Source organism: Pseudophryne corroboree (genome assembly GCF_028390025.1).
Source record: "Pseudophryne corroboree isolate aPseCor3 chromosome 3 unlocalized genomic scaffold, aPseCor3.hap2 SUPER_3_unloc_1, whole genome shotgun sequence".
NCBI lineage: Eukaryota > Metazoa > Chordata > Amphibia > Anura > Myobatrachidae > Pseudophryne > Pseudophryne corroboree.
Window position 1 is genome coordinate 2,564,514 of NW_026967493.1, and position 140,612 is coordinate 2,705,125.

The 140,612-nt window shown below is 45.7% G+C and overlaps 2 protein-coding genes and 1 pseudogene across 7 annotated transcripts; 1 reads left to right on the forward strand and 2 right to left on the reverse strand.

Annotated features, from left to right (window-relative positions):
- Nucleotides 1–4,825: 4,825 nt before the first annotated feature.
- LOC134983110 (zinc finger protein 436-like) lies at nucleotides 4,826–56,865 on the reverse strand. The gene is made up of 8 exons (XM_063948824.1): nucleotides 56,696–56,865; nucleotides 56,371–56,384; nucleotides 54,894–55,043; nucleotides 54,143–54,334; nucleotides 53,650–53,767; nucleotides 53,475–53,572; nucleotides 46,091–46,538; nucleotides 4,826–6,028 (listed from the first exon to the last, which is right to left on the reverse strand). The coding sequence occupies exons 3-8, from the start codon at nucleotides 54,999–55,001 to the stop codon at nucleotides 4,893–4,895; spliced, it is 2,100 nt and encodes a 699-aa protein (XP_063804894.1). The 5' UTR covers nucleotides 55,002–55,043; nucleotides 56,371–56,384; nucleotides 56,696–56,865; the 3' UTR covers nucleotides 4,826–4,892.
- Nucleotides 28,237–28,355, reverse strand: LOC134983193 (5S ribosomal RNA; annotated as a pseudogene).
- On the forward strand, nucleotides 56,851–121,075 carry LOC134983119 (oocyte zinc finger protein XlCOF8.4-like). Of its 6 annotated transcripts, none has more exons than XM_063948843.1 (7): nucleotides 56,851–57,027; nucleotides 60,821–60,970; nucleotides 61,312–61,506; nucleotides 61,586–61,748; nucleotides 61,826–61,923; nucleotides 62,052–62,304; nucleotides 119,984–121,075. In XM_063948843.1, the coding sequence occupies exons 2-7, from the start codon at nucleotides 60,893–60,895 to the stop codon at nucleotides 120,943–120,945; spliced, it is 1,749 nt and encodes a 582-aa protein (XP_063804913.1). In that variant the 5' UTR covers nucleotides 56,851–57,027; nucleotides 60,821–60,892; the 3' UTR covers nucleotides 120,946–121,075. The 6 variants fall into 6 exon arrangements, with proteins under 6 accessions (XP_063804913.1, XP_063804915.1, XP_063804916.1 ...); XM_063948845.1 differs by having other exon boundaries at nucleotides 119,987–121,075; XM_063948846.1 differs by having other exon boundaries at nucleotides 61,586–61,709.
- Nucleotides 121,076–140,612: the final 19,537 nt, after the last annotated feature.

Genomic DNA, 140,612 nt, shown 5'->3' on the forward strand with positions numbered 1-140,612 from the left:
AACGTATGGTGTAACTAGATCTGACTTCTGTCATTCTCACCGGTAATAATGTTACTTATACATTTCCCCTTCTGTATATGTAACGTATGGTGTAACTAGATCTGACTTCTGTCATTCTCACCGGTAATAATGTTACTTATACATTTCCCCTTCTGTATATGTAACGTATGGTGTAACTAGATCTGACTCCTGTCATTCTCACCAGTAATAATTTTACTTATACATTTCCCCTTCTGTATATGTAACGTATGGTGTAACTAGATCTGACTCCTGTCATTCTCACCGGTAATAATGTTACTTATACATTTCCCCTTCTGTATATATAACGTAAGGTGTAACTAGATCTGACTCCTGTCATTCTCACCGGTAATAATGTTACTTATACATTTCCCCTTCTGTATATGTAACGTATGGTGTAACTAGATATGACTACTGTCATTCTCACCAGTAATAATGTTATTTATACATTTCCCCTTCTGTATATGTAACGTATGGTGTAACTAGATCTGACTTCTGTCATTCTCACCAGTAATAATGTTACTTATACATTTCCCCTTCTGTATATGTAACGTATGGTGTAACTAGATCTGACTTCTGTCATTCTCACCGGTAATAATGTTACTTATACATTTCCCCTTCTGTATATGTAACGTATGGTGTAACTAGATCTGACTCCTGTCATTCTCACCAGTAATAATTTTACTTATACATTTCCCCTTCTGTATATGTAACGTATGGTGTAACTAGATCTGACTTCTGTCATTCTCACCGGTAATAATGTTACTTATACATTTCCCCTTCTGTATACGTAACGTATGGTGTAACTAGATCTGACTTCTGTCATTCTCACCAGTAATAATGTTACTTATACATTTCCCCTTCTGTATATGTAACGTATGGTGTAACTAGATCTGACTCCTGTCATTCTCACCAGTAATAATGTTACTTATACATTTCCCCTTCTGTATATGGAACGTATGGTGTAACTAGATGTGACTCCTGTCATTCTCACCAGTAATAATGTTACTTATACATTTCCCCTTCTGTATATGTAACGTATGGTGTAACTAGATCTGACTTCTGTCATTCTCACCAGTAATAATGTTACTTATACATTTCCCCTTCTGTATATGTAACGTATGGTGTAACTAGATCTGACTCCTGTCATTCTCACCGGTAATAATGTTACTTATACATTTCCCCTTCTGTATATGTAACGTATGGTGTAACTAGATCTGACTTCTGTCATTCTCACCAGTAATAATGTTACTTATACATTTCCCCTTCTGTATATGTAACGTATGGTGTAACTAGATCTGACTCCTGTCATTCTCACCAGTAATAATGTTACTTATACATTTCCCCTTCTGTATATGGAACGTATGGTGTAACTAGATCTGACTCCTGTCATTTTCACCAGTAATGTTACTTATACATTTCCCCTTCTGTATATGTAATGTATGGTGTAACTAGATCTGACTCCTGTCATTCTCACCAGTAATAATGTTACTTATACATTTCCCCTTCTGTATATGTAACGTATGGTGTAACTAGATGTGACTCCTGTCATTCTCACCAGTAATAATGTTACTTATACATTTCCCCTTCTGTATATGTAACGTATGGTGTAACTAGATCTGACTTCTGTCATTCTCACCAGTAATAATGTTACTTATACATTTCCCCTTCTGTATATGTAACGTATGGTGTAACTAGATCTGACTCCTGTCATTCTCACCGGTAATAATGTTACTTATACATTTCCCCTTCTGTATATGTAACGTATGGTGTAACTAGATCTGACTTCTGTCATTCTCACCAGTAATAATGTTACTTATACATTTCCCCTTCTGTATATGTAACGTATGGTGTAACTAGATCTGACTTCTGTCATTCTCACCAGTAATAATGTTACTTATACATTTCCCCTTCTGTATATGTAACGTATGGTGTAACTAGATCTGACTTCTGTCATTCTCACCAGTAATAATGTTACTTATACATTTCCCCTTCTGTATATGTAACGTATGGTGTAACTAGATCTGACTCCTGTCATTCTCACCAGTAATAATGTTACTTATACATTTCCCCTTCTGTATATGGAACGTATGGTGTAACTAGATCTGACTCCTGTCATTTTCACCAGTAATGTTACTTATACATTTCCCCTTCTGTATATGTAATGTATGGTGTAACTAGATCTGACTCCTGTCATTCTCACCAGTAATAATGTTACTTATACATTTCCCCTTCTGTATATGTAACGTATGGTGTAACTAGATGTGACTCCTGTCATTCTCACCAGTAATAATGTTACTTATACATTTCCCCTTCTGTATATGTAACGTATGGTGTAACTAGATCTGACTTCTGTCATTCTCACCAGTAATAATGTTACTTATACATTTCCCCTTCTGTATATGTAACGTATGGTGTAACTAGATCTGACTCCTGTCATTCTCACCAGTAATAATGTTACTTATACATTTCCCCTTCTGTATATGTAACGTATGGTGTAACTAGATCTGACTTCTGTCATTCTCACCAGTAATAATGTTACTTATACATTTCCCCTTCTGTATATGTAACGTATGGTGTAACTAGATCTGACTTCTGTCATTCTCACCAGTAATAATGTTACTTATACATTTCCCCTTCTGTATATGTAACGTATGGTGTAACTAGATATGACTCCTGTCATTCTCACCAGTAATAATGTTACTTATACATTTCCCCTTCTGTATATGTAACGTATGGTGTAACTAGATCTGACTTCTGTCATTCTCACCAGTAATAATGTTACTTATACATTTCCCCTTCTGTATATGGAACGTATGGTGTAACTAGATCTGACTTCTGTCATTCTCACCGGTAATAATGTTACTTATACATTTCCCCTTCTGTATATGTAACGTATGGTGTAACTAGATCTGACTCCTGTCATTCTCACCAGTAATAATGTTACTTATACATTTCCCCTTCTGTATATGTAACCTATGGTGTAACTAGATGTGACTTCTGTCATTCTCACCAGTAATAATGTTACTTATACATTTCCCCTTCTGTATATGGAACGTATGGTGTAACTAGATCTGACTTCTGTCATTCTCACCGGTAATAATGTTACTTATACATTTCCCCTTCTGTATATGTAACGTATGGTGTAACTAGATCTGACTCCTGTCATTCTCACCAGTAATAATGTTACTTATACATTTCCCCTTCTGTATATGTAACCTATGGTGTAACTAGATGTGACTTCTGTCATTCTCACCAGTAATAATGTTACTTATACATTTCCCCTTCTGTATATGGAACGTATGGTGTAACTAGATCTGACTTCTGTCATTCTCACCGGTAATAATGTTACTTATACATTTCCCCTTCTGTATATGTAACGTATGGTGTAACTAGATCTGACTCCTGTCATTCTCACCAGTAATAATGTTACTTATACATTTCCCCTTCTGTATATGTAACCTATGGTGTAACTAGATCTGACTTCTGTCATTCTCACCAGTAATAATGTTACTTATATAGCACTTTCCTCCCAATAGCACTCACAGAGCTTTACAGAGCACAATATACACAATAAGTAGAACAGAATAAAGACCTCAGCATGTGGGATGTATTAATTAGGAACAGAAGGAACATTAATGAAACACGTGAGTAACAGTCATCAGCCTGTTTGTGGTCTCCAGAGTGGAGGTCTCGTGGACTATGCGAGGCAGCAAGTTCCATGGTAGGGGATGCAATGCTAACAGATCAATCCTCAAATGAATTACTGTAGATTCTTGGTAGTGCTGGTAACAGTTCTTCATCTGCAGGTGGAAGTAACCAGGGCAGTAAGGAGACAGAAGATGCTTCTGGTACCTTGGACCCTGGTCAGGTAGGGCTGGGAGTCAGTAAGCAGATTATGTAAGAGTCCCCATGTTACAGGCAACTGGTGAAGGGAGTAGAGCAGGCCTGTCAAACCTGTGGCTCTCCAGCTGTTGTGAAACTACAAGTCCCAGAATGCCCTGCCACAGTTTTGCACTAGGAAATGCTAAAACTGTGGCAGGGCATGCTGGGATGTGTAGTTTCACAACAGCTGGAGAGCCACAGGTTGGCCAGGCCTGGAGTAGAGAATGGGTGTTATATGGCAGGAACGGGCTGCTGCATTCTGTATAAGCTGTTAGCGGTGCAATTCCTTTGCTGGGAAAGCCAGCTAGAGGGCATTGCAGTAGTCTATGTGATAGAATACAAATGCATGTATGACTGTAGGCAAATCTTGAAGGACTTAAGTGCTTAATTCTGCATATGTTCCTCAGAAAAAGGAATGAGAATTTGATTGTGGATGATACCTGATGTTTAAGTGAAAGCCACAATCCAGGAACATTCAGCATTTTGTAACTCCCCCAAGTGTAAGTCCAGTTGATAGACAAATCTGTAGTCTTGTCCTTTGTTGAAGAGCTTCTATAAGGACCTCTGTTTCACCAACACTGAGTCACAGCCAACTGGCTTCATCCACTCCTGGACCTCAGCTAGACAGCCATTTAGAATTGGTATTGGGTTCTCAATCTCCAGAGCAAAAGACAGATCATATGCATAGCAGTGGTAGACGAGGGCATGACGTCTGATTTCACCCAGTGGTAGCATGTATATTAAAAAAAAGCATGGCAGGTAGGATAGAAACTTGAGGAACAATGCATGGCAACAGTGATGATGAGTATACTCCAGAAGATTAAAATTGCTCCTCACCTGTGTGATGTCTATTGTGTGCAACAAGAGCGGACTTATTTCTCACACTAAGAGCATGGAAATGGTCTTGCACCTGTGACATATCTGATGTGTAACAAGATGTGATTTATTTATTTTTAAAAATCCCACACTCAAAACATGATAGTGGCTTCTCATCCATGTGACTTCTCATGTCTAACAAGATTTGATTTCATTGTAAAACATTTACCACACACAAAACATGAAAATGGCTTCTCACCTGTGTGACATCTCTCATGTCTAACAAGATCTGATTTCAGTGTAAAACTTTTCCCACAATCAGAACATGAAAATGGCTTTTCACCTGTGTGACTTCTTTGATGTGTAATAATGTGTGATTTCCGTGCAAAACATTTCCCACACTCAGAACATGAAAATGGCTTCTCCCCTGTGTGACTTCTCCCATGTATAACAAGAGATGACTTGTGTGTAAAGCATTTCCCACACTCCAAACATGGAAATGGTTTCTCACCTGTATGCATTCTCTCATGTATAACAAGAGATGATTTGTGTGTAAAACATTTCCCACACTCAGAACATGTAAATGGTTTCTCACCTGTGTGACTTCTCTGATGTATAACAAGATGTGATTTAATTAAAAAACATTTCCCACACTCAGAACATGAAAGAGGCATCTCACCTGTGTGAATTCTCTGATGTCTAACAAGATCTGATTTCAGTGTAAAACATTTACCACACTCAGAACAGGTAAATGGCTTCTCACCTGTGTGACTTCTCTCATGTGCAACAAGAGTTGATTTGTGTGTGAAACATTTCCCACACCCAAAACATGAAAGTTGCCCCTCACCTGTATGTATTCTCTCATGCATAACAAGATGTGATTTCTCTGTAAAACATTTCCCACACTCAGAACATGGAAATGGTTTCTTACCGGTGTGACTTCTCTCATGTCTAACAAGATTTGATTTGTATGTAAAACATTTCCCACACTCAGAACATGGGAACTGCCTCTCACCTGCCTTAGCTGGTTGATGGGTAATAAGCCTTGTGTTCTGTATATAATATTTGGCATCTATAGGACAGGGAAACACTGTATCTACTGTCAGAGCTGTAACAGATGTACCAATATCAGAGTGATCAGAAGAACATTTACCAGGATCAGAGGGACCAGCTGATAGAGATGGATGTATAATTGGGGTAATGGGGTTAGCCTCTGGAGAATCCGGTCTACTGTCATTATCTTTTATTTCACAATCCAGGGATAACATTAGATGTCCTTCTGAGATATTCCTGCTTGTGTGTCCATCTGCTGGAAATAAAATACATTATGGAAACATGGATTTTTCTGTAACAATTTTAATCTTGTGCAAAAGGAAGCTGACAAAGCACCAGTCTTAGAATATACACAATGAATATAAGGAAAACCCCAGATACAGTATAGTTGGTGGTGCAGAAAAATGTTATAGAGAACTGCTGCGCCTGTGAGAGCTGCAATGGGGATGTCTATAGGATAACAAAATATACAGACAGCACTAGCAGATTTCTTATTAAAATTAATTTTTATTCCTCAGTTTAGTAAAAAAAAACTAATTTTCTTACCTTTATAATTAATTTCATACAATTTTTCTAAAATAGTATTTATCTAAAACATGGCAGTATAGACATAAGACATTAATAACACATTAATACCATTCAATTCTCCGCTCTATGGAATGATTTCTTACAATAGACATTCAAACAGGCAGCTAGATACAATTAGCTCACATTAGTTTCACTTCAATGTTACAATGTCTCCCAATTTTGCTCTGATATTTAATTGCTCTGTTGGATCAAGCTGGAAACTGATACTTTGTTAGTGCAATATAACAGAGCCGTTATTGTGAAGTCTCTTGTTCAGAGTACATCTATTAATATTTTAAAGCATAGCAATCTTTGTTCCCAGATGATAACTTGACATGCAGAGTTTAAATGTTTTTAATTCCCCTTTGAGAATATCTGACTGAGGAAGCCGCCGATGGTTGGAGGCGGAGAAACGTGTCTTTTTTGATCCTACTTACCTTAATAAGCACACCACGTATTTGCCTTAACACGCTGGGAAAATGCCAAACGATCTCCGGATAAGGCTCCTTCAAAGGGTATTCGAGCACCAGAGCTGGGAGTGTTATGCAACGGAACCCAGGAGGAAACGTGGTAATGATGTGCTTCTAACATGGCCATGTTTAAAACACTTGCTGAGACACATTATTAACTTTGCTGCTTTGAGAAAAGTGACCAGTGCATGCATGATTAATCAGCTAATGTGTACAACTGACTGTTACCGTGTATTAAACCAGTGATGTTCTCAAAGGGGAATTAAAAACATTTAAACTCTGCATGTCAAGTTATCATCTGGGAACAAAAATCGCTATGCTTTAAAATATTATTAGATGATACTCTGAACAAGAGACTTCACAATAACGGCTCTGTTATATTGCACTAACAAAGTATCAGTTTCCAGCTTGGTCCAACAGATCAATTAAATATCAGAGCAAAATTTGGAGACATTGTAACATTGAAGTGAAACTAATGTGAGTTAATTGTATCTAGCTGCCTGTTTGAATGTCTATTGTAAGAAATCATTCCAGAGAGCGGAGTATTGAATGGTATTAATGTGTTAGAAATATCTTATGTCTATACTGCCATGTTTTAGATAAACACTAATTTAGAAAAATTGTATGAAATTATAAAGGAAAGAAAAGGAGTTTTTTTTACTAAACTGAGGAATAAAAATAAAAATTAATTTTAATAAGAAATCTGCTAGCGCTGTCTATATATTTTGTTTTTCTAGAGGATTGTAGCTAAGGGGCACAGAGGTCCCCTTTATAGTGAGCTGCATGTAGATTTCTTAAGTTTTAAATTAGTTTTAAATCAGTTTTATAAAACATATGCACTAAATCAAGTAATTAAATTAGCGCCAGGGGGCTACTTTGCAGTGGTGTTTGTCTGATGTCTATAGAATGTCACTCAACAACCACACAGCAATAAAAATCACCTCTGTGCTCATCAAACATAAAATGTCGAGTATATACAATAATGAGAAGTTAAATGAATAAGAAAGTCCCAAAGAGTCTTTTTATAGAAATGTGTGGTATTGAATCTATTCGGATATAATTCCTCCTTTTCTTAATTTCTTTTATACAAGTGTTGAAACGTAGAAGAAAGTGATGGCATGTGTACCGTACTCACGTTGCAATCTAACGTTCTCCTCATATAGAGGTATCTTTTATTCCCGTATTTCGTGGTCACCAAAATTTCTTTCCAAACAAGAGATGATTTGCTCGAACCCTCGGCGATGAATTAGATGGGAAAGGGAAACAGAAAGGATGGCCAATAGTGTTGTAGGTTTTTTTATCCGAACAGTAAGTTTCCCTATGGCAGGGTTTCTTACGCTAGTGATGTGCATACCATACTCACATCCATAGAGGGCAGTGGACACATATAATTGGTAGCTTTAATCCGATAGATTTATCCTCTATGAAGTGTTTCTATTCCCATATATACCCGCAGAGGTCACCAGACATAAGTGAGAAAATGAAAAATATATGGGGCGTCCTCAACTCACACTTGAATACGTGGAGATTCGTCCATAAAGGTTTCTTTAAAGGCCCTCATGACTTCTTAGTTCCAATTAGTGGTTCTGTACCTCAGATGAAGTGAAAAAGGGCATGCAGGAAAAAATTGGGTGGAGGAACACGGTAAAGTGTATCCAAAAAAGTCTTTATTTAACAAGACACAATGTAAAAGAAACAATTAAAAAATGAACTAAAAAGGCTTTGGACACCTGGTTATAACTGGGAAAGATGGAAATGCAAGGATCAGCAATAGTGTGAAAGTCTGGACTTTCTCACCTCAAATCATGCACACAGATTATTCCCAAGTAGTCCTGGACATCAGACCAACGCGTTTCGACTGATGTCTTTTTCAAGGTGTGTGATGAGGGCAAATGTATAGGTATTTATACCTAAAAACAGGAAGTCCTGTCATAGGGACGTGGTTTGAAGTTTTGTTTTTATATCTTAATAATGACTCCCTGGGCACAGTGTACATCTTAAACCTCTCTTGGACAGCCATTACAATAAAATACTTACATTTCTAAACATGAATATTAGAAAAAATTACCATGTAAAAAGCGCTGTGCGCTCCACTTCCTGTACAGTGGAACACACAGAACTCCGGACGTCCCCGCTATGCGTTCCACCCGTCCCAAAGTGGAACGCACATGCTTAAGACAAGCTCTAACCGCCGTTCTTCCTAATAACCGAGGTCACAGTCTGGTGTGGGAATTAACCCACTAAAGCCACTGTTGTATATATAAGTTGTATATAAAATATATATTGCAACACAAAATGCGCCACTACCTACTTTTAGATAAGCAGGGGGCGGGGCTTAGCAATTATAAATATCAGAATAGTGAATTATATAAATTGGTATCAGAATAATAATGAAAAATACATAAAATTTAAAACAGTGACAATCTATGATATTACACACAGGTTGCAGTAAACACACAAGTAACAGAAAACCCTATATATTCCGTAGAATATTCAAGGGACAGATATCTCCCATGGGGATAGATGTTGTAATTTACATGATATATAAATATGGATAAAGGGTAAATGTATATCAGTGGGTAATATAAATAGGATAATGTAATTTACATAATATATAAATATGAATAGAGGATAAGTGTATATCAGTGGGTAATGCTGCTAGGTAAAAGATGAGGAGGAATATGACTATCTAATGGTGTTGATAATCATCTGAATATAGGAATGGAGGGGACTTGTAACTTTAACCATGGAGTACTTCATAAGAACCATTTGGTTTCAAAGTCTAAGTTCAGACCTTTTGGATTTAGGGTTCCCAGATTAAAATAAGAATAAGAATCTTTTTCTCCTAGTCCGTAGAGGATGCTGGGGTATAGACGGCTCCGCAGGAGACATGGGCACTGTAAAGCTTTAGAATGGGTGTGCACTGGCTCCTCCCTCTATGCCTCTCCTCCAGACCTCAGTTAGGACTGTGCCCAAAGGAGAGGAAAAGGATTTTGTTATCTAAGGGCGAGATACACACCAGCCCACACCATACACACCGTACAACATGGTATACAATAACCAGTTAACAGTATGAACAAAACATCATCAGCCAGAGGCCGACCACAACTGTAACATAACCCTTAAGCACGCAATAACTATATACAAGTCTTGCAGAATGTTTTTTCGCACTGGGACGGGCGCCCAGCATCCTCTACGGACTAGGAGAAAAAGATTTACCGGTAGGTTTAAAATCTTATTTTCTCTTACGTCCTAGAGGATGCTGGGGACTCCGTAAAGGACCATGGGGTTTATACCAAAGCTCCAGAATGGGCGGGAGAGTGTGGATGACTCTGCAGCACCGACTGAGCAAACACGAGGTCCTCATCAGCCAGGGTATCAAACTTGTAGAACTTAGCAAAAGTGTTTGACCCCGACCAAGTAGCTGCACGGCAAAGCTGTAATGCCGAGACGCCTCGGGCAGCCGCCCAAGAAGAGCCCAACTTCCTAGTTGAATGGGCCTTTACTGAATTTGGTACCGGCAATCCAGCCATAGAATGAGCCTGCTGAATCGTGTTACAGATCAAGCGAGCAATAGTATGCTTAGATGCAGGAGCGCCAACCTTGTTGGCTGCATATAGGACAAACAGCGCATCTGTTTTCCGAACCCTAGCCGTTCTGGCTAAATAAATCTTTAAGGCCCTGACTACATCAAGGGACTTGGACTCCTCCAAGGCACCCATAGCCACAGGCACCACAATAGGCTGGTTCATATGAAATTACGAAACCACTTTAGGCAGAAATTGATGCTCGATCCGCATGGAAAATCAGATAGGGGCTCTTGTAAGACAAGGCCGCCAATTCGGACACCCACCTCGCAGATGCCAAGGCCAATAACATGACGACTTTCCAAGTGAGAAACTTCAATTCAACCGTTTGAAGCGGTTCAAACCAGTGTGATTTAAGAAACTGTAACATCACGATACGGTCCAAAGGTGCCACCAGAGGCACAAAAGGAGGTTGGATGTGCAACACACATTTTACAAAAGTCAGGACTTCTAGGAGAGAAGCCAATTCCTTCTGAAAGAATATGGATAAGGCAGAAATATGCACCTTAATGGAGCCTAACTTCAGGCCCATATCCACACCTGACTGCAGAAACAGGAGAAAACGTCCTAGCTGAAAATCCTCAGTAGAAGCATCCTTGGCTTCACACCAAGACACATATTTTCTCCAGATATGGTGATAGTGTTTCGCCGTAACATCCTTCCTAGCTTTAATAAGAGTAGGGATGACCTCCTCAGGAATACCCTTCTTAGCTAGGATTTGGCGTTCAAGCGCCATGCCGTCAAACGTAACCACGGTAAGTCTTGGAACACGCAGGGCCCCTGTAGCAGCAGATCTTCTGAGAGCAGTCCCTGAAGATCTGCATACCAGGCCCTTCGAGGCCAATCTGGAACAATGAGTATTGTCTGCTCTCTTGTTCGTCTTATGATTCTCAATATTTTTGAGATGAGAGGAAGTAGAGGGAACACATAGACCGACTGAAACACCCACGATGTCACCAGGGCGTCCACCGCCGCTGCCTGAGGGTCCCTCGACCTGGAACAATACGTCCGAAGCTTCCTGTTGAGGCGTGACGCCATCATGTCTATATGAGGAAGTCCCCAACGACTTGTCACCTCTGCAAAGACTTCTTGATGAAGTCCCCATTCTCCTGGATAGAGATCGTGTCTGCTGAGGAAGTCTGCTTCCCAGTTGTCTACTCCCGGAATGAAGACCACTGACAGAGCGCTTACATGATTTTCCGCCCAGCGAAGAATCCTGGTGGCTTCTGCCATTGCTGCTCTGCTTCTTGTCCTGCCCTGGCGGTTCACATGCGCCACGGCTGTGACGTTGTCTGACTGTATCAGAACTGGTAGGTTGCGAAGAAGATTCTCCACCTGTTTGAGGCAGTTGTAAATGGCCCTCAATTCCTTCTGGCTTGACCATATTCCCTGAAAATTGTTTCCCTGTGTGACTACTCCCCATCCTCGGAGGCTCGCGTCCGTGGTCACAAGAACCCAATCTTGAATGCCGAACGTGCGACCCTCTAGAAGGTGAGTACTCTGGAGCCACCACAGGAGAGAGACCCTGGCCCGGGGGGACAAGGTAATCTTCCGATGCATGTGCAGATGGGACCCTGACCACTTGTCCAGAAGGTCCCACTGAAAAGTCCTTGCATGGAACCTGCCGAATGGAATGGCCTCGTAGGCCACCACCATCTTTCCTAATACACGAGTGCATTGATGAACTGACACTCTTCCTGGCTTTAACAGGTCTCTGACCATGTTCTGGAGTTCTTGGGCTTTTTCCACTGGGAGAAAGACCCTTTGCTTTTCTGTGTCCAGAATCATGCCCAAAAACGACAGCCGAGTTGTTGGAACCAACTGCGACTTTGGTAGATTTAGAATCCAACCGTGTTGTTGTAGTATTCTCAGGGAGATACGCTTAGCAACAATTTCTCCCATGCACTCGCATTTATCAGGAGATCGTCCAAGTACGGGATAATTGTGACGCCTTGCTTGCGCAGGAGCACCATCATTTCCGCCATTACCTTGGTGAAAATCCTCGGGGCTGTGGAAAGTCCAAACGGCAACGTCTGAAACTAGTAATGACAATCCTGTACAGCGAATCTCAGGTATGCCTGATGAGAAGGATAAATGGGGATATGAAGGTATGCATCCTTTATGTCCAGCGACACCATAAAATCCCCTCGTCCGGGCTGGAGATCACTGCCCGGAGAGATTCCATCTTGAATTTGAACCTTTTCAGATATAGGTTCAGGGATTTTAGATTCAGAATGGGCCTGACCGAGCCATCCGGCTTCGGGACCACAAAAAGGCTTGAATAAAAACCCTTCCCCTGTTGTAGTAGGGGAACCTTGATAATCACCTGCTGATGACACAGCTTTTGTATGGCAGCAGCCACTATTTCCCTCTCTGGGGAAGAAGCTGGCAAGGTCGATTTGAAAAATCTTCGAATTCCAGTTTGTAGCCCTGGGACACAATTTCTACCGCCCAAGGATCCAAGTCCGACTGAACCCAGACTTGGCTGAAGAGTCGAAGACGTGCCCCCACCGTCGCGGACTCCCTCAGCGGAGCCCCAACGTCATGCGGTGGATTTTGTAGAGGCCAGGGAGACTTTTGTTCCTGGGAACTAGTCGTAGCAGGCGCTCTTTTCCCTCTACCTCTGGCGAGGAAGGAAGAGCCCTGACCTCTTCTGTACTTATGTGACCGAAAGGACTGCATCTGATATTGAGGGGTTTTCTTTTGCTGTGAAGGAACATAATTATTATTATTATTTATTACCAGTTATTTATATAGCGCACACATATTCCGCAGCACTTTACAGAGAATATTTGCCCATTCGCATCAGTCCCTGCCCCAGTGGAGCTTACAATCTATATTCCCTATCACATTTACACATTTGCACACACATTCACACTAGGGTTAATTTTGTTGGGAGCCAATTAACCTGCCAGTATATTTTTGGATTGTGGGAGGAAACCGGAGTACCCGGAGGAAACCCACGCAAGTACGGGGAGAATATACAAACTCCACACAGTTAGAGCCATGGTGGGAATCGAACTCATGACCTCCGTGCTGTGAGGCAGTAATGCTAACCATTATACCATCCGTACTGCCCCATAAGACAAAAAGGCATAAGGCAAAAAAGATTTATCCGCAGTAGCTGTGGTAACCAGGTCCACGAGGCGCTCCCCAAATAAAACTTCACCTTTGTAAGGCAAAGTTTCCATATGTCTTTTTGAATCATCATCACCTGTCCATTGGCGGGTCCACAGGGACCGTCTAGCAAAAATTGCCATGACATTGGCTCTTGAACCCAACAGCCCAAATATCTCTCGCTGCTTCCCTCATATTTAATGTGGCATCTTTAATGTGACCCAAGGTCAACAAAATGGTATCTTTATCTAGGATGTCAATGTCGGACGACCACGTATCTGCCCACGCTGCAATTGCGCTACCCACCCATGCCGACGCTACCGCCGGTCTTAGTAGGGCACCCGTAAGTGTATAAATTGATTTTAAGGTAGTTTCCTGTCTGCGATCAGTAGGATCCTTGAGTGCTGCCGTATCAGGGGATGGTAGCGCCACCTTTTTGGACAAGCGCGTTCAAGCCTTGTCCACCGTGGGTGAGGATTCCCTTCATAACCTGTCCTGTGAGGGGAAAGGATACACCATAATAATTCTCTTGGGAATTTGCAGTTTCTTGTCTGGAGTTTCCCAAGCTTTTTCAAAGAAGGAGTTCAGCTCATGAGATGGGGGAAAAGTTACCTCAGGTTTCTTTTCCTTAAACATGCAGACCCTCATGTCGGGGACAGAGGGGTCCTCAGTGATATGCAAAACATCTTTTATTGCCACAGTCATATTGAATACTCTTGGCCACCCTTGGGTGCAGCCTAGCATCATCATAGTCGACACTGGAGTCGGTATCAGTGTCGAGTACCTGGAAAAAGGGAAGTTTTTGAGACCCCGAAGGGTCCTGTGACACAGTCAAAGCCATGGATTGACTCCCTGCTTTTTCCCTGGACTCTGCTTTGTCCAATCTTTTATGTAATAAAGTCACATTAGCATTTAAAACATTCCACATATCCATCCAATCAGGTGTCGGCAGCGCCGACGGAGACACCACAATCATCTGCTCTGCCTCCTCCCTAGATGAGCCTTCCACTTCAAACATGCCGACACACGTACTGACACCCCCCCACACACTGGGATATATAATACTATGGGGACTGACCCACAATAAGGCCCTCTGGAGAGACAGAGAGAGAGAGTATGCCAGCACACACCCAGTGCCACTGTACACTGAGACAAAGTCCCAGCCTGTCAGCGTTTTTTATATAAAATGTGTACACACCAATTTTGCGCCAATTAAATGTGCCCCCCCTCGTTTTTGCCCTCTGTAATTGAGATCAGCAGGGGAGAGTCCGGGAGCAGCTTCTCTGCAGCATGCTGTGGAGAAAATGTCGCTGGTTTGTGCTGGAGGATCAAGCGCCGCCCCCTCACCGGCGGGCTTCGGTCCCGCACTAATTATTTATACTGGCGGGGAATTTGAAAATATACTGCCTCCGCAGTATCTGTACACTGCCAGTGTCTATTTGAGGTATTTTAATGCTGCCCGGGGCGCCTCCCTGCGCCCTTACTGTGGTGCCTGTGTGTGTGAATCGTGGGAGCAATGGCGTGCAGCGTTACCGCTGTGCTGTACCTCATTGAAGATCTGAAGTCTTCTGCCACCTTTGAAGTCTTCTTTCTTCTTATACTCACCCGGCTTCTGTCTTCCGGCTCTGTGAGGAGGACGGCGGCGCGGCTCCGGGACGAACAGCGAGGATGAGACCTGTTTTCCGACCCTCTGGAGCTAATGGTGTCCAGTAGCCTAAGAAGCAGAGCCCATCAGTTAAGTAGGTCTGCTTCTCTCCCCTCAGTCCCACGAAGCAGGGAGCCTGTTGCCAGCAGTGCTCCCTGAAAATAATAAACCTAACAAAAGCTTTTTCAGAGAAACTCAGTAGAGCTCACCTGCAGTGCACCCAGTCTCCACTGGGCACAGGATCTAACTGAGGTCTGGAGGAGGGGCATAGAGGGAGGAGCCAGTGCACACCCATTCTAAAGCTTTACAGTGCCCATGTCTCCTGCGGAGCCGTCTATACCCCATGGTCCTTACGCAGTCCCCAGCATCCTCTAGGACGTAAGAGAAAGATAGTTCTCGCTAATATTTCTTCTGTGTCATTTTTTCTCCAGTTCCCAGGAACCAACTGGATGCCACAGAAGGAGACCAATTCTGAGATCTTACGGTCATGTTCTTTCTTGAAGTGTGCAGATACTCCATTTGTTAATACACCTTTTTTGATATTTCGAAGATGCTCACTCATTCTCGCTTTTAATTTTGTTGTCCTGCCAACGTATTGTTTTTCACATTTGCATTGTACTAGGTAGACCACGTTCTTACTATCACACGTTCTAAAATCTCGAATCGCATATTGCTTCTTATTGCTAGTGGATGTATAACTGGTTATGACCGATTCCTTATTTTTACAATTTCTGCACATCTGACATATTCCACATCTGTGGAATCCTTTGGTTTTGGTGGTTGTGGTCCTCTTAGGGATCTCAATCGCACTTTTTACTATAGGGCAATTCCATTTGTGACAGACACGACAAATGATTCACTGCAAGAATAATGATGATTATTTTTTTCATTAATAAAATATCAGAAGTTCTGCAAACTATGCTAGTTATAAACTATAATCATTCAGTTAACTGTTAAAGCAACAGGGAAGTTTAATTCTGTAATTATCAGAATAATACAGGTACAAATATTATGTGACAGACACGACACTGAATGGGAACACAAATTGAGGATGAGTATAACTTCCTTCCAAATCTTCCAAAATATGAAACCTACAGTTCCATGACTTAACACTGAGAATGATAGAATTGTTGGCTTGGTTGGGTAAAGAAGATAAGAAATTTCAAGTATTTGTAAATATTTTATTAAACATTATTCCTGTGACAGACACGACATATGAATTGTGACAGACACGACATGTTCCAAAATACTTGCAAAAACCATTTAAATCTGTCAATTAAACTACATCATTATCAAAGCTAACATCTTGAAAATACAGTTTAAGCCTATTATTACATTATTATTATCAGACTTATATTATTAGTTATCTCCAACATTATTTAATATAAGGACAATTACATACCTGTAAACAGTTGTCAAATAAGGCACAAAATCACCACAGCTTTCCACAGACTGCCATCTTGAATAAACAATGCTGCCAACTTATGATTTATGAAAAACAGGTGTTTATCATCTTTGGTTTTACAAAATATTAACTTCAGAGAATGTACATTTTCACTACAAGATTAATTGTGGCCACTTTCAGGAAAAGATGTTCTGGTTGACATAATCATGGAATTACCCTATATGTTTTCGTATATTATCTGCCTTGCGGTATACGAAACGTGGTTGTTTAGGTATATAATCCTTTACAATAGGGTCCTGAAGTAATAGTCCCCAGTTCTTCTTCACAATCTTCTTAAACTCCTTATACTGACTGTTGTATTTGGTAATGAAGGTCACCATTTTATCTCCACCATCCTTCTTCCTCTTCTCATTAGTCTCTGTAGGTTTTATCATAAGTTCCCTGTTCGCATCTTTGTATCTTTCATATGGCTCCTCCAATGTAATGGTATTGTAACCCTTCTTCCTGAATTGATCTTTCACAGTTGCACCTTGTTCCTGATAGTCTCCTAATTTGGAGCAACTCTTTGATTCTATGAAATTGGCTACTCGGAACTGAAGATAGCCAATTGGGGTTATGATTACCACTGGAGGGAATAAATGAATTACAATCCGTAGGTTTATTGTAAGTTTTCGTTTGTATAGTGTTTTTTTCTATAAATATAGATAGGTCCAAAAAGTTGATTGATTCCTTGCTTTTCTGGAATGTTAATGAGATGTTTCGATCGTTGACATTCATAAAGTTGCAGAAAGTGTCTAGTGAGACGTCATCCCCATTCCAAATGAACACATCATCTATATATTGTTTCCATAGCACCAGGTTCACCCCGAGTTCTTGGCCACCATATACTGATCTTTCTTCCAAGTGAGCCATAAACAAGTTGGCATAACTCGGGGCGAACCTGGTGCCCATAGCAGTCCCATGTAACTGTAAAAAATATGAATTGTCAAACCAAAAAAAAAAGTAATTAGTTAAAATGAATTCAATGCTTTCCAAGCTAAAAGATGTCATGTCTTGTTGGAAATTTTCTTTCTCTAAAAAAAAATGCTGTTGCCTCCAGGCCATGTTGGTGATTAATGGCCGTGTACAGAGATGTAAAGTCAGATGACCAATTAATAATCTGAAGTTCTTGAATAATGGCAGTAGAGTCCTTTAGATAGGAGGTAGTTTTCTGAACCAATCGATTCTGTTCCAGCAACTATGGGTTTACCCGGAGGATGTACGTTATACTTATGGATTTTCGGAAGGGTGTAAATAACAGGCATGGATGGATGGGTAATGATGATATACTTCCGTTCCGTTTCTGTAATGACCTTCCGTTCGTATTTGGTAAGTAGATCTTGCATTTTTTTACTTACTCCTACTGATGGATTTCCTCTGAGTCTTTTGTATGTCTTGCTGTCCCTGATTTGCCTTTCTATTTCCTTTTTATAATCATCTGTGTTCTGTAGAACTACTGCACCTCCTTTGTCAGCAGGTTTGACTACAATTTGAGTGTTCTCTTTTAGTCCCTTTAGGGCTTCTCTTTCCCCTTTGACATATTTGGTCTATAATTACTTCTGAATGTGGTATTCTCGATTTCTTCCTTTACTATTTTCATCAGCATTTAAAACATGGCTACGCAGATTGTAGATTCTTGTATATGCAGTTTCATCTTAGTTTTCTTCTGCTCCCATGGTGGTTGTTAAACCATCATGGGTAGATTTAATCTTTTTTCTTTTCTTAGAATCATACAACCGCAGAGGTTTCTTGGATGAAGTCAGTCCACGCTTTCCTCTCCTTGTTAAAATTTCCTGTTTGGTCTGCTTCTTGTTTGTCCTAAAAAAAACCTCATAATTATCCTCATAGTTCCTTAAAGGATTGTACCTTTCTGAAGTTCTTAAAGAAAAACCTGATGTAATCCGTCCTCTGGTGTACTAATGTTTTCTTTCCCTCTCCCTTTCTCCAAAGGTCGGCCTATACGATCTTCTATAATTCAGAATGTATTTAGATTCAGGTTCTCTTCGTAAGTCTTTTGTCATGAAGAGTTTCTGTCGGTCTCTGGGTGTCCAATTCCTCCCTGGTCTCCAAGGTTCTCTATACGAGTTCCTTCTGGGTTCTCTTCTATATCGTGGACTTTCCCAATTTTGTCTCCGTTCTGAGATGTCCCGATCCTCCTTCATCTCGAATTTGACCTTATTCTCGCTGTGGTGAGGTTCTTTAGACTTAAAGAAGTTCCTCTCCTTCCTAGTTTGTTGGTGTTGAACTCCCTCTTTAAAGTCATTCATGTCTCTGAGATACTACTACTTCTTCTTCTTCTTTTGCATGAGCTCTCTCATTTTCCGCATTGTTTTCCCACATTCTCTTGTTCCATGTCTTTATAATCTTGTAAATCCACAAATGGTTGTACCGTAACCCTTAACGCTTCAATTTCAGTCTCCAAATCTTTTAACTCTTTGCTTCTGTCTTGGACAATAAGCCTCATGAGTGACATGGAGCAAGAGTCAATTATACGAAGCCATTCTTCAAAGGCAGGTGATTTATTGGTGAAGGTGGGCAGTTTATCTATCCCGAGCTCTCTGGGTATTATTTCCTTAGCAAGATACCTTTCCAGGGCCATAACCTCCCACCAAATCTTGCCTTCTTTAATCATGGCTCATCCTAGATTGGTCATGATGGTTTCTAAATCCTCGTCGGCCAATTCTATGGAGTCATGTTTGTCACCAAACATCTTCTCATATCTGTCCTTCCTTATATTTCTATGTGAAAACATTTTAAAGACAGTATTCTAAAAAAAGAATATTAGGCAGCAGTGGTTCTTCTATCAGAGTGATGTTACTAATACAGAAAATGTTATGTTATAAAATGTGTTGCAATATACACTGCTCAAAAAAATAAAGGGAACACTAAAATAACACATCCTAGATCTGAATGAATGAATTATTCTTATTAAAAACTTTGTTCTTTACATAGTTGAATGTGCTGACAACAAAATCACACAGAAATTATCAATGGAAATCAAATTTATTAACCCATGGAGGTCTGGATTTGGAGTCACCCTCAAAATTAAAGTGGAAAAACACACTACAGGCTGATGCAACTTTGATGTAATGTCCTTAAAACAAGTCAAAATGAGGCTCAGTAGTGTGTGTGGCCTCCACGTGCCTGTATGACCTCCCTACAACCCACACAAGTGGCTCAGGTAGTGCAGCTCATCCAGGATGGCACATCAATGCGAGCTGTGGCAAGGTTTGCTGTGTCTGTCAGCGTAGTGTCCAGAGCATGGAGGCGCTACCAGGAGACAGGCCAGTACATCAGGAGACGTGGTGGAGGCCATAGGAGGGCAAGAAGCCAGCAGCAGGACCGCTACCTCCGCCTTTGTGCAAGGAGGACCAGGAGGAGCACTGACAGAGCCCTGCAAAATGACCTCCAGCAAACCACAAATGTGCTTGTGTCTACTCAAACTATCAGAAACAGACTCCATGAGGGTGGTATAAAGGCCCAACGTTCACAGGTGGGGGTTGTGCTTACATTCAACTATGTAGAGAACAAAGTATTTAATAAGAATATTTCATTAATTCAGATCTAGGATGTGTTATTTTAGTGTTCCCTTTATTTTTTTGAGCAGTGTATATTTTATATACAACATATATACACAACAGTGGCTTTAGAGGGTTAATTCCCACACCAGTGTGTGACCTCGGTTATTGGGAAAAGCGGTGGTTAGAGCTTGTCTTAAGCATGCGTGTTCCACCTCGGGACGGGTGGAACGCATAGTGCTGTATCACTTCCGGGAGGAGGAGCGGTGGTCGGATTGTGCCGGGGACTTGTGCGTTCCACCGCATCACTTCCGGCTGGTTATACGGACGTCCTGCCACCATTCAGGTGGAACGCATAGTGGGGGCGTCCGGAAGTCTGTGCGTTCCAATGTACAGGAAGTGGAGCGCACAGTGCTTTTTACATGGTATTTTTCTTTTATTCATGTTTAGAAATGTAAGTTTTTTATTGTAATGGCTGTCTAAGAGAGGTATAAGATGTACACTGTTCTTAGAGAGTCATTATTAAGATATAAAAACAAAACTTCAGACCACGCCCCTATGACAGGACTTTCTGTTTTTAGGTATAAATACCTATACATTTGCCCTCATCACACACCTTGAAAAAGACATCAGTCAAAACGCGTTGGTGTGAGGGCCAGGACTACTTGGGAATAATCTGGGTGCATGATTTGAGGTGAGAAAGTCCAGACTTTCACACTATTGCTAATCCTTGCATTTCCATCTTTCCCAGTTATAACCAGGTGTCCAATGCCTTTTTAATTAATTTTTTTATTGTTTCTTTTACATTGTGTCTTATTAAATAAAAACTTTTTTGGATACACTTTACCGTGTTCCTGACACCCAATTTTTTTCCTGCATGCCCTTTTTCACTTCATCTGAGGTACGGAACCACTAATTGGAACTAAGAAGTCATGAGGGCCTTTAAAGAAACCCTTTATGGACGAATCTCCACGTATTCAAGTGCGAGTTGAGTACGCCCCATATATTTATCATTTTCTCACTTATGTCTGGTGACCTCTGCGGGGATATACGGGAGTAGAAACACTTCATAGAGGATAAATCTATCGGATTAAAGATACCATTTATATGTGTCGACTGCCCTCTATGGATGGGAGTATGGTATGCACATCACTAGCGTAAGAAACCCTGCCATAAGGAAACTCACTGTTTGGATAAAAAACCTACTACACTATTGGTCGTCCTGTTTCCCTTTCCCATCTTGTTCATCTCCGAGGGTTCGAGCAAATCATCTCTTGTTTGGAAAGAAATTTTGGTGACCATGAAATACGGGAATAAAAGATACCTCTATATGAGGAGAACGTTAGATTGCAACGCGAGTACGGTACGCATGCCATCACTTTCTTCTATGTTTCAACACTTGTATAAAAGAAATTAAGAAAAGGAGGAATTATATCTGAATAGATTCAATACCACACATTTCTATCAAAAGACTTTTTGGGACTTTGTCTTATTCATTTACCGTCTCATTATTGTATATACTCGACATTTTATGTTTGATAAGCGCAGAGGTGATGTTTATGTTTTTTGTTTGTAGTTGGTGGTGCACCCAGAGTCATTGGGTATATCAGAAATGCATATTGGAAAGAGAAAAAAGAAGACTCCTGTTTGGGTGCACTTTTAGTTAGAAGGGAAGAGTAGAATATGGATAGGACATAAAAAAAATAAGAATTTACTCACCGGTAATTCTATTTCTCGTAGTCCGTAGTGGATGCTGGGGACTGACCATGGGGAATAGCGGCTCCGCAGGAGACTGGGCACAAATAGAAAGCTTTAGGACTACCTGGTGTGCACTGGCTCATCCCCCTATGACCCTCCTCCAGACCTCAGTTAGGATACTGTTCCCGGAAGAGCTGACACAATAAGGAAGGATTTTGAATCCCGGGTAAGACTCATACCAGCCACACCTATCACACCGTACAACTTGTGATATGAAACCCAGTTAACAGCATGATAACAGAGGAGCCTCTGAATAGATGGCTCACAACAATAACCCGATTAGTTAACAATAACTATGTACAAGTATTGCAGACAATCCGCACTTGGGATGGGCGCCCAGCATCCACTACGGACTACGAGAAATAGAATTACCGGTGAGTAAATTCTTATTTTCTCTGACGTCCTAGTGGATGCTGGGGACTCCGTAAGGACCATGGGGATTATACCTAAGCTCCCAAACGGACGGGAGAGTGCGGATGACTCTGCAGCACCGAATGAGAGAACTCCAGGTCCTCCTCAGCCAGGGTATCAATTTTGTAGAACTTTGCAAACGTGTTTGCCCCTGACCAAGTAGCAGCTCGGCAAAGTTGTAAAGCCGAGACCCCTCGGGCAGCCGCCCAAGATGAGCCCACCTTCCTCGTGGGATGGGCTTTAACAGATTTAGGCTGCGGTAATCCCACCGCAGAATGCGCCATCTGAATATTGCTACAAATCCAGCGCGCAATAGACTGCTTAGAAGCAGGAGCACCCAGCTTGTTGGGTGCATACAGGATAAATAGCGAGTCAGTCTTTCTGACTCCAGCCGTCCTGGAAACGTACATTTTCAGGGCCCTGACTACGTCCAGCAACTTGGAATCCTCCAAGTCCCTAGTAGCCGCAGGCACCACAACAGGTTGGTTCAAGTGAAAAGCTGAGACCACCTTCGGGAGAAACTGAGGACGAGTCCTCAAATCTGCCCTATCCATATGGAAAATCAGATAAGGGCTTCTACAAAACAAAGCCGCCAATTCTGAAACTCGCCTGGCCGAAGCCAGGGCCAACAGCATGACCACTTTCCACATGAGATATTTTAAATCCACAGTCTTAAGTGGCTCAAACCAATGTGATTTCAGGAATTCCAAAACCACATTGAGATCCCAAAGTGCCACAGGGGCACAAAAGGAGGCTGAATATACAGAACTCCTTTGACAAAAGTCTGAACTACAGGCAGTGAAGCCCGTTCTTTTTGGAAGAAAATCGACAGAGCCGAAATCTGGACCTTGATGGACCCCAAATTGAGGCCCAATGTCACTCCTGCTTGCAGGAATTGTAGGAATCGACCCAGCTGAAATTCCTCCGTCGGGGCCTTCTTGGCCTCACACCACGCAACATATTTTCGCCCAATGCGGTGATAACGTTTTGTGGTGACATCCTTCCTGGCTTTGAGCCGGGTAGGGATGACTTCCTCCGGAATGCCCATTAGGATCCGGTGTTCAACCGCCATGCCGTCAAACGTAGCCGCGGTAAGTCTTGGAACAGACAGGATCCCTGCTGCAGCAGGTCTTGTCTGAGCGGCAGAGGCCAAGGGTCCTCTGCAAGCAACTCTTAAAGTTCCGGGTACCAAGCTCTTCGTGGCCAATCCGGAACCACGAGTATAGTTTCCACTCCTCGCTTTCACATGATTCTCAGTACCTTGAGAATGAGAGGCAGAGGAGGAAACACATAAACCGACTGGTACACCCACGGTGTCACTAGAGCGTCCACAGCGATCGCCTGAGGGTCCCTTGACCTGGCGCAATATCTTTTCAACTTTTTGTTGAGGCGGGACGCCATCATGTCCACCCGTGGACATACCCAACGGTTTACCCGCCTAAGAAAAACTTCTGAATAAAGTCTTAGGAGAATCCTTGTGGCTTCTGCCATCGCCATCCTGCTTCTTGTGCCGCCCTGTCTGTTTACATGGGCGACCGCCGTGATGTTGCCTGATTGGATCAGTACCGGCTGGTTCTGAAGCAGGGGCCTTGCTTGACTTAGGGCATTGTAAATGGCCCTTAGCTCCAGAATATTTATGTGAAGCGAAATTTCCTTGGAAATGTCTTCCTTGTGTGACTGCACCCCAGGCTGGCATCCATGGTCACCAGGACCCAGTCCTGTATTCCGAATTTGCAGGCCCTCTAGTAGATGAGCCCTCTGCAGCCACCACAGCAGCGACACCCTGTTTCTTGCTGACAGGGTTATCCGCTGTTGTATCTGTAGATGGGACCCGGACCATTTGTCCCACAGGTCCCACTGGAACGTCCTTGCGTGGAACCTTCCGAATGGAATTATGCTTCGTACGAAGCTACCATTTTTCCCAGGACTCGTGTGCATTGATGCACCGACACCTGTCCTGGTTTTAGGATGTCTCTGACTAGAGATGACAACTCCTATGCTTTTGCCACTGGAAGAAACACTCTTTTCTGGTCTGTGTCCAGAATCATTCCCAGGAACAGAAGACGTGTCGTCAGGACCAGCTGTGACTTTGGAATATTGAGAATCCAGCCGTGCTGTTGTAGCACTTCCCGAGAGAGTGCTACCCCCACTACCAACTGTTCTTTGGACCTCGCCTTTATCAGGAGATCATCCAAGTACGGGATAATAAAAACTTCCTTCTTGCGAAGGAGTATCATCATTTCGGTCATTACTTTGGTAAAGACCTTCGGTGCCGTGGACAACTCCAACGGCAGCGTCTGGAACTGATAGTGACAGTCCTGTACCACACCTCTAAGGTACTCCTGGTGAGGAGGGTAAATGGGGACATGCAGGTACGCATCCTTGATGTCCAGGGAGACCCTGTAATCCCCCTCGTCCAGACTCGTAATAACCGCCCTGAACGATTCCATCTTGAACTTGAATCTTCTGATATAAAAAATTCAAGTATTTTAATTTTAAGATGGGTCTCACCGAACCGTTCTGTTTCGGTACCACAACCATTGTGGAATAGTAACCCCTTCCTTGCTGAAGGAGGGGCACCTTGACAATCACTTGTTGTGATTATAGTGTTGAATAGCCATCAACACCGCCTCCCTGGCAGAAGGAGGTGACGGTAAGGCAGATTTTAGGAAACGGCGGGAGGAAGAACGTCTCGAACTCCAGCCTGTACCCCTGAGATACTACTTGAAGGACCCAGGGATCCATGTGAGAGAGCCCACTGGGCGCTGAAATTTCTGAGACGGGCCCCCACCGTACCCGGGTCCGCCTGAGCAGCCCCAGCGTCATGCTGTGGGCTTACCGGACACAGGGAGGACTTCTGCTCTTGGGAACTAGCAGTGTGCTGCAGCTTTTTCCTTTACCTTTGCCTCTCGGCAAAAAGGATGAGCCTCTAGCCCTCTTGCTTTTCTGGGGCCGAAAGGACTGTACTTGATGATACGGTGCTTTCTTTTGTTGTGGGGTAACCTGTGGCAAAAAAGTAGATTTTCCAGCAGTAGCTGTGGAAACGAGGTCTGAAAAAACCATCCCCAAACAGTTTTACCCCCTTATAGGGCAAACTTCCATGTGCCGATTCGAGTTGGCATCGCCTGACCATTGCAGAGTCCATAACCCCCGTCTGGCGGCAATGGACCTAGCGCTTATTTTTGATGCCAGCCGGCAAATATCCCTCTGTGCATCACGCATGTATAAGACCACGTCTTTATATGCTCTATTGTCAGCAAAATATTGTCCCTATCCATAGTTATTTTCCGACAGGGAATCTGACCACGCAGCGGGAGCACTGCACATCCATGCCGAAGCAATGGCTGGTCGCAATATAATGCCCGAGTGTGTGACTATATCTTTTAGGGTAACCTCCTGCTTTCTATCAGCAGGTTCCTTCAGGGCGGCCGTATACGGAGACGGTAGTGCCACCTTTTCTGATAAGCGTGTAAGCGCTGTATCTACCCTATGGGGTGTTTCCCCACGTGACCTATCCTCTGGCGGGAAAGGGTACGCTGCCAATAACCGTTTAGAAATTACCAATTTCTTACCGGGGGAAGACCACGCTTCCTCACACACCTCATTTAATTTCTCAGATGCAGGAAAAACTACTAATAGTTTTCTCTCACCAAACACAATACCCTTTTATGTGGTACCTGGGGTATTATCATAAATGTGTAATAGGTGGACCTATTTGGAGGGTACACTAGTCTCATCGTCGTCGACACTGGAGTCGGTATCCGTGTCGACATCTGTGTCTGCCATCTGAGGTAGCAGGCGTTTTTAGAGCCCCCCATGACATTTGAGACGCTGGAACAGGCCCAAGCTGAGTAGCCGGCTGTTCTGTGTCGTCGACCTTTTGTGTAAGGAGTTGACACTTTCACGTAATCCTTCCATAAGTCCAACCACACCGGTGTCGACCCCGCAGGGGGTGACAACATACTTACAGGCATTCGCTCCGCCTCCACATCATTATCCTCCACATACATGTCGACACAGCCGTACCGACACACAGCACACACACAGGGAATGCTCTGACAGAGGACAGGACCCCACAAAGCCCTTTGGGGAGACAGAGGGAGAGTATGCCAGCACACACCAGGGCGCTATATATCCCAGGGATATCACCTATAAAAAGTGTTTTCCCTTATAGCTGCATATATATTGTATACTGCGCCTAAATTGTGCCCCCCCCTCTCTTTTTTACCCTTTCTGTAGTGTATTAACTGCAGGGGAGAGCCAGGGAGCTTCCCTCCAACGGAGCTGTGAGGGAAAAATGGCGCCAGTGTGCTGAGGGAGATAGCTCCGCCCCTTTTTCGCAGACTTTTCTCCCGCATTTTTATGGATTCTGGCAGGGGTTAAAAAGCACCTATATAGCCTCTGGGGCTATTTATGGTGCCAGTTTGCCAGCCAAGGTGTCAGTATTGCTGCTCAGGGCGCCCCCCCCCCCAGCGCCCTGCACCCATCAGTGACCGCAGTGTGAGGTGTGCATGAGGAGCAATGGCGCACAGCTGCAGTGCTGTGCGCTACCTTGGTGAAGACGGATGTCTTCTGCCGCCGATTTTCTGGACCACTTCTTGCTTCTGGCTCTGTAAGGGGGCCGGCGGCGCGGCTCCGGGACCGGACTCCGAGGCTGGGCCTGTGTTCGATCCCTTTGGAGCTAATGGTGTCCAGTAGCCTAAGAAGCCCAAGCTGGCTGCAAGCAGGCAGGTTCGCTTCTTCTCCCCTTAGTCCCTCGTAGCAGTGAGCCTGTTGCCAGCAGGTCTCACTGAAAATAAAAAACCTAATTCTAACTTTCTTTCTAGGAAGCTCAGGAGAGCCCCCTAGTTTGCATCCAGCTCGGCCGGGCAAAAAGATCTAACTAAGGTCTGGAGGAGGGTCATAGGGGGAGGAGCCAGTGCACACCAGGTAGTCCTAAAGCTTTCTATTTGTGCCCAGTCTCCTGCGGAGCCGCTATTCCCCATGGTCCTTACGGAGTCCCCAGCATCCACTAGGACGTCAGAGAAATAACTTTTATTGATTATTCGATAAAACCATAACGGGGTGTATCCAAGACAAACAAACAAAAAAAACATATAAAGCACATGTATTTAAAAATAAAGATATGGTTCCTAAACCTATAAGATTGAGGGAGCACGTGACCAGTCCTATAGGTGTGGTCTATTTATCGTGAACCCTAAAAATAGGTCTGACTAGGATTCTGTGCTGGACCTGTAGATAGGTCAATTAAACAAAGACTCTTGGGTAATATTAAGATATCATAATGATATTGGCTTTTACTGAGGCTCCATAAATCCAAATGAATCTTAGTTTATGGTGCCTATGGAAGGAAGCATTGGGTATAGTCACCACACGAATATAGTATAATCAGATTGTACTGAGTAATAGTGTTTAGACAGATTCAGGAATGAAAGACAGGCAAATAGTGATTCTGCAATCAGCGTTAGGCACAGAGGGGTTAATTCAGACCTGATCGCTAGGATGCGTATTTTGTATCCCTACGATCAGGTAGTCGCCACCTACAGGGGGAAGGGGAAATCGCCGTGCTGGGGTGCGATCGCATGTGCAGGAGAGATGCACAAACAGAAGTTCGTGCAGTTTCTGCACAGCCCAGGACTTACTCAGCCGCTGCAATGATCAGGGCCGGAGCCGACGTCTGGAATCCCCCCTCCAAACACCTGGTCACCTGCGTTTTTCCGGACACTCCTCAAAAACGGTCAATTGACACCCACAAACGCCCTCTTCCTGTCAACCTCCTTGTGTTCACCAGTGCGATGGGATTTTTCACGCCATCTCACCGCTGCCCGTCACTGCAGACCGTTGCGCCTGCGCACTGCATACGCAGTTCAGACCTGATCGCCTGACGTGCAAAAATGCACAGCAACGATCCAGTCTGAATCAACCCCAGAGTGTGGTATTCAATGTGATTCTACTAGACTTGATATTCCCAGGTGGTCTCAAATCCAAGTACTGACCAAGCCCAACACTGCTTAGCTTCCAAGATCGGACGGTATTGGGTGTATACAGTGTGGTATGATAGTAGAAAAAATGAATTAAATCCAACTCTGGGATCACTGATGAGTGCACCTATTTAGTAGCATATGGTATATAATTACATCCAAATGGAAAAGGGATAGACAAGACCCAGGATGTTATATGGTACAACATATAATTCTATAACTGACATTGTAACCACTACTATAATTCTGGCATTGATTTTCTAATTACTTAAAAATACTAGGAAGCTTGCTGTGGAGAATAACCAACACTGAGAGATCATGTGGGATTACTAGAGGTGACATGGGCTGTGCACAGTGGCGTAATTTAGTGCAGACTGACATGCGGACGAGCGTCCGCATGTCAGTCTGCGGTCTCGTTCCCTCCGCTGCTGTTAGGAGGGACATGGAGGGCACAGCGCGCGCCTCTCCTGTGTCCCTCCTGGGTCTCCGGCGGCCGCGGGTCTAATAAAGGAAGTGCCGATTGTGAACCAATTAGAGCTCACGAACGGCACTTCCCCCTATTAGACCTGCAGCCGCCGGAGACCCAGGAGGGACACAATAGAGGCGCGCGCTGTCCCCTCCGTGTCCCTCCTTACAGAAGGGGAGCGGCGGCGAAGGAAGCGGGGGGGGGGGGGGGGGTTTTAGAATATCCGGCACTGGGGACATATATGGCACTGGGGGGGAATATCTGGCACTGTGGGTATATATGGCACTGGGGGGGGGGAATATCTGGCACTGGAGGAATATCTGGCACTGGGGCATATGTGGCACTGGGGCATATGTGGCACTGGGGGGAGAATATCTGGCACTGGGGGCATATATGGCACTGGGGGGGGGGGATATCTGGCACTGGGGGCATCTGTGGCACTGTGGGGGAATATCTGGCACTGGGAGCATATGTGGCACTGTGGGGGAATATCTGGCACTGGGAGCATATGTGGCACTGGGGGTGTATATGTGTACCTGGCACATGGGGGGGGGGGCTATATTTGGCACTGGGGGCATGTGAGTACCTGGCACCGTGGGGGAATATCTGGCACTGGGGACATATGTGGCACTGGGAGCACAGCCCTAGCAACAAGGGCTACCTCCTAGCAACGAGCATGACACCCAGTGCATGAAACCCATGGCAACGAGCATGACACCCAGTGCATGAAACACCTGGCAACAAGCATGACACCCAGTGCATGAAACCCCTGGCAACGAGCATGAAACCCTGTGCATGAAAACCCCTGGCACCGTGCATGGAACCAAGAGCATGAAACCCCTGGCAACGAGCATGACACCCAGTGCATGAAACTCCTGACAACGAGCAGGTAATTGAAAAGTAATTAGAATCCTTACTGTAGTACTTAATGTGTAATGGGCATTACGGTGTGTGGCATAATGTATCACGGACATTGCGGTGTGTGTCATAATGTGTCACAGGCATTACGGTGTATGGTATACTATATCGCGGGCATTGTAATATGTGGTATAATGTCTCAGGGTCATTGTAGTGTGTGGCATAATGTATCACGGATATTGCGGTGTGTGTCATAATGTGTCAGGCATTATGGTGTGTGGTATACTATATCACGGGCATTGTGGTATGTGGTATAATGTCTCAGGGTCATTGTAGTGTGGCATAATATACAACGGGCATTGCGGTGTGTGGCATAGGGTATCACGGGCATTGCGATATGTGTCACAGGCATTACGGTGTATGGTATACTATATAACGGGCATTGTGGTATAATGTCTCAAGGTCATTGCAGTGTGTGGCATAATGTGTCACAGGCATTGTATGTGCTATAATGTATCGGGCATTGCAGTGTGTGGTATAATGTATCACGGACATTGCAGTGTGTGGCATAATGTGTCACAGGCATTGTATGTGCTATAATGTATCAGGGGCATTGCAGTGTGTAGCATAATGTATAACGGGCATTGCGATTCCTGTCATAATGTGTCACAGGCATTATGGTGTGTGGCATAATGCGTCGGGGGCATTACGGTGTGTGGCATAATGTGTCACAGGCATTACGGTGTGTGGCATAATGTGTTGGGGGCATTACAGTGTGTGCATACTGTGTCATGTGCATTATTGTGTGTGGCATAATGTCTAAGGGCCATTGCAGTATGTGGCATAATGTATACTGGGCATTACTATAAGGAGGAAAAATGACAAATAATGTAAGGGGCATGAATCAGGATTATTTTTCTTTCCTGTGGTGGCCGACGTCTGGGCGTGCAGGTTGCAAAACTGGGGTACAAGGTAGTCTTTTCCTGCAATGCCACGCCCATCCCAACGAAGCCACGCCCCCTTTTTTTGCTAGGTGCGCGCATATTTAGCCCTTTATTGCTCCCAATTATGGGGGATGGGGGGGCGCGCCGAAGAATTTTTTGGCTTGGGGGAGATAAATTTCTAGTTACGCCACTGGCTGTGCAGTAATATAACATCCCCTGTGCATACATTTAGGTAACACCGAGAGATCATGTGGGATTACTAGAGGTGATGTGGGCTGTGCAGTAATATAACATCGCCTGTGCATACATGTAGGTAACACCGAGAGATCATGTGGGATTACTAGAGGTGACGTGGGCTGTGCAGTAATATAACATCGCCTGTGCATACATTTAGCTAACACTGAGAGATCATGTGGGATTACTAGAGGGGACGTGGGCTGTGCAGTAATATAACATCGCCTGTGCATACATTTAGGTAACAGAGAGATCATGTGGGATTACTAGAGGTGACATGGGCTGTGCAGTAATATAACATCACCTGTGCATACATTTAGGTAACACTGAGAGATCATGTGAGATTACTAGAGGTGACATGGGCTGTGCAGTAATATAACATCACCTGTGCATACATTTAGGTAACACTGAGAGATCATGCGGGATTACTAGAGGTGACATGGGCTGTGCAGTAATATAACATCGCCTGTGCATACATTTAGGTAACACTGAGATCATGTGGGATTACTAGAGGTGACATGGGCTGTGCAGTAATAGATCACCACCTGTGCATACATTTAGGTAACACAGAGAACATGTAGGATTACTAGAGGTGACATGGGCTGTGCAGTAATATAACATCGCCTGTGCATACATTTAGGTAACACTGAGATCATGTGGGATTACTAGAGGTGACATGGGCTGTGCAGTAATATAATATCGCCTGTGCATACATTTAGGTAACACTGAGAGATCATGTGGGATTACTAGAGGCGACATGGGCTGTGCAGTAATATAACATCGCCTGTGCATACATTTAGGTAACACTGAGATCATGTGGGATTACTAGAGGTGACATGGGCTGTGCAGTAATATAATATCGCCTGTGCATACATTTAGGTAACACTGAGAGATCATGTGGGATTACTAGAGGTGACATGGGCTGTGCAGTAATAGAACATCGCCTGTGCATACATTTAGGTAACAGAGAGATCATGTGGGATTACTAGAGGCGACATGGGCTGTGCAGTAATATAACATCGCCTGTGCATACATTTAGGTAACACTGAGATCATGTGGGATTACTAGAGGTGACATGGGCTGTGCAGTAATAGATCACCACCTGTGCATACATTTAGGTAACACTGAGATCATGCGGGATTACTAGAGGTGACATGGGCTGTGCAGTAATATAACATTGCCTGTGCATACATTTAGGTAACACAGAGAACATGTAGGATTACTAGAGGTGACATGGGCTGTGCAGTAATATAACATCGCCTGTGCATACATTTAGGTAACAGAGATCATGTGGGATTACTAGAGGTGACATGGGCTGTGCAGTAATATAACATCACCTGACATTTAGGTAACAGTGAGCGATCATGTGGGATTACTAGAGGTGACATGGGCTGTGCAGTAATAATAAGATTTTACTTACCGATAAATCTATTTCTCGTAGTCCGTAGTGGATGCTGGGGACTCCGTCAGGACCATGGGGATTAGCGGCTCCGCAGGAGACAGGGCACAAAAGTAAAAGCTTTAGGATCAGGTGGTGTGCACTGACTCCTCCCCCTATGACCCTCCTCCAAGCCTCAGTTAGGATACTGTGCCCGGACGAGCGTACACAATAAGGAAGGATTTTTGAATCCCGGGTAAGACTCATACCAGCCACACCAATCACACTGTACAACCTGTGATCTGAACCCAGTTAACAGCATGATAACAGCGGAGCCTCTGAAAAGATGGCTCACAACAATAATAACCCGATTTTTGTAACAATAACTATGTACAAGTATTGCAGACAATCCGCACTTGGGATGGGCGCCCAGCATCCACTACGGACTACGAGAAATAGATTTATCGGTAAGTAAAATCTTATTTTCTCTGACGTCCTAGTGGATGCTGGGGACTCCGTCAGGACCATGGGGATTATACCAAAGCTCCCAAACGGGCGGGAGAGTGCGGATGACTCTGCAGCACCGAATGAGAGAACTCCAGGTCCTCCTCAGTCAGGGTGTGCCCCTGACCAAGTAGCAACTCGGCAAAGTTGTAAAGCCGAGACCCCTCGGGCAGCCGCCCAAGATGAGCCCACCTTCCTTGTGGAATGGGCATTTACATATTTTGGCTGTGGCAGGCCTGCCACAGAATGTGCAAGCTGAATTGTACTACACATCCAACTAGCAATCGTCTGCTTAGAAGCAAGAGCACCCAGTTTGTTGGGTGCATACAGGATAACAGCAAGTCAGTTTTCCTGACTCCAGCCGTCCTGAAAACCTATATTTTCAGGGCCCTGACAACATCTAGCAACTTGGAGTCCTCCAAGTCCCTAGTAGCCGCAGGTACCACAATAAGCTGGTTCAGGTGAAACACTGACACCACCTTAGGGAGAAACTGGGGACGAGTCCGCAGCTCTGCCCTGTCCGAATGGACAAACAGATATGGGCTTTTGTGAGAAAAAAGCCGCCAATTTGACACTCGCCTGGCCGAGGCCAGGGCCAACAGCATGGTCACTTTCGATGTGAGATACTTCAAATCCACAGATTTGAATGGTTTAAACCAATGTGATTTGAGGAATCCCAGAACTACGTTGAGATCCCACAGTGCCACTGGAGGCACAAAAGGGGGTTGTATATGCAATACTCCCTTGACAAACTTCTGGACTTCAGGAACTGAAGCCAATTCTTTCTGGAAGAAAATCGACAGGGCCGAAATTTGAACCTTAATGGACCCCAATTTGAGGCCCATAGACACTCCTGTTTGCAGGAAATGCAGGAATCGACTTAGTTGAAATTTCTTCGTGGGGCCTTCCCGGCCTCACACCACGCAACATATTTTCGCCACATGTGGTGATAACCTTGTGCGGTCACCTCCTTCCTGGCTTTGACCAGGGTAGGAAAGACCTCTTCCGGAATGCCTTTTCCCTTAGGATCCGGCGTTCAACCGCCATGCCGTCAAACGCAGCCGCGGTAAGTCTTGGAACAGACATGGTACTTGCTGAAGCAAGTCCCTTCTTAGCGGCAGAGGCCATAAGTCCTCTGTGAGCATTTCTTGAAGTTCCGGGTACCAAGTCCTTCTTGGCCAATCCGGAGCCACGAGTATAGTTCTTCCTCCTCTACGTCTTATAATTCTCAATACCTTGGGTATGAGAAGCAGAGGAGGGAACACATACACCGACTGGTACACCCACGGTGTTACCAGGACGTCCACAGCTATTGCCTGAAAGTCTCTTCACCTGGCGCAATACCTGTCCCGTTTTTTTGTTCAGGCGGGACGCCATCATGTCCACCTTTGGTCTTTCCCAACGGTTCACAATCATGTGGAAAACTTCCCGATGAAGTTCCCACTCTCCCGGGTGGAGGTCGTGCCTGCTGAGGAAGTCTGCTTCCCAGTTGTCCACTCCCGGAATGAACACTGCTGACAGTGCTATCACATGATTTTCCGCCCAGCGAAAAATCCTTGCAGTTTTTGCCATTGCCCTCCTGCTTCTTGTGCCGCCCTGTCTGTTTACGTGGGCGACTGCCGTGATTTTGTCCCACTGGATCAATACCAGCTGACCTTGAAGCAGAGGTCTTGCTAAGCTTAGAGCATTATAAATTTGCCCTTAACTCCAGTATATTTATGTGGAGAAAAGTCTCCAGACTTGATCACACTCCCTGGAAATTTTTTCCCTGTGTGACTGCTCCCCAGCCTCTCAGGCTGGCCTCCGTGGTCACCAGCATCCAATCCTGAATGCCGAATCTGCGGCCCTCTAGAAGATGAGCACTCTGTAACCACCACAGGAGAGACACCCTTGTCCTTGGATATAGGGTTATCCGCTGATACATCTGAAGATGCGATCCGGACCATTTTTCCAGCAGATCCCACTGAAGAGTTCTTGCGTGGAATCTGCCGAATGGAATCGCTTCGTAATAAGCCACCATTTTTCCCAGGACTCTTGTGCAATGATGCACTGACACTTTTCCTGGTTTTAGGAGGTTCCTGACTAGCTCGGATAACTCCCTGGCTCTCTCCTCCGGGAGAAACACCTTTTTCTGGACTGTGTCCAGAATCCTCCCTAGGACCAGCAGACGTGTCGTCGGAAACAACTGCGGTTTTGGAATATTTAGAATCCACCCGTGCTGTCGTAGAACTACTTGAGATAGTGCTACTCCGACCTCCAACTGTTCTCTGGACCTTGCTCTTATCAGGAGGTCGTCCATTTTCTTTGAAGACGAATCCTCATTTCGGCCATTACCTTGGTAAAGACCCAGGGTGCCGTGGACAATCCAAACGGCAGCGTCTGAAACTGATAGTGACAGTTCTGTACCACGAACCTGAGGTACCCTTGGTGAGAAGGGCAAATTTGGGACATGGAGGTAAGCATCCCTGATGTCCCGGGACACCATATAGTCCCCTTCTTCCTGGTTCGCTATCACTGCTCTGAGTGACTCCATCTTGATTTGAACCTTTGTAAGTGTTCAAATATTTCAGATTTAGAATAGGTCTCACCTAGCCTTCTGGCTTCAGTACCACAATATAGTGTGGAATAATACCCCTTTCCTTGTTGTAGGAGGGGTACTTTGATTATCACCTGCTGGGAATACAGCTTGTGAATTGTTTCCAATACTGCCTCCCTGTCGGAGGGAGACATTGGTAAAGCAGACTTCAGGAACCTGCGAGGGGGAAACGTCTCGACATTCCAATCTGTACCCCTGGGATACTACTTGTAGGATCCAGGGGTCCTGTACGGTCCCAGCGTCATGCTGAGAACTTGGCAGAAGCGGTGGAGGGCTTCTGTTCCTGGGAATGGGCTGCCTGCTGCAGTCTTCTTCCCTTTCCTCTATCCCTGGGCAGATATGACTCTTATAGGGACGAAAGGACTGAGGCTGAAAAGACGGTGTCTTTTTCTGCAGAGATGTGACTTAGGGTAAAAACGGTGGATTTTCCCGCAGTTGCCGTGGCCACCAGGTCCGATGGACCGACCCCAAATAACTCCTCCCCTTTATACGGCAATACATCTTTGTGCCGTTTGGAATCTGCATCACCTGACCACTGTCGTGTCCATAAACATCTTCTTGCAGATATGGACATCGCACTTACTCTTGATGCCAGAGTGCAAATATCCCTCTGTGCATCTCGCATATATAGAAATGCATTCTTTAAATGCTCTATAGTCAATAAAATACTGTCCCTGTCAAGGGTATCAATATTTTTAGTCAGGGAATCCGACCAAGCCACCCCAGCTCTGCACATCCAGGCTGAGGCGATCGCTGGTCACAGTATAACACCAGTATGTGTGTATATACTTTTTAGGATATTTTCCAGCTTCCTATCAGCTGGCTCCTTGAGGACGGCCCTATCTGTAGATGGTACCGCCACTTATTTTGATAAGCGTGTGAGCGCCTTATCCACCCTAATGGGTGTTTCCCAACTCGCCCTAACTTCTGGCAGGAAAGGGTATACCGCCAATAATTTTCTATCGGGGGAAACCCACGCATCATCACACACTTCATTTAATTTATCTGATTCAGGAAAAACTACAGGTAGTTTTTTCACATCCCACATAATACCCTTTTTTGTGGTACTTGTAGTATCAGAAATATGTAACACCTCCTTCATTGCCCTTAACAAGTAACGTGTGGCCCTAAAGGAAAATAAGTTTGTTTCTTCACCGTCGACACTGAAATCAGTGTCCGTGTCTGTGTCTGTCGACCGACTGAGGTAAATGGGCGTTTTACAGCCCCTGACGGTGTTTGAGACGCCTTGACAGGTACTAATTTGTTTGCCGGCCGTCTCATGTCGTCAACCGACCTTTGCAGCGTGTTGACATTATCACGTAATTCCATAAATAAGCCATCCATTCCGGTGTCGACTCCCTAGAGAGTGACATCACCATTACAGGCAATTGCTCCGCCTCCTCACCAACATCGTCCTCATACATGTCGACACACACGTACCGACATACAGCACACACACAGGGAATGCTCTGATAAAGGACAGGACCCCACTAGCCCTTTGGGGAGACAGAGGGAGAGTTTGCCACCAAAAACGCTATAATTATACAGGGACAACCTTTATACAAGTGTTTTTCCCTTATAGCATTTTAATATATATATTCATATCGCCAAATCAGTGCCCCCCCCTCTCTGTTTTAACCCTGTTTCTGTAGTGCAGTGCAGGGGAGAGCATGGGAGCCTTCTCACCAGCATTTCTGTGAGGGAAAATGGCGCTGTGTGCTGAGGAGAATAGGCCCCGCCCCCTTTTCGGCGGGCTTCTTCTCCGGGGTTTGTGATATCTGGCAGGGGTTAAATACATCCATATAGCCTCAAGGGCTATATGTGATGTATTTTTAGCCATAAAAAGGTACTATACATTGCTGCCCAGGGCGCCCCCCTCAGCGCCCTGCACCCTCAGTGACACGCTGTGTGAAGTGTGCTGACAACAATGGCGCACAGCTGCAGTGCTGTGCGCTACCTCAGGAAGACTGAAAAGTCTTCTGCCGCCTGTCTCTGGACCTCTTCAATCTTCAGCATCTGCAAGGGGGGTCGGCGGCGCGGCTCCGGGACCGGACTCCATGGCTGGGCCTGTGTTCGATCCCTCTGGAGCTAATGGTGTCCAGTAGCCTAAGAAGCCAATCCATCCTGCACGCAGGTGAGTTGACTTCTCTCCCCTAAGTCCCTCGATGCAGTGAGCCTGATGCCAGCAGGACTCACTGAGAATAAAACCTAAAAAACTTTTCCTAAGCAGCTCTTTAGGAGAGCCACCTAGATTGCACCCTGCTCAGACGGGCACAAAAACCTAACTGAGGCTTGGAGGAGGGTCATAGGGGGAGGAGCCAGTGCACACCACCTGATCCTAAAGCTTTTACTTTTGTGCCCTGTCTCCTGCGGAGCCGCTAATCCCCATGGTCCTGACGGAGTCCCCAGCATCCACTAGGACGTCAGAGAAATAACATCGCCTGTGCATACATTTAGGTAACAGCGAGAGAACAGAATGAATATTACCAGCTATCCCTGTTACTGGAAATGCTCCGTGTCAGACATTACAGTGGGAGACTCCCATCTAGATTAGGTATAGAGGCTAGATACACACGCAGCGATGGTATATAGTGCAGCTCCTCCTCTTACTCTGTATCACACATACCTGATCTGACTTCCTATCACCCTCTGCTATGGATATATAGTGATCACTGTCACCAAATCTAACGGCTGCAGGTTCCACTTCTTTCCATCCATTGGCTGTAGGTAACAAGACGGTAATACAACCTCCTGGGTGATGCGAGATGTAGATACATTTTAGGATAAGATATCTGGCCTGGCTCTAAAGGCCCGTACACACTGGTCAATGTATCGGCCGTTCTCTTGAACGGCCGATACATCGCGGGACCGTCGGCCAGTGTGTACGGGCGATACGTCTGTGAACTCAGTCGTTCACAGACGTATCGCGTCGGCCGCGCAGCACAGCCGACAGCCAATATATCTAACGATATATTGGCGCGTCGTTGTGTGTGTACGGGGCGGTCGTCCGACCGCCCGTACACATGCTGCGGCGGCCGGCGGTGATTGACAGGTGAACTGGGCGCCCGCCCAGTTCATGACGTCAGTCCCCCGACGGATCGGGCTGTGTGTATGCACAGCACACTGCCCGATCCGTACATAGATATATCTGCAGATCAATTGATCTGCAGATATATCTAATAGTGTGTACCCATCGTTAGAGACCATCTACCCTTGTAGATATTTACAATGGGATCGATTCCCCCAAGTGCTTTATCTCTCCGACCTGTCTGGCAGAAGTAATTAGCACCAGCATCATGTGTTGGATTGATTTCAGTAAATGCATAGGTCATTCAGGATTTTATATTTGAACTAAGCTGCAGAGCATTCCACCTCATGTGTAAGAAGAATTTGAAAGTGCAGGCTATTCCTCCTTGTGTGCTTCATGTTTAAATGGTTATTATTAGGTAAAAGGAAATTAGAACCCCCTGGTAGATTTTCTCTACTGATTACACTGAAATATTAGCCAATTAGGGGATAAGAATTAAAGCACTGTCATAGGCATACGGCATCTGCTTTTGTAATAGATTGCTTATGTACATGATGTGTTGTTATTGATAAATTGGAATGCCTTCTATCTCCTGACTATAGGCTGAGTGAGGGCATGACTCTGTTAAATCTTAGATGGCTGGTATGTCTGTAAGGAACGCCCAACTTTATATCGAAATGGGCATGATTGAAATTGTATTAGTCGCATTGGGTGACTTATCAATGTACAGTATTTTGTATTGTAGAAAATCTAGCAGACTGACCACTGGTTGAAACCTAATTACTCTGCTGGGATAGAGCTTGTTTACAGTACAGCCAGGGGTGTCAGATACCCTTTGATGCAGGAAAACAGAGATGGCTTGGAGAATGTACTTAAAGAGGGGGTACTGACGGGGGAGATGTGTGCTGAGCGATCTTAACACAGACCGCTCAGCACACATCTCTCCCCCCGATCAGCACAGCGCGATGTGCTGAGCGAGGGGACGGACAGTGGTGAAGTGAGCGACCAGCTAGATTGAGCCTGCATGCAGGCACAATCTAGCACCGGCGGTAGCCATCGCTGGGGGCATACACACGGCAGATCCGTGCTTGAAATCTAAGCAATCTAGTCAGATTGCTTAGATTTTAAACACGGATCTCTCCATGTGTACCCCCTTAAGTGCCTGGGGGGAGCCTCTCAGAGATGCTTTGGTCAGCAGGGTGTGACTTGCCCTTCCTAGGACCCAGTTTTAGAGATCTCGATATTTACACAGGCCTCATACTACAGCTGTAAAGCAAGCCATAAAAAGACGAGAAAACCAGTCCAGGCTCACCAGACCAACTCTCTAAGCATCAAACAAGCAATGAGATAGGAGCATCCGCCCCCGTTAGAAGGGCCCAGAAGCCCAGTATATGCGGAGACTCAATTCACTCTGGCTTTGGAAGGGTTAAACAGGAATCCCAAAAGGTGGAGGCTGGAGGCTGAATGGGGTTTAAATATGGGACACTCTCTCTGCCATTCGTTCATTATCATAAAAGGGTCTAGATGATCATAATGAAACATACCTACCGGAGGAGACTTCATCTCAATCAGTGTTCAGCCCTGCCTAGGTCATATGAATGTTGTACCTTTATTTTCCCCCCTATTTTTATTTCTTGAGATTGTAATTACTTGTGTGACTATTTAAACTATTATATTCTTGTAACTTTTTCTTTTTTTCTATAACAATAAGCTTTGAAGTTTTGACTTGGATTAAATAACTAATCTTAGTTCTGATTGTCTGTGTTTCACACCGAAGCCTTGAGAGGCTCATGTCACCTAATTTTTACGTATTAATAATTTTGTGTGCGGGTGAGAGCAGGAGCTCGCCTGGGGCGTGGTCCCTCAAAAATTGCTTAGCCTGGCTGGCGCAGCGACCAGTACTTCTGATGGTGGCAGTTACCGCGTTGATTTACCACAAGCGCTGAGGAAATCAGTAAGGACTCACGGGCAGCATTCTTAGATTGGCGTATCTGGAGAATTGCTGCGTCAGAATCACATTCTCACACACCCCACCCAGATGGTCGGTAAGGAAGTGGTGTTGGGGTCTTTACATTCTAGCTACTCCTACCTATTCATATCCACAGTACCTTCCCTTACATTCTCCACATTTGAGGTCCACGCTATACGCCTCTTCCAAGCTTTTCATCTTTGATTAGCTATCATTTACTGTCCCCTGGCATTCCCTACAAATTCCTCAACAGCCTTGCTTCCGGGCTTCCTCACTTCCTCTTATATGACATTCCCTCCATTATCTTGGGTTATTTCAACATCCCACTCAATATCTCCATCAAATCTTCTGCCTCTAAACGCCTTACCCTCACATCTTCACTTGCTCTCTCCCAGTGGACCTCCTCATGCTCCCATGTAAATGAGAGCTCACTTGATCTGGTCTTCAATCACCGTTAAGATATTTCTGATTTCTCCAACTCCCCATTTCCCCTCTCTGACCACCATCTACTCTCTTAAATTTTTCTCGCTCTGCTTCTCCATCTCTACCTCCTAAGGCTACCATCATTGAGGAAACTGACACCACTTCCCTATCCTCCCTGTTTGATTAATTTCTCTCTCCTATTCTCTCTCTCATGCACTGAGCAAGCCACTTCCCGATACAATGCTTCCCTTACTTCTGCTCTTGACTCTGTCGCTCCACCGACCACTATTTACCCTCACAGATCAAGACCTCAACCCTGGCACACCAAATGTGCCAGATCTCTGCAAAAATGCATTCAGCAAAATGGATTCTGAAGGGGAAGGGGAGCCACTGAAGGGCTTGTAAGAGAGGGGAGGTGGACGTAGTACATTTGGTGATGAAAATGAGCTGGGCAGCAGCATTGTGGATTGTAGTGGAGAGAGGCATTTATCAGGGAGGCCAGATAGGAGGAGATTACAGTAGTCCAATCTGGAGATGACCAGTGAGTGGATGAGGGTCGTAGTAGCATCCAGGGCGAGAAAGGGCCTGTTCCTGGAAATATTTTTTGAGATAGGAACGGCAGGACTGTGAGAGGTACTGAATGTGTGGTTTGAAGGAAAGAGATAAGTCCAAGACAGCATACTTGGAGGTTAGAGGATATAGTAGTGCCATAATAGATAATGAAATTGTGGGAAGTGAGGTTGTGTGAGAAGATAATCAGCTCAGTCATGTTAAGTTTAAGAAAGCGCAGAGACATCAAGGATAGCAAAGAGACAGTTGGAGATACGAGTGAGGAGAGTGGGGGAGAGGTCAGGGAAGGAAATGCAACTCTGAGTATCATCAGCATAAATATGAAAGTCAAAAGAGCTAATGAGATCACCTAAAGAGGATGTAGAGAGAGAGAGAGAGAGAGAGAGAGAGAGAGAACAGGAGAGGTCCAAAAACAGAACTGTTGGGGACACCTACTGTTACTGGAAGTGGGGGGAGGTGTAGTCATTGGAGGAGATAGAGAAGGAATGGTCAGAGGCGCAGGAGTACAACCATGAGAAGGCAGTATCACACAGACCAAGTGAGTGACGTATTTGTAGGAGAAGAGGGTGGTCCACAGTGTCAAAAGCAAAATAGAAGTCAAGAATAATAAGTGGACAGTATTGGCCCTTAGATTTTGAAGCAAGGAGGTCATTGCAGACTTTCAGTGGAGTGGAGAGGATAGAAGCCAGATTGAAGTAAGTCAAGAGGGAGTGGGAGTAAAGAAAGGCAGTAAGGTGGTTGTAGACAATACGCTCAAGGAGTTTGGAGCCATAGGGAGGAGAGAGATGGGTCGGTAGTTGGAGAGAGTGTTAGAATAGAGGGTAGGTTTTTTAAGAATAGGTGAGACAAGGGCATGCTTGAACACAGAGAGGACAGTGCATGATGGAGAGCTTGGGGAGATGAACAAGATGGTAACAGGCAGAAGGACAGAGGTAGCGTAGGAGATGGAAGAGGAAAGGGTCAAGTGGGGAGGTGGTGGGGGACCGAATGAGGGCCATAACTTTCTCTCCAGATACAGGGGCAAAGGAAGTCAGGGGTGGTAAGAAGGATGGGACGGGTGATCAGGGTAAGGAGGAGGTGGGTTGTTGAGGGTCTGGTGGGATGTGCTGTGCCAATATATGGAATCAATTTTGTATGTGAAGTGGGTGGCAAAGTCAAGGGTAGAGCGTGAGGAAGGTAGTTGAGGTGGGGGTGGGCAGAAGAGTTAGTTGACAGTGGCGAAGAGCCACCAGGGGTTTGAAGACGATGTGGAGATGAGGTTCTTGAAATATGAATGTTTAGAGAGGGAAAAGGCAGCACTGTGGGATGAGAGCACAAGTTTAAAATGGAGGAAGTCCGCCTTATAGAGTGATTTCCACCACTGTCACTTATGATCATTTTTGCAGATATCTGGTGAGTTTGGATAGCAAAGGTTGAGGTGTTGATCTGCGGGGGTGAATAGTGGTCGCTGGACCAACAGAGTCAAGAGCAGAAGAAACTCATTGTATAAAGGAAGTGGTTTGTTCAGAGCAGGACAGACAGAGAGAGAACACAGTTGGCGAGATCCATGCCTGATACAAGGGGCTGACAATGAGCTCAGTTCTTGGCTTGCCCTCAAGTGGCTGAAACAAAACACAATGGTAAGCTACAGAAAATAAACGCTGCCTGACCTAGAGGAAGCAGATGCATCAGGGGAGGAGGAGAAGCTGCATTTTATATATGGTCTGGGGTAGCTTTTTATCCAGCCTCTCTCTACCTGACCGAGAAAGGAAGTTACCCACTGTAATGGCTGCCATGGAGGAATGAAGAGGGAAAAGCACTGCTGCCTCCAAGCTTGCAGAATACCATTTTCATAAATGTTCCTGTAATAGGGGCACTCCTGTACCTATGTAGGTTTTATGCTTGTGTCCTGGAACTTTTCCATTTTTGCAAGAAGATATGGGGTCAACCTAATTACTGTTGATTCACAGTATAAATATAAGGCGACTGTAGCAAGTCTCAGATGTTGCCAACTTAGTAACAGAAGCCGGTGATTAGCCAATTCTCTGAGGCCGGCTGCTACAGAAGCATGTGGATACACGACAGAGGCTGAACCATATATCTCCTAAGCATTGTGTCACATGGCAGGAGGAATCCAGAGCCTGTGCCCCAGCAAGCAGCCACACCATGCCAGAAATAGGGAGCGGATTATATACAGACAGGCGTGTGCTAAAAGGGACACTCTCAGGGTTTACAGGGCTGGCACACTAAGATACATCACCAAGCAGGATCATTTATACACACAGCAAGATGGGGCTACACCTGACTAGTTTTCCCATAATCTGTACTATGCACTTTACTACCAGGATAGGATACTGTGACCTCACAGCTGTATGTCACTAAAACATCCATAGCGTACGTAATAACATAAGCAGAGGTACTGCTAGTACACAGCGACATGATGTGAGGGGGAGAGCAGGAGTATAATAGGGGCTGATGGCTCCTGATGTATGAGATACACCAGAGAGTGTGGGAAGGAGACTGGTCAGATCTCTGGGCTGGTAACACACAGTGATATGATGTGAGGGGAGAGCAGGAGTATAATAGGGGCTGATGGCTCCTGATGTATGAGATACACCAGAGAGTGTGGGAAGGAGACTGGTCAGATCTCTGGGCTGGTAACACACAGTGATATGATGTGAGGGGAGAGCAGGAGTATAATAGGGGCTGATGGCTCCTGATGTATGAGATACACCAGAGAATGTGGGAAGGAGACTGGTCAGATCTCTGGGCTGGTAACACACAGTGATATGATGTGAGGGGAGAGCAGGAGTATAATAGGGGCTGATGGCTCCTGATGTATGAGATACACCAGAGAGAGTGGGGAGGAGACTGGTCAGATCTCTGGGCTGGTAACACACAGTGACATGATGTGAGGGGGGAGAGCAGGAGTATAATAGGGGCTGATGGCTCCTGATGTATGAGATACACCAGAGAGTGTAGGGAGGAGGCTGGTCAGATCTCTGGGCTGGTAACACACAGTGACATGATGTGAGGGGAGAGCAGGAGTATAATAGGGGCTGATGGCTCCTGATGTATGAGATACACCAGAGAGTATGGGGAGGAGACTGGTCAGATCTCTGGGCTGGTAACACAGTGACATGATGCGAGGGGGAGAGCAGGAGTATAATAGGGGCTGATGGCTCCTGATGTATGAGATACACCAGAGAGGGTGGGGAGGAGACTGGTCAGATCTCTGGGCTGGTAACACAGTAACATGATGTGAGGGGGAGAGCAGGAGTATAATAGGGGCTGATGGCTCCTGATGTATGATACACACCAGAGAGTGTGGGGAGGAAACTGGTCAGATCCCTGGGCTGGTAACACAGTAACATGATGTGAGGGGGAGAGCAGGAGTATAATATGGGCTGATGGCTCCTGATGTATGACATACACCAGAGAGTGTGGGAAGGAGACTGGTCATATATCTGGGCTGGTAACACACAGTGACATGATGTGAGGGGGAGAGCAGGAGTATAATAGGGGCTGATGGCTCCTGATGTATGAGATACACCAGAGAGTGTGGGGAGGAGACTGTTCAGATCTCTGGGCTGGTAACACATAGTGACATGATGTGAGGAGGAGAGCAGGAGTATAATAGGGGCTGATGGCTCCTGATGTATGAGATACACCAGAGAGTGTGGGAAGGAGACTGGTCATATATCTGGGCTGGTAACACACAGTGACATGATGTGAGGAGGAGAGCAGGAGTATAATAGGAGCTGATGGCTCCTGATGTATGAGATACACCAGAGAGTGTGGGGAGGAGACTGGTCAGATCTCTGGGCTGATAACACACAGTGACATGATGCGAGGGGGAGAGCAGGAGTATAATAGGGGCTGATGGCTCCTGATGTATGAGATACACCAGAGAGGGTGGGGAGGAGACTGGTCAGATCTCTGGGCTGGTAACACAGTAACATGATGTGAGGGGGAGAGCAGGAGTATAATAGGGGCTGATGGCTCCTGATGTATTATACACACCAGAGAGTGTGGGGAGGAAACTGGTCAGATCCCTGGGCTGGTAACACAGTAACATGATGTGAGGGGGAGAGCAGGAGTATAATAGGGGCTGATGGCTCCTGATGTATGACATACACCAGAGAGTGTGGGAAGGAGACTGGTCATATATCTGGGCTGGTAACACACAGTGACATGATGTGAGGGGGAGAGCAGGAGTATAATAGGGGCTGATGGCTCCTGATGTATGAGATACACCAGAGAGTGTGGGGAGGAGACTGTTCAGATCTCTGGGCTGGTAACACATAGTGACATGATGTGAGGAGGAGAGCAGGAGTATAATAGGGGCTGATGGCTCCTGATGTATGAGATACACCAGAGAGTGTGGGAAGGAGACTGGTCATATATCTGGGCTGGTAACACACAGTGACATGATGTGAGGAGGAGAGCAGGAGTATAATAGGAGCTGATGGCTCCTGATGTATGAGATACACCAGAGAGTGTGGGGAGGAGACTGGTCAGATCTCTGGGCTGATAACACACAGTGACATGATGTGAGGGGTGGTATTTAGGTTGCCGGCTGTTGGGATCCCGGCGCACAGTATACTGGCAACGGAATCCCGACACCTTTCCTCCCTCTTGGGGAGTCAACGACCCCCCTGGAGGGAGGATAGCGTAGCATACCATACTACACCCACAGCGAGGGGGAGAGCAGGAGTATAATAGGGGCTGATAACTCCTGACTCTGTACTGGGCAGATACATTCCCTTCATTAGTTTGTACTGACAGGGGAGGGTGTAGGATAAGAGATTGTTGTAGTTATTGAGCAAGGAATATGTGACTCTTTTCTGTATAAAGTGTTTACTACTCACCTGCGCTGATATCTGTAGGGATTTCCTCCTCCTTACACTGCTGATCACCCCTCACACACGTCTCTTCTTCTCCCTCTATATCTTCTGCCTTCATATCAGTCACATACGTCTCTTCTTCTCCCTCTATATCTTCTGCCTGTATATCAGTCACATACGTCTCTTCTTCTCCATCTATATCTTCTGCCTTTATATCAGTCACATACATCTCTTCTTCTCCATCTATATCTTCTGCCTTTATATCAGTCACATACATCTCTTCTTCTCCATCTATATATTCTGCCTTCATATCAGTCACATATGTCTTTTCTTCTCCCTCTATATCTTCTGCCTGTATTTCAGTCACATACGTCTCTTCTTCTTCTCCTATATCTTCTGCCTTTATATCAGTCACATTCATCTCTTCTCCATCTATATCTTTGGCTTTAATATTATTTAAGCGATCTTCACCCTATGTAAACAATCAATAAAAGAAGACTGTAATAATTGTTGATTTCAGTAATAGATTAAACAATACAAATAATAGGATTTTAATACCTACCGGTAAATCCTTTTCTCTTAGTCCGTAGAAGATGATGGGGTCATCATTAGAACCATGGGGTATAGACAGGATCCACAGGAGACATGGGCACTTTAAGACTTTAAAAGGGTGTGAACTGGCTCCTCCCTCTATGCTCCTCCTCCAGACTCCAGTTATAGGAACTGTGCCCAGGGAGACGGACATTTCGATGAAAGGATTTATTGTTAAACTAAGGTGAGATTCATACCAGCTCACACCTCAAGCATGCCGTACAACATGGCATTCAACAGAATACAAGCCAACAGCATGAACAAATGCAGCAACATGCTGACAATAACGTAACACAACATGTATGTAACCACAACTAATAACTGCAGATACAGTGCGCACTGGGACAGGCGCCCAGCATCCTCTACGGACTAAGAGAAAAGGATTTACCGGTAGGTATTAAAATCCTATTTTCTCATACGTCCTAGAGGATGCTGGGGTCACCATTAGAACCATGGGGTTATACCAAAGCTCTAGAACGGGCGGGAGAGTGCGAACGACTCTGCAGCACCGATTGACCAAACTTAAGGTCTTCATCGGCCAAGGTGTCAAACTTGTAGAACTTTGCAAATGTGTTTGACCCCGACCAAGTAGCTGTTCGGCAAAGTTGCAATGCCGAGACCCCCTGGGCATACGCCCAGGATGAGCCCACCTTTCTAGTAGAATGGGCCCTCACCGATTCCGGTAACGGCAATCCAGCCGTGGAATGAGCATGCTGAATCGTGTTACAGATCCAGCGTGCAATGGTCTGCTTGGAAGCAGGACATCCAACCTTGTTGGGAGCAAACAGGACAAACAGAGCCTCTGTTTTCCTAATCTGAGCCGTTCTGGCGACATAAATCTTCAAAGCTCTGACCACATCCAGAGATTTTGACTCCGCAAAGGCGTCAGTAGCCACAGGCACCACAATAGGTTGATTCATGTGGAAAGAGGAAACCACCTTCGGTAGAAATTGTTGACGTGTCCTCAGTTCAGCTCTATCTTCATGGAAGATCAAATAAGGGCTCGTGAGACAAGGCCGCTAACTCAGACACCTGCCTTGCAGATGCCAAGGCCAACAGGATGACCACTTTTTAAGAGAAGAATTTCAACTCCACCTTCCGTAAAGGTTCAAACCAACGTGATTGAAGGAACTGCAACCAGAGGCGTAACTAGGGTAGGGCGAGTGGGGCACGTGCCCTGGGCGCCCTGGCAGGCCCAGGAGAGGGGGGCGCCACCGGCGTCCAGGGCATCATGACCCACTCGCCCCCGTTAATCCTAAATGTGAGGGGAGGAGAGCGCAGCGTCTCTCCCTCCCCTCACCGCCGCTGGGAGCACTAGCAGTCCGGTCTCCGGCGCTAGCCAATCAGAGCTTGCGGACCAGCTCCTGATTGGCTGCCGGTCCGCGAGCTCTGATTGGCTAGCGAACCGGCGCCAGAGAGCCGCCGGAGACCTGGAGCAGCGAGGGGAAGGAGAGGCGCTGCGCTCTCCTCCCCTCACAACAAGAAGCCACTCCAGCGGCCGGTGAGGTGAGTGACGGGGGAAGGGGGGGGGGGGGTCCGGCGGCGGCACAAGGGGGGCAAGTATCTGGCACCAAGTGGGGCCTGGCACTGAGTGGGGCATGTAACTGGCACTGAGTGGGGCATGTAACTGGCACTGAGTGGGGCAATGTAACTGGCACTGAGTGGGGCAATGTAACAGGCACTGAGTGGGGCATTGTATCCGGCACTGAGTGGGGCATTGTATCAGGCACTGAGTGGGGCATTGTATCCGGCACTGAGTGGGGCAATGTAACTGGCACTGAGTGGGGCAATGTAACTGGCACTGAGTGGGGCAATGTAACTGGCACTGAGTGGGGCAATGTAACCGGCACTGAGTGGGGCAATGTAACCGGCACTGAGTGGGGCAATGTAACCGGCACTGAGTGGGACAATGTAACCGGCACTGAGTGGGGCATTGTATCCGGCACTGTGGGGCAATGTAACTGGCACTGTGGGGCATGTATCCGGCACTGTGGGGCATTGTATCCGGCACTGTGGGGCATTGTATCCGGCACTGTGGGGCAATGTAACTGGCACTGTGGGGCAATGTATCTGGCACTGTGGGCCATTTTCAGTGGCCACACCCCTTCTGGAGCATAGCCACACCCCTTCTGGTGTGTGGCCACGCCCATTTTTCCGGCGCGCGCACATGCTTCTTTTGGTGTTCTTTTTTTTTTTGTGGGGGGGGGGCGCCATTTTCCATCTTGCCCTGGGCTCCAAAAACCCTAGTTACGCCTCTGACTGCAACACCACATTGAGATCCCATGGTGCCACTGGAGACACAAATGGAGGTTGGTTGTGCGAAACGCCTTTCACGAAAGTCTGAACTTCTGGAAGGGAGGCCAATTGTTTCTGAAAGAAAACCGATAAGGCGAAATCTGTACCTTAATTGAGCCCAATTTTAGGCCCGCATCCACACCTGCTTGTAGAAAATGGAGAAAACGTCCTAGCCGAAACTCTTCCGTAGGAGTCCCTTGGATTCACACCAAGAAACATATTTTCTCCAAATACGGTGGTAATGTTTAGACGTTACACCTTTTCTGGCCCGAATAAATGTGGGAATGACTTCACTGGGAATAACCTTACGGGCTAGGATTTTACGCTCAACCGCCATGCCATCAAACGTAGCCGCAGTAAGTCCTGATACACGCACGGCCCCTGTTGTAACAGGTCCTTGCGCAGAGGAAGAGGCCAGGGATCTCCTATGAGTAATTCCTGAAGATCTGGATACCAAGCCCTCCTTGGCCAGTCTGGGACAATGAGGATCGCCCGGATCTTTGTTCTTCTTATGATCTTTAGAACCTTTTGAATGATAGGAAGTGGAGGGAATACATACACCGACTGAAACACCCACGGTGTCACCAGTGCATTCACTGCAATTGCTTGAGGGTCCCTTGACCTGGAACAATATCTCTGAAGCTTCTTGTTGAGACGAGATGCCATCATGTCTACTTGAGGAACTCCCCAACGACTTGTCACCTCTGCGAAGACTTCTTGGTGGAGGCCCCACTCTCCTGGATGGAGATCGTGTTTGCCGAGGAAGTCTTCTTCCCAGTTGTCCACTCCTTGAATGAAGATAGCTGCCAGAGTGCTTGTATGCTTTTCCGCCCAGCGGAAAATCCTTGTGGCTTCTGCCATTGCCGCTCTGCTTTTCGTTCCGCCCTGACGGTTTATGTACACTACTGCTGTTACATTGTCCGACTGGATCAGTACAGGCAGATCTCAAAGATGTTCCGCTTGCAGAAGGCCGTTGTAAATGGCCCTTAACTCCAGAACATTTAAGTGGAGACAAGTTTCCTGACTTATCCATCTTCCTTGGAAGTGTTCTCCCCTTGTGACTGCCCCCCAGCCTCGGAGGCTTGCATCCGTGGTCACTAGGATCCAGTCCTGTATCCCGAACCTGCGCCCCTCCAGGAGGTGAGAACTGTGCAGCCACCACAGGAGTGATACCCTGGTCTTGGAAGACAGGATTATCCTCCGGTGCATGTGTAGGTGGGACCCGGACCACTTGTCCAACAGGTCCCACTGGAATACCCTGGCATGGAACCTGCCAAACTGAATGGCCTCGTAGGCCGCAACCATCTTCCCCAGCAACCGAATGCATTGATGGATGGACACTCTTGCTGGTTTCTTTGACCAGACTCTGAAGTTCCAGAGCCTTTTCCACTGGAAGAAAGACTCTCTGTAGTTCTGTGTCCAATATCATTCCCAAAAACGACAACCGCGTCATCGGAATCAACTGTGATTTTGGCAAGTTTAGGAGCCAACCATGTTGCTGAAGAACTGTCAGGGAGAGTGCAACTTTTTGCACCAACTGGTCCCTGGATCTCGCCTTTATAAGGAAATCGTCCAAGTATGGGATAATCGTGACTCCTTGCTTGCAAAAACGAACCATCATCTCCGCCATCACTTTGGTGAAAATCCTCGGAGCCGTGGACAGACCAAACGGCAACGTTTGAAATTGGTAATGACAATCCTGAATTGCAAACCTCAGGTAAGCCTGATGCGGAGGATAAATGGGAACATGTAAGTAGGCATCCTTTATGTCCACCGACACCATAAAATTCCCTTACTCCAAACTGGAGATCACTGCTCGGAGAGACTCCATCTTGAATTTGAATTTCTTTAGGTAGAAATTTAGGGATTTCAGGTTTAAGATTGGTCTGACCGAGCCGTCCGGCTTCGGAACCACAAACAGGCTCGAATAAAAGCCTTCTCCCTGTTGTGACTGGGGAACCCTGACGATAACTTGATTTTGACACAACTTTTGTATTGCGTCGCAAACTACCTCCCTGTCCGGAAGAGAAGCTGGTATGGTCGATTTGAAAAAACGGCGAGGGGGAACATCTTGAAACTCCAGCTTGTACCCTTGGGATACTATTTGTAAAACCCATGGGTCTAGGTCCGAATAAACCCAAAACTGACTGAAAAGTTTGAGACACGCCCCCAACGGTGCGGACTCCCGCATAGGAGCCCCAACGTCACGCGGTGGAATTAGCACAAGCCTGGGTGGACTTCTGCTCCTGGGAGCCTGACAAGGCTGGCGATCGTTTACCTCTTCCCCTTCCCCTAGTGGCAAGGAAGGAAGAGCCTCGGCCCTTTCTGTATTTATTGGGCCGAAAGGACTGCATTTGATAGTGGTGCGTTTTGTTTTGTTGTGGAGGATCTTAAGGCAAAAAGGATGACTTACCCGCGGTAGCTGTAGATACCAAATCATCAAGGCCGTCACCAAATAAGCCCTTACCTTTATATGGTAGAGATTCCATACTTTTCTTGGAATCAGCATCAGCATTCCATTGGTGAATCCACAACGCTCGTCTAGCTGAGACTGCCATGGCATTGGTCTTTGATCTCAAAAGACCAATATCTCTTGCAGCTTCCTTAAGGTATGCTGTAGCGTCCTTGATATAACCCAGCGTCAAGAGGATGCTATCCCTCTCGGGTATCTATTTCAGAAGACAAGTTGTCTGCCCACTTTTCGATAGCACTACTCACCCATGCAGATGCAATGACAGGTCTGAGTAGTGTACCTGTGGTCGCATAAATGGACTTTAACGTAGTTTCTTTTTTTTCGATCCGCAGGATCCTTAAGGGCCGCCGTGTCAGGTGACGGGAGAGCCACCTTTTTAGACAAACATGACAGGGCCTTGTCCACGGTGGGGGGTGACTCCCGCTTTTCCCTATCTGCCGAGGGAAACGGATAAGCTACTTCTTTTGGGAATCTGAAACTTCCTGTCAGAGGACTTTCCCAGACTTTTTCAAATAGCGTGTTCAGTTCATGAGAGGGAGGAAACGTTATCTCAGGTTTCTTCTCCTTATAAATACAGACCCTTTTATCAGGAACGGCAGGGTCCTCAGTGATATGCAATACCTCTTTAACCGCCACAATCATGTACTGTATGCTCTTTGCCAATTTTGGATCTAATCTGGAATCACTATAGTCGACACTGGAATCAGTGTCCGTGTCGGTATCAGTGTCAGCCTACTGGGTAAACGTACGTTTCGGTGACCCCGAGGGTACCCGAGCTTGTAATAACATATCCTCCACAGATTTCTTCCATGCCTGGGTCTGAGACTCAAATTGTCTAATCTCTTACTAATATGAGCTACAATAGCATTCAAAGCACGCAACACAATTACCCAATCAGGAGTCGGCGATGCCAACATGGTCACCCCCACCGCCTTTTGTGTATCCAATACAGCCTCCTCCTGTGAAGAGCACTCAGCCTCAGACATGCCGACACACGTGTAAGAAACACCCACAGACACACTGGGCTTATAGGGGACAGACCCACAAAAAAAACTGTCCGAGACACACAGAGGGAATTTGCCAGCTCACACCCCAGCGCCAAATCAATGGGTCTGAAGCGATTATATTATTGCACCAAATAACCTACCCCCCCGTTTTGCACCCTGATACTTGTTCAGCAGTGTGAGGAAGGACCAGCGTCTCTGCAGCCAGCGGAGATGAAATGGCGCAGAGTGAGCTGTGGGGACGAAGCTCCGCCCCCTTAATGGCGCTCTTCCGTCCTGCTCTTTGTAATACTGATTATACTGGCGGGGGTTAGGACTGTGCCTTTGCACTAATGTCCTTTCTTGCCAGTTCATACTGAGGATTTTTAGCTACCCAGGGCGCCCGCCCGCCCCCCCGGGTGTGTGTGTGCGGGAGCTTGGCGCGCAGCATCCGCTCGCTGTGTGGTACCTCAGGGAAATGCACTGAAGTCTTCTTTTCTTCTTCTACTCACCTGTCTTCTGACTTCTGGCTCGGAAAGGGGGTGACGGCAGGCTGTGGGAGCGAGCATCTGAGCGTACTTAGCGATCAAACCCTCAGGAGCTAATGGTGTCCTGTAGCCAGAAGCAGAGCCTTTGAACTCACTGGAAGTGGGTCATACTTCTCTCCCCTAAGTCCCACGAAGCAGGGAGACTATTTCCAGCAGCCTCCCTGACCATAAAAAGATCCTAACAAAGAGTATTTTCAGAGAAACTCAGTAGAGCTCCCTGTAGTGCGTCCAGTCTCACTGGACACAATTCTAAACTGGAGTCTGGAGGAGGGGCATAGAGGGAGGAGCCAGTTCACACCCTTTCAAAGTCTTAAAGTGCCCATGTCTCCTGCGGATCCCGTCTATACCCCCATAGTTCTAATGGTGACCCCAGCATCCTCTAGGACGTATGAGAAATTATGACACAAATAGCTGCTCTATACTGAGGTAAAACAGTGTATAAGGCACACACACCATCTCTACACTTCATATAGTGACAGTCTCTTTGGTATAAGGGGGAGACCCTAAATCCAACCTACCTGATCCTCCTGTGGGGTCCTGTGATTCTCCTCTGTATGATCCTGGGAATAAAGAGGACGGAAACATCTCTCTGGGGTATTTCTGTTACTGGCCCCATCTGTAGGAGACACACAGTGACTGAGTACATTGTATATATGGGATTATCAGATGATGTGTATCTAGGTGACCCCATACCTGCTCTCTCCATTACACCACATGACAGTCTCCTCTTACCCAGTGATGTGAGGGGCCGGTGATTCTCCATCATCACGTCCTTGTACAGATCCCTGTGTTCCTCTATATACTCCCACTCCTGCATGGAGACAGACCGTGACATCCTCACACCTTATAGGAACGTGACAGACACAGTGATACAATCATCACCCAGACATATCCCCTGGTGTTACTGTATAATGTCCCAATTCCAGCAGTCACCTCACCAGTCATCACCCAGACACATCCCCTGGTGTTACTGTATAATGCCCCATTCCCAGCAGTCACCTCTCCAGTCATCACCCAGACAAATCCCCTGGTGTTACTGTATAATGTCCCATTCCCAGCAGTCACCTCTCCGGTCACATCCCCTGGTGTTACTGTATAATGCCCCATTCCCAGCAGTCACCTCTCCAGTCACCACCCAGACACATCCCCCGGTGTTACTGTATAATACCCCATTCCCAGTAGTCACCTCTCCAGTCAGCAGCTGAATGATCATGTTGGTAAGTTCCAGGATCTTCTGGTCATTGTGTCTCTCATGTATCAATGAGTGAGGTGGAGGCACCGGGATGTGGCTCTGGGTCCTGCTCAGTCCTCCCGACACACGGGGCTGGCTATTGGGTGTCTCACACACACAGGACGTCTTCCTCACTACTGTGTAATCCTGTGTAATGGGGAAGACATCATATATAACTGCATACACTCCCAGATCCCCTCACCTCCCAGTCATGTCCCTGTATTATTACTATAGATATAAGTGAAATCACAGTGATGCTCCCAGATCCCCTAAGCAGGCATGTCCCTGTATTATAACTATAGATATGTGATGTCACTGTGATGTTCCCAGATCCCACTCACCTCCCCAGTCATGTCCCTGTATTATTACTATAGATATAAGTGACATCACTGTGACACTGCCAGATCCCCTCACCTCCCCAGTCATGTTCCTGTCTTATTACTATAGATATAAGTGACGTCACTGTGATGTTCCCAGATCCCCTCACCTCTCCAGTCATGTCCCTGTTTTATTACTATAGATATAAGTGACGTCCCTGTGATGTTGCCAGATGCCCTCACCTCTCCAGTCATGTCCCTGTATTATTGCTATAGATATAAGTGATGTCACTGTGACACTCCCAGATCTTCTCACCTCCCCAGTCATATCTATAGTAATAAAACAGGGACATAAGTGACATCACTGTGACACTCCCTGATCCCCTCACCTCCCCAGTGAGCATGTAGATGATCTTCAGGGTGATATTTATTATCTTCTCCATCTTCTGACTCCTGTCCCTGTCCATCCTCAGTGAATCAGTTAGAGTACAGAACATGTAACTAGCAAAAAAGAATCTGGTTCCGCACAGCTGGAATGCCTAGGAATACAGACAATACATAACACAGATTGCATATTAAACATAGTAAATATGTAACATTGAGTGACATCTCCTATTTCCCAACAGCCATACAGCCCTGGTCAGTGTCTCGCAGAGGTTCCTGTGACCCAGCCCCATAATAATGTACTGCATAGTGGGCCTGAATCAGTCACAATAATATTGTGGCTGGAATTGCAATAAAGAGATGGTCAGTACATTGCGCATATCCATGACCCGTACTGCATTGTGGGACGCAGTACGGACGCAGACATCAAGTAATTGACAGTCTGTGGCTTTTTGGGGGTGTCGACGCCTGCCATTTTACAAAACGGAAGTTGGTGAGGGGGAGGCAGTAGATGAGGGGGAGGCAGTAGACAGTGGGGCAGTAGGTGAGGGGGAGGAAGTAGATGAGGGGGAGGCAGCAGGTTAGGAGGAAACAGGGGGCAGTTGGTGAGGGGTAAGCAGGAGACAGGGGGCAGTAGGTTAAAAGGAGACAGGGGGCAGTTGGTGAGGGGTAGGTAAGAGACAGGGGGCAGTTGGTGAGGGGTAGGAAGGACACAGGGGGCAGTAGGTGAGGGGGAGGCAGGAGACTGGGGGGCAGTAGATGAGGGGAAGGCAGGAGAAAGGGGGCATAAGATGAGAGGGAGGCAGTAGATGAGAGTGAGACAGGAGACAGAGGGGCAGTGGATGAGAGGGAGGCAGGAGACAGGGAGCCAGTAGGTGAGGGGGAGGCAGGAGACTGGGGGGCAGTAGATGAGGGAGAGACAGGGGGGAGTAGATGAGGGGGCAGTCGATGAGGGGGAGGCAGGAGACAGGGGGCCAGAAGGTGAGGGGGTGGCAGGAGACAGGGGGCAGTAGATGAGGGGAGGCAGGAAACAAAGGGCAGTGGGTGAGGGGGAGGCAGTAGATGAGGGGGGACAGGAGACAGGGGAGCAGTAGGTGAGAGGGGGCAGTATATGAGGGGGAGGCAGGAGACAGGGGATGCAGTAGATGAGGGGGTGGCAGGAAACAAAGGGCTGTGGGTCAGGGGGCAATAGGTGAGGGGGAGGCAGTAGATGAGGGGGAGATAGGGGGCAGTGGGTGAAGGGGAGACCTGATACAGGGGGGCAGTTGGAGAGGGGGAGGCAGGAGACAGGGGCAGTATGTGAGGGGGAGGCGGGAGACAGGGGGGCAGTAGGGGAGGAGGCAGTAGGTGAGAGGGAGAAGCAGCTGACAGGGGGGCAGCAGGTGAGGTGGAGACGGGAGACAGGGCGGGGAACAGTGGGTGAGAGGGAGGCAAGAGACAGAGGGGCAGTAGATGAGGAGGAGCAGGAGTCAGGACAGTTACCTTTAGAATGAAAGCCGCAGCTGACTGGTAGATGCTAGAATCAAGTGGGCTAAGGGACCTTTTCCGTAAGGGTGAGGAGTTACGACGCAAGGGGGAGGAGCTAGGCCAGCGGGATAGTTCCTCTACTATCCACGCCACCAACTATTACCTTTAGTAATTAGGTGGTGAGCGGAGCGAGCCACCGTGCCCGAAGCGTGGCGAGCGAAGCGAGCCCGCGAGGGTACTTTTCGGGTACCCTGTTCGCCCGTAGCTCCTCCCCCTGGTGACGTAGCTCCTCCCCTCAATACGTCACAAGGTCCCTTCAGCCCCTCCGATATAGAACCAACCGCAGCTGACTGCCGGGTGGGCGGGGTTACACACAGGAACGAGTCTTGGTAGAAGATAGTGAGCGGGGCAAAGCGCGGGGGGAGTGGAGTTATGAGTAGGTAAATACACGGGGCGGAACAGGTGCTGGGGTCATTCAGCCAACCCCGCTGAGCTCCGCCCACTCTCCGTCTATTGGCCGCAGCATTGACCTAACCCATAACCCCCTGCGCTGTGCACCAATCACTGTCTGCAGCCAAGCCTCGTTCCTGTGTGTAGCTCCTCCCATCCTCCGGCGCTTCCTGTGTGTACAATCCTCACTTCCTGCTGTGACCTGCTGCTCTCATCCTCCAGGTAACTTTCCCCTGCCCGTCTCCTGACCCGCCCCCTGTCTGTCCCCTGCCTGCAGGGCCGGTAACAGGGATCTTGTCCCCTCCATGTGGCAGTTATGTAGTAGATAGGATACAGTGGGATACAGGTGACAGACCTGGCCAGTGTGACCTTACTCATTGTGTAACATGTCAGCTGCAGAGCATTAATAAGACACTGGCAGTGTGTGTGCTGCAGCCTGAGACCCCTCAATGCCGTCACCTCCATCAGTCACATCAGTATACAGGTTTAAAATGTCAGATGCCCGCTAGGTGGGTGCTACACTTATAACGACCGCCACCCGCTGCAGAGACGCCAGGGTGTATTATAAAATGCCAGTATCAGAAGAGACTGACGTAACGTATGTACCAAGAGTTTCTGCAGCAGCTGTGCCTGGGTCCACAAATCTCCCTATTTGCCAATTGCAGGCCTGGTATTTACTCTTATTCTGTAGGCAACCTTAATTTCTCCATCCCGCCCGTAGGCTGCGGCAATAAGACATTATTTTGTATGTGTGCCAGCAGCCGTGCTGTTACTGTGCCCCATGCTGTGTGCGATGCCACCGTCCGCATCAATGCAGCAAGTAGGGGTGGGTAGCATCCAGAAGCAGGCACAGGGAGAGCGGCACTTACTCCTCCAGGGGTCTTCCTCGCTCATCCGCCCCAGGGGTTCCAAGAATGTCATCCTTCCTACACTGCAGAGGGTGTGGGTAGAAGGTAGGGGCTGTGGGTCTAGCATGGCTGGAGACTCTGGTACTCCATGTGGCTGCTCCCCTGCTGCTGCCTTATTACGCGATACAGCCCCCTTTTGACCCCCCCCCCATCACTGGGCCTGCCTGATTCCTGCCTTCTGTACCCTGCTACCCCTGCATGTCTCCTGGGAAATGAGTGCGTGACCTGTCAGCTGCTGGGACAGAGGTGAGTTCCCTGCCTGTCTCCTGATGCCAATATTCTGCTGCCCCTGCCAGTCTTCTGCCACCCCATGCCTGTCTCATGCCACACATATCCTATCACCATGTCTGTCTCCTGCCACCCTCACCCCTGCCTGTCTCCTGCCGCCCCCTGCCTGTCTCCTGCCACCCCTGCTTTTCTCCTGCCTCCTGTACTCTGCCACTCCCTGTCTGTCTCCTGCTCCCCCACCCTGCAGTCCCCCTGCCTGTCTTCTGCCGTCCTATTCCTGTCTCCAGCTACACATATCCTGCCGCCCCCTGCTTGTCTTTTGCTGCCTGTCTCTTGCTGTCCCCTGCCTTTCTCCTACCGCACATATCCTGCTACCCCCTGCCTGTCTCCTGCCGCCTTTCCCTTGCCTGTCTCCTCTGGGGGAGGGGTTTGTGACCTATCTGTTACATCAAAGTGGGTACATCACAGTGGACAGGAAGTAACCATGAAGACAGTGGGGGGGTGTTTCGGAGAGTGGCTGTTACAGGAGAGGTGCACGGTGTATTGGGTTGGGATGAGTGCCTATTAGCACCAATCACTACAGCGAATCATCAGACAGGAAACACATAATGTATAGCTGGGATGCGGTCGAAATACTAACACCGGAATCCCGACCGCCACAATCCCGACATATTCTCCCTCCATGGGTGTCCACGACACCCATAGAGGGAGAATATAATAGGTTCCGTGCCCGCAAGGTGCTGGATTCCGCTCGCCACCCCTGTCGGGATTGTGTGGTCGAAATTCCGGCGTCGGTATTTCGACTGCCGGGATCCCGTCCAGCGGGATTACGTACTGATCCCGTATAGCTGGGCACAAGAAATATTTAGTGGATTCAAATGTAAACAACAAAGAATTGCACCAAATATATGTCTGTGAGAAATTAGAGCACAGGTCAGGAGAAGAGCATGGGTGTATGTTGTCAGTTCAAAAACACTTAAGCCACCAAGTTCTGGGATACAATGTGTTATATATGGAGACCTACACAGGACATTTCATAAGGATACGCATTTATTTATCTAAATTACATTAATGAAATACTTAGTTACAGTAATAGCAAGTACAAATTAGAATACTCAGCTCTTATCTCAGATGTTTTAAGATCTGTCCCAGATGATGGTCATCGATTAAGTAGTTTAAATAATGAAGTCCAGGTCCCGTCTTATAACTTCACATCGCAAGTTAAAAGCTGGAGCGGATTTGTAGAAGGTTATATCCGCCGCAGACAGAACCAGCTTCAATCGGAACTGATCTGCTATGTGTAAGTCTCTAGGCTTTATAGCAGGGATGGGGAACCTTTGGCCCTCCAGCTGTTGTTGAACTACACATACCAGCATGCCCTGCTACAGTTTTGCTATTTGGACGTGCTAAAACTGTTGCAGGGCATGCTGGGATGTGTAGTTCAACAACAGCTGGAGGGCCGCAGGTTTCCCACCCCTGCTTTATAGTATTCCTTCAAGGATACGCTAACGTTGTTTTACCAGATATTACATTCAGGGTCTGTGAAGCTGGGTGCAGTAATCATTCAGTATAACATAATTTATCTTATCCTGGACAACTGTCCCCTTTCACCCACTTATGAACACAATTCCCCAAACATCCTACTAGACAGTTTCCATCTGAGATGCTGATAATAGAAACATATATTTATTATAATCATCCAGCCTAAAAGCTGTCTACACTCCCCACTCACTATGTCCTTCACACTAGGTCAAAGGTGAAAGACAGCTGTGGAGCTATATTTCTAACTGGTGCCTATATGTCTGCAAAAGCATTTATCCTAATAAAAAGTACATATATAAAGCAATGAGGTCATACATGAAAAAAATGGCGTCAAAAAGTAGTTAAAAAAATCACCACATATAATGTAACACTGGGGGTGCAAGTGTAAAGCGCATACCTACTGCTTACTTAGAAGCACAGCTAGGGTAATGCAGCAGCGTTGTTCAGCTAGGGTAATGCGGCGTGATGCACTGCTAGGTTAATGTGGCGGCGATGCACTGCTAGGGTAATGCGGTGGCGATGCACAGCTAGGGTAATGCGGCGGCGATGCACAGCTAGGTTAATGTGGCGGCGATGCACTGCTAGGGTAATGCGGCGGCGATGCACTGCTAGGGTAATGCGGCGGCGATGCACAGCTAGGGTAATGCGGCGGCGATGCATTGCTAGGGTAATGCGGTGGCGATGCACAGCTAGGGTAATGCGGCGGTGATGCATTGCTAGGGTAATGCGGCGGCGATGCACAGCTGGAGTATTGTGGCGGTGATGCACAGCTGGGGTAATGCGGCGGCGATGCACAGCTAGGGTAATGCGGCAGCGATGCACAGCTGGGGTGATGCGGCGGCGATGCAGAGCTAGGGTAATGCAGCAGGAGACATCTGGTATAAGTAGACACCTGCAAACATGTGTGATCCAGTGCTGCGTACAAGGACACAGCATCAAAACATTTGCTGCACCATCGGCTGGATGCCTGAAAGCTGAGGTCACGCAGACTGGACGCCGCAGCTCCATGAATGAGGCCATGAAATTTCCATCAGAAGACGGAGACCCTGTCCTTAGCACTCCCTTCACAGCCCATTCTCACCCTTACACCACTTCATGGCTCGAGCCATACTCGTCTGACAACCCAGGACCCATATAGCACATGCTCAGTACGTGTCCTGGACATGAGCAATAGCGCTACGATCTAAATCAGGCCCACTATGCAGTACAGCCTTATGGGGCTGGGTCACTGACCAGGGCTCAATGGCTGTGGGGAAATAGGAGACTTAATGCTCACTCTATTCCATATTTACTGTGTTACATGTGCAATCTGTTTTGTGTATTATATTTATTCCCAGGAATTCCAGCTGTGAGGAAACGGAGTCTTTATTGCACGTCACATGTTCTGTATTCTCTCTGAATAACTGAGGATGGACAAGGACAGGAGTCACAGGACTAAGAGGATAATAAAAATCACCCTTGAGATCATCTACCTGCTGACTGGGGAGGTGAGGAGATCTGGGAGTGTCACAGTGACAACACTTATATAATAATACAGGGACATGACTGGGGAGGTGAGGGGATCTGGGCGTGTCACTGTGACATCACTTATATCTATAGTAATTATACAGGGACATGACTGGGGAGGTGAGGGGATCTGGGAACATCACAGTGACATCACGTATATCTATAGTAATAATGCAGGGACATGACTGGGGAGGTGAGAGGGATCTGGGAGCATCACAGTGACATCACTTAGATCTATAGTAATAATACAGGGACATGACTGGGGAGGTGAGGGGATCTGGGAGTGTATGCAGTGATATTTGGCGTCTCCCCCATTACTCAGGATTACACAGTAGTGAAAAAGACATCCGGTGAGTGTGAGACACCCAGCAGCCGCCATCCTCATGTGTCAGGAGGACTGATTAGGACCCAGAGCCCCATCACGGTGCCTCCACTCCACACACTGATACATGACACAGACAATGACCAGAAGATCCTGGATCTCATCATCAAGATCATTCAGCTGCTGACTGGAGAGGTGACTGCTGGGAATGGGACATTATACAGTAACACCAGGGGATATGTATGTGTGATGACTATGTCATTGTGTGTGTCAGGTGCCTATAAGGTGTCAGGATGTCACTGTCTATGTCTCCATGCAGGAGGGGGAGTATATAGAGGAACACAGGGCTCTATACAGGGACGTGATGATGGAGAATCACCGTCCCCTCACATCGCCCGGTAAGAGGAGACTGTCCTGTATTGTACAGGGGAGAGCAGGTATGGGCTCTCCCTATATACACACATCTGATAATCACATATATACAATGTACTCATTCACTGTGTATCTCCTACAGATGGACCCAGTAACAGAGATACTCCAGAGAGATGTCCCCATCCTCTGTATTCCCAGGATTGTACAGAGGAAAATCACAGGATCCCACAGGAGGATCAGGTAGGTGGGATTTAGGGTCTCGCCAATATACCATTGTACACTGAAGACATAATTGTATTGTACTGTTTGTTCCCACTTAATATTATTTGACATAATTACACTGTTATTGTTTTCTTGGGGTTACTTAGACTGAAAACCTGACTAATGTTAAGGCAGAAGATATAGAGGGAGAAGAAGAGACGTATGTGACTGATATAAAGGCAGAAGATCTAGAAGGAGAAGAGACCTATGTGACTGATATAAAGGCAGAACATACAGAGGGAGAAGAAGAGACATATGTGACTTATATAAAGGCAGAAGATATAGACAAAGAAGGAGAGACGTATGTGAGGAGTGATCAACAGTGTAAGGAGGAGGAAATCCCTACAGATATCAGCGCAGGTGAGTAATAAACACTTCTTACAAAAAAAGAGTCATATTTTCTCCTTGCTCAGACACTACAGCAATCTCTTAACCTACACCCTTTTCTGTCAGTGCAAACTAATGAGGGAAATGTATCTGCCCAGTGCGGGAGTCAGGAGCCATCAGCCCCTATTATACTCCTGCTCTCCCCCTCACATCATGTCACTGTGTGTTACCAGCCCAGACATCTGACCAGTGTCCTCCTCACACTCTCTGGTGTATCTCATACATCAGAAGCCATCAGCCCCTATTATACTCCTGCTCTCCCCTCACATCATGTCACTGTGTGTTACCAGCCCAGAGATCTGACCAGTCTCCTCCCCACACTCTCTGGTGTATCTCATACATCAGGAGCCATCAGCCTTATACTCCTGTTCTCCTCCTCACATCATGTCACTGTGTGTTACCAGCCCAGATATCTGACCAGTCTCCTCCCTACACTCTCTGGTGTATCTCATACATCAGGAACCATCAGCCCCTATTATACTCCTGCTCTCCCCCTCACATCATGTGTGTTACCAGCCCAGAGATCTGACCAGTCTCCTCCCCACACTCTCTGGTGTATCTCATGCATCAGGAGCCATCAGCCCCTATTATACTCCTGCTCTCCTCCTCACATCATGTCACTGTGTGTTACCAGCCCAGAGATCTGACCAGTCTCCTCCCTACACTCTCTGGTGTATCTCATACATCAGGAACCATCAGCCCCTATTATACTCCTGCTCTCCCCCTCACATCATGTGTGTTACCAGCCCAGAGATCTGACCAGTCTCCTCCCCACACTCTCTGGTGTATCTCATGCATCAGGAGCCATCAGCCCCTATTATACTCCTGCTCTCCCCCTCACATCATGTCGCTGTGTGTTACCAGCCCAGAGATCTGACCAGTCTCCTCCCCACACTCTCTGGTGTATCTCACACTTAATTTTTTTCATGTGTTTTGGCCCCAGACCCTCTCCAGCGACCACAGCAATACTGTTTGTTAACCCCCAGTGCCTGCAATGGGGGACTGTTGTTGTGCTAACCACTGGTGCCCAAACTCCCCAGCTCCCTGTGTGGCACTAATATAGACTGTGCACTAACATCTGCTGCAGTCTACTGCCTCAGGGCAGAGGGCTTCACACTGCAGACTTCACACTGGAGCACTAATGGGTTTGCAGGGCTGTTTGTGAGGCAAAGCAAAGCCACTGCTGGGGGAGCCATGGAAGCTGGCATGTAAGGATTAAAGTTCCACTTCAGCCAGGATGGTTTTCCCGGGCTGAGAGCTATGAGATTCCAGTGCTCTGTGCTGCACGGGGGAGAGCCCACGCAATTCCAGACTGTGGTACTAATCAGAGTGCTGGTCAGTGTGTACAAATGTGTAACATAAAATCTTTATATAAATGTGTTTAAATGTCTGTGCAGCAATGAGCTTGTACTGAAAGTCCCATGCTGCAGTGCTGCTTTGGGTAAAGCCTGGTGCAGAATACGTCTAAAATGTATAGACATATTGTGTAAATGTATAAACATTACCTAATAAATCTGCACATGGTACTGGTATCCCTGGTGGTTTAGGGGGAATCCAGAGCTCTCTGTGGGTTTTGGGTCTCCCAGACAAATGGAATGCCTTTTGTTATAGCTTCCCCCATGAAAGTAGCATGGGAAGACAGAGGCCATTACAGCCAGCTGAATATTTTCAGGGATCCCCAAAGGACTTCCTCTCGGAGGGCAGGAGACTCTGCCAAGGGGCCCTGGTTGCTCGTCTCTGGAGCTTGAATCCAGGCTAGACGTGGCAGGCTTGGCCTCTAATCAAATCCCTGGAAGTAGTTTTGGAGGGACCTTTTTTTTTCCACCCCAGACAAACCGGCACCTTGGCTTTGACTAACATGGCAGGTGGGCCAAGGCACAGAGGAGTGACCGCTCCCCACAGTCCATAGGGTACAGTGTTAAAGGTGATCATGCCTTGGGCATGCAAGACCTATACACCTAACGTGATTGAGTAAGGGATAAAAGAAGCATGTGTGCCCTATTTTAGTTTATACCTTCTGTGACATCAAGAAGATTGAACTGCTGCCTTCTGTGACATCAAGAAGATTGAACTGCTGCCTTCTGTGACATCAAGAAGATTGAACTGCTGCCTTCTGTGACATCAAGAAGATTGAACTGCTGCCTTCTGTGACATCAAGAAGATTGAACTGCTTTTAACATCTGCATGCTGTAACCCATCTTACAAAATGGTAGGTTTTTTTTTTTTAAGACTATTGGAGCAAAAAACTTCTCGTCTTCAAGACGACTGCCTTTTATCTTGTTACCAACAGGAATGCACCAAATGCATTCCCATTCTCCAGCTGTTATGGATTGAATCCTGCGTCTCCAAGCTCCATCTTCTGCTAGTTACTGTGCAGGGCCTGCTCTATAGTGAGAGACTGGGAAATTTTCAGCTGACGCTATTTAGGAGGCATGTCAGCAGTGTGTCTACGCATCCACAGCAGCAAGCACCGGTGGTAGGACCTTGTGATGGCAGCAAATACTCGTTCACTGCACAGTAGGTGGCATCGGTAACAGGCAGTGATAAAGCCAAATATTTATCTTATAACGTACACTATATATTGGTAAGAGACTCAGTACGCAATTGGCGTACAGGGTACCGTAATGGTACGCTCCTAACGTAGCAGACGCTGGATCGTGAGCGCGACACGTACGCTCGCGGGTTTACGCTTGGTATCGAGCACGCTATAGGCGGCCGTCTACCGTAATGCTACGCTAATAGCGTAGCAGATGCTGTGCCCACGAGATGAACACAAGCGGCGCAGACGCTCACGGAATGATACTCAGTAAACCTTATTAACCACACATTGAAAGGATATGCTTATATGGTAAACCTTAGTACTGTAATAATGTAATGATATAACGCTACTTAACCTTGTTAATATAAAAGCTGCCTGAGCGATTGAGACGCTCAGCGTACCCTTAGCAATATAATAAACACACAATACCTTGTTAGGTTCCAAAACCTTTAAGACAGAGAGACGTTCAATGCAAAGAATATACAGTACAGCTTATACACTACAAAACTAACATTAATACCTAAACAGAATAACTATACGTAAATATACAATAGCGGCACAATCGCAAACAATAACATACAATGAGAAAGAGTAAATGGCTAACACAGAAGGAGAATTAAATGGCCACAGAGAACTTACACACGTGGGGAACAATCGCAAGCGCAGTCCTGGATACCAGCTCTCTAGTTAGTCAATGATGAAAACCTTTGTGGAGAGAAGACTGAGCTGGCCCAGGCTGGCTGTCCTTATATACACAACATACATTAACAATACAATGGTCCCTACAATCTCATTGTTCATTGGACACAGGAATCTGTCTTCACATTATAACAAAAGGTCATAGGTTGGTTCGAACAGGTGGGCTGTGACTATTTCAAACTGCTCAGGTGGGAGGGAATCTCAGGTTTCCCGCCACTTGGATATTGGACTGCAAATACAGTAAATGTCCATAAACTTCTTATAAACATAACTATACGCAGGAGCGATTAATCTCTTTCTAACCAACACCGGAATGTTACTAATAATATACTCTTCCGTTGGATACTAAACACCACTGCTCAAAACCTGTCTGACCCTTCGTATCATGTAAAGAGGGATCTCTGTCCATGAACCACTTACACTAAACAAACTTACAGATATTATTAAGGGGACCATAACCTATAAAATATACTATTTGGATTAACTATGTAGCGATCGAGTCGCCCACCAGACGCACACAAACTCTACCGTAAATGCACATACCACGCGCCTGAGCGCGCACACAACTGCGAATATGCGCACGCACGGGAGGGAAGGTGCACGTGCAGCGGGCAAGCGTATGGGGTTAATACAAGGCATCATAGGTCGCTAATAACTGCCATTTCCTAAACAATTCAAACAGAAAAATATATGTCATCATGTAAATACCTTTTTATGATTGGGTAAAGGGAGGAGAGGAGAAGGTGGGAGAGATATGACCTAGTGAGATAGTAAAAGCATGTGTGTATGAGATCCATGTCTGAGGGGTCATGTATCATCGTGCCGTACGTGTTCTAAATCAAGCTTCGAGGTATTGCGAAGTATACATTTGAATCCTTCTTATCCCGTATTAAGGGTCTGTGGATGGGCTGTCAAACTCTACCGAGCTCTTTTTGGCTTTTGGTTGCAACAAATGGGGAGCACATTTAGTTGATGATACATGAATGGGGGGAATATGTGAGTGCTGATATCTGTGTCTATATTCCCTATCGACTATGTGTGTCATTACCTGAGGGTTGTAGAGGTGAAGATAAGAAACAACGTTATAAATGTAGTCATACAATTATGTGAGTTTAGTATGCATTCGCCGATTGGAGTCTTGTCTGATCGTCGTATCTTTACTGTAGCTTTACGGATAATGGCAATCGAAAGCTTCTTCAAGTGTCCATAAAATTATAGTCTCTAAAGTATTGGGTTTTCGTAGAAAGTTAAAGTCACTAGGGATATTGGGTGTTGGTGACATAGTTCATCAATGGTCTGTATAAAAGAGGTTGTCAAATTCTTCTTCCAAGCGGATGTCTTTTGTACCTTGGAGGAAAACAAAGGAGAAGCGGGTGAAAGAAACGGACCGTGGAATCACATTTTATCACAGCATTGTCTCAATCCTTGGGTCATAAATTAAACCAATTGGGATTACAGTGTCCTCGCTCCTCAGACTCATCACTCTAGTACTCCGTTTACACTTTATTAAAGTCCGAACGCATCTAAATATCAAACTGACCAATATGACGACTCCCAGAATACACAAGAGAAATTTCCCTATATCCATAATAATGCCTTGGGCCCATTCTCCTAAACCAGAGAACCAATTTCGTGGGTTCAACCAAGACCCCTAAACTGTCAGCTCATTACCCACAGCAGCGAGAGTGAGATTGTGTCTCCTTCGGAATTCCCACTTTAATTGCAAAATGTCATCCATCTTTTGGTCTATGACCTCGACCGGATCCTCAGTGCTGTTTGTAGTGTACGTGCAGCACTTTACACCATACTGAGTTGCTAGGGTGACACAATGGCCCTCATTCCGAGTTGTTCGCTCGGTGTTTTTCATCGCATCGCAGTGAGAATCTGCTTAGTGCGCATGCGCAATGTTCGCACTGCGACTGCGCCGAATAACTTTACTATGAAGAAAGTAAGTTTACTCACGGCTTTTTCATCGCTCCGACGAACGCATTGTGATTGACAGGAAATGGGTGTTACTGGGCGGAAACACGGCGTTTTAGGGGCGTGTGGCTGAAAACGCTACCGTTTCCGGGAAAAACGCAGGAGTGGCCGGAGAAACGGTGGGAGTGCCTGGGCGAACGCTGGGTGTGTTTGTGACGTCAACCAGGAACGAAAAGCACAGAACTGATCGCACAGGCAGAGTAAGTCTGAAGCTACTCAGAAACTGCTAAGTCGTTTGTAATCGCAATATTGCGAATACATCGGTCGCACATTTAAGAAGCTAAGATTCACTCCCAGTAGGCGTAGGCTTAGCGTGTGTAACTCTGCTACATTCGCCTTGCGAGCGAACAACTCGGAATGAGGGCCAATACCCGCCTGTCACTGCTGTGAGATAAATGAGAATCGTCCTAAGCTGAACCAGCTCTGTTTTGTAGGCTTGTAGCTCTCTCCCAGTATACCTGAAGGTATCGTCGTACATTTCGGTGATATTATCTATCAAATTCGCGAGTGCGTTTATGTATTTGAAATTTATCACTCCCCTGGCGGTACGAGTGATGTCTAACGCGAGGAGAAATTGAATCCCAGTGGACTCAAGGATCAGATCAGAGGCATGATGCTCTGTCCTCTCTATCAGGTGCCTTTTAACGACGTGCTCGTAATGAGTGTGAGTATAAGGAGCTTGGGCACCGCGGTGAATATCTTTCATTTTGTTATGAGATACAGTCATTACTTCTGGCAGTACTTTTCCAATATAACATAATCCCTCTGAGTTTGGGGCAAGCCACTTATATGCCTTTCTCCCGCATAGGAAATATGCATCATCGGGGAGAACATATGGGACGGAGTATGTCATAACCATGTTACAAACTTTCCATGTGAAATCTCCTAACCCTAATTCTCCCATCTGTCTGGCACACATATTCGGTTGTATGATATGTGCACAGTATCCTGGTGATACTTCTCCAACTCGCATGGTCCTACTTCCTAGGGTGTACCTATATCGGAAATATTTTCCACTGTCGGCTATATGGCGTATAAGCTCTGTGTCTATGGGCATTCTATCGGCTCTATGTGAAAATGTCATGGTTTGATTACTCCATGACACTTCCCAATTTCCCGGCTTTCGGGGATTGGAAATATTAAAGCACACTAAGGACCTATCCACATGATATTGGTGGAGCTTCAAACTAGGAGGACTAGAGATATTAAACCTCTTATCCACCGGCCTCCCACCACTTAACTCAAGTACCTCTCCTACAGTTAAAGGGAATGGTACTAGTCCTGATTTGCTATGACCTTGAGGTACTTGAGAGCACACCCAACAATCTGTCTGGTTTAACACTTTACCCACTAATGAGTGATAGTCACCCAATGGATGCCGGTCCATGTTGATATTAAAACTGGACTGACGTTTCTTGATGCACCCATCCTCAACTATGTTATCACAATGCCTACAGATGCAATTTTCTTCAGCTAACAATCCTTCACAATTCCTTCTATAGTCAATGCTACCAGATCGTTTTCTGATACTCGCCTTTACTCTGTGATTATGTTGTTCTTGGAAATCTACGCCTCCGTCTCTGTCATCAGAACCCATTCCGATCCTTTCTCGACCTCCATGGTACTCTCGCCGAAACAGACTGCTCTGGTCAACATCATGGTCAACAGGAAAATCCGGTTCACAGTCTCTTGGGGCAAGTTCATCTTACAGGAGGAGAAAGAGAAATTTGTAATGGGGGTACAAAAAATAATTTGAGGGGAAAGAAAAATGTTACGATGCTTTTGTCCTCTAGTCTTATTGTTCTTCTTGCTCTGTTGTCATCTCAAAGGTGCTGTCTCTTAGTCTTCCAAAAACGAGCATTCTGGTCTGATACAATATTCCTTCCAAATCAGTGATCTTTCTGTAAGGAGCAAAAATCTTGCATTACCATTTGTCTAACTGATGTGTGACATACCATCTGTAAAGCATGAGAACATGAGAGAGAAGAAAAAAACAAAAGAGAGAGAGAACAATTCATATATATGTTACATAAAACAACAATAAACAAAAACATTGTCAGATCTTCCGTTCACCATCAGGCTGTCACATCAACACGTCCATTGGTATATTTGCACGGTCTCTCCCACCAGCATTTCCACACTGCACCCTTTTGTGCCTGGCCAGGACACACCGATGTCGGTAGGTCATACTGGGGTTAGGTAGACTTCTGCAAAGACCAAGTAGCTATGTGATGTTTGAGTTCTGCCGATGAACATCAGAGATGGGGGAAAAAGAAACATTTACAGATAAATTACAAAGTTTACCCGGCCGCCCCTGTGTCTTCAAGGAATGACCTCCCAATTACCTTGACTGTAACCTCAGGCTTACTATCAAGGCTTATGACCAACTTTCCTGGTTGCAAATTATAGGTGTGGCCTAAAAATCTTCCTATGTGGTACCTGATTACAATTTCATTTTTCATGTCGTCGTCTAGAGGGTCTGATTTTATGTGGGCTCTTACAATTTCTGGAATAATGCCCTTCCCTTTTACAGTTGTAACATGTTATCACCTTTGACTTACCCACAGGGGCCTGGGGCTTCTTACCCCCCTGTGGCTCCCTGTGCTTGCTGATATTCCGTTCGTGCCCAACAGCGGACTTTCTTAATGCAGCCACCGAGATACCTCTCCAGTTAGGTAGAGAGGTTTGTACCCTCGTTCTCAACACTTCCTTTAAACCATCCAATAATACATAATCTCAGCTATCTCTCTATGCTGTGCATTTTCTCCAATGTCCGTGATCCCGGTGTCTCTAGACATTTCTTGCAGTGCTTGATTGAAATAATCAGAAGTACTTTCCCCTTCTCTTTGTCTTATGGAGAAGATTTTGTTCCACTCGACAACAGATGGTAAATACACTCCTAACTGTAGGTTGATCTGCTTAATATTTTCCTGATTGTATTCCTCCGTATGAGGTACTTCTGCGTTTAACCTACAATCAGTTATAAATTTCGCAGAGTCAACACTGGAGGGCAAACATGCCCTCAGCACTGTCCGCCAACCTTTGTTGGTGGGTTCGGTGAAATTTCCTAGTTCTTTAATGTACCTCTGACATGTGGCTAAATCTCTCCTGGGATCAGGAAATTCGGACATAATTGTCCTTAATTCCATCCTGGACCAGGGACAATGCATTGCACAGTTCCTGGCGGGAATGATTCCCTGCGCGTCAGTCTTCCCATTGGGGACTGTGTTCACCCTGACAAGATTAAGTTCAACTACATCATCTTGTGTTTGCTCTACAGTGTGAGGTGCATTTGTCTGTGCAAAATATACAATACCGTACTTATCTGTGGACACGACCTCACCTGACCCTCCGTTAGGGGGTTCTACTACTGCCTTTACCGATTGGGCCGTGTCCACCTGGATGTCTTGTATGATGGCTACTGGGAAGAGTGTCGACATCGGGTTGGGTTCACTTTCTTGCTTGTAATCCTGAGGGAAGTTTAACATGGGGTGCAACTTGCACAGGTTAACAGTTGTACATTTAACAGTTTTACTTTTATCATTGTTACATTTATTACTATCATAATTATTAATACAGTTGCTAAGTGCATTTTTATCATATACCAGTGTGCCATTCTCTGTAACCAATTTTTCTCCTGTTGCCATATTTTTCTCACCAAAGTGAGAGTCAGCTGTGTAAGCTAATCCTCCTTGTATCTCACCTTCCCGTTGCCATAACTGTAAACAATCATAATGTCTGATCCGTCTCTTTGCAGATTTAATGACACATATCCTTCTCCTTAGATTTTGTAACACCTCGGGACTAAAACTGCCTACTCTTGGGAACTTTTCCCCGTTATGCACAGTCATTCTTTCCCATTCATTGAATAATACCTGTGCTTGTGATCCATTTCGGACCTCCTGGTCTGTATCACACGTTATATACCTTGCCGACCTTATGGGCCGGTTTACTAAATCAACCTGAGCCAGGGTTGATCGCCCCCTACCTGAACAACTGGCCCCCATCTTTGCAGGTGTTGCTTTCACTACCTCTGACCTTCAAATCAGGGTCTTCAGCGAACCCTTACAAAAACCAAGATGTCCGGGGTAGGCAGACAGTGAAAGTTTACAGAGTACCTTCACACACTCGCCCACGTCGACCAATACGCCCACACACTGCCTTAGCGCTGGCGTACTCAACCCAGGGCCCCTGCGACCTGTACCTCTATTTACTGGAACGTGTGGGTGTGATCCGCAGAGCACTTACCCTTCCCAGTAACTATCAGTTGCTGGAGAGTTCCTGAGTGATCAGCAAACCTCCCTTAAAATAAAAAAATTTACACAAATCACGTTAGAATGTACAAATATCGTTTATGACCCCACTAGCGTACACAAACGGTACTGGGTCAAGTTACAAACTAATGCACACAATTACATGCGGTACAATCGTACTGCGTATAAGCAACTAACCTTATGCGCAGAACGACCAACGGAATCGATAATTGCGGCTGCGAATTCCTTTCAGCCAGAGCTTGATGGCCTATATGGGTATTGCACCAACCCTCCGGGGTTGTGCCTCTTTTCTCTATCTATAGCGGACTTCCTAGTCTGCTGTACCTAGACCTCCTGGTCTGTCTGTGACCTCCTGGTCTATGTCTACAGTAGACCTCCTAATCTGCTATACTCTAATGCTCTTACTACAATACTAACAAGGGATGCCTCCCAATCCACCACGCGCTATCACTCGCACGGATGTACCTCTACGAGAACTCGATTTCCTAGGTTCCAACTAAAATGAGAAACATATATATATATATATATATATATATATATATATATATACACACACTCTTTCACCTCATATACTCTTTACTTTATTTTCTGTACAGAAATTCCTTTAATTCAGTATCGCAGTCTAGTCCCAGAAGAGTTGCAACTAGAGAAGGTTCCCTTTTAGATTAAAATTTAGGATACTGAGATTAACTTTCGCTATTATCGCATTGCTTCCGTATCGCCTACTAAAACAATACTATCGTGTGATTTGTATTACGTGGGCGTATCCGTACACTTCGTTGCGTAATATGCCCTTGCGTCGCTTGTCCTGCCCCTTGTTAGAAACACGTGTACGCAGGCCAGATATGTCCACAGTAACACAACTAACACGTTTATATCAATGCAAATGATCTTTAACTGTAATCATTTACCGAGCACCACACAGATCTCCCTTGTATCTTTAGGCAAAGCTGTGTGCGTGTTTTTACAAGTATTCCCTTAAGTATTAGTTTTATTTTTAACTACCAATAGCAACAAATCTTTCTCAGCACATTATCAATGATAAATGGCAACCAGGAGAGTGAGATGTGAAATGAAAAATGCAGGTGTGTGCGTGTATTGCGTACGCAATGTGTATCAAACAGGAATAAACAGTTTTAAAAGACAAATAGCGTACTGTTCTTACCTTTCGGTTCCGGATTCCACCAGCACTCCTACAACTAAGCGAAGCAGACGCTTATCTGATCACCACTACCGTATCCCCAACCACCAAAACGGATACGAAGGGATACTACCTTCCCGCCCTTTGCTGACAGATAAAGTCTGCTTAGTTTCGCTAGAGCGGATATGTGGGGGACGGACGAGCGCCCAATTGATAAAGCCAAATATTTATCTTATAACGTACACTATATATTGGTAAGAGACTCAGTACGCAATTGGCGTACAGGGTACCGTAATGGTACGCTCCTAGCGTAGCAGACGCTGGGTCGTGAGCACGACGCAAGAGCGACACGTACGCTCGCGGGTTTACGCTTGGTATCGAGCACGCTATAGGCAGCCGACTACCGTAATGCTACGCTAATAGCGTAGCAGACGCTGTGCCCACAGATGAACACAAGCGGCGCAGACGCTCACGGAATGATACTCAGTAAACCTTATTAACCACACATTGAAAGGATATGCTTATATGGTAAACCTTAGTACTGTAATAATGTAATGATATAACGCTACTTAACCTTGTTAATATAAAAACTGCCTGAACGATTGAGACGCTCAGAGTACCCTTAGCAATATAATAAACACACAATACCTTGTTAGGTTCCAAAACCTTTAAGACAGAGAGACGTTCAATGCAAAGAATATACAGTACAGCTTATACAGTACAAAACTAACATTAATACCTAAACAGAATAACTATACGTAAATATACAATAGCGGCACAATCGCAAACAATAACATACAATGAGAAAGAGTAAATGGCTAACACAGAAGGAGAATTAAATGGCCACAGAACTTACACACGTGGGGAACGATTGCAAGCGCAGTCCTGGATACCAGCTCTCTAGTTAGTCAATGATGAAAACCTTTGTGGAGAGAAGACTGAGCTGGCCCAGGCTGGCTGTCCTTATATACACAACATACAGTAACAATACAATGGTCCCTACAATCTCATTGTTAATTGGACAGAGGAATCTGTCTTCACATTATAACAAAAAGTCATAGGTTGGTTCGAACAGGTGGGCTGTGACTATTTCAAACTGCTCAGGTGGGAGGGAATCTCAGGTTTCCCGCCGCATGGATAATGAATTGCAAATACAGTAAATGTCCATAAACTTCTTATAAACATAACTATACGCAGGAGCGATTAATCTCTTTCTAACCAACACCGGAATGTTACTAATAATATACTCTTCCGTTGGATACTAAACACCACTGCTCAAAACCTGTCTGACCCTTCGTATCATGTAAAGAGGGATCTCTCTGTCCATGAACCAGTTACACTAAACAAACTTACAGATATTATTAAGGGGACTATAACCTATAAAATATACTATTTGGATTAACTATGTAGCGATCGAGTCGCCCGCCAGACGCACACAAACTCTACCGTTAATGCGCATACCACGCGCCTGAGCGCGCACACAACTGCGAATATGCGCACGCACGGAAGGGAAGGTGCACAATCAGCGGGCAAGCGTATGGGGTTAATACAAGGCATCATAGGTCGCTATATTTTTCGACTTTGACAGCAGTTACTGACGGTTAGAGGGAATCCCCGAATGGCCCAGGTCCTGTGAGACCCCAATCCAAATCTGATCACTTAGCGTTGGCAGCGATGGCGCATCTGGCCACAGTTATTGGGGCCTTTCCTTTTGGAGATAAATTAGATGATACTAAAATTCTCTGGCAAAAGTGATGGTGTAATTATTCTCATTCTCCATCACACTAGAAAGCCCTTTCTAATGTATTACTTCCAACACTGCACAATGCGCAAACAGTTGGACGCTCGATCAAAAATCAGCAGGTTTTAGATAAACTTAGAAATGGATAAAGTATTGAAGTCCATCAGTATCCAAAGGAAAATGTCTTTCTACTGTACAATCCAAGACTTCATTAACCCCAGATTAGAGCTAGAAGCTGTGCATGGCAGGCAGCTGACCTTGAATAAGGCTTCCCTAGTTCCTACACATCAGAAAGGCTGAGGCTTGTACTACAGAATATTCTTTTTCAGAAAATCCTCTGGATTCTTTTGCTCTATTCTAGACCAGAGGAGCCTCAACAGATTTGTCCATGTCAGACATTTTCACACGGAAACAGTGATTTATTTCCTGGAGACCATCATCCAAGGGGACTTTGCCAAATCCATTAATCTGAAAGACACTTTGATGTCCTGGCGACGGTGCTTCCAGCTCCCCGCTCTCTTTTATAGCAGCATCTCCAGGAACATTTCCAAATGTGCTGTTGGTGGAAGGACAGTACAAGATATTGCCATATGTGGGCTTCATCCTGGTGATAAAAATGTCAGAACATATCCGAGATAATACAAATAATAATATCACACCACATAACATTCCTGGCAGTGCATACACATACAATACAGAGCGAAGTGACTGTCAGAGTAATGTGTGTTAGGGTATAGTCCTTGGCGTATCATCTACAGACCCATCAGCAGACAGCAGCAAGGAAAGAGCTACAGCTGGTGAGAACGTTTTCTTCCACCATAGGGGTGGTCTTCTGAGCAAGATGGCAGGTGTGTAGATTCCAGCTGCAATACCATGTAGGACAACATGCAGGAATCTTGGGATTGCAGCGTCAGGTTACTGAGAACCACCAGGAGACGTCTCATCTGGTGTCATGATCTAGAGGTAACGACACAGGGAATGTCACCCTTACACCCAGAATGGATAATACATCAGACACTGCCACAGGCTCGGGAGCTCACCTCCAGGCAAAGATAGCAAAAGGTACAGTTATGCTTGAAAGTTTGTGAACGCTTCAGAATTTTTAGATTTCTGCTGAAATTTGGCCTAAAACTACCTCAGATTTTCACGTAAGTCCTAAAACTAGATAAAGAACCAAATCAAACAAATGAGACACAAAAAATTAAAACATGCAAATTTTTTTTTATTGAGGAAAATTATCCAATATCACATATCTGTAAGTGGCAAAAGTATGTGAACCTTTAGGCTTAGCAGATATTTTGAAGGTGAAATTAGAGTCAAGTATTTTCAATCTATGGGATGACAATCCGGTGTGAGTAGACAACAGGGCTCTATCAAAATGTTTGCAACACATGTTTGTGGTAGTGTATCAAGCCACGAACATAGGAGATTTCTGAGGACCTCAAAGAAGAGTTGTTGACAAGCTAGAAGGCCACTGGATCAAAGAGTCCAAAAGAGAACTTTTTGGTTCAAATGAATAGCAATATGTTTGGAGAAAGGAGAACACTGTGGGCTCTCAAAGTCAGAGACTTCCAGAGGAATACAGACACCTTCCACAAGCTGTGACACTGCGAAACTCATGTGCTGCTCTTGCAGGGCTGGAAGATACAACTAATAGAGGCTCTACAGAACAGGAGGATATGGGGGCTTCTACTAAAGATAGGAATAGGGACAGGAAAATTGCATCTCCAAAAAGGACTGCACTTCTCTTGAGAGATTCCATTATTAGAGGAATACATCTGGGAAATGCAAATGAAGTAGAGAAACAAGATGGTTACCTGGAGCCACAGCTCCAAGGGATAAAGAGCGCATACTAAGAATTGTGAAGGCAGCAAGAAAAGATGGGGAGGTGGATGTCATTGTCCATCTAGGGACAAATGACCTGGCTAATGCTGAACTCATGACGGTAAAAGATGAATTTAGGAAGTTAGGGACTGCTCTGAAGCAGGTGGCAACCACACTAACTTTTTCGGAAGTATTGCCAGTACACAGAGAAGACAGAACTCATCACAACAGAAACTTCAATGTTTGGCTAAGAACATGTTGCGATGAGGAGAGATTTGGATTTATAGGCCATAGTCACACCATCTGGCAAGATAGGAGCTTATACAAAAGTGATGGCCTGCACCTATCTTCAAGGGGAATGAGAATACTAACTGAACAGTTTGGATGCTTCATCAAGAACTATTTAAACTAACAGGGGGGCAGGGAACCAAATAGGAATAAAGAAATCTGCTCCGCTAACCCAGAGGTATTATTTCGGCAGGCAAAGGGAACAGGAAGCATAGCCACAGCAACAGATGATAATTCAGATCAAAACCAAATAAACATAGGCAGAGAGATGAACATAGCTAGGAACAGAAAAAGCACAAACAAAACTCTAAAAGCTATGTGTGCAAATGCTAGGAGCTTAGGAAATAAAATCCCAGAAATAATGGCAATCATGACTGGGACATGGATATACTTTATTTAGGAATGACAGAATGGGAAAAGTCGGAGGTAACAATGTATGTGTAAAAAAAAAAAGCACAACTACTACCTTAATACAAAGTATTGAAGAAAAAACTGAGGCTCTTTGGGTGACCATAGAAACAGGGGAGAAGTTGATTATTCGTATTGGCGTAATATACAGGCTATCAGGTCAGGTACTAGACAAGAACCTATTGCAGGACATAACTAAAATGGCATTAAAAGGAGATATAATAATCATGGGAGACTTAATCTTCCTGATGTAAACTGGGAGGTGTCTGTTACTAGTTCTGCTAGAAGTAGTGACATTTTTAATTCACTGCAGGGAGTATCCCTCCACCAATTGGTGAGAGAGCCCACTCGGAAAGACGCAATATTAGACTTAATATTTACAAATAGAGACAGAATATCGGACGTAAAAGTGGGTGAAAACCTGGGATTCCGTGATCATCAAGCAGTATGGTTCAGCATAAAGACTGACTCATCCCATGCAAACACAAAGGTGTTGGATTTTAGCAAGGCTGATTTTGTAGGGATGGGAAAATGTGTAAGCGATTCTTTGGCAGAGTGGAGGAACTTGGAAGCAGTGCAGAAGAGGTGGGAAACATTAAAAAGGGCAATATTAAAGGCAACAGAACTTTTGTTTCAAAAGTGTTAGGAAAACCCAAGGAAAAGGAAGCCAGTGTGGTTTGCAAAAGAAGTAGCAAGTATTGTATTGTGAAAGCAAAACAGATGGCTTTAAGGAAATATAAGCAGACACAAAATTATGAATACGAAGAGATATATCTTGTTAGACAGAAGGAGACAAATGGCCTATACACACTGGGCGATTTTGAGCTCAAACTCGGCCAGTGTGTATGGCCGAGCAGAGAGTACTGATGCGCGCTGCCGCATTATCGCTGTCCGTTGGGCTGTTTGAACACCCAAATTAAGCAAATTCCCCAGTCTCCTACTGTGGAAAATGCGTCACACCCCCCCCCCCCCCATGAACATCGCTGGGCACAGGAAAATAGCTCAGTGTGTATGCACCTTAAGAAGGTAATCAGATGTGCAAAGGCACAAGCTGGGGAGAAATTAGACCAGCCAGTGGGTAAAGGAGGCAAACATATTTTTTTTAGGTATATAAGCGAAAGGAGAAAAACAAAAGGCCGAATAATAAAACTAAAGACAGAGACTGGGAGTCTTGTTGAGGGATACAGTGTAATAGCAGATCATCTTAATAATTCTATGTGCCAAATATTCACTACTGAAAGAGAGGGGAAGGGGCCACAGTTAAGTTGCAGGGATATTCAGGAACTGAAACAAGTACATTTACAGAGGAAAAGGTCCTAACAGAACTCTCAAAGCTGAAAGTGGACAAATCTATGGGGCCAGATGAGATGCTAAAAGAGTTTAAAAAGGTGCTGGTAGCACCATTAACAGAATTATTCAACCAGTCATTAGCTAGTAATTCCAGAGGACTGGAAAAAAGCGAATGTAGTCCCACTGCACAAAAGAGGAAGCAAGGAAGAGGCAAACAACTGCAGACCAGTGAGTCTTACTTCAGTAGTGGGGCAACTGATGGAAACACTCTTAAAAGAAAGAGTTGTAGATTATCTCAAATCCGGCAATTTACAGGATCCCAAACAGCATGGATTCACTGGGTGGAGATCATGTCAAACAAACCTTATTGACTTTTTTGACTGTGTGACTAAAGTGATGGATAAAATTGGAGCTGTGGATATAGCTTATCTAGACCTTTGTAAGGCTTTTGATACTGTCGTACATCGCAGACTGCTAAATAAACTTGAAAGCTTGGAATTGGATGGTGAGATTGTTGAATGGATAAGATCTTGGTTGTAGTAACTGGAGTGCCTTCACAGGAGGGAAATGTTACCAGTGGAGTACCCCAGGGTTCTGTACTTGGACCAGTGCTTTTTAATATCTTTATTGGTGACATTGCAAATGGCATTAAAGGGAAAGTATGCCTTTTGCTGATGACACAAAATATATCTGCAACAGGGTAGACACAACAGGTGGGGTAAAACAAATGATTGAGGATCTAGATAGACTAGAAGAATGGTCAAGAGTGTGGCAATTACAGTTGAATGCCAAAAAATGCAAAATTGTGCACTTGGGCCTAAAAAATCCTAAGGCTAAATATAGTATTAATGGTACTATACTGGAAACTACTGTGGAGGAAAGGGATATAGGAGTCACTATTTCAGGTGCCTTAAAGGCAGGTAAGCAATGTAACAAAGCAATGAGGAAGGCTAGTCAGATGCTTGGCTGCATTGGGAGAGGAATCAGCAGCAGAAAGAAAGAAGTAATAATGCCACTGTATAGGTCATTGGTACGGCCTCATCTAGAATACTGTGTTCAATTCTGGAGGCCATATCTTCAAAAGGATATTAATACATTAGAAACTGTACAAAGGAGGGCAACTAAAATGGTGCATGGCCTACATCACAAAACATACCCAGAAAGACTAAAAAAATCTCAGTATGTATAGTTTTGGAGCAGAGAGAGGAAAGGGGGGACATGATAGAAACTTTCACATATATCAAGGGTGTTAAAGTCCAGGAGGGAAACATTTGTCAAATGAAGAGAAGCAATAGGACACGAGGACATGCACTGAGACTGGAAGGGGGGAGGTTCAGGGGAAATTTGAGGAAAAATTACTTCACAGAAAGGGTAGTAGACAAGTGGAATAGCCAACCATCAAAAGTGGTGGAGGCTAAGACAGTAGAGCAATTTAAACATGCATTGGATAGACATAAGGATATCCTTACAAAGAAAAAGGGATCAAATAAGGTTTGAGATAAAAATAATGTAAAAAAAAAAGGGGCAGACTAGGTGGGCCAAGCAGTTCTTATCTGCCGTCAAATTCTATGTTTAACACTGCATTCCAGCATAAAAACCTCATACCATCTTTGAAAGGGTGGTCTTCAGTATGCCGGCGGCCGGGATAACGGTGACCAGCATAGTGGCGCAGGGATCCAGACCAGCTGCATGCCGACAACTATTCTCCCTCTTGGGTGTCCACGAACCCCCTGGAGGAAGAATAAATTGTGTGGCGCGCGTAACGCACCACCGTGCCCGCAAGGGGCTCATTTGCGCTTGCCCAGCTGTCGGTATGCCTGCGTTCAGGATCCCGGCCGCCGGCATACCATACTACACTCATGTGAAACACGGTGGTGGTGTTGATAGATTCATTGTTTGGGTCGGTTTTGCTGCATCTGGCCCAGGATGACTAGCCATCGTTGAAGGGACAAAGTATTCAGAATCATACCAGAATATTCCAAAGGAAAATGTCAGGACATCTGTCCATGAGCTGCATCTCAAGAGAACTGGTCATGCAGCAAGACAACGACCCAATGTACACAAGTCATTCCACCAAAGAATGGTTAAAGAATAATACATTGAAAGTTTTGGAATGGCCAAGTCAAACCTGACCTTAATCCAATCAAAATGTTGTGGAAGGACCTGAAGCGAGCAGTTCATTGGAGGAAACCCAGCAACATAACAAACCTGAAGCTGTTTTGTACAGAGGAACGGGGTAAAATTCCTCCAAGCTGATAATCAGGACTAAACAATTACTGGAAACATATACATGCAGTTATTGCTGCACACAGGGGTCATATCAGTTACTGAAAGCAAAGGGTCACATACTTTTGGCACTCACAGATGTGATATTGGATCATTTTCCTCAATAAAAAAGTGAGCACGTGTAATTTCTTTGTCTCATTTGTGTGATTTGGTTCTCTTTTGTCTACTTTTAGGACTTGCGTGAAAATCTGAGGTAGTTTTTAGGCCAAATTTCAGCAGAAATGTAGAAAATTCTTAAAGGTTCACAAACTTTCAAGCACCACTGTCTATGGCTACGGGAAGAGATAAACGTTGTGTAAATTAGAGCAGTATGGAAAGTAGTTCAGTGTTTCCATCAACAGTTACTGGAGAAGCATCTCCAAGTATTCCTTTCCTCCCACTAGGGTGGCCAATCTCGGGCCATTTTTTCAATCCCGGGTATCAGGATTGAAAAATGGTCAATCTCGGGATACCAGGGATTGGCTTTCTTAACTGTGTCCACCCGCTCTGCCTCTTCCCGCCCCGCAGCCATAAATCAACTTACCAAACTGCAGGGGCGGGTGGGTGTGGAAACTTCATGCGGGCGCTCTGCTGTCTACAGGAGGAGGCGGTGGGTGACAGTCGCTGTACCATCGGTCTCAGCAGCAGCAGGTGACGGGCTTGTGACTGCGCAGCATGACATCAGAGTCAGAAGTCATGCTGCGCAGGTGGAGGAGGGAGCCATGCAGCATTCAGAGGTCACGCTGCAGCTGCATTGGGGGAGCCGGGCACCCAATGCTGCCCGGCATTAAAGAGCCGCCTGATCACTCAATCCCCGGTATTGGAGCTTCCAATCCCGGGATTGAATCCTGGCCTATTTTTTGCCTAAATCCCGGGATTGGCCACCCTACTCTCCACTCCACTGAAACTGCCCTCACAAAAGTCTGCAATGACCTCCCTTTTGCTAAATCCAAGGGACTATTCTTTGCTTATTCTCCTTGACCTCTCTGCTGCTTTTGACACTGTGGACCACCCTCTCCTTCTGCAAATCCTTCACTCCCTTAGTCGGCGTGATACTGCCTTCTCCTCGCTATCCTTCTACCTCTCTGACTGTTCCTCTTCTGTCTCCTCTAATGGCTCCACCTTTGCCCAACTTCCACTAACTGTAGGTGTCCCCCAAGGTTCTGTTCTTGGACCTCTCCTTTTTTTCCATCCCCTTTAGGCAAACTCATTATCTCTTTTGACTTACAATATCATCTCTATGCTGATGATACTCAAATCTACCTTCCCTCCCCTCTCTCCTGCTCTCCTCACTCGTGTATCCAACTGTCTCTCTGCTATCTCTTCTTGGATGTCCCAGCGCTTTCTCAAACTTAACATGTCTGATGGGCCCTACACACATACCGATCCGCCGCTGAGCTGCCCGACGGTGGATACGCCCGATGGGCGACCCGTTGGCGGAGGGGCAGTGACGGGTGAGTGAAGTTTCTTTACTCCCCCCATCACCCGGCTCCATAGAAGTGCAGGCAAGTATGGACGAGATCATCCATATTGGCCTGCAGGCACAGGCGACGGGGCACCATTATCTGTTGATGGCACCACTATCTCCTCTATCACCCAAGTGCGCTGTCTTGAAGTAATCTTTGACTCCTCCCTCTCCTTCAAACCACACATTCAGCACCTCTCACAAACCTGTCATTTTAATCTCAAAAATATTTCCAGGATCAGACACTTTCTCACCCAGAATGCCACTAAGACCCTCATCCACTCACTGGTCATCTCCAGGCTAGGACCACACACTTCAAGAAATGCAACAATTGTAAAGAAAGTTTTCACACATGAAAGATAGCGCTCACCAAATACCATGCAAGAATAGGTGTATAAAAACTAATAAATTTCATTCACCCTTAATAGGATGTTGATCTTCATAAGATGGTAAATAAAAATTCACTCTAGGAGTTCTTTATATCGACCCAATATTCAGATAGAATAGGCGGTATCCCAGGAAAACCTGAAAAGATAAGTGCCTCTTTCCCCAGTTGGATTGGGATTGGAATATGAGAGACCATAGTGTAGTACTTTTTTTAAAAACACGCACTGGTTTTAATGCACAGATAAAACTTACAAGAAGTTAAAAGAACAAAAGCATGTCATATTAGACACCATAGGACAACACAGATGGTATATCACCCAGAGATTCCCTGCAGCCCCAGCAGATAACGATGGAAGATGTGCACAATCTCTCCAAGGGGTACATTTACTAAGATTCGTATTTTCCAGAATCATGTCCAAGTTCAATCACGAATGACATCGACAGTGTAAAATTGCAACTTTTTGAATTGATTACGACTAATTTACTAAGCTGTCGTATTCGGGTTTTTCTTTTCTTCCGATGTCGATGTCATTCGTGTTTTTTTTTATATTTTTACGGCAGTGATTAGCAAAACACTGCCGACTTTTTTTACAATCAATCTCGGCCGGATCTGTGTGATCCGTGCTGGGGTTCATTTTTTTTTTTTTTTAATTAAACAATGTAAAATCTAAAAAAAAAATGCGTGGGGTCCCCCCTCCTAAGCATAACCAGCCTCGGGCTCTTTGAGCCGATCCTGGTTGCAAAAATATGGGGAAAAAAATGACAGGGGTTCCCCCATATTTAAGCAACCAGCATCGGGCTCTGCGCCTGGTCCTGGTCCCAAAAATACGGGGGACAAAAAGAGTAGGGGTCCCCCGTATTTTTAAAACCAGCACCGGGCTCCACTAGCTGGACAGATAATGCCACAGCCGGGGGTCACTTTTATATAGTGCCCTGCGGCCGTGGCATCAAAAATCCAACTAGTCACCCCTGGCCGGGGTACCCTGGGGGAGTGGGGACCCCTTCAATCAAGGGGTCCCCCCCCCAGCCACCCAAGGGCCAGGGGTGAAGCCCGAGGCTGTCCCCCCCCATCCAATGGGCTGCGGATGGGGGGGCTGATAGCCTTTGTTGTCAAAGAAAAGATATTGTTTTTAGTAGCAGTACTACAAGTCCCAGCAAGCCTCCCCCGCATGCTGGTACTTGGAGAACCACAAGTACCAGCATGCGGCGGAAAAACTGGCCCGCTGGTACCTGTAGTACTACTACTAAAAAAATACCCAAAAAAAGACAAGACACACACACCGTGAAAGTATAATTTTATTACATACATACACACATACATACATACTTACCTTATGTTCCCACGCAGGTCGGTCCTCTTCTCCAGTAGAATCCAAGGGGTACCTGTTGAAGAAATTATACTCACGAGATCCAGGGGTCCAGGCTCCTCGGGAAATCCAGGGTTAATCCACGTACTTTGAAAAAAAAAAAAAACGGTGTCCCGACCACGAACTGAAAGGGGACCCATGTTTGCACATGGGTCACCTTTCCACGAATGCCAGAAACCCACTTTGACTTCTGTCTAAGTGGGTTTCTTCAGCCAATCAGGGAGCGCCACGTTGTAGCACTCTCCTGATCAGCTGTGTGCTCTTGTCCTCACTGACAGGCGGAACACGGCAGTGTTACAATGTAGCGCCTATGCGCTACATTGTAACCAATGATGGGAACTTTCTGCTCAGCGGTGACGTCACTTTAGGTCAACCGCAGGGCAGAAAGTTCCCATCATTGTTTACAATGTAGCGCATAGGCGCTACATTGTAACACTGCCGTGTGCTGCCTGTCAGTGAGGACAGGAGCACACAGCTGATCAGGAGAGTGCTACAACGTGGCGCTCCCTGATTGGCTGAAGAAACCCACTTAGACAGAAGTCAAAGTGGGTTTCTGGCATTCGTGGAAAGGTGACCCATGTGCAAACATGGGTCCCCTTTCAGTTCGTGGTCGGGACACCGTTTTTTTTTTTTTTTCCAAGTACGTGGATTAACCCTGGATTTCCCGAGGAGCCTGGACCCCTGGATCTCGTGAGTATAATTTCTTCAACAGGTACCCCTTGGATTCTACTGGAGAAGAGGACCGACCTGCGTGGGAACTTAAGGTAAGTATGTATGTATGTATGTGTGTATGTATGTAATAAAATTATACTTTCACGGTGTGTGTGTCTTGTCTTTTTTTGGGTATTTTTTTAGTAGTAGTACTACAGGTACCAGCGGGCCAGTTTTTCCGCCGCATGCTGGTACTTGTGGTTCTCCAAGTACCAGCATGCGGGGGAGGCTTGCTGGGACTTGTAGTACTGCTACTAAAAACAATATCTTTTCTTTGACAACAAAGGCTATCAGCCCCCCCATCCGCAGCCCATTGGATGGGGGGGGGGGCAGCCTCGGGCTTCACCCCTGGCCCTTGGGTGGCTGGGGGGGGGGACCCCTTGATTGAAGGGGTCCCCACTCCCCCAGGGTACCCCGTCCAGGGGTGACTAGTTGGATTTTTGATGCCACGGCCGCAGGGCACTATATAAAAGTGACCCCCGGCTGTGGCATTATCTGTCCAGCTAGTGGAGCCCGGTGCTGGTTTTAAAAATACGGGGGACCCCTACTCTTTTTGTCCCCCGTATTTTCTCTATCGTCCTAGTGGATGCTGGGGTTCCTGAAAGGACCATGGGGAATAGCGGCTCCGCAGGAGACAGGGCACAAAAAGTAAAGCTTTTCCAGATCAGGTGGTGTGCACTGGCTCCTCCCCCTATGACCCTCCTCCAGACTCCAGTTAGATTTTTGTGCCCGGCCGAGAAGGGTGCAATTCTAGGTGGCTCTCATAAAGAGCTGCTTAGAGAAAGTTTAGCTTAGGTTTTTTATTTTACAGTGATTCCTGCTGGCAACAGGATCACTGCAACGAGGGACAGAGGGGAGAAGAAGTGAACTCACCTGCGTGCAGGATGGATTGGCTTCTTGGCTACTGGACATCAGCTCCAGAGGGACGATCACAGGTACAGCCTGGATGGTCACCGGAGCCGCGCCGCCGGCCCCCTTGCAGATGCTGAAGTAAGAAGAGGTCCAGAATCGGCGGCTGAAGACTCCTGCAGTCTTCTAAAGGTAGCGCACAGCACTGCAGCTGTGCGCCATTTTCCTCTCAGCACACTTCACACGCAGTCACTGAGGGTGCAGGGCGCTGGGGGGGGGCGCCCTGGGAGGCAAATGAAAACCTATTAAAAGGCTAAAAATACCTCACATATAGCCCCCAGAGGCTATATGGAGATATTTAACCCCTGCCTGTATTCACAAAATAGCGGGAGACGAGCCCGCCGAAAAAGGGGCGGGGCCTATCTCCTCAGCACACGGCGCCATTTCCTCTCACAGCTCCGCTGGTCAGCACGGCTCCCAGGTCTCTCCCCTGCACTGCACTACAGAAACAGGGTAAAACAGAGAGGGGGGGCAAATTTAATGGCAATATCTTGATATATATAAAGCAGCTATAAGGGAGCACTTATTATAAGGCTATCCCTGTCATATATAGCGCTTTTTGGTGTGTGCTGGCAGACTCTCCCTCTGTCTCCCCAAAGGGCTAGTGGGTCCTGTCTTCGTTTAGAGCATTCCCTGTGTGTCTGCTGTGTGTCGGTACGTGTGTGTCGACATGTATGAGGACGATATTGGTGTGGAGGCGGAGCAATTGCCAAATATGGGGATGTCACCTCCTAGGGGGTCGACACCAGAATGGATGCCTTTATTTGTGGAATTACGGGATAGCGTCAACTCGCTTAAGCAGTCGTTTGACGACATGAGGCGGCCGGACAATCAATTAGTGCCTGTCCAGGCGCCTCAAACACCGTCAGGGGCTGTAAAACGCCCTTTGCCTCAGTCGGTCGACACAGACCCAGACACAGGCACTGATTCCAGTGGTGACGGTGACGAATCAACCGTATTTTCCAGTAGGGCCACACGTTATATGATTTTGGCAATGAAGGAGGCGTTACATTTAGCTGATACTACAGGTACCACTAAACAGGGTATTATGTGGGGTGTGAAAAAACTACCTATAGTTTTTCCTGAATCAGAAGAATTAAATGACGTGTGTGATGAAGCGTGGGTTGCCCCTGATAAAAAGCTGATAATTTCAAAGAAATTATTGGCATTATACCCTTTCCCGCCAGAGGTTAGGGAGCGCTGGGAAACACCTCCTAGGGTGGACAAGGCGCTAACACGCTTATCAAAACAAGTGGCGTTACCTTCTCCTGAGACGGCCGCACTTAAAGATCCATCAGATAGGAGGATGGAAAATATCCAAAAAAGTATATACACACATGCAGGTGTTATACTACGACCAGCTATAGCGACTGCCTGGATGTGCAGTGCTGGGGTAGTTTGGTCAGAGTCCCTGATTGAAAATATTGATACCCTGGACAGGGACAATATTTTACTGTCGTTAGAACAAATAAAGGATGCATTTCTTTATATGCGTGATGCACAGAGGGATATCTGCACACTGGCATCACGGGTAAGTGCTATGTCCATTTCGGCCAGAAGAGTTTTATGGACGCGACAGTGGACAGGCGATGCGGATTCAAAACGGCATATGGAAATTTTGCCGTATAAAGGGGAGGAGTTATTTGGAGTCGGTCTATCAGATTTGGTGGCCACGGCTACAGCCGGGAAATCCACCTTTCTACCTCAAGTCACTCCCCAACAGAAAAGGGCACCGACTTTTCAACCGCAGCCCTTTCGTTCCTTTAAAAATAAGAGAGCAAAGGGCTATTCATATCTGCCACGAGGCAGAGGTCGAGGGAAGAAACAGCAACAGGCAGCTCCTTCCCAGGAACAGAAGCCCTCCCCGGCTTCTACAAAAGCCTCAGCATGACGCTGGGGCTTCTCAAGCGGACTCGGGGACGGTGGGAGGTCGTCTCAAAAATTACAGCGCGCAGTGGGCTCACTCGCAGGTAGATCCCTGGACCCTGCAGATAATATCTCAGGGGTACAGGTTGGAATTAGAGACAGATCCACCTCGCCGTTTCCTGAAGTCTGCTTTACCAACGTTCCCTTCCGAAAGGGAGACGGTTTTGGAAGCCATTCACAAGCTGTACTCTCAGCAGGTGATAGTCAAGGTACCTCTTCTACAACAAGGGAAGGGGTATTATTCCACTCTATTTGTGGTACCGAAGCCGGATGGCTCGGTAAGGCCTATTCTAAATCTGAAGTCCTTGAACCTGTACATAAAGAAGTTCAAGTTCAAGATGGAGTCACTCAGAGCAGTGATAGCGAACCTGGAAGAAGGGGACTTTATGGTATCCTTGGACATCAAGGATGCGTATCTCCACGTTCCAATTTACCCCTCACACCAGGGGTACCTCAGGTTCGTTGTACAAAACTGTCACTATCAGTTTCAGACGCTGCCGTTTGGTTTGTCCACGGCACCTCGGGTCTTTACAAAGGTAATGGCCGAGATGATGATTCTTCTTCGAAGAAAAGGCGTATTAATTATCCCATACTTGGACGATCTCCTAATAAGGGCAAGGTCCAGAGAACAGCTAGAGATGGGATTAGCACTATCTCAAAAGGTGCTAAAGCAGCACGGATGGATTCTGAATATTCCAAAATCCCAATTAATGCCGACAACTCGTCTGCTGTACCTAGGGATGATTCTGGACACGGTTCAGAAAAAGGTTTTTCTTCCCGAGGAAAAAGCCAAGGAGTTATCCGACCTGGTCAGGAATCTCCTAAAACCAGGAAAGGTGTCTGTACATCAATGCACAAGAGTCCTGGGAAAAATGGTGGCTTCTTACGAAGCAATTCCATTCGGCAGATTCCATGCAAGAATTTTCCAAAGGGATCTGTTGGACAAATGGTCAGGGTCGCATCTTCAGATGCACCTGCGGATAACCCTGTCTCCAAGGACAAGGGTATCTCTTCTGTGGTGGTTGCAGAGGGCTCATCTATTGGAGGGCCGCAGATTCGGCATACATGATTGGATCCTGGTGACCACGGACGCCAGCCTGAGAGGCTGGGGAGCAGTCACACAAGGAAGAAACTTCCAGGGAGTGTGGTCGAGCCTGGAAAAGTCTCTTCACATAAACATTCTGGAACTAAGAGCAATCTACAATGCTCTAAGCCAGGCGGAACCTCTGCTTCAAGGAAGACCGGTGTTGATCCAGTCGGACAACATCACGGCAGTCGCCCATGTAAACAGACAGGGCGGCACAAGAAGCAGGAGTGCAATGGCAGAAGCTGCCAGGATCCTTCGCTGGGCGGAGAATCACGTGAGAGCACTGTCAGCAGTGTTCATCCCGGGAGTGGACAACTGGGAAGCAGACTTCCTCAGCAGACACGATCTTCACCCGGGAGAGTGGGGACTTCATCCAGAAGTTTTCCACATGCTAATAAACCGTTGGGAAAGACCAATGGTGGACATGATGGCGTCTCGCCTCAACAAAAAACTGGACAGGTATTGCGCCAGGTCAAGAGATCCGCAGGCAATAGCTGTGGACGCGCTGGTAACACCTTGGGTGTACCAGTCGGTGTATGTGTTTCCTCCTCTGCCTCTCATACCAAAGGTATTGAGAATCATACGGCAAAGCGGAGTAAGAACGATACTAGTGGCTCCGGATTGGCCAAGAAGGTCTTGGTACCCGGAACTTCAAGAGATGGTCACGGACGATCCGTGGCCTCTACCTCTAAGACAGGACCTGCTTCAGCAGGGACCGTGTCTATTCCAAGACTTACCGCGGCTGCGTTTGACGGCATGGCGGTTGAACGCCAGATCCTAAAAGGAAAAGGCATTCCAGAAGAAGTCATTCCTACCTTGATTAAGGCAAGAAAGGAAGTCACCGCGAAACATTATCACCGCATTTGGCGGAAATATGTTGCGTGGTGCGAGGATCGGAGTGCTCCGACGGAGGAATTTCAACTGGGTCGTTTCCTACATTTCCTGCAATCAGGATTGTCTATGGGTCTCAAATTAATTTCGGCCCTGTCAATATTCTTCCAAAAAGAATTGGCCTCAGTTCCTGAGGTCCAGACTTTTGTCAAAGGAGTACTGCATATACAGCCTCCTGTGGTGCCTCCGGTGGCACCGTGGGATCTAAATGTAGTTTTAGATTTCCTCAAATCCCATTGGTTTGAACCACTAAAAGATGTGGATTTGAAATATCTCACATGGAAAGTGACTATGTTACTGGCCCTGGCGTCCGCCAGGAGAGTATCTGACGGATAGGGCAGAGCTGCGGACGCGTCCGCATTTTCTCCCTAAGGTGGTATCAGCGTTTCACCTGAACCAGCCTATTGTAGTGCCTGCGGTTACAAGCGATTTGGAGGACTCCAAGTTGTTGGACGTTGTCAGAGCTTTAAAAATATACATTTCAAGGACGGCTGGAGTCAGAAAATCTGACTCGCTGTTTATACTGTATGCACCCAACAAGTTGGGTGCGCCTGCTTCTAAGCAGTCGATTGCTCGTTGGATTTGTAACACAATTCAACTTGCACATTCTGTGGCAGGCCTGCCACAGCCTAAATCTGTTAAGGCCCATTCCACAAGGAAGGTGGGCTCATCTTGGGCGGCTGCCCGAGGGGTCTCGGCATTACAACTCTGCCGAGCAGCTACGTGGTCAGGGGAGAACACGTTTGTAAAATTCTACAAATTTGATACCCTGGCAAAGGAGGACCTGGAGTTCTCTCATTCGGTGCTGCAGAGTCATCCGCACTCTCCCGCCCGTTTGGGAGCTTTGGTATAATCCCCATGGTCCTTTCAGGAACCCCAGCATCCACTAGGACGATAGAGAAAATAAGAATTTACTTACCGATAATTCTATTTCTCGGAGTCCGTAGTGGATGCTGGGCGCCCATCCCAAGTGCGGATTATCTGCAATACTTGTACATAGTTATTGTTAACTAATTCGGGTTATTGTTTAGGGAGCCATCTTTCAGAGGCTCCTCTGTTATCATACTGTTAACTGGGTTTAGATCACAAGTTGTACGGTGTGATTGGTGTGGCTGGTATGAGTCTTACCCGGGATTCAAAATCCTCCCTTATTGTGTACGCTCGTCCGGACACAGTACCTAACTGGAGTCTGGAGGAGGGTCATAGGGGGAGGAGCCAGTGCACACCACCTGATCTGGAAAAGCTTTACTTTTTGTGCCCTGTCTCCTGCGGAGCCGCTATTCCCCATGGTCCTTTCAGGAACCCCAGCATCCACTACGGACTCCGAGAAATAGAATTATCGGTAAGTAAATTCTTATTTTTGGAACCAGGACCAGGCGCAGAGCCCGATGCTGGTTGCTTAAATATGGGGGAACCCCTGTCATTTTTTCCCCCATATTTCTGCAACCAGGATCGGCTCAAAGAGCCCGAGGCTGTTTATGCTTAGGAGGGGGGACCCCACGCAATTTTTTTTAAAAAAAATAAGCACTTTCCCACCCCTTCCAACTGATATACATGCACGGATCTCATGGATCCGTGCATGCCTATCAAATCACGGAAAAAAAAAGCAGGTCTGTTTTTTTTTAGCACTTTTTTACGAGTTGTAATTTTTCACGGCAGTGTTTTGTATTTTTTTGCTTTGCACTTCTTAGTAAATGACCGAGATTCATACTTAAACAGCCGCGTTTTGACCGATGGTGTATTCATTCGTAATTTTTTTCTTGGACTTGCAAAAAATTACGAATGCCCTCATCACTGCCGTGATTAGTGTTTAGTAAATTACCGAGATGACACATTGATGAAAAAACGGCATCTCGGTCAAAATCGGGAGCTTAGTAAATGTACCCCCAAGTGTCCAATATCATGCAGGGTGGCAAAAGATGATTGTGTCCAAAATGTCCCAGGGTCAGTCACAAATTAAAAGCAAGAGCCACACTTAACGCATATCGGACCATGTGTCCTTCATCAGAAGCGTGGTTTACTGGCTCCAAAAAAGTGCTTTTAAACCCCATTCAATAAGGGTCCCAGCTGTATCCAATGATGATCCACTGAGCGCGCTCCGGGCAGCGCACATGCGCGATCATTACCGGAAACCGGAAGTCGTCGGTGCAGGTCACATGCGTTCCAAATGCCCGGAAGTCGGACATTCGGCTTCCTTACACCTACACCGTGGATAGCCTTGCTGTTCACATGCGTTCCACTGACCAGGAAACGCAATAGGCCATCATAATATCTTCTTATGAGACTATTCCTTTTATATAAAGTCCCATATCAGATGTAATAGAGAAGTCCCGGACTTATATCAATCCAAATAAATGATCCATGAAAAGAAAATAGCAGCAACTACCGGTCTTATATAAATATACAATACAAGACAATATAGGAAGTAAATGTTAAAATAGGTGAATAAACTAGGTAAGAAAACATTTAAGTTCAAATTCACCGTTGAGTTCCCTTGGACTAAGGGTACCCAAACAGTGTATGGACTTCATCTCAGCTTGAGAGAGTCTCTTATTTAAATCCCTAGTTCTCCACTTTTGTTGAATAACTTGTATGCCCCAAAAATTCCTTAGTGCACATGTCTTGGAATTGTGTATCCTTTTGAAATGTGAAGAAACACTGTGGGATTCAAGGCCCTTCCGAATATTATATACGTGCTCAGCCCACCTCACCATAGCACTCCTTCCTGTTTTGCCAGCGTAGACAAGGCCACATACACATTCGAGCACATATGATATTTTTAGTATGGCACGTGATGAAATCCCGAATGGGATATGCATGGCCATTCACAGTATATTTCGTAAATTTTCTCACTGGAACCTTGACAGTCTTACACATTAGGCAATCGCCGCAATGGTGAAAGCCTTTGGTTCTTATACTCTGTCTCGGTTCCATATCAAGCTTACTCCTTACAAGTTGATTTTTAAGGGATTGAGACCTCCTATAAATAAAGGTGGGTCTATCAGGCAAAAGGTCATCAATCACCGTGTCCTGTTTTAAGATGTTCCAGTTATTGATGAACACTTTTTCTATACCTTTGAAAGACCTGCTATACTGGCTAACAAAGGCCCATTTAAATCTTTCATCTGAATTTATGGGTTTCTCCTTAATTGCGAGTAATTGGGACCTATCTACCTTGTTCACCCTTTTCCTAGCTGTTACAAGCGTATTTGATGTGTACCCCTTTTGCAATAAACGGTCTGTAAGTTCATCTAATTGCTGATCACATACAGCTGCATCCGAACAGTTTCTTTTGACCCTTGTACACTGGCTGAATAGTATCCCATCCAGCCAGTTTGCATGATGTTGACTTGTTCTGTCAATGAAACTGTTGGAGTCTGTCTTCTTCCTATAAGTTTTAGACTGAACTTCTCCATTACGGATATAGATACTCAAGTCCAGAAAGGACACCTCAATCTGACTTTGAGTAAATGTAAATTTAATATCCATATTATTCAAATTGAGTCCATCACAGAATGATCGCAGTGATTTTTCGTCACCACGCCATACAAAGAGCACGTCATCGATATAGCGCCACCAGGACACCAGGCCCGCCACCAGGACACCCCCATGCCATATCTGGATGTCCTCCCAGTATGCCATAAATAGATTGGCATAACTGGGGGCGAACCTGGTGCCCATGGCGGTGCCAATCCGTTGTAAATAGAATGCTCTGTCAAAGAAAAAATAATTATTAAGTAAAATAAACCTAATACTATCCATGATGAACGTCCTTATGGGTTCACTATAACTACTCTTGTTCAGGAAGTAGGAGACCGCAATAAGACCTTTCTCCAGGTCTATAATTGTGTACAGTGTTCACACATCTGCTGTACACAGAAAATCACCAGTTTCCCATTTATAACTCATCAGGCTCCTCAATATATCTCCTGTGGTTTTTACAAATGACCGTGTAGATACCACCAAGGGCTGTAAAAAATGATCAACCACTGCCGAGAGATTACTGGTCAAACTATTACAGCCAGATACTATTGGTCGGCCCGGGGGGAGGAGGGGGTCCTTATGGACCTTCAGGAGCACATACATGGTTGGGGTGGTGGGGTCCTTAATATTCAGAAACTCATGTTCACTTTTTGTGATTATCTTATTGTCCAGTGCTTGTGTGCTAAGAGCCAACAGTGCCTTTGCAATATGCACAGTCGGGTGCGCTTTGAGTTTCTGATAGGTACACCCATCATTAAGCTGTTTATATACCTCCTCCATGTATGCCTCCTTCTTCATAAGGACTACCCCTCCACCCTTATCTGCCGGCTTGATATTCAGGTCTTTGTCGTCCTTCAAGGACCGAACGGCCTCAAATTCCTTTTTTGTCAAATTAGGGCTTACTCCTTTTAGTCTCCTTCTGTATCTCTTTCTCAATCTCTCCACAAACTACTTTATTAAAAATCTCTAGACAGTTCCCTCTAGATTGAATGGGGTAGAAGGTTGAGGGTGCTTTAAAACGAGACACTTCCGCAACATTCTCCACATCTGAACTAGCATTTTCTCTGTTTTGAAAGAATTTCTTGATAGTGAGTTTTCAAATAATTTTTTGAACGTCTAAAAAGACGTCGAAAGAATTGGGCTTACTTGAAGGGGCGCAGTTTAAGCCTTTTTGTAGTACTTTCACTTCGTGGGTGGTAAGTGATCTATCAGACAAATTAAAAAAATTTCCTTCCAGCATAGTACCAGTGGAGGAATCCGTAATATTAGTAACAGTTGGATCTATTCCTTGATTAATCACCTCTGTGCTATTATTCGAAGCGGTAATATTACCCAGTTTTGAGTCTTTTTCGGTCTCTTAACCGCCCTTGTACCCCTCCTAGTCTTTTTATTATTTGTAATATCCTTATGTACTACCTTCTGTTTAGAGGAGTCCTTTGGCCAAATTCTAAAAAAGAGGAGTCATCTTCATCTCTCCCTCTTAGTACCATAAATCTATTTGAGGTTTTAACCTCCTCAGGTTTGGCTGGGGCATTCATTTTTCTAAACCTTGAATGGTACACATCTCTCCTATCTTGATCGTAGTTGGATTCAAACCGGGATCTCTCCACTGATTTCTATATCTCCCATCATTGGTATTACCATTCTCTCTAGGGTAATATTTAGGCAGTCTCTTTCCCCGATTAGCTTGAAAATTCCTATTCTTTCTCCACTGGGGGGATTTTTCTAATCAGGGCTTGGGTTTATAGGAACCTATCACTTTCGGAGTCCCATTAAAACCATTGGTCTTGTTCCTTATATTCCTACCCATCCCTTTCTTTACAGGTGTCTTCTGTTCTACTTCCCTCACTGGAGCCAACCCGGAATCTGGGTTAATGGATGTAATTACAATAGAATCCCTTTTTAAACTTTTTTTTTTTCTCTCTCTCAGTTCATTGGTACTTTTATTCATTTTTTGCAATAAGGATTTCTCCAGTGTACCAAATTCTTCCAAATCCTTATATGGATGTATAAGGGTTTGGAGAACAGTGATTTCATCATTCAACTTTACCAGGGACACCTTCCTCTCTTTTATAATAAGATCTATTAGAGAGGATGAACAGGAATACAATATTTTATCCCATTCATCCCTGAAATCAGGATCTGGTGAGTTGAAGGAGGGAGGTTTTAATATCTTTAAACCTTTAGGTATAATGTGGGCCTCCTGGTAGTGTTCCAACGTCACTACCTCCCACCATATTCTATTCTCCTTCAACATTACCCCTTCTAATTTCTATTACATCTGATATGGGACTTTATGTAAAAGGAATAGTCTCATAAGAAGATATTATGATGGCCTGTTGCATTTCCTGGTCAGTGGAACGCATGTGAACAGCAAGGATATCCACGGTGTAGGTGTAAGGAAGCCGAATGTCCGACTTCCGGGCATTTGGAATGCATGTGACCCACACCAACGACTTCCGGTTTCCGGTAATGACCGCGCATGTGCGCTGCCTGGAGCGCGCTCAGTGGATCATCATTGGATACAGCTGGGACCCTTATTGAATGAGGTTTAAAAGCACTTTTTTGGAGCCAGTAAACCACGCTTCTGATGAAGGACACATGGTCCGATACGCGTTAAGCGTGGCTCTTGCTTTTAATTTGTGACTGACCCTGGGACATTTTGGACACAATCATCTTTCTCTGACGTCCTAGTGGATGCTGGGGACTCCGTAAGGACCATGGGGAATAGACTGCTCCGCAGGAGACTGGGCACATCTAAAGAAAGATTTAGGACTATCTGGTGTGCACTGGCTCCTCCCCCTATGACCCTCCTCCAAGCCTCAGTTAGATTTCTGTGCCCGGCCGAGCTGGTTGCTTACTAGGGGCTCTCCTGAGCTCCTAGAAAGAAAGTATAGTTTAGGTTTTTTATTTTACAGTGAGACCTGCTGGCAACAGGCTCACTGCAACGAGGGACTAAGGGGAGAAGAAGCGAACCTACCTAAGTGGTGGTAGCTTGGGCTTCTTAGGCTACTGGACACCATTAGCTCCAGAGGGATCGCACACAGGACCCGACCTCGTCGTCCGTTCCCGGAGCCGCGCCGCCGTCCCCCTTACAGAGCCAGAAGCAAGAAGGTCCGGAAAATCGGCGGCTGAAGACTTCTGTCTTCTCCAAGGTAGCGCACAGCACTGCAGCTGTGCGCCATTGCTCCTCATGCACACCACACACTGCGGTCACTGATGGGTGCAGGGCGCTGGGGGGGGGGGGGCGCCCTGAGCAGCAATAAATAACACCTTGGCTGGCAAACTGACACCATATATAACCCCAGGGGCTATATAGGTGTTAATTAACCCCTGCCAGAATTATTAAAATAGCGGGAGAAAGCCCGCTGAAAAAGGGCCATTTTCCCTCACAGCTCCGCTGGAAGGATAGCTCCCTGGCTCTCCCCTGCAGTCCTGCACTACGGAAAGGGTAAAAAAGAGAGGGGGGGCACAAATTTAGGCTCAGTATAGAATATATATGCAGCTATAAGGGAAAACACTCTTTATAGGTGATATCCCTGTGTGGTATATAGCGCTCTGGTGTGTGCCTGCACACTCTCCCTCTGTCTCCCCAAAGGGCTTTGTGGGGTCCTGTCCTCTGTCAGAGCATTCCCTGTGTGTGTGCTGTGTGTCGGTACTGCTGTGTCGACATGTATGATGAGGAAAATGATGTGGAGGCGGAGCAAATGCCTGTGAATGTGATGTCACCCCCTGCGGGGTCGACACCTGTGTGGATGGACTTATGGAAGGAATTACGTGACAGTGTCAACTCCTTACATAAAATGTTTGACGACATAGGACAGCTGGCTACTCAGCTTGTGCCTGTTCCAGCGTCTCAAATGTCATCAGGGGCTTTAAAACGCCCGCTACCTCAGATGACAGACACAGATGTCGACACGGATACCGACTCCAGTGTCGACGACGATGAGTATTACACATTTCTGATAATACCCCAGGTACCACAAAAAAGGGTATTATGTTTGGTGAGAAAAAACTACCAGTAGTTTTTCCTGCATCTGAGGAATTAAATGAGGTGTGTGAGGAAGCGTGGACTTCCCCAGATAAGAAATTGATAATTTCTAAACGGTTATTGGCAGCGTACCCTTTCCCGCCAGAGGATAGGTCACGTTGGGAAACACCCCCTAGGGTAGATAAAGCGCTGACATGCTTATCAAAAAAGGTGGCACTACCGTCTCCGGATACGGCCGTCCTAAAGGAACCTGCTGATAGAAAGCAGGAAACTACCCTTAAAGCTATATACACACACACAGGCATTATATTGAGACCAGCTATTGCAACGGCATGGATGTGCAGTGCTGCAGCTGCGTGGTCAGATTCCCTGTCGGATAATATTGATACTATGGATAGGGACAATATTTTGCTGACGATAGAGCATATAAAAGACGCCGTCTTATACATGCGTGATGCACAGAGGGATATTTGCCGGCTGGCATCAAAAATAAGCGCTATGTCCATTGCCGCCAGAAGGGGGTTATGGACTCGGCAATGGTCAGGCGATGCCAACTCGAAACGGCACATGGAAGTTTTGCCCTATAAGGGGGTGGAACTGTTTGGGGATGGTCTTTCAGACCTCGTTTCCACAGCTACTGCTGGGAAATCGACTTTTTTGCCACAGACTACCCCACAGCAAAAGAAAGCACCGTATTATCAGGTACAGTCCTTTCGGCCCCAGAAAAGCAAGAGGGCTAGAGGCTCATCCTTTCTGCCGAGAGGCAAAGGTAGAGGGAAAAAGCTGCAGCACACAGCTAGTTCCCAAGAGCAGAAGTCCTCCCCTGCGTCCGGTAAGTCCACAGCATGACGCTGGGGCAGCTCAGGCGGACCCGGGTACGGTGGGGGCCCGTCTCAGGAATTTCATCGCACAGTGGGCTCTCTCACAGGTGGATCCCTGGGTCCTTCAATTAGTATCTCAGGGGTACAGGCTGGAATTCGAGACGTCTCCCCCCCCCCCCCCCCCCCCCCGCCGTTTCCTAAAACAGCCAGGGAGGCAGTGTTGGTGTCTATTTAAAAACTGTATTCACAGCAAGTGATTGTCAAGGTACCCCTCCTTCAACAAGGAAAGGGTTACTATTTCACAATGTTTGTGGTACCGAAACCGGACGGTTCGGTGAGACCCATCTTAAATTTAAAATCCTTGAACACTTATATCAAAAGATTCAAGTTCAAGATGGAATCGCTCAGGGCGGTTATTGCGAGCCTGGATTACATGGTCTCCCTGGACATCAAGGATGCGTACCTGCATGTCCCCATTTACCCTCCTCACCAGGAGTACCTCAGAATTGTGGTACAGGACTGTCACTATCAGTTCCAGACGCTGCCGTTTGGGTTATCCACGGCACCGAGGGTCTTTACCAAGGTAATGGCCGAAATGATGATACTCCTTCGCAAGAAGGGAGTTTTAATTATCCCGTACTTGGACGATCTCCTGATAAAGGTGAGGTCCAAGGAACAGTTGGTAGTGGGGGTAGCACTTTCTCGGGAAGTGCTGCAACAGCACGGCTGGATTCTCACGAGTCCTGGGAAAAATGGTAGCTTCATACGAAGCAATTCCATTCGGAAGGTTCCACGCAAGGATTTTCCAGTGGGACCTGTTGGACAAATGGTCCGGGTCCCATCTCCAGATGCAGCAGCGGATAACCCTGTCGGCAAGGACCAGGGTGTCGCTGCTGTGGTGGCTGCAGAGGGCTCATCTACTAGAGGGCCGCAGATTCGGAATACAGGACTGGGTCCTGGTGACCACGGATGCCAGCCTTCGGGGCTGGGGGGCAGTCACACAGGGAAGAAATTTCCAAGGACTGTGGTCAACTCAGGAGATTGCACTTCACATAAATATTCTGGAGCTAAGGGCCATTCACAATACCCTAAGCCAAGCAAGACCCCTGCTTCAGAACCAGCCGGTACTGATCCAATCAGACAACATCACGGCGGTCGCCCATGTAAACAGACAGGGCGGCACAAGAAGCAGGAGGGCAACGGCAGAAGCCACAAGGATTCTCCGATGGGCAGAAAATCACGTGTTAGCACTGACAGCAGTGTTCATTCCAGGAGTGGACAACTGGGAAGCAGACTTCCTCAGCAGGCACGACCTCCACCCGGGAGAATGGGGACTTCATCCAGAAGTCTTCCAAAAGCTGGTAAACCGTTGGGAAAGACCACAGGTGGACATGATGGCGTCCCGCCTCACAAAAAGCTAAAAAGATATTGCGCCAGGTCAAGGGACCCTCAGGCGATCGCTGTGGACGCTCTAGTAACACCGTGGGTGTACCAGTCGGTTTATGTGTTTCCTCCTCTGCCTCTCATTCCCAAGGTACTGAGAATAATACGAAGGCGAGGAGTGAAAACTATACTCGTGGTTCCGGATTGGCCAAGAAGAGCTTGGTACCCGGAGCTTCAAGAGATGCTTTCAGAGGACCCATGGCCTCTACCGCTACGGCAGGACCTGCTGCCGCAGGAGCCCTGCCTGTTCCAAGACTTACCGCGGCTGCGTTTGACGGCATGGCGGTTGAACACCGGATCCTGAAGGAAAAAGGCATTCCGGAGGAAGTCATCCCTACCCTGATCAAGGCCAGGAAGGATGTTACTGCAAAACATTATCACCACATTTGGCGGAAATATGTTGCTTGGTGTGAGGCCAGAAAGGCCCCAACAGAGGAATTTCAACTGGGTCGATTCCTGTATTTCCTGCAAGCAGGGGTGACGTTGGGCCTCAAATTGGGGTCCATTAAGGTCCAGATTTCGGCTCTGTCGATTTTCTTCCAGAAAGAACTGGCTTCACTGCCTGAAGTTCAGACTTTTGTCAATGGAGTTCTGCATATTCAGCCTCCTTTTGTGCCCCCGGTGGCACCTTGGGATCTCAATGTGGTTTTGGAGTTCCTGAAATCACATTGGTTTGAGCCACTTAAGACTGTGGAATTGAAATATCTCACGTGGAAAGTGGTCATGCTGTTGGCCCTGGCTTCGGCCAGGCGTGTATCAGAATTGGCGGCTTTGTCTTGTAAAAGCCCTTATCTGATTTTCCATATGGATAGGGCAGAGTTGAGGACTCGTCCTCAGTTTCTCCCGAAGGTGGTATCAGCTTTTCACTTGAACCAACCTATTGTGGTGCCTGCGGCTACTAGGGACTTGGAGGATTCCAAGTTACTGGACGTAGTCAGGGCCCTGAAAATGTATGTTTCCAGGACGGCTGGAGTCAGGAAAACTGACTCGCTGTTTATCCTGTATGCACCCAACAAGCTGGGTGCTCCTGCTTCTAAGCAGACTATCGCGCACTGGATTTGTAGCACTATTCAGCTGGCGCATTCTGCGGTGGGATTACCGCAGCCTAAATCTGTAAAAGCCCATTCCACAAGGAAGGTAGGCTCATCTTGGGCGGCTGCCCGAGGGGTCTCGGCTTTACAACTTTGCCAAGCTGCTACTTGGTCAGGGGCAAACACATTTGCAAAATTCTACAAATTTGATACCCTGGCTGAGGAGGACCTGGAGTTCTCTCATTCGGTGCTGCAGAGTCATCCGCACTCTCCCGCCCATTTGGGAGCTTTGGTATAATCCCCATGGTCCTTACGGAGTCCCCAGCATCCACTAGGACGTCAGAGAAAATAAGAATTTACTCACCGGTAATTCTATTTCTCGTAGTCCGTAGTGGATGCTGGGCGCCCATCCCAAGTGCGGATTGTCTGCAGTACTTGTAAATAGTTACTGTTACTCAAATCGGGTTGTTATTGCGAGCCATCTGTTCAGAGGCTCCGTTGTTATAATACTGTTAACCGGGGTTCCTATCACGAGTTATATGGTGTGATTGGTGTGGCTGGTATGAGTCTTACCCGGGATTCAAAATCCTTCCTTATTGTGTCAGCTCTTCCGGGCACAGTGTCCTAACTGAGGCTTGGAGGAGGGTCATAGGGGGAGGAGCCAGTGCACACCAGATAGTCCTAAATCTTTCTTTAGATGTGCCCAGTCTCCTGCGGAGCCGTCTATTCCCCATGGTCCTTACGGAGTCCCCAGCATCCACTACGGACTACGAGAAATAGAATTACCGGTGAGTAAATTCTTATTTTTGCCACCCTGCATGCTATTGGACACTTGGGGAGATTGTGCACATCTTCCATCGTTATCTGTTGGGGCTGCAGGGAATCTCTGGGTGATATACCATCTGTGTTGTCCTATGGTGTCTAATATGACATGCTTTTGTTCTTTTAACTTCTTGTAAGATTTATCTGTGCATTATAACCAGTGCGTGTTTTTAAAAAAAGTACTACACTATGGTCTCTCATATTCCAATCCCAATCCAATTGGGGAAAGAGGCACTTATCTTTTCAGGTTTTCCTGGGATACCGTCTATTCTATCCGAATATTGGGTCGATATAAGGAACTCCTAGAGTGAATTTTTATTTACCATCTTATGAAGATCAACATCCTATTAAGGGTGAATGAAATGTATTAGTTTTTATACACCTATTCTTGCATGGTATTTGGTGAGCGCTATCTTTCATGTGTGAAAACTTTTTTTACAATTGTTACATACCTCTCTCCACTCCAGTCTATCCTCAGTGCTGCTGCCCAGGTCATCTTCCTCACCAAATACACTACATCCACCTCCCCTCTCTTACAAGCCCTTCACTGTCTCCCCTTCCCCTTCAGAATCCATTTCAAGCTTTTCACACTCACTTACAAAGCCCTCACCCACTCCTCCCAGTTATATCTCTGACCTTATCTCCCTTTACACTCCCGCCTGTCCTCTTCGCTCTGCTAATGCACGTCACCTCTCCTGCCTACTAATTACCTCCAACATTTTACACATGCTGCTTCCTTTCTCTGGAATTCTCTACCTCTACCCCTCAGACTTTCCACCTCTCTACAAAACTTCAAACAGGCTTTCAAGACACACTTCTTCACCAAACCAAGCCATCTCTTATCCTAAGCCCTCTGTGGCCCACGCTCAATTTCTACCCCATCTGTGTCACCCCTGTTTGTGTGCCTCTCCCCCTTTAGAATGTAAGCTTTCACAAGCAGGGCCCTCTTCCCTCATGTGCTTTTACGTCTCTTAACCTATTGTTATGAGTTGCAGTAGTAACTCATTTCTGTTTGTTGTTATGGCTGTCTCCTAGCAACCTGGAGACTGGTGTCTGTGTGTAGCAGCACAGCTGTACAGTACTTTTAATTAGGAGAAAGTCTGGACGTGCGGTGCACGGATGTATAGGATCACTAATTAAAGGGGGCCTGGCTCTATTGAACCTGGTCATTGGTTGGTGCTCCGTTTATATTCCCAGTCTGCCCATTACTCCCTGCTGGTCATAGATCCTGGTTGCCGCGGGAGCCTTTGTCCCTAGGTTCTAGTAACTAGCCGTGGTTACGTTTGTCTGGATTTATTTTCTACTGTCCTTTGCATTATCCCTGTGTCCAGTTCTGTGTCATTTTGTATTAGTTTATATTGGTTCCCTGCCTGTCGCTTTAATCTGTGTATCTTGCCTGTCAGTCGGTTATAATCAGTGCCAGTCCTATCTGGATCCTTCCACACAGCATTTATTCTTTGTCTAGTCTTTCTCTTTGGTGTATCTGCTTCTGTCCATTATTTTTATTTATTTACATTCAGCTGCTTCATATATAACCACCACATATACTCTTCATCACCACAGCTCCTTGCATTACAGTGTCTCTTCCATACCTCTTAGTTTCTGCTTCCTGTTGTGAGACTACCAGCCCTGGGAACTCTCCTGTGTTCAGAAACTCTACCTAAAACTCAGTTCTGTCTCGATCCTGTCATCCTTGACATGAGGTGTAGTGTGGATTCTTCCACACAGATATTTATCTTTTATCTTGTATTTCTTTGTCTTTCGCTATAACCATATCACTTCATATTACTGTTATATTATTTTCTCTGATGTCCTAGTGGATGCTGGGAACTCCGTAAGGACCATGGGGAATAGCGGGCTCCGAAGACTGGGCACTCTAGAAAGATCTTAGACTACCTGGTGTGCACTGGCTCCTCCAACTATGACCCTCCTCCAAGCCTCAGTTAGATTTCGTGCCCGGCCAAGGTTGGATGCACACTAGGGGCTCTCCTGAGCTCTTAGAAGAAAGATAGACTTAGGTTTTTTATTTTCAGCGACACCTGCTGGCAACAGGCTCACTGCAGCGAGGGACTAAGGGGAGAAGAAGCGAACTCGCCTGCTTGCAGCCGGATTGGGCTCTTAGGCTACTGGACACCATTAGCTCCAGAGGGACCGACCGCAGGCCCAGTCCTTGGTGTTCGGTCCCGGAGCCGCGCCGCCGTCCCCCTTACAGAGCCAGAAGCGAGAAGATGGTCCGGAAAATCGGCGGCAGAAGACATCAGTCTTCACCAAGGTAGCGTACAGCACTGCAGCTGTGCGCCATTGCTCCTCATACACACTTCACACTCCGGTCACTGAGGGTGCAGGGCGCTGGGGGGGGCGCCCTGAGGCAGCAATAAAAACACCTTGGCTGGCTAAAATACCTCAATATATAGCCCCAGGGGCTATATATGAGGTAAATACCCCTGCCAGAAGTCCATAAAAAGCGGGAGAATAGGCTGCGAAAAAGGGGCGGAGCCTATCTCCTCAGCACACTGTCGCCATTTTTCCCTCACAGCTCCGCTGGAAGGAAGCTCCCTGGCTCTTCCCTGCAGTTTACAGTCACAGTAAGAGGGAAAAAAGAGGGGGGGCATTAAATTTGGCTAGATATATTATTGAAAAGCAGCTATTAGGGACATAACTCAGTTAGTCCCTCTACATATATAGCGCTCTGGTGTGTGCTGGCATACTCTTACTCTGTCCCCCCAAAGGGCTTTTTGTGGGTCCTGTCCTCTGTTTGAGCATTCCCTGTGTGTGTGGGGTGTGTCGGTACGGCTGTGTCGACATGTTTGAGGAGGATAATGAGGTGGAGGCGGAGCAGATGCATTTAGAAGGGATGTCACCCCCTGCGGGGCAGACACCCGAGTGGATGAGCTTATGGAAAGAGATGAGTGCACGTATAGACTCCTTACATAAGAAATTTGACGACATGCCAAATGTGGGACAGCCGGGATCTCAGCTTGTGCCTGTCCAGGCGTCTCAGGGGTCGTCAGGGGCTCTAAAAACGCCTGATACCTCAGGTTGCAGACCCAGATGTCGACACGGATACTGACACCAGTGTCGACGACGATGAGTCAAATCTAATGCCTGTCAAGGCCATTCACTGCATGATTGAGGCAATGAAAGAGGTGTTAAACATTTCTGATTTACATCCAGGTACCACTAAAAAGGGTATTATGTTTGGGGAGAAAAAACTACCCGTAGTTTTTCCCCCATCAGATGAATTAAATGAGGTGTGTGAAGAAGCGTGGCTTTTCTCTGATAAAAAATTGGTAATTCCTAAGAAGGTACTAATGGCGTTCCCTTTCCCGCCTGAGGATAGGTCACGTTGGGAAACACCCCCTAGGGTGGATAAAGCGCTCACACGTTTGTCAAAAAAGGTGGCACTACCGTCTCAGGATACGGCCGCCCTTAAGGAGCCTGCTGATAGAAAGCAGGAGGCAGTCCTGAAGTCTGTATACACACACTCAGGCATTATACTTAGACCAGCTATTGCGTCAGCATGGATGTGCAGTGCTGCCGCTGCGTGGTCAGATAAACTGTCAGAAAATATTGACACACTAGACAGAGACACTATTCTCCTAACAATTGACCATATAAAAGATTCAGTCTTATATATGAGAGATGCACAGAGGGAAATTTGCCGGCTGGCATCTAAAGTAAGTGCATTGTCCATCTCTGCTAGGAGAGGCTTATGGACTCGTCAGTGGACGGGAGATGCAGATTCCAAGAGGCACATGGAAGTTTTGCCGTATAAAGGGGAGGAATTATTTGGGGATGGTCTCTCCGACCTAGTTTCCACAGCAACGTCTGGGAAGTCAGCATTTTTACTCCATGTCCCCTCGCAGCCTAAGAAGGCGCCATTTTATCAGGTTCAGTCCTTTCGGACCCAGAAAAACAAGCGTGGAAAAGGAGGGTCTTTTCTGTCTAGAGGCAGAGGTAGGGGAAAAAGGCTGCAACAAACAGCAGGTTCCCAGGAGCAAAAGTCCTCCCCCGCTTCCTCTTCCAAGTCCGCCGCATGACGGTGGGGCTCCACAGGCGGAGCCAGGTACGGTGGGGGCCCGCCTCAAGAATTTCAGCGATCAGTGGGCTCGCTCACAGGTGGATCCCTGGATCCTTCAAGTAGTATCACAGGGATACATGCTGGAATTCGAGACGGCTCCACCCCACCGGTTCCTAAAATCTGCCTTGCCGATTGCTCCCTCAGACAGGGAGGCGGTGCTAGCGGCAATTCACAAGCTGTATTCTCAGCAGGTGATAATCAAGGTACCCCTACTTCAACAAGGCCGGGGTTACTATTCCACACTATTTGTGGTGCCGAAACCGGACGGTTCGGTGAGACCCATTTTAAATTTGAAATCCTTGAACATGTACATAAAAAAATTCAAGTTCAAGATGGAATCGCTCAGGGCGGTTATTGCAAGCCTGGACGAGGGGGATTACATGGTTTCTCTGGACATCAAGGATGCTTACCTGCATGTCCCTATTTACCATCCTCACCAGGAGTACCTCAGATTTGTGGTACAAGATTGTCATTACCAATTCCAGACGCTGCCGTTTGGACTCTCCACGGCACCAAGGATATTTACCAAGGTTATGGCGGAAATGATGATACTCCTTCGAAAAAAGGGAGTTTTAATTATCCCGTACTTGGACGATCTCCTAATAAAGGCACGGTCCAAGGAACAGTTGTTGGTGGGAGTGGCACTATCTCAGGAAGTGCTGCACCAGCACGGCTGGATTCTGAATATCCCAAAGTCACAGCTGATGCCGACGACACGTCTAATGTTCCTGGGGATGATTCTGGACACGGTCCAGAAAAAAGTGTTTCTCCCAGAGGAGAAAGCCAGGGAGTTGTCTTCTCTAGTCAGGGACCTCCTGAAACCGAAGCAGGTATCGGTGCATCACTGTACGCGAGTCCTGGGAAAAATGGTAGCTTCTTACGAAGCAATTCCATTCGGCAGGTTCCATGCCAGAATTTTTCAATGGGACCTGTTAGACAAGTGGTCCGGATCGCATCTTCAGATGCATCGCTTGATAACCCTGTCTCCCAGAACCAGGGTGTCTCTTCTGTGGTGGCTGCAGAGTGCTCATCTCCTGGAGGGCCGCATGTTTGGCATACAGGACTGGGTCCTGGTGACCACGGATGCCAGCCTTCGAGGCTGGGGAGCAGTCACCCGGGGAAGAAATTTCCAAGGACTATGGTCAAGTCAGGAGACTTCCCTTCACATAAATATTCTGGAACTAAGGGCCATCTACAATGCCCTCAGTCAAGCAAAATCCTTGCTTCTACACCAGCCGGTGCTGATCCAGTCAGACAACATCACGGCAGTCGCCCATGTGAATCGTCAGGGCGGCACAAGAAGCAGGATGGCAATGGCGGAAGCCACAAGGATTCTCTGATGGGCGGAAAATCATGTACCAGCACTGTCAGCAGTGTTCATTCCGGGAGTGGACAACTGGGAAGCAGACTTTCTCAGCAGACACGACCTCCACCCGGGAGAGTGGGGACTTCATCCAGAAGTCTTCCAAATGATTGTTCATCAGTGGGGTCGTCCACAGGTGGACATGATGGCGTCCCGTCTAAACAAAAAGCTAGACAGGTATTGCGCCAGGTCAAGGGACTCTCAAGCAATAGCTGTAGACGCTCTGGTAACGCCGTGGGTGTACCAGTCAGTGTATGTGTTTCCTCCGCTGCCTCTCATACCAAAGGTATTGAGAATAATAAGAAGACGAAGGGTAAACACAATTCTCGTGGTTCCGGATTGGCCAAGAAGAACATGGTACCCGGAACTTCAAGAGATGATCTCAGAGGACCCGTGGCCTCTACCACTAAGACAAGACCTGCTCCAGCAGGGGCCCTGTCTGTTCCAAGACTTACCGCGGCTGCGTTTGACGGCATGGCGGTTGAACGCCGGATCCTGAAGGAAAAGGGTATTCCGGAGGCAGTCATTCCTACGCTTATTAAAGCCAGGAAAGAGGTTACAGCAAATCATTATCACCGCATATGGCGGAAGTATGTTGCATGGTGTGAGGCCGAAAAGGCCCCAACAGAGGAATTTCAACTAGGTCGATTTCTGCATTTCCTGCAAGCAGGAGTGAATATGGGCCTAAAACTAGGCTCCATTAAGGTACAGATCTCGGCTCTGTCGATTTTCTTTCAAAAAGAACTAGCTTCAGTACCTGAAGTTCAGACATTTGTAAAAGGAGTGCTGCATATTCAGCCCCCGTTTGTGCCCCCGGTGGCACCTTGGGATCTCAATGTGGTGTTGAGTTTCTTAAAATCACATTGGTTTGAACCACTAAAAACCGTGGATCTGAAATATCTCACGTGGAAGGTGGTCATGTTATTTGCCTTGGCTTCTGCCAGGCGTGTATCAGAATTGGCGGCTTTGTCTTGTAAAAGCCCTTATCTGATTTTCCATATGGATAGGGCAGAATTGAGGACTCGTCCCCAGTTTCTTCCTAAGGTGGTGTCAGCGTTTCACCTGAACCAACCTATTGTGGTGCCTTCGGCTACTAAAGACTTGGAGGACTCCAAGTTGTTAGACGTGGTCAGGGCCCTGAAAATATATGTTTCCAGGACGGCTAGAGTCAGAAAATCTGACTCGCTGTTTATCCTATATGCACCCAACAAGTTGGGTGCTCCTGCTTCTAAGACTATTGCTCGTTGGATTTCCAGTACAATTCAACTTGCGCATTCTGTGGCAGGCCTGCCACAGCCAAAATCTGTCAATGCCCATTCCACAAGGAAGGTGGGCTCATCTTGGGCGGCTGCCCGAGGGGTCTCGGCTTTACAACTTTGCCGAGCTGCTACTTGGTCAGGGGCAAACACGTTTGCAAAATTCTATAAATTTGATACCCTGGCTGAGGAGGACCTGGAGTTCTCTCATTCGGTGCTGCAGAGTCATCCGCACTCTCCCGCCCGTTTGGGAGCTTTGGTATAATCCCCATGGTCCTTACTGAGTTCCCAGCATCCACTAGGACGTCAGAGAAAATAAGAATTTACTCACCGGTAATTCTATTTCTCGTAGTCCGTAGTGGATGCTGGGCGCCCATCCCAAGTGCGGTTTATCTGCAATACTTGTACATAGTTATTGTTAACTAAATCGGGCTATTGTTGAGCCATCTGTTGAGAGGCTCAGTTGTTTCATACTGTTAACTGGGTATAATATCACGAGTTATACGGTGTGATTGGTGTGACAGGTATGAGTCTTACCCGGGATTCAAAATCCTTCCTTATTGTGTACGTTCGTCCGGGCACAGTACCTAACTGAGGCTTGGAGGAGGGTCATAGTGGGAGGAGCCAGTGTACACCAGGTAGTCTAAGATCTTTCTAGAGTGCCCAGCCTTCGGAGCCCGCTATTCCCCATGGTCCTTACGGAATTCCCAGCATCCACTACGGACTACGAGAAATAGAATTACCGGTGAGTAAATTCTTATTATTATTATCACACTGCCTCTCACCACAGTCCATTTCTGTTACTGCCCTTTTAATCTGCTCCCTTTTGTAACATTTACTACTGTAGAATCATTAGTCTGTCCATAGACCCATTACTGTTTTTTCTCTCTCTATCCTTTCCACCAACAGATAACTCTGGTCATTTTGGTAGTTAGCCCATACTGTCACCAGTGGCTCAAGTCCTGGTGGGCACCCCAGTACCGGTAGGCACATGAAGTCTCAAGGGAAGACCTACTGGTGTGCTGGTGCCGGGTGACTGGGGTTATTGTCCAGAAGACAGACCAAATGTAAAAATGTTATTCATCATCTCCTTGTACTCAGTTCCTCGCTACACTTAGGCCCTCATTCCGAGTTGATCGCTCGCTAGCTGCTTTTAGCAGCAATGCAAACGCTAGGTCGCCGCCCTCGTCCCATACAAAAACAAAGGTGTTGGATTTTAGGAAGGTTGATTTTGTAGGGATGTGAAAATGTGTAAGCGATTCTTTGGCAGAGTGCAGGAACTTGGAAACAGTGCAGGAGAGGTGGGAAACATTAAAATGTACATTATTGAAGGCAACAGACCTTTGTATCAAAAGTGTTAGGAAAAACAAGGAAAAGGAAGCCAGTGTGGTTTGCAAAAGAAGTAGCAAATATTGTGAGAGCAAAAAAGAGGGCTTTTAGGAAATATAAGCAGACACAAAATAATGAAGACAAAAAGATATATCTTGTTAGACAGAAGGAGACAAAGAAGGTAATCAGATGTGCAAAGGCACAAGCTGAGGAGAAAATGGCCCAGTCAGTGGGTAAAGGAGGCAAAACTTTTTTTAGGTATATAAGCGAAAAGAGGAAAACAAAAGGCGGAATTATAAAACTAAAGACGGACACTGGGAGTCTTGTTGAAGGAGACAATTTAATAGCAGATCATCTTAATGATTATTTTTGCTCAGTATTTACTACTGAAAGTGAGGGGAAGGGGCCACAGTTAAGTTGCAGAGATATTCAGGAAAATGAAACAAGTACATTTACAGAGGAGAAGGTCCTAACAGAACTCTCAAAGCTGAAAGTGGACAAATCTATGGGGCCAGATGGTATACATCCAAGGATACTAAAAGAACTTAAAGAGGTGCTGGTAGCACCATTGACAGAATTATTCAACCAGTCATTAGCTACAGGAGTAATTCCAGGGGACTGGAAAAGAGCAAACGTAGTCCCACTGCACAAAAGTGGAAGCAAGGAAGAGGCAAACAACTACAGACCAGTGAGTCTTACATCAGTAGTAGGGAAATTGGTGGAAACACTCTTAAAAGAAAGTTGTAGATTATCTCAAATCCGGCAATTTACTGGATACCAAACAGCATGGATTCACTGGGGGTAGAGCATGTCAAACAAATATTATTGACTTTTTTGATTGTGTGACTAAAGTGATGGATATAGCTTATCTAGACTTTAGTAAGGCTTTTGACACAGTTCCACATCGCAGACTGCTAAATAAACTTGAAAGTTTGGGATTGGATATTAGGATTATTGAATGGATAACATCTTGGTTGAAGGATAGAAAACAGAGAGTTGTGGTAAATGGAGTGCATTCACAGGAGGAAAATGTTACCAGTGGAGTACCCCAGGGATCTGTACTTGGACCAGTGCTTTTTAATATCTTTATTGGTGACATTGCAAATGGGATTAAAGGGAAAGTATGCCTTTTTGCAGATGACACAAAGGTATGCAACAGGGTAGACACACCAGGTGGGGTAAAACAAATGATTGAGGATCTAGGTAGACTAGAGGAATGGTCGAGTCTGGCAAATACAGTTTCATGCCAAAAAATGCAAAATCATGCACTTGGGTCTCAAAAATCCTAAAGCTAAATACAGTATTAATGGCACTATACTGGAAACTACTGAGGAGGAAAGGGATCTAGGAGTCACTATTTCAGATGACTTAAAGGCAGGTAAGCAATGTAACAAAGCAATGAGGAAGGCTAGTCAGATGCTTGGCTGCATTGGGAGAGGAATCAGCAGCAGAAAGAAAGAAGTAATAATGCCACTGTATAGGTCATTGGTACGGCCTCATCTAGAATACTGTATTCAGTTCTGGAGGCAATATCTTCAAAAGGATATTAATACATTAGAAACTGTACAAAGGAGGGCAACTAAAATGGTGCATGGCCTACATCACAAAACATACCCAGAAAGAATAAGAAATCTCAATATGTATAGTTTGGAGCAGAGAAGGGAAAGGGGGGACATGATCGAAACTTTCAAATATATCAAGGGTTTTAACAAAGTCCAGGAGGGAAACATTCTCCAAATGAAGAGAAGCAATAGGACATGCACTGAGACTGGAGGGGGGGAGGTTCAGGGGAAATTTGCAGAAAAATTATTTCACAGAAAGGGTAGTGGACAAGTGGAATAGCCTCCCATTGGAGGTGGTAGAGGCTAAGACAGTAGAGCAATTTAAACATGCATGGGATAGACATAAGGATATCCTTACAAAGAAATAAGGATCAAATAAGGTTAGAGATAAAAAATAATATAAAAAAAAAGGGGCAGACTAGATGGGCCAAGTGGTTCTTATCTGCCGACAAATTCTATGTTTCTATGTTTCTCTGGGAGTGTATCTTAGCTTAGCAGAAGTGCGACCGAAAGGTTGGCAGAACTGCTCCAAAATATTTCCCTGCAGTGTCTGAGCAGCTCCAGACCTACTCCTACCTTGCGATCACTTCAGACTATTTAGTTCCTGTTTTGACGTCACATACACGCCCTGCGTTCGGCCAGCCACTCCCCCGTTTCCCCAGACACGCCTGCGTTTTCATCTGACACGCCTGCGTTTTTTAGCACACTCCTGGAAAACGGTCAGTTACCTCCCAGAAACGCCCCTTTCCTGTCAATCACTCACCGATCAGCAGAGCGACCAAAAAGAGTCGCTCGACCTTGGGTAAAACTGCATAGTGATTTGTGAAAGTACGACGCGCGTGCGCACTGCGGCCCGTACGCATGCGCAGAAGTGCCGATTTTTTTTGCATGATTTGTTGCGCTGCAAACAACGGCAGCTAGCGATCAACTCGGAATGACCCCCTTAGTCCAGGTGTATACCCCAGATCATAACACCTAGCTTCTTTTCAATATTCCCTTTGACGGCACCAAATCCCTTCGGTTTTCTGCCGCCCTGATACTTATTTTAGTGCTGTTTACTGACGCAGCTATGTTTATATGCCCTGTACTTCTTCTATATTGTATTGTATTGTAAGTCACTGTCTTCATGTTTTGCTTATTTGTTTACTCGTAATTGGGTGCTGTGGATCCCATGTGGCGCCATATAAATAAGGGATATTAATAATTATAAAAAATTTTTTATACGTCCTAGAGGATGCTGGGGATGCTTCAAAGACCATGGGGTATAGACGGGATCCACAGGAGACGTGCACTTTAAGACTTTAAAAGGGGTGTGAACTGGCTCCTCCCTCTGTGCCCCTCCTCCAGACTCCAGTTAGATTCTGTGCCTAGGGAGACTGGTCACACTCAGGGGAGCTCTACTGAGTTTCTCTGAAAAAAGACTTTGTTAGGTTTATTATTTTCAGGGAGCTCTGCTGGCAACAGGCTCCCTGCTTCGTGGGACTGAGGGGAGAGAAGCAGACCTACTTCTGTGAGTTCAAAGGCTCTGCTTCTTAGGCTACTGGACACCATTAGCTCCAGAAGGTCTGATAACTTGGTACGCCTAGCTGCTCGTTCCCGGAGCCGCGCCGTCACCCCCCTTGCAGAGCCAGAAAAAAGAAGCCGGGTGAGTAAAAGAAGAATCGAAGACTTCAGTGATGGCAGAAGGCTTCAGGTCTTGAGGTACCGCGCAGCGTGCCATGCTCCCACACACACAGCAGCACCAACAGGGTGCAGGGCACAGGGGAGGCACCCTGGGCAGCATGTAGACCTGATATAAACTAGTGAAAGTTATATGAATAGTGCCTGGGCACTCAATATAGACCCCCGCAGGTATAAATATGCTAAAATGAGCGGGACTGAAGCGCACCGGTGAGGGGGCGTGGCTTAGCCCTCACAGCTCTAAACGGCGCCATTTTCTCTTCACAGAAGCTGTAGAGACGCTGGCCCTGACCTCCACACTGCTGTACAAGTAATGGTGCGAAACTGGGGGGGGCGGGGGGGGGGGGGCACAGTACATTTGGTGCTATTATCTTTAGTATAAAAGTGCTAACAGGTCTGAGGCATTGTATATAAAGTTTCAGAACCGGGATAGGTGCTGGGTTGTGAGCTGGCAAACTCTCTCTGTGTCTTTCTAACAGGTCTGTCCCCTATAGCCCCAGTGTGATTGTAGGTGTCGGTACATGTGTGTCGACATGTCTGAGGCTGAGTGCTCTTCCCAGGAGGAGCCTGGAGTGGGGACAGAAAAGACTGTGGGAGTGACTGTGTCGGCACTGCCGATGTCTGATTGGGTAAATCTGAGTGTTTTGAATGCAAATGTGGCTCGGTTGACTAAGAGATTAGATAAATCTGAGTCTAGGAACCAGACATGGAGAAAATCCATGGAGGATGCATTGTCACAAACTCAGACCCCTTCGGAGTCACAGAAACGTGCATTTACCCAGATAGCAGATACAGATACCGACACGGACTCTGATTCCAGTGTCGACTATAGTGATGCCAGATTGAATCCTAAACTGGCTAAGAGCATTCGGTACATGATTGTGGCGATAAAAGACGTGTTGCATATAACAGAGGACCTGATACAAGGGTCTGTATGTTTAAAGGAAAGAGACCTGAGGTAATGTTTCCTCCCTCTCATGAACTGATTGCTCTTTTTGAAAAGGCTTGGGGAAATCCTGACAAGAAGGTACAGGTTTCCAAAAGAATTCCGGTGGCATATCCGTTTCCCCTCTGGGGACAGGGAAAAGTCAAAGCCCTATCACGGCTGTCCAAAAAGGTAGCGCTTCCGTCTCCTGACACGGCAGCCCTAAAGGATCCTGCGGATCATAAGCAGGAAAATACACTAAAATCCATTTATGTCACTACAGGTTCGCTACTCTGGCCTGCCGTTGCTTCGGCATGGGTGAGTAGCGCTATTGAATAGTGGGCAGATAACTTGTCATCTGAGATAGATATCCTGGATAGGGATAGCGTGCTTTTGACTCTGGGTCATATAAGGGACGCTGCAGCATATTTAAAAGAAGCTACAAGGGATATTGGCCTTTTGGGATCAAGGGCCAATTCCATGGCAGTCTCGGCTAGGAGGGCATTGTGGATTCATCTATGGAATGCTGACTCTAAGAAGTCTATGGAGTCTTTACCATTTAACAGTAGTGTCTTGTTTGGGGACGGCCTCACTGACCTGGTATCTACGGCTACCGCGGGTAAGTCATAATTTTTACCTTATGTTCCTGCACAACAAAAGAAAACGCCCCACTATCAGATGCAGTCCTTTCGGCCCAATAAAAAATAAAAAGGAGGAGGGTCCTCCTTCCTCGCTACGAGAGGAAGGGGAAAAAGGTGGCAAGTTCCCAAGAACAGAAGTCCTCTCTGGCTTCTACCAGATCCACCGCATGACGCTGGGGCTCCTCTGAGGGAGTCCACACCGGTGGGGGCACATCTCAAACTCTTCATTCAGGTCTGGGCTCACCCAGCCCTGGATCCTTGTATATTAGATATAGTAACCCAAGGGTACAAGTTAGAGTTTCAAGACGTTTCCCCTCACCGATTTTTCAAATCGGCCTTGCCAGCTTCTCTTCTAGAAAGGGAGGTAGTATGTGCTGCAATACTAAAGCTGTGTCAAAATCAAGTCATTGTCACGGTACCCCCGTCACAACAGGGGGAAGGCTTTTATTCGAGCCTGTTCGTGGTCCCGAAGCCGGATGGCTCAGTCAGACCGATTCTGAACCTAAAATCCTTCAATTTCTATCTCACAAAATTCAAATTCAAGATGGAATCTCTCCGAGCAGTGATCTCCAGCCTGGAGGAGGGGGATTTTATGGCGTCGGTCGACATAAAGGATGCCTACTTACATGTCCCCATATATCCTCCACATCAGGCTTACCTGAGGTTTGCGGTTCAGGATTGTCATTACCAATTTCAGACGTTGCCGTTTGGTCTGTCCACGGCTCAGAGAATTTTCACCAAGGTTATGGCAGAAATTATGGTTCTCCTGCGCAAGCAGGGTGTCACAATTATCCCGTACTTGGACGATCTCCTCATGAAGGCCAGATCCAAGGAGCAATTGCTTAAAAACGTTGCACTCTCACTGACTATTCTGCAACAACATGGTTGGCTCCTAAACTTGCCAAAATCAGAGCTGGTTCCGACAACACGGCTGTCGTTCCTGGGTATGAGTCTGGATACAGAATTGCAAAGAGTTTTTCTTCCAGAGGAAAAAGCTCTGGAAATACAGAACATGGTGAAACAGATTCTGAAACCGGCAAGAGTGTCGATTCTTCAACGAGGCCATACAGTTTGGCAGGTTCCATGCCAGAGTGTTTCAGTGGGACCTGTTGGACAAGTTTTCCGGGTCTCAACTGGACATGCACCGGAAAATAATCCTATCTTCCAGGACCAGAATCTTCTTTCTGTGGTGGCTGCACGGTTCTCACCTCCTGGAGGGACGCAGGTTCGGGATTCAGGATTGGATCCTAGTGACCACAGATACAAGTCTCCGAGGCTGGGGAGCAGTCACATAGGGGAGAAATTTTCAGGGAAAATGGTCAAGCCAGGAAGCTTGTCTGCACATAAACATTCTGGAATTTAGGGCCATTTACAACGGCATTCTGCAAGCGGAACAAAATCTTTTTCGCGGTCTGCCCGTCTTGATTCAGTCAGACAACATGACAGCAGTGGCGTACATAAACCACCAGGGCGGAATAAAGAGCGGCGATGGCCACGAACGTTCTTCGCTGGGCAGAGAGACATGCAAGCGCTCTGTCAGCAGTCTTCATTCCAGGAGTGGACAACTGGGAAGCAGACTTCCTCAGCAGACACAATCTCCATTCAGGAGAGTGGGGTCTTCATCAAGAGGTCTTTGCAGAAGTGACAAGTCGTTGGGGAATTCCTCAAATAGATATGATGGCGTCTCGCCTTAACAAGAAGCTTACAAGATATTGTTCCAGGTCGAGGGACCCTCAAGCAATAGCGGTGGACGCCCTAGTGACACCATAGGTGTTTCCGTCGGTCTATGTGTTCCCTTCACTTCAACTCATTCCAAAGGTGATAAAGATTATAAGAACAAGAAGGGTTCAGGCGATACTCATTGTTCCAGACTGGCCAAAGAGGGCCTAGTATCCAGATCTTCAGGAGTTGCTCATAGAAGATCCCTGGCTTCTTCCTCTACGGGAGGACCTGTTACAACAAGGACCGTGCGTGTTTCAAGACTTACCGCGGCTGTGTTTGACGGCATGGCGGTTGAACGCCAAATCCTAGCCCGAAATGGTATTCCCAGTGAAGTTATTCCCACACTTCTTCAGGTTAGAAAAGAAGTAACGGCAAAGCATTACCACCGTATTTGGAGGAAATATGTATCTTGGTGTGAATCCAAGAAGGCTCCTACGGAGGATTTTCAGCTGGGGCGTTTGCTCCATTTTTTGCAAGCAGGTGTGGATGCGGGCCTTAAGTTGGGCTCCATTAAAGTACAAATTTCGGCCTTATTAATCTTCTTTCAGAAAGAATTGGCCTCCCTTCCAGAAGTTCAAACCTTCGTGAACGGCGTGCTGCACATCCAACCTCCATTTGTGCCCCCTGTGGCACCGTGGGATCTTAATGTGGTATTGCAGGTTCTGCAATCTCATTGGTTTTAACCTTTACGTAAGGCTGAGTTGAAATTCTTTACTTGGAAAGTGGTCATGTTGTTGGCCTTGGCATCTGCAGGGCGGTATCTGAATTGGCAGCTTTGTCTCACAAAAGCCCCTATTTAATCTTCCATGCTGATAGAGCAGAGTTGAGAACTCGTCAGCAATTTCTGCCAAAAGTGGTTTCATAATTTCATGTGAACCAGCCTATTGTGGCGCCAGTGGCTACTGACGCCTTGGCGGAATCGAACTGTCTCGATGTGGTCAGAGCTTTGAAAATCTATGTCGCCAGAACGGCTCAGATTAGGAAATCAGACGCTCTGTTTGTCCTGTGGGCTCCCAACAAGATTGGGGCTCCTGCTTCTAAGCAGACTATTGCGCGCTGGATCTGTTATACAATCATTCTATGGCAGGATTGCAGTTACCGAAATCGGTGAAGACCCATTCTACCAGAAAGGAGGGCTCATCCTGGGCGGCTGCCCGAGGGGTCTTGGCATTACAGCTCTGCCGAGCCGCTACTTGGTCAGGATCAAACAAAGTTTTTACAAGTTTGATACCTTGGCTGAGGAGGACCTCTTGTTTGGTCAATCGGTGCTGCAGAGTCATCCGCACTCTCCCGCCCGTTCTAGAGCTTTGGTATAAACCCCACGGTTCTTGAAGCATCCCCAGCATCCTCTAGGACGTATGAGAATATAGGATTTTAATACCTACCGGTAAATCCTTTTCTCTCAGTCCGTAGAGGATGCTGGGCGCCCGTCCCAGTGCGGGCTGTATCTGCAGTTGGGTTGTAGTTACGCTCATGTTGAGTTAAGTTCAGTCAGTCTGTGACTGATGTTGGTCATGCCGTTGCATGCATTGTTGCTGAATGCCATGTTGTACGGCGTGTTTGAGGTGTGAGCTGGTAGGTATCTCACCTTAGTTTTGAAATAATTGAATAAATCCTTTTCCTCAAAATGTCCGTCTCCCTGGGCACAGTTCCTATAACTGGAGTCTGGAGGAGGGGCATAGAGGGAGGAGCCAGTTCACACCCCTTTTAAAGTCTTAAAGTGCCCATGTCTCCTGCGGATCCCGTCTATATCCCATGGTTCTTGAAGCATCCCCAGCATCCTCTACGGACTAAGAGAAAAGGATTTACCGGTAGGTATTAAAATCCTATTAATTCCCAGCCAGAAGGTTGCCAGGAAAGCATTGATAGAGGTGGCAAAGCTGATATATTGTGTTGAGAGAATTCTAAAGTCGCCTCACACATTCTGTGTAACAGGCAAGGCGAATACAGTGGACGAATAGCTGAGACAGAGGCAGAATGTTCCAAGGGACTGGTCCATACATCATGAAGTCTTCCAGCTACTGATAGAAAGATTCAGGCTTCTTCAAGTATCATTATGGTAACAAAGCAGAACACAACAGAACTTAGGTTTCTTTCTTGGCACCAAGTCCCAGGGGCAGAGAGAATAGATGTAGTAACAGTCTCCTGGGCGTTTCAGCTGCCCAGTGTCTTCCATCTGTTTCTCCTTGTTATAACTGGAAGATCTTCTTCTTTAAGGATCGACATCTCCTAAAGGTCTTCTGGCAGTGACCCGTGTACACTCAGGGTTGAGACTCGTAGAACTCACCAGCAGGTCTTCTTGCCTATAACAGCTGTTTTTCCTATAAGATGGAATTGCCTACCAGTACTGGGATGCTGCCAGGTCTAACGCCACTGGCAGCAGTACGAGCTCAACCCTGAGTGACCTAGATCAATGCTGGTGGATAGGAGTACTGGGAATACACTACAGAGCAGAGGTGGACAGGGCTAAGAGAAGGAAAACAATGGAGATGAGGCTGGAATTGAGGTACGAAACGAAAGGGAGAGACCAAACTGCGGGGAGAAATAAACAGAGGAGATAACGGGGAAAAAAACCTTACTGGGGAGCTGCCTCTGGACTGGGAGGATTTTCTTTCTGCTCGGCAGTGAGATGCCTTGGAACTATCTTCGCACAGACTTTTGTCATGTTAAGATCTTGATGCAAAAGTTGCCCAACAGTTACTTTGCCAATGTTCACCATTTCTGCTATCATTCAATGTAACTGGAATTTTTTAACTCTACTTTTTAAGCGTTTTTATCACACAAGAAAAAACACATCGGACCAGACGGCAGAAGCTCTGAGATTACGGCCAAACTCGTACGTTGTTTTTTTTAAAGCAGCACACATTTACAAGGCAAAACTAGGTTGGTTTTCCCGTGTAAAATGATTGCCGCTTTCAAAAAACCATATCAGTTCAGCTGGAAGCTTGGAGCTCCGGCAGTCTAGCACTACATTACATCCGGCCGATCATGTTTCCCCAACTCCTTTTAACTTGCGCAGTATATATGTATATGTATATATATATATATATATATATATATATATAAGAAAACAAACCAGCGGCACTCAGGGTCTTGTGGAATAGTCAATTTGTATTAAGGCATCAATGGAAAGGACATCAACGTTTCGGGGAGTTAAACCCCTTTGTCAAGATGTGACATCTTGACAAAGGGGTTTAACTCCCCGAAACGTTGATGTCCTTTCCATTGATGCCTTAATACAAATTGACTATTCCACAAGACCCTGAGTGCCGCTGGTTTGTTTTCTTGTATCCTGATTGTATACGGAGGGCACCGGGGCAAACATTACTCATTTCAACAGGAGTGCCGGGCTGTATCTACACTATATATATATATATATATATATATATATATATATATATATATGTATATATATTGGCCCTCATTCCGAGTTGTTCGCTCTGTATTTTTCATCGCATCGCAATGAAAATCCGCTTAGTACGCATGCGCAATAATCGCACTGCGACTGCGCCAAGTAATTTAACAATGAAGATAGTATTTTTACTCACGGCTTTTTCTTCGCTCCGGCGATCGTAGTGTGATTGACAGGAAATGGGTGTTACTGGGCGGAAACACGGCGTTTTAGGGGCGTGTGGTTGAAAACGCTACCGTTTCCAGAAAAAACGCAGGAGTGGTCGGAGAAACGGGGGAGTGGTTGGGCGAACGCTGGGTGTGTTTGTGACGTCAAACCAGGAACGACAAGCACTGAACTGATCGCACAGGCAGAGTAAGTGTGGAGCTACTCTAAAACTGCTAAGTAGTTTGTGAACGCAATATTGCGAATACATCGGTCGCAATTTTAAGAAGCTAAGATACACTCCTAGTAGGCGTAGGCTTAGCGTGTGTAACTCTGCTAAATTCGCCTTGCGACCGATCAACTCGGAATGAGGGCCCTTGTTTTTAAATAGTCTTGTTATTTAATAGCCACACCTCGTATTTTTCTGTTTTCTCGCTCTTTTAGTTTTAAATGTATGCTTAGGAAATGTTTCATTATTATAAAGCTCATTTCAACTGTAGTAATCCCACATAAACTTTCATTGCTGATTGAACTTCATTCCAAGCTTTCTAGTTGTTGTTTTTTTAAATAAACATAAAAGCAATGCTTGAAATACAGTACGGGTTACAATGTCAGAGTTATAAATTATGCCTTTCTAACATCATGGGTCTTGTCTGCCCATTTTATAGTAATTACACATTTTTGATCAGAAACTTTACAAGATTAAAATTGTTTCATGAAAATTCATATTTCCATAATTTTATTTCATTTTCAGAAGATGGACACAAAAGCAGGAACATCTCAGAAGGACATCTAATGTTATCCCCGGATTGTGAAATAAAAGATGACAGTAGACAGGATTCTCCAGGAGATAATCCCATAACCCCAATTATACATCCATCTCGATCAGCTGATCCCCCTGATTCTGGGGAATGTTCTGTTGATCACTCTATTGGTGCATCTGTTACTGCTCTGAGAGTAGATACAGTGTTTCCCTGTTCTATAGATGCCAAATGTTTTACACAGAACACAAAGCCTATTACCCATCAGCCAGCTAAGGCAGGTGAGAGGCCATTCCCATGTTCTGAGTGTGGGAAATGTTTTACATACAAATCAAATCTTATTATACACGAGAGAATACATACAGGCGAGAAACCATTTCCATGTTCTGAGTGTGGGAAATGTTTTTCACACAAGTCAGCTCTGGTTAAGCATCAGAGAACTCACACAGGTGAGAAACCATTTTCCTGTTCCGAGTGTGGGAAATGTTTTACACAGATATCAAATCTAATTAAACATCAGAGAAGTCACACAGGTGAGAAGCCATTTTCCTGTTCTGAGTGTGGGAAATGTTTTCCATACAAATCATATCTTGTTATGCATGAGAGAATACATACAGGTGAGGGCCAACTTTCATGCTCTGGGTGTGGGAAATGTTTTACACACAAATCTACTCTTGTTGCACATGAGAGAAGTCACACAGGTGAGAAGCCATTTTCGTGTCCTGAGTGTGGTAAATGTTTTGCACGGAAATCACAACTTGTTTCACATCAAAAAAGTCACACAGGTGAGAAGCCATTTCCATGCTCTGAATGTGGGAAATGTTTTACACTAAAAACAGATGTTGTTAAACATCAGCGAACTCATACAGGTGAGAAACCATTTTCCTGTTCTGAGTGTGGGAAATCTTTTACACAGATATCAAATCTAATTATGCATCAGAAAATACACAGGTGAGAAGCCATTTTCTGTTCTGAGTGGGAAATGTTTTACAGTGAAATCACATTTTTTCACACATGAGAAAAGTCATGAGTGTGAGAATTAAATCAGCTGTTGTGTACAATAAATATTGCACAGTGAGGAACCATTTTAATCTTCTGGAGTATACTCATCATCACTATTGCCATGCAATGTTCCTATAGGTTATATACTATCCCCCATGCTTTTTTGCAGTATACATGCTACCACTGGGTGAAATAATCAGACATCATGCCCTGGTCTACCACTGTATGCAGATGACCAGTCTTATGCTCTAGGTACTGAGAACCCAATACCAATCCTAAATGACTATTTAGCTGAACTCCAGGAGTAGATAGCCAGATGGGATGGCTGTGACTCAGTCTTGGTGAAACAGAGGTCCTTATGAAGCTCTTTAACAAGGAACACAACTACAGCTTTACCAACCAACTGAAATCACACTTGGGGTATCAGAATGTCAAACCACTGAACAGGTGTGGTATCTTGGTGTCCTAGTTTGTGGTTGAAACTTAAACTACCAGGTATCAGCCAAAATGAGATTTTCATTCTTTCATCTGAGGAACATAACCAGAAACAAGCACTTAATTCCCTCTGAAGATCTACCTACAGTGATACATGTATTTGTATCATTTCACTTAGACTACTGCAATGACATCTACCCGTGTCTCCCAGCAAAAGAATTGCACTGCTTGCAGCTGGTACAGAATATAGCATCCAGACTGTTTCCTAACCATACTTGATCCTGCTACACAACACCCACTCTCTACTCCAGGCCTGGCCATGTAGGGCTGGGAGAGTCAGTAAGCAGATTATGTAATAGAGTCACCATCTTACAGGCAGCCGGTGAAGGGAGTAGTGCAGGCCTGGCCAGCCTGTGGCTCTCCAGCTGTTGTGAAACTACATGTCAAGACATGCACTGCCGCAGTTTTAGCATTCCCTAATAACAAAACTGGCAGGGCATGCTGGGATTTGTAGTTTCACAACAGCTGGAGAGCCACAGGTTGACAAGGCCGGTGACTCTATTACATAATCTGCTTACTGACTCTCCCAGCCCTACATGACCAGGGTCCAAGGTACCAGAAGAATCTTCTTCCTCCTTACCCCTGGTTACTTCCATCTGCAGATAAAAGACTTATCAGCAGTACCATGAAACTCCCATAATTCCTTTGAGGGTTGATCTGTTAGCATTGCATCCCCGACCATGGAACTTGCTGCCTCGCACAGCCCAAAAGGCCTCCACTCTGGAGACCACAAACAGGCTGATGACTGTGACTCATGTGTTTCATTAATGTTTCTTCTGTTCCTAAATAATACATCCCACATGCTGAGGTCTTTATTCTGTTCTACTTATTGTGTATCTTGTGCTCTGTGTAAATGTGAATGTAAAGCTCTGTGAGTGGTATTGGGAGGAAAGTGCTGTATAAGTAACATTATTACTGGTGAGAATGACAGGAGTCAGATCTAGTTACACCATACGTTACATATACAGAAGGGGAAATGTATAAGTAACATTATTACTGGTGAGAATGACAGGAGTCAGATCTAGTTACACCATACATTCCATATACAGAAGGGGAAATGTATAAGTAACATTATTACTGGTGAGAATGACAGGAGTCAGATCTAGTTACACCATACATTCCATATACAGAAGGGGAAATGTATAAGTAACATTATTACTGGTGAAAATGACAGGAGTCAGATCTAGTTACACCATACGTTACATATACAGAAGGGGAAATGTATAAGTAACATTATTACTGGTGAGAATGACAGAAGTCAGATCTAGTTACACTATATGTTACATACACAGAAGGGGAAATGTATAAGTGACATTATTACTGGTGAGAATGACAGGAGTCAGATCTAGTTACACCATACATTACATATACAGAAGGGGAAATGTATAAGTAACATTATTACTGGTGAGAATGACAGGAGTCAGATCTAGTTACACCATACATTACATATACAGAAGGGGAAATGTATAAGTAACATTTTTACTGGTGAGAATGACAGGAGTCAGATCTAGTTACACTATATGTTACATACACAGAAGGGGAAATGTATAAGTAACATTATTACTGGTGAGAATGACAGGAGTCAGATCTAGTTACACTATATGTTACATACACAGAAGGGGAAATGTATAAGTAACATTATTACTGGTGAGAATGACAGAAGTCAGATCTAGTTACACCAGGGGTGGGCAATTATTTCAGCTGGGGGGCCGCTTAACACTTCCTGCGAATATTCGAGGGCCACATACAAAATATCTTGTATATACAATATCACAAAAATGCTTTTAGATTTTGATTAAAAAATATTTTATTATACGAAGCAAACAGAATAAGAAAATGAACACTGATACAATATAGAACACAGTAAATGTCTAGGTAGGAGTAAAAGGAACAGAAATGGAGGAAGAGGAGGAGAAGACAGAAAACAAGAGAGAGAAAAAATAACAAACACTCAAGCCTTCGTACAATCAAGTGGAGTGTTCGTTTAAAAAAAAAAAACTAACAATCAAAGGTGGAATTAACAATTACATAAAAGAGAGTCAGTGAGATGATTGAAACCTCTGATGCGCATTAACCAGAGAAGCGAAGTCAGGCATCATCTCTGTTGTTGCAATCCGAAGCACAGCTGCAAGGTGCTCATCATTCATGGAAGATCTGTGTTTTGACTTGTTAAATTTTATCACAGAAAATGCCTGCTCGCATATGTAGGTTGAACCAAATAGCACAAGCATCTTCCGCGCATGAGCCTTGATCTTTGGAAAGTTTTGACCATTGAGAGAGGCATAAAACCGTGGAAGAGGTTCTGATTTGAATTGCTCTTTAAGCAAAGCATCACACTGCAGGTCAATAAGCTCAAGTTGAAGATCACAAGGAGCATTGTCGACATCAAATGTGAAAGGTGAGGAGACCAAAGATAAATCTTTTTCTATTGTTTTGAAATCATTGAGTCTCCGTGAAAACTCCTCATGTAAATCGAGTACTGATGATGCATATTTTTCCAGATTTTCATCTGAAACAGCAACTTGATGCAAAGTGCAGAAATGAGTGAACTGCTTGTTCCTTAAATGACGGGAGAAAAGCAGCAATTTGATCATAAATGACTTCACACTGAAATGCAGATCATGAGCAAAAAGCCCCTTCCCTTGCAATCTTAGATTTAATTCATTCATGTGGCCCATAACATCAACATCAAATGCGAAATCAGATAGCCAATCCTTATTTTTCAGCTGGGGAAAATCGGGCTCTTTTCCTTTGATGTTCAGAAACACCCCAATCTGCTCTCTCAGCTCCCACACTCTTTTCAAAACATTCCCCAAGCTAAGCCATCTCACATTGGTATGATACAGGATATCTGTGTGCTCAGCTTCAGTCTCCTCTAGCAGAGCTACAAATTGTCTGATTTAATCCTCTTGCGCGAATGTAGTTGACCACTTTTGTAACTGTGTCCACAACGTTGCTTAATTTTAGAACACTTTTACAAAGGACCTCTTGATGTATGATGCAATGTAGAAAGACAATTTTAAGGTCTGGATTCTTTTCACTGACTTGGTCTTGAATTCTTTTTAGCAATCCAATATTTTTTCCTTGTTAGATTGGGGCTTCCGTCAGTTGTCACACCAGCCAATTTTTCCCACTCCACTCCAAGTTTGGATACACACTGATTTACAGCCTCCAATAAATCCTTTCCAGTTGTTGTATCTTTCATGGACTGCATTGATGCCAGTTTTTCTGTAATATCAAAATTTTCATTGATACCTCGAATGAAAATCATCAACTGGGCTGTGTCTTTGACATCACAACTTTCATCCAGTGCTAACGCAAAATATGACATATTGTTGACTTTCTTTTTTAATTGCAGTTCCATATTCTCGGATATGTCCTCGATGCGCCTCACAACAGTTCGCCGTGACAAGCTAATATTTTCAAACATTTTTTTCTCTGACGTCCTAGTGGATGCTGGGAACTCCGTAAGGACCATGGGGAATAGCGGCTCCGCAGGAGTCTGGGCACATCTAAAGAAAGCTTTAGGATCACCTGGTGTGCACTGGCTCCTCCCCCTATGACCCTCCTCCAAGCCTCAGTTAGATTTCTGTGCCCGACGAGAAGGGTGCACACTAGGGGCTCTCCTGAGCTCTTTGTGAAAGTTTTAGTTTAGGTTTATTATTTTCAGTGAGACCTGCTGGCAACAGGCTCACTGCAACGAGGGACTTAGGGGAGAAGAAGTGAACTCACCTGCGTGCAGGATGGATTGGCTTCTTAGGCTACTGGACACTAGCTCCAGAGGGACGATCACAGGTACAGCCTGGATGGGTCACCGGAGCCGCGCCGCCGACCCCCTTGCAGATGCTGAAGAATGAAGAGGTCCAGAAATCGGCGGCTGAAGACTTCTCAGTCTTCATGAGGTAGCGCACAGCACTGCAGCTGTGCGCCATTGCTCTCAGCACACTTCACACCAACGGTCACTGAGGGTGCAGGGCGCTGGGGGGGGGGCACCCTGGGCAGCAATGAAAGTACCTATGCTGGCTAAAAATACATCACATATAGCCTCTGGGGCTATATGGATGTATTTAACCCCTGCCAGGTTATCAGAAAAACGGGAGAAGAAGCCCGCCGAAAAGGGGGCGGGGCCTATTCTCCTCAGCACACAGCGCCATTTTCCCTCACAGAACTGCTGGTGGGAAGGCTCCCAGGCTCTCCCCTGCACTGCACTACAGAAACAGGGTTAAAACAGAGAGGGGGGGCACTTATTTGGCGATATTATTACATATTAAGATGCTATAAGGGAAAACACTTATATAAGGTTGTCCCTGTATAATTATAGCGTTTTGGTGTGTGCTGGCAAACTCTCCCTCTGTCTCCCCAAAGGGCTAGTGGAGTCCTGTCCTCTATCAGAGCATTCCCTGTGTGTGTGCTGTGTGTCGGTACGTTTGTGTCGACATGTATGAGGAGAAAAATGAGGAGGAGACGGAGTAGAGTGTCTGTAATAGTGTTGTCACCCCCTAGGGGGTCGACACCTGAGTGGATGTACTGTTGAAATTGCGTGACAGTGTCAGCTTTGTATAAAAGACAGTGGTTGACATGAGACAGCCGGCTACTCAGCTTGTGCATGTCCAGACGTCTCATACAGGGGCTCTAAAGCGCCCGTTACCTCAGATACAGATGCCGACACGGATACTGACTCCTGTGTCGACGGTGAAGAGACAACCGTGATTTCTAATATGGCCACACATTGCATGATTGAGGCAATGGAAAAAGTTTACTCTTTTCTGATAATATGAATACCACCAAAAAAGGGGTATTATGTTTGGTGAGGAAAAACTTCCTGTAGTTTTCCTGAATCTGAGAAATAAAATGAGGTGTGTGATGATGCGTGGGTTTCCCCCCGATAACAATTGATAATTTCTAAAAAGTTATTGGCAGTATACCTTTTCCCGCCAGAGGTTAGGGTGCGTTGGGAAACACCCCCTAGGGGGGATAAGGCGCTCACACGCTTGTAAGAACAAGGGCTCTACCTTCTCTTGAGATGGCCGCCCTTAAGGATCCTGCTGATAGAAAGCAGGAGGGTATCCTAAAATGTATTTACACACATACTGGTGTTATACTGCGACCAGCAATCGCCTCAGCCTGGATGTGCAGTGCTGGGTTGGCGTGGTCGGATTCCCTGACTGGAAATATGATATCCTAGATAAGGACAGTATATTATTGCCTATAGAGCAATTAAAAGATGCATTTCTATATATGCATGATGCACAGCGGAATATTTGCCGACTGGCATCAAGTATAAGTGTGTTGTCCAATTATACCAGTAAAGTGGTCAGGTGATGCGGATTCCAAACGGCATTTGGAAGTATTGCCTTAAAAAAGGGGATGTACCCCAGGTCGCCTCTCAAAATAAGACGCCGTATTATCAGGCGCAGTCCTGGTTGGCAAGCGGACAAAAGGGTCCCTTTTTTCTGCTCGTGACAGAGGGAGAGGAAAATGGCGGCAGAGATCAGCCAGTTCCCAGGAACAGAAACCCTTTTCCGCCTCTGCCAAGCCCTCAGTATGACGCTAGGGCTTTACAAGTTCAGGCACGGTGGGGGCCCATTCTCAATGAATTTCAGTGCGCAGTGGGCTCACTCGCAAGTAGACCCCTGGATCCTTCAGGTAATATTTCAGGGGTACAAATTGGAATTCGAGACGTATTCCCCTCGCCGGTTCCAAAAGTCTGTTTTACCGACGTCTCCCGCTGACAGGGAGGCAGTTTTGGAAGCCATTCACAAGCTGTATTCCCAGCAGGTGATAATTAAGGTACCCCTCCTGCAACAGGGAACGGGGTATTATTCCACACTATTGTGGTACCGAAGCCAGACGGCTCGGTGAGACCGATTTTAAAATCTAAAATCTAAAATCTTTGAACACTTACATACAGAGGTTCAAATTCAAAATTGAGTCACTCAGAGCAGTGATTGCAAACCTGGAAGAAGGGGACTACATGATGTCTCGGGACATCAAGGATGCTTACCTTCATGTCAAAATTTACCCTTCTCACCAAGGGTATCTCAGGTTATGGTACAGAACTGTCACTATCAGTTCAGACGCTGCCGTAGGGATGGTCCACGGCACCCCGGGTCTTTACTGAAGTAATGACCGAAATGATGATATTCCTTCGAAGGAAGGGAATTTTAGTTATCCTTTACTTGGACGATTCCCTGATAAGGGTAAGATCCAGGGAACAGTTGGAGATCGGTGTAGCACTATCTCAGGTAGTGTTGCGGCAGCACGATTGGATTCTCAATATTCCAAAATCGCAGCTGGTTCCGACGACTTGTCTTCTGTTCCTAGGGATGATCCTGGACACAGTCCAGAAAGAAGGTGTTTCTCCCGGAGGAGAAAGCCAGGGAGTTATCCGAGCTAGTCAGGAACCTCCTAAAACCGAACCAAGTCTCAGTGCATCAATGCACAAGGGTTCTGGGTAAAAATGGTGGCTTCCTACGAAGCAATCCCATTCGGCAGATTCCACGCAAGACTAGTGGAACCTACTGGACAAATGGTCCGGGTCGCATCTTCAGATGCATCAGCGGATAACCCTGTCACCAGGGACAAGGGTATCCCTCCTGTGGTGGTTGCAGAGTGCTCATCTTCTAGAGGGCCGCAGATTCGGGGTCCTGGTGACCACGGATGCCAGCCTGTGAGGCTGGGGAGCAGTCACACAGGGAAGGAATATCCAGGGCTTATGGTCAAGCCTGGAGACATCACTTCACATAAATATCCTGAAGCTAAGGGCCATTTACAATGCTCTAAGCTTAGCAAGACCTCTGCTTCAAGGTCAGCCGGTGTTGATCCAGTCGTACAACATTACGGCAGTCACCCACGTAAACAGACAGGGTGCCACAAGAAGCAGGAGGGCAATGGCAGAAGCTGCAAGGATTCTTCGCGGGGCGAAAAACCATGTGATAGCACTGTCAGCAGTTTTCATTCCGGGAGTGGACAACTGGGAAGCAGTTTTCCTCGGCACGACCTCCACCCGGGAGAGTAAGGACTTCACCCAGAAGTCTTCCACATGATTATAAATCGTTGGGAAAAACTCGACAGGTATTGCGCCAGGTCAAGGGACCCTCAGGCAATAGCTGTAGATGCTCTGGTAACACCGTGGGTGTACCAATCAGTGTATGGGTTCCCTCCTCTGCCTCTCATACCCAAGGTACTGAGATTGATAAGATGGAGAGGAGTAAGCACTATATTAGTGGCTCCGGATTGGCCAAGAAGGACTTGGTAACCGGAACTTCAAGAGATGCTCACGGAGGATCCGTGGCCTCTACCTCTAAGAAGGGACCTGCTCCAGCAAGGACCTTGTCTGTTCCAAGACTTACCACGGCTGCGTTGACGGCATGGCGGTTGAACGCCGGATCCTGAAGGAAAAAGGCATTCCGGATGAAGTCATCCCTATCCTGATCAAAGCCAGGAAGGATGTAACCGCAAAACATTATCACCGCATTTGGCGAAAATATGTTGCGTGGTGCGAGGCCAGTAAGGCTCGACGGAGGAAATTCAACTGGGTCGATTCCTACATTTCCTGAAAACAGGAGTATCTATGGGCCTGAAATTGGGGTCCATTAAGGTTAAAATTTCGGCTCTGTCAATTTTCTTCCAAAAAAGAACTAGCTTCAGTCCCTGAAGTTCAGACATTTGTTAAAGGGGTACTGCATATACAGCTTCCTTTTGTGCCTTCAGTGGCACTTTTGGGATCTCCAGGTGGTTTTTGGGTTCCAAAAGTCACATTGGTTTGACCCACTTAAATCTGTGGAGTTAAAATATCTCACAGAAAAAGTGGTCATGCTGTTGGCTCTGACCTGGGCCAGGCGCGTGTCAGAATTGGTGGCTTTATCCTGTAAAAGCCCTTATCTGATTTTCCATTCGGACAGGGCGGAATTGAGGACTCGTCCTCAGTTTCTCCCTAAGTTTGGTTTCAGCGTTCACCTGAACCAAACCTATTGTGGTGCCTGCGGCTACTAGGGACTTGGAGGACTCCAAGTTGCTAGACGTTGTCAGGACCCGGAAAATATATGTTTCCAGGACGGCTGGAGTCAGGAAATCTGACTCGCTGTTTATCCTGTATGCACCCAACTAGCTGGGTGCCCCTGCTTCTAAGCAGACTATTGCTCGTTGGATTTGTAGTACAATTCAGCTTGCACATTCTGTGGCAGGCCTGCCACAGCCAAAAATCTGTAAATGCCCACTCCACAAGGAAGGTGGGCTCATCTTGGGCAGCTGCCCGAGGGGTCTCGGCTTTACAACTTTGCCGAGCAGTTACTTGGTCAGGAGCAAATACCTTTGTAAAATTCTACAAATTTGATACCCTGGCTGAGGAGGACCGGGAGTTCTCTCATTGGGTGCTGCAGAGTCATCCGCACTCTCCCGCCCGTTTGGGAGCTTTGGTATAATCCCCATGGTCCTTACGGAGTTCCCAGCATCCACTAGGACGTCAGAGAAAATAAGAATTTACTTACCGATAATTCTATTTCTCGTAGTCCGTAGTGGATGCTGGGCGCCCATCCCAAGTGCGGATTGTCTGCAATACTGGTACATAATTATTGTTACCAAAAAATTCGGGTTATTGTTGTAGTGAGCCATCTTTTCTAGAGGCTCCATCTATTATCATGCTGTTAACTGGGTTCAGATCACAAGTTGTACAGTGTGATTGGTGTGGCTGGTATGAGTCTTACCCGGGATTCAAAATCCTTCCTTATTGTGTACGCTCGTCCGGGCACAGTATCCTAACTGAGGCTTGGAGGAGGGTCATAGGGGGAGGAGCCAGTGCACACCAGGTGATCCTAAAGCTTTCTTTAGATGTGCCCAGACTCCTGCGGAGCCGCTATTCCCCATGGTCCTTACGGAGTTCCCAGCATCCACTACGGACTACGAGAAATAGAATTATCGGTAAGTAAATTCTTATTTTCTTGTCTGGGCACAATATTGCAGCAGAGTCAACCATACATTCCTTTATAAATTCTCCTTCGGTGAACGGCTTACTGTTCTTGGTGATTTTGTGTGCTATTAAATAGCTCACCTTTGTAATTCCATCCTGTGCAGATGACAATTTTGTGAAAAATGTTTGCTCTTTTTGGATTCGAGCAACCATCTCATTGGCTTTCTCCAATTTGTCTTCAGCAGATACATTTTTATACTTCAAAGCATGCTTTGTCTCGAAATGGCGATTTAAATTATATTCTTTGAATACTGCCACGGATTCCTTACAAACTAAGCACACTGCTTTTTCACCAACAAGGAAAAAAAAATATTTCGGAGTCCATTCTTTGTTGAATTTTCTGCATTCACCGTCTATCTTTCTTTTCTTTGTGAAACTCATTTCTTAGTCTGTTGATTTTAAATCAAAATTTAGGCAATAAATATAAACAAGACTCACACAGTGGTGCGCATTACTGACATCTGTATGATGTTTTTATGTTCTCCGATGTTTGTATGGCTTTCCTCCCACACCACAAAAATATACTGGGAGGTGTTGCGGAATTCATACTGTAAGCGTCAAAAGGGAGGGGACTGATATGAATGACAAATATTTGTAGGAGTAAGTCCTGGGCTGCGCAGAGACTGCACAAAATAGATTTTTGCAGCTCTTCGTACACATACGATCGCACACTTGCATAGGCGAATTTACACTCCCCCTGGGGGCGGCGACTACCCGAATGCAGGACAGCAAAATTAGCAGCACAGTGATCACGTCTGCATCAGCCCTTTAATCAGCAGTTGCAGCAAAATGCATATGCGACCAACTCAAAATAAGACCCGTTATAGGGCCCAAGTCAGACGCGATCACTGCTGTGCATTTTTGCACAGCAGATGATCGGCTCTGAACTGTGCATACACTGCAATGTGCAGGCACGTCAGTCTGCAGCGCCGGGATGGTGCGAACAAAGCGATCGCACAGGCGATCGCAAGCCGATTGACAGGAAGAGGACGTTTGTGGGTGGCAATTGACTGTTTTAGAGGAGTGTCCGGAAAAACGAAGGAGGCACCAGGCATTTCGAGGGAGGGTTTCTGACGTCTGCTCCGGCCCCGATCATCGCAGCGGCTGAGTAAGTCCTGGGCTGCGCAGAGACTGCACAAATTTCTGTTTGTGCAGCTCTCTTGCACATGCGATCGCAACCCCGGCACAGCGATTACCCCCTCCCCCTGTAGGCGGCGACTACCTGATCGCAGCAGTGCAAAATTCGCCTGCTAGCGATCAGGTCTGAATAAGGCCCATAGTTATGTATATAACTATAAAAACATAGTACATATAACTATAAAAACACACACACCACAATACAATATACAATACATACATAGTACATACATACATAGTACAATACATCGGTTTTTTTACAGGCACAATACATATGTCCAATAAACACAGTAATCCAGTAATAAAAAAAAACACGGGGCTGAAAACAAACAGCACCCTGTGTAATGCTGCAGCCTCAAACCCCCACCCCTCCCTAGCAGTCTATCTTCCCCTCTCTCCTAAACCTATATGGCAGTCCCTACCCCCCTTTCCCCACCCTCCCCTAAACCTATATAGCAGTCCTTACCCTCCCCCCCCCCACTCCCCTAAACCCATACAACCATTTTTAACTCCCCTCCCCATAACTTATAGGGCAGCTTTAGCTTTATCCAGGGGGTTTACCTATTTGTCAGTGACGATCCTTACTGTCAGTGATGATCCGCGCTGCTGCTGATGATCGTACTTCTCCCCGCTGGCCGCCGCCGTTTCTTCTCCCCACTGGCCGCTTCGTTCAGCTCTGCAGTGCCTGCCCAGCGTCGCCCCCCGTGACGCCCAGCGCATGAGATAGAGGAAATCCCGGTCAGCTGACCATGTGATGTGACCGGGATTTCCTCAGCGGCGCCGCGTCTGCGAGCAGTGCAATGACAAGCGGCCTGTCGGGCCGCTTGTCATTGCACTCTGGTGGGGCACAGCGGGCCAGGCAGAATCGGTCCGCGGGCTGCATCCGGCCCGTGGGCCGCATGTTGCCCACCCCTAAGTTACACCATACATTCCATATACAGAAGGGGAAATGTATAAGTAACATTATTACTGCTGAGAATGACAGGAGTCAGATCTAGTTACACCATACGTTACATATACAGAAGGGGAAATGTATAAGTAACATTATTACTGCTGAGAATGACAGGAGTCAGATCTAGTTACACCATACATTCCATATACAGTACGGGAAATGTATAAGTAACATTATTACTGGTGAGAATGACAGGAGTCAGATCTAGTTACACCATACGTTACATATACAGAAGGGGAAATGTATAACATTATTACTGGTGAGAATGACAGGAGTCAGATCTAGTTACACCATACGTTACGTATACAGAAGGGGAAATGTATAAGTAACATTATTACTGCTGAGAATAACAGGAGTCAGATCTAGTTACACCATACGTTACATATACAGAAGGGGAAATGTATAAGTAACATTATTACTGCTGAGAATGACAGGAGTCAGATCTAGTTACACCATACGTTACATATACAGAAGGGGAAATGTATAAGTAACATTATTACAGGTGAGAATGACAGAAGTCACATCTAGTTACACCATACGTTATATATACAGAAGGGGAAATGTATAAGTAACATTATTACTGGTGAGAATGATAGAAGTCAGATCTAGTTACACCATACGTTCCATATACAGAAGGGGAAATGTATAAGTAACATTATTACCGGTGAGAATGACAGGAGTCAGATCTAGTTACACCATACGTTACATATACAGAAGGGGAAATGTATAAGTAACATTATTACTGGTGAGAATGATAGAAGTCAGATCTAGTTACACCATACGTTCCATATACAGAAGGGGAAATGTATAAGTAACATTATTACCGGTGAGAATGACAGGAGTCAGATCTAGTTACACCATACGTTACATATACAGAAGGGGAAATGTATAAGTAACATTATTACAGGTGAGAATGACAGGAGTCAGATCTAGTTACACCATACGTTACATACACAGCAGGGGAAATGTATAAGTAACATTATTACTGGTGAGAATGACAGGAGTCAGATCTAGTTACACCATACGTTACATATACAGAAGGGGAAATGTATAAGTAACATTATTACTGGTGAGAATGACAGAAGTCAGATCTAGTTACACCATACGTTACATATACAGAAGGGGAAATGTATAAGTAACATTATTACTGGTGAGAATGACAGGAGTCAGATCTAGTTACACCATACGTTACATATACAGAAGGGGAAATGTATAAGTAATATTATTACCGGTGAGAATGACAGAAGTCAGATCTAGTTACACTATATGTTCTATATACAGAAGGGGAAATGTATAAGTAACATTATTACTGGTGAGAATGATAGAAGTCAGATCTAGTTACACCATACGTTACATATACAGAAGGGGAAATGTATAAGTAACATTATTACCGGTGAGAATGACAGAAGTCAGATCTAGTTACACCATACATTACATATACAGAAGGGGAAATGTATAAGTAACATTATTACCGGTGAGAATGACAGGAGTCAGATCTAGTTACACCATACGTTACATATACAGAAGGGGAAATGTATAAGTAATATTATTACCGGTGAGAATTACAGAAGTCAGATCTAGTTACACCATACGTTCCTTATACGGAAGGAGAAATGTATAAGTAACATTATTACTGGTGTGAATGACAGGAGTCAGATCTAGTTACACCATACGTTACATATACAGAAGGAGAAATGTATAAGTAACATTATTACCAGTGAGAATGACAGGAGTCAGATCTTGTTACACCATACGTTATATATACAGAAGGGGAAATGTATAAGTAACATTATTACTGGTGAGAATGACAGGAGTCAGATCTAGTTACACCATACGTTACATATACAGAAGGGGAAATGTATAAGTAACATTATTACCGGTGAGAATGACAGAAGTCAGATCTAGTTACACCATACGTTACATATACAGAAGGGGAAATGTATAAGTAACATTATTACCGGTGAGAATGACAGGAGTCAGATCTAGTTACACCATACGTTACATATACAGAAGGGGAAATGTATAAGTAACATTATTACTGGTGAGAATGACAGAAGTCAGATCTAGTTACACCATACGTTACATATACAGAAGGGGAAATGTATAAGTAATATTATTACCGGTGAGAATGACAGAAGTCAGATCTAGTTACACTATACGTTATATATACAGAAGGGGAAATGTATAAGTAAAATTATTACCGGTGAGAATGACAGAAGTCAGATCTAGTTACACAATACGTTACATATACAGAAGGGGAAATGTATAAGTAATATTATTACCGGTGAGAATGACAGAAGTCAGATCTAGTTACACTATACGTTATATATACAGAAGGGGAAATGTATAAGTAACATTATTACCGGTGAGAATGACAGGAGTCAGATCTAGTTACACCTATACGTTACATATACAGAAGGGGAAATGTATAAGTAACATTATTACTGGTGAGAATGATAGAAGTCAGATCTAGTTACACCATACGTTACATATACAGAAGGGGAAATGTATAAGTAATATTATTACCGGTGAGAATGACAGAAGTCAGATCTAGTTACACCATACGTTACATATACAGAAGGGGAAATGTATAAGTAACATTATTACTAGTGAGAATGACAGAAGTCAGATCTAGTTACACCATACGTTACATATACAGAAGGGGAAATGTATAAGTAACATTATTACCGGTGAGAATGACAGAAGTCAGATCTAGTTACACCATACGTTCCATATACAGAAGGGGAAATGTATAAGTAACATTATTACCGGTGAGAATGACAGGAGTCAGATCTAGTTACACCATACGTTACATATACAGAAGGGGAAATGTATAAGTAATATTATTACCGGTGAGAATGACAGAAGTCAGATCTAGTTACACCATACGTTCCATATACAGAAGGGGAAATGTATAAGTAACATTATTACCAGTGAGAATGACAGAAGTCAGATCTAGTTACACCATACGTTACATATACAGAAGGGGAAATGTATAAGTAACATTATTACTGGTGAGAATGACAGGAGTCAGATCTAGTTACACCATACGTTACATATACAGAAGGAGAAATGTATAAGTAACATTATTACCGGTGAGAATGACAGGAGTCAGATCTTGTTACACCATACGTTATATATACAGAAGGGGAAATGTATAAGTAACATTATTACTGATGAGAATGACAGGAGTCAGATCTAGTTACACCATACGTTACATATACAGAAGGGGAAATGTATAAGTAACATTATTACCGGTGAGAATGACAGAAGTCAGATCTAGTTACACCATACGTTACATATACAGAAGGGGAAATGTATAAGTAATATTATTACCGGTGAGAATGACAGAAGTCAGATCTAGTTACACCATACGTTACATATACAGAAGGGGAAATGTATAAGTAACATTATTACTGGTGAGAATGACAGGAGTCAGATCTAGTTACACCATACGTTACATATACAGAAGGGGAAATGTATAAGTAACATTATTACTGGTGAGAATGACAGAAGTCAGATCTAGTTACACCATACGTTACATATACAGAAGGGGAAATGTATAAGTAATATTATTACCGGTGAGAATGACAGAAGTCAGATCTAGTTACACTATACGTTATATATACAGAAGGGGAAATGTATAAGTAAAATTATTACCGGTGAGAATGACAGAAGTCAGATCTAGTTACACCATACGTTACATATACAGAAGGGGAAATGTATAAGTAATATTATTACCGGTGAGAATGACAGAAGTCAGATCTAGTTACACTATACGTTATATATACAGAAGGGGAAATGTATAAGTAACATTATTACCGGTGAGAATGACAGGAGTCAGATCTAGTTACACCTATACGTTACATATACAGAAGGGGAAATGTATAAGTAACATTATTACTGGTGAGAATGATAGAAGTCAGATCTAGTTACACCATACGTTACATATACAGAAGGGGAAATGTATAAGTAATATTATTACCGGTGAGAATGACAGAAGTCAGATCTAGTTACACCATACGTTACATATACAGAAGGGGAAATGTATAAGTAACATTATTACTAGTGAGAATGACAGAAGTCAGATCTAGTTACACCATACGTTACATATACAGAAGGGGAAATGTATAAGTAACATTATTACCGGTGAGAATGACAGAAGTCAGATCTAGTTACACCATACGTTCCATATACAGAAGGGGAAATGTATAAGTAACATTATTACCGGTGAGAATGACAGGAGTCAGATCTAGTTACACCATACGTTACATATACAGAAGGGGAAATGTATAAGTAATATTATTACCGGTGAGAATGACAGAAGTCAGATCTAGTTACACCATACGTTCCATATACAGAAGGGGAAATGTATAAGTAACATTATTACCGGTGAGAATGACAGAAGTCAGATCTAGTTACACCATACGTTACATATACAGAAGGGGAAATGTATAAGTAACATTATTACCGGTGAGAATGACAGAAGTCAGATCTAGTTACACCATACGTTACATATACAGAAGGGGAAGTGTATAAGTAACATTATTACTGCTGAGAATGACAGGAGTCAGATCTAGTTACACCATACGTTACATATACAGAAGGGGAAATGTATAAGTAACATTATTACCGGTGAGAATGACAGGAGTCAGATCTAGTTACACCGTACGTTACATATACAGAAGGGGAAATGTATAAGTAATATTATTACCGGTGAGAATGACAGGTCAGATCTAGTTACACCATACGTTACATATACAGAAGGGGAAATGTATAAGTAACATTATTATCGGTGAGAATGACAGAAGTCAGATCTAGTTACACCATACGTTCCATATACAGAAGGGGAAATGTATAAATAACATTATTACCGGTGAGAATGACAGAAGTCAGATCTAGTTACACCATACGTTACATATACAGAAGGGGAAATGTATAAGTAACATTATTACCGGTGAGAATGACAGAAGTCAGATCTAGTTACACCATACGTTACATATACAGAAGGGGAAGTGTATAAGTAACATTATTACTGCTGAGAATGACAGGAGTCAGATCTAGTTACACCATACGTTACATATACAGAAGGGGAAATGTATAAGTAACATTATTACCGGTGAGAATGACAGAAGTCAGATCTAGTTACACCATACGTTACATATACAGAAGGGGAAATGTATAAGTAATATTATTACCGGTGAGAATGACAGAAGTCAGATCTAGTTACACCATACGTTACATATACAGAAGGGGAAATGTATAAGTAACATTTTTACCGGTGAGAATGACAGGAGTCACATCTAGTTACACCATACGTTCCTTATACGGAAGGAGAAATGTATAAGTATCTATCACTGTATTCTGTACCCTAAGGGACTTGGTGCGTCAGGGTCTCATATACAGTATAGTGCTGCACAGTATTTACTATTAAGTGTATTCTGCTGTGTACTCAGTCACATCATACCAGATTTATTCGCTGGTGTTGTGTACTGTGTATGTAGTCACATAGTACCGGATTTAGATGCTGGTGTTGTGTACAGTGTACGCTGCCACATACTAGGGGATTTATTTGCAGGTATTGTACTTTGCCTGTATCGTACTAATACGCTCTGCAGTTATATTCACTAAAATGTCTAGGACAAAGGGCGGAAAATCCATGGACGCTCCTGTCTCATGCGCCAGGGATTTGCCAGAGGGGGAAGTTTTGAATGATGGTCTGTGTAATATGTGCCATACATCTCCCAGTCAGTCCGTAGCTCCAGTAACCAATCAGGAGCCACCTTGGGTGGCATTCTCAACTAGGCTCAATATGCTTGTGACACGCCTTACGCCACCTATGGGACCTCTTGTGCCATTGCAGCCACATAATGTCCTTATGGTAAAACCACCTTGGGCGGATAATTTGTCTACCCAGTTGCAGCAATTGAATCAATCTTTGGTTAGACATAAACATACCCCACGTCACTCTGGTGTCAAGGGGTGATCAAGGCGGGCCACTTCCTCACAATCTCTCGGAAGATACTTCTTATGAAGATGGGGAGTATACTGACCCATCAGACACTGATAGAGTGGCTTCTGACGAGGAACCTACAACTCAGGTTGATGTCCCTTACCTAGTGGTAGCTATTAAGCAAATTCTACAAATAGATGATGATGTGGATCCCACTACTGTGTCTAAGAAACCTATTAAGTTTAAACATCCGAAGGTAACTAAAACATTATTACCACATTCTGACCATTTATTAGACATACGTCAAGAACCCTGGTCTTCGCCAGGATAGAAATTCTCCCTATCTAAAAAGATGGTAGCTCGTTATCCTCTCCCTTCTGAGTTGTGTAACAAGTTGGAAAATTCACCGCCGGTGGATTCTCATGTCACCCGTCTCGTGGTGTCATCTACTCTACCTGTCACCTCACTTAAGGAACCAACAGATAAGCATGTGGAGGGATGCCTGAAGTCTGTTTATTCCCTTACAGGTGCTGTACATAGACCCACTATAGCAGCCTCCTGGGCTGCAAAAGGAATTGATGCATGGGTTCAGGCATTAGAGGAAGAGCTGCCTCGGGATATCTCTGACACTGCCAGACAGTACCTGTCTCATATTACCACCACCGCCTATTACATTCAGGAGGTGTTCTCTGAAGTATGTGTGTTGGCAGCCAAGGCAGCGACTATGTCCATCCTGGCTTGCCGTATTCTGTGGTTGAGGTCGTGGAAGGTGGACCTGGACTCCAAAAAGACCTTGGAGGTACTCCCTTTTAAAGGGAGTCATCCTATTTGGTGAAGATCTCAATAAGATTGTGACTGACTTAGCGGCTTCTAAGACTGCATTTCTCCCAAATACTAATTGTTCTGCAGAGAAGGCAAAAGGTACCACTTTTCGCTCCTTTCGGCCTCCAGGGAAAGCAAAAGGCCAGGCATACCCGAGACAAGCTCGTACTCCCAAAACCACTATGCCCAAGGTAAAACAATCCTGGGCAGCCCATCAGCCTGCTTCTAAACACGACTAGCCTGCTGCATGACTGGGCGGGCCTCCCCCTGGGAGATCCCAGGGTGGGAGGCCAACTTCTGCGACTCACCCAGGTCTGGTTAAAGACCACTTCAGACGCATGGGCGTGAGAAGTTGTCTCTCACGGGTATGCAGTCTTTTTCAAGAGATGTCCCCCTCACCAGTTATGCGCGATGTTATTCCTTCAGATCCGTTAAAGGCACAAGCTCTACAACGGATTATGCGTTCCCTCCTGGACACAGGAGTGGTAGTGCTGGTACCTCTGTCCCAGAGAGGCAGAGGATACTACTCGACCATGTTTCTAGTCCCGAAACCCAATGGGTCTTTCCGGCCTATACTCAACCTCAAATCACTGAGCAAGTTTGTGAGAGAGTCCAAGTTCCATATGGAAACACTGCACTCAATTGTACTGGCCATGGAACCCGGAGACTATATGGTATCCCTGGATATATGCAGGCATATGGCATACCTGCATATACCTATTGCCATGTCGCATCAGCAATATCTGCAGTTTGCTATTGGCAACCTTCACTATCAATTCCAGGCTCTGCCATTTGGACTGGCCATGTCCCCTCAGATCTTCACCAAGGTTATGGCCATAATGACGGCTCATCTCCGTCGCCAGGGAGTCATGATCCTGTCATATCTGGATGACTTGCTGATTCTGGCAAACTCCCGTGATGTCATCTACAACTGACGGTAAACTTCCTACAAGCCCACGGGTGGCTCATCAACTAGAAGAAGTCCTCGCTGGTCCCTGCTCGGAGCATGATGCACCTGGGGGGCACTGCTGGACACACACAGTCAACGGCTGTTTCTGACTCCAGAGAAGGTCCTGAAACTTCAGGACAGGACCATATACTTCCTCTCTTGCCCATGAGTGTCGATACACTCAGCAATGCAAGTACTAGGCCTCATGGTGTTGGCTTTCGACATAGTAGAGTACACTCAATTTCATTCCCGCCCTTTATATAAGTTAATCCTTTCCAAGTGGGATGGTCTGCCTCATCGGATCAGGTCTCACATGATCTCCTTGACTCCGGAGGTTCGTCTGT

What these genes read in the sequence shown, in the direction of transcription:
- LOC134983119 (XM_063948843.1), top strand. Translation starts at nt 60,893, where the DNA reads ATGGACAAGGACAGGAGTCACAGGACTAAGAGGATAATAAAAATCACC. An exon ending in TTCAGCTGCTGACTGGAGAG is followed by an intron (nt 61,507 to 61,585) that starts GTGACTGCTGGG and finishes TGTGTGTGTCAG; the next exon opens with GTGCCTATAAGGTGTCAGGA. An exon ending in GGATCCCACAGGAGGATCAG is followed by an intron (nt 61,924 to 62,051) that starts GTAGGTGGGATT and finishes GGGGTTACTTAG; the next exon opens with ACTGAAAACCTGACTAATGT.
- LOC134983110 (XM_063948824.1), bottom strand. Translation starts at nt 55,001, where the DNA reads ATGTTCTGTACTCTAACTGATTCACTGAGGATGGACAGGGACAGGAGT. An exon ending in GGACCCCACAGGAGGATCAG is followed by an intron (nt 46,539 to 53,474) that starts GTAGGTTGGATT and finishes TTGTTTACATAG; the next exon opens with GGTGAAGATCGCTTAAATAA. An exon ending in CCCTACAGATATCAGCGCAG is followed by an intron (nt 6,029 to 46,090) that starts GTGAGTAGTAAA and finishes TTTTATTTCCAG; the next exon opens with CAGATGGACACACAAGCAGG.